General features: G+C 43.3%; 1 protein-coding gene across 4 annotated transcripts; it reads right to left on the minus strand.

Moving 5' to 3' along the window:
* Positions 1 to 30,522: 30,522 nt before the first annotated feature.
* mdfic (MyoD family inhibitor domain containing) lies at positions 30,523 to 115,107 on the minus strand. Of its 4 annotated transcripts, XM_068051240.1 has the most exons (6): positions 114,262 to 114,491; positions 113,841 to 113,975; positions 94,139 to 94,273; positions 47,377 to 47,652; positions 44,309 to 44,506; positions 32,268 to 32,339 (listed from the first exon to the last, which is right to left on the minus strand). In XM_068051240.1, exons 2-5 carry the CDS (start codon positions 113,923 to 113,925, stop codon positions 44,349 to 44,351), a joined length of 654 nt encoding a protein of 217 aa, XP_067907341.1. In that variant the 5' UTR covers positions 113,926 to 113,975; positions 114,262 to 114,491; the 3' UTR covers positions 32,268 to 32,339; positions 44,309 to 44,348. The 4 variants fall into 4 exon arrangements, with proteins under 4 accessions (XP_067907339.1, XP_067907340.1, XP_067907338.1 ...); XM_068051238.1 differs by lacking the exons at positions 44,309 to 44,506; positions 114,262 to 114,491 and adding an exon at positions 114,783 to 115,107 and having other exon boundaries at positions 30,523 to 32,339; XM_068051239.1 differs by lacking the exon at positions 44,309 to 44,506 and having other exon boundaries at positions 30,523 to 32,339; positions 114,449 to 114,502.
* Between the last annotated feature and the right edge of the window lie 29,072 nt (positions 115,108 to 144,179).

Genomic DNA, 144,179 nt, shown 5'->3' on the forward strand with positions numbered 1-144,179 from the left:
CTTGTAATGTAAATATTGCTTTTTGGCATGCATTTCATAAATAAAAAGTCAAATTCCTTGTAAAAATGACATCAGGAGTCATTTATAGGTTTCTAAGGAGCAAATGAATACAGGATGCTGACACTGGTATTATTGCTATTTACATATTTGAAATACACTGGAAAGAATTTGCATAATATATTGTAGCTATTTACTCTTGGGAGTTGCATTCTAACATATTGGTGCTTAATGAACTCTGAAAAATTAATTTTCCACAGAGTAAATTACAGAATGCATTATAGCTGTTAAAGCAATCTTAAGGGAAATTGCAAGTTTCCACTGCAGCGCCACGCTTGGTAAGTAATAAATTACATGTTATACCTATTTTCCGTAATTCATGCTAATTTTGCCCAATTAATGTATCACAGTAATTCAGAAGCCTGTCACAGGAGAGCTAATTATTTATTGGACTTTTGTGTTCTGTTCCCTGGGAGTTTACTAGCAAACAAACTAGGGATTGTCTTTCAGCTGGGACCACTGGGACATTCCTGGGCTCATCTGTGTGGGTGAGCTTCTTTCTTCCCTTGTTCAGAGTTATATGTATAAATTATTATTATCCAGAGTAGGCTTTGTTTACATACCAGTAGTATAACAGTGACAGGCTGTCACCTAGGCAGAGAAACCTAGGTGGTTTCTCCTGAATCATTTCCTGTAGATACTTCCTGCTTTATGAAATAATGCTGATCAAAATGAGAGAAAACAATAGGGACAGGAAGATTCTCTTCAGTAATTTCTAGAGCTTGATGAATCGATGGTCATGAAAGCAACTACCTGAATTACTAGTTTTATAAATAAACTAACAGATGAAAGTTAATTTTGAAAGCAAAGATTTAATTAAAGCAACTACATAACTAGAATTAGTGTACGTCTTTATACAGGAAAATCTCATGAATAAATATGACCGTCATGGCCTTTAAAGGCATGCCCTATTCATAATTTTAAACATGGACTGTATCCAGCACGGAATCTTCTGGAACTGAATTTTCTTTTAAAAAATGAACCACAATGGACACTAAAAGGGCTGCATAAAATGGCTGCCGAGGGGCAGATGACTTTTGTAATTGAATGACCATGGGTGAAGTGCCTCCCTTGAATGGGCATACCAAGACGAAACCGTTCATGGCATTCACACCTCCCATTGTTTGAAGTCCTAACCAAAACTCACTACCTATAAATTCCGAGACACACTGGACCGAATTTTACCAGCCCCTCGACGTTGGGGTTCGTGGTGGGGGTCCTGTAAAATACTTGCGGTAGAGGCCCGCCATGACCCACAATGCTGAGAAGGCCCAACAGAATTTTACCAGTGGCAGCGATGTCGCCGTACGGAACCCCCATCAAGTGGCGGGGCCTTCATCTAAATATTAAAATCAATTAAAAGATGGAAATAAACCTACCTGGTCCCGACGGCTGTCTCACACTGATTTTACGGCCGCCCAATGCAACTCGCGTGCCTTCGGAACTCCATTTGGAGTTCCAAGGTGAGACAAAGTTTGGGTTGGGAATACAGATCATTTTGTTGATATCGCCCCGAAAACAACATTGTTGGAGAAGGGGGGGGGAGGGGTGGGAAAGGGCCTCCAGCATTTATTTCAATTTTTAGACACAATGCACCACAATATCACTTTAAAAATTAAAATTACTTTTAAGGTCTTGAATCTTTTTAAAAATGGCACCACCACACTGGTGTCAGACGCCTTTGCTGGGGATGCAGCGACTGTCCCCTCTACGTCATCGGGGGGGCGGCTGTTCCCCCCCCACCCCTCCCTCCATTTAAATGAGCCATCGCGCATAATATCACGGAAGCTCAGGAACTGCGCATCCGCACAGGATGTACGCTGCCATCAGAGTGTAAAATTCAGCCTACTGTCCCCAAGCTCAAAACTTAAATAGAGCTGTAAGAAACCAGTTAAATCATAAGTAGGTATGAATGGCCACCACCCATCCCCCATTGTGGAGCCACAGCTTCAAACTTCAATTCCTTCTGGGTGGACAATAGGAGTATTAATCAGGTGGTCACATGACCAAAACTAAACACAGGTGACAGAAGATATGTGAATTCACACCTCCTCTGGACATACATTTTGTTTCTTTATTAACACTCCCTTGGACCCTGTACCACCAACGCCATTGCAATTTAATCACGCTTGTCTGACACCTTATCACAGATCTTCTGTTTTTATTCTCTGTGCCCGATGAGAAGAGCCCCTCCCCCCACCACCACCACCGGGACGCTGAGAAGCCGCCTGCTTTTCCCAGGCAGCTTTTCCCGGCTCCAGGATGCTTGCTTGCCATGCATAAAATCCGCTTGGAGGTGGGTGGTTAAGTGGCCACTTAAGGGCCTTGATTGGCCTGGGGCGGGTGGGCCGATTTTTGCGCACCCCACCCTACGTAAAGGGAGGCAGAGGCGGAAGCGGGTCGGGAAGCCCTCCCGGAGCCTCCTGCTCCATTTTACGCCACCTGCCACCGCACCCCCCACCCCACCCCGTCTCCACCATCTGGCTCGTTGGGGTGGCGTAAAATTCCAGCCATTACTTCCGTTTCCCTCTACACAGATGTTGCCTGACCTGCTGTGCATTTTTTTGTATTCGTTCAGGGGATGAGAGTGACACTGGCTAGGCCAGCATTTATTGCCCATCCCTAATTGCCCTTGAGAAGGTGGTAGTGCGCTGCCTTCTTGAACTGCTGCAGTCCTTCGGGTGTAGCTACACCTACTGTGCTATAGGAAGGGAGTTCCAGGATTTTGACCCAGCGACAGTGAAGAAACGGCGATATATTTCCAAGTCAGGATGGTGTATGGCTTGGAGGGGAACAGGTTGTAGTGTTCTCATGCTTTTGCTGCTCGTCCTTCTAGGTGGTAGAGGTCGCAGGTTTGGAAGGCGTTGTTGAAGGAGCCTTGGTGAGTTGTTGCAGTGCAACTTGCAGTTGGTACACACTGCTGCCACTGTGCATTGGTGAAGGAGTGAATATTGAAGGTGGTGGAAGGGGTGCCAATCAAACGAGCTGCTTTGTCCTGGATGGTATCGAGCTTCTTGAGTGTCGTTGGAGCTGTACCCCTTCAGGCAAGTAGAGAGTATTCCATCACACTCCTTACTTGTGCCATGTAGATGGTGGACAGGCATTGGGGAGACAGGAGGTGACTTATTTGTTGCAGAATTCCTGGCCTCTGACCTGCTCTTGTAGCCACAGTAATTATGTGGCTGGTCCAGTTCAGTTTCTGATCAATGGTAACCCTCAGGATGTTTATAGTGAGGGATTCAGTGATGATCATGCCATTGAACATTAAGGGGAGATGGTGAGATTCTCTCTTGTTTGAGATGGTCATTGCTTGGCACTCGTGTGGTGCGAATGTTACTTGCCACTTTTCAGTCCGAGCCTGGATGTTGTCCAGGTCTTGCTGCATCTGGACATTGGCTGCTTCAGTATCTGAGCCATCGCAAATGGTGCTGAACATTGCACAATCAGCGAACATCCCCACTTCTGACCTTATCATGGAGGAAAGGTCATTGATGAAGCAGCTGAAGATGGTTGGGCCTAGGACACTACCCGAAGTTTCCTCCACCCCCGATTCCCATTGACTCCAGTTTTTCTAGGGCTCCTTGATGCCATACTCGGTCAAATGCTGCTTTGATATCAAGAGCAGTCACTCTCACCTCACCTCTGGAATTTTGCTCTTTTATCCATATTTGGACCAAGGCTGTAATGAGGTCAAGAGCTGAGTGGCTCTGGCAAAACCCACATGTATTTCCAGCATTTTCTTTTAGTCTTCTGATGCCTTAAGCTGAAAAGCAAAGGCATCATTGCATTATTTAGGGCATTTCTGCTACCAGAAATAACAATTACCACCACTATTATTATTATAATAATCTGGATTTACACTAAAATCAAGGAAATGCATTCTGGATAGAAATGGTTATTGTTTTGACTTCAGGGTGATTAACAATTGCAAAAGGTGATCTCCTGCATGTTACTACCAATATCAATTAGCAGCTAAACTTTACCAGTCATAAACCAACTACATTTTAACCTGTTAATAAATACAATCAAAAGCACAATAGCCATTTGAGAGAAAACAATTTGCACAATGAATCATCACTTAATGTTAATAGGCAACAGCCTTCAGATAAGTGATTTTTGTCATTAAAGTCCCACTGCAGGTAAAACATGTTAACAATGCATATGCTACATTACTAATTGATCTCCCTTGGAATTCTTTACAGTGAGTCAGGACCATATGGTAGCTGAAAAAGCTTTTGCCATTGCCATGTTTGAAGACTGGAACTATTAAAGAATACATAGGTCCATTGAAGGATTCCTTTGTACAGATTTGAATGCACTGTCAGGGTATGGCATAAATCTTAAAATGATTATTTGCATCAGTCTTTGCTCCTGTGGATGGTGTTCAATTACCAATGAGTTGCACTATCGACTGAAAATTCTGGAAATAAAAATAGCTGAGGTACAATAAGAATAATAAGGAAAATAGGGTTGCTGAACCAGATGATAGAATCATAGAATGGTTGCAGCACAGAAGGAAGCCATTTGGCCTGTCGTTTCCGTGCTTGCTCTCTGCAAGAGCAACTCATCACGTCCCACTCCCCGGCCTTTTCCCATAGCCCTGAAAATATTTTCTATTCAGATATTTGTCAAATGCTCTTTTGAAAGCCTCGATTGAATCTGCCTTCACCAGATTATTCCAGATCCTAACCTCGTGCTGCTTAAAAAAAAGTTTTTCCTCTTGTCGCCTCTGACTCTCATACCTTAAATCGGTGTCCTCTGGTTCTGTATCCTTGCCAATGAAAACAGTTTCTCCTTATCTATTCTGTCCAGACTCCTCATGACTTTGAACACCTCTATCAAATCTCCTCTTAATCGTTTCTTCTCCAAGGAGAAGAGGCCCAGCTTCTCCAACCTATCCATCTAACTGAAGTTCTTCATCCCTGGAAACATTCTTGTGAATCTTTTCTGCACCATCTCTGATGCCTTAACATTTTTTCTAAAATGTGGGACCCAGAATTGGACACAATACCAGTTGAGGCTGAACCAGTGTTTTATACAGGTTTAGCAGAACTTCCTTGTTCTTGTACTCTATGCTCCTATTTATAAATCCCAGGATCCCATATGCTTTACTAACTTCTTTCTCAACATGCCCTGCAAACTTCAATGATTTGTGCACATCTACCACTGGGTCCCTCTGCTGCTGCACTCCCTTTAGAATTGTACCCTTTGATTTGTATTGCCTCTGCTCGTTCTTCCTACCAAAATTAATCACTTCACACTTTTCAACATTAAATTTCATCTGCCACTTGTCCGCCCATTCTACCAGCCTTTCTATATCCGAATGAAGTTTATCACTATCCTCCTCACAGTTCACAATACTTCCAAGTTTTGGGTCATCCACAAATTTTGAAATTGTGCCCTGTACACCCAGGTCAAGGTCATTAATATATCAAGAAAGGCAGGGGTCCTAGCACTGACCCCTAGGGAACCCCACTAGATACGTTCCTCCAATCTGAAAAACAACCGTGTACCATTACTCTGTTTCCTGTCATTCAGCTTATTTTGTATTCATGCTGCCACTGTCCCTTTTATTCCATGGGCTTCAACTTTGCTGACAAGCCTGTTATGTGGCACTTTATCAAATTCCCTTTGGAAGTCCATGTACATCACATCAACCACATTACCCTCATCAACTCTCTCCATTACCTCAACAAAAAACTCAATCAAGTTAGTTAAACATGATTTGCCCTTAACAAATCCATGCTTGCTTTGCTTAATTAATTTACGTTTATCCAAATCTGTTACTTTTGTCACGGATTATCGTCTCTAAAAGCTTTCCCACAACTGTGGTTAAACTGACTGGTCTATAGTTGCAAGGCTTGTCCATACACCCTTTTTTGAACAAGGATGTAACCTCTGCAATTCTCCAGTCCTCTGGCACCACCGCTGTATCTAAGGAGGTTTGGAAGATTATGGCCAGTCCCTCTGCAATTCCCCTGCTTACTTTTTTTTTTAAAAAGTATCCTTGGATGCATCTCATTTGGTCCTGGTGACTAATCAACTTTAAGTACAGCCAACCTATACAGCATCACCTCTTTACCAATATTTGGCCCATTTAATGTCTGAACTACCTCCTCTTCCACCATGACATGGGCAGCATCTTTTTCCTTAGTAAAGGCAGATGCAAAGTGCTCATTTAGTACCGCAGCCATGTCCCCGCTTCCATGCGTGAATCTCCTTTTAGATCCCGAATTGTCCCCTCTCCTCCTTTTACCACACTTTTGCTATTTATATGCCTACAGAAGACTTTTAAGTTCCCTTTGATGTTAGCTGCTAGTCTCCTCTCATACTGTCTCTTTGCTTCTCGTAATTGCTTTTTTACTTCCCCTCAACCTTCTTTATTCAGCCCACTTCTCAATTGTATTAGCCACCTGGCATCTGTCATATACATCCTTTTTCTGCTTCATCTTACTCTCTCTTTCGTCATCCATCAGGGACCTCTGGATACGTTTGCCCTACCTTTCCCCCTCATGGGAATGTACCTTGACTGTACTGAACTATCTCCTCTTTAAAAGCAGCCTATTGTTCAGTTACAGTTTGCCTGCCAATCTTTGATTCCAATTTATTTGGGCCAGATCCGTTCTCACTCCATTAAAGTTGGCCTTCCCCAAATTAATTATTTTTTTTACTCTGGATTGCTCATTGTCCTTTTCCATAGCTAACCTTTATTTTTTATTCGTTCATGAGATGTGGGTGTCACTGAATAGGCCAGCATTTATTGCCCATCCCCAATTGCCCTTGAGAAGGTGGTGGTGACCTAAACCTTATGATGCTATGGTCACTGTCCGCTAAATGCTCCCCTACTGTCACTTGATTCACTTGACCCACCTCATTCCCCGGAACCAGATCCAGCATTGCCTCCTTCCTTGTTAGACTGGAAACATACTGATGTAGGAAATTCTCCTGAACACACTCCAGAATCTCTTGCTCCTCACTGCCCTTTACACTACTATTACCCCAGTCTATATTTGGGTAATTAAAGTCCATTACAACTACTCAAGTTCTTATATCTCCCTCTAATTTCCACCCAAGAGTGTTTTAAGAGCTGGGATATATGCTTTGCAACCTCCTTGCGTCATCTTTAATTGCTCCCCAGAGCGAGGGATTGTTCCCTTGGACTAAAAAAGTTTCAAATTTCAAAAAACGTGATATGTCAGTTCCAGGGAATTACAGACCGAGTAGTTTGACTGCTTTCACAGATAAGATGCCAGAAGGGATCATAAGAGGTGCTCTCTATGATCACAGTGGCACAGTGCTGAACACCGCTGCCTCACAGCTCCAGCAACCCGGGTTCGGTTCCGGGTACTGCCTGTGCGGAGTTTGCAAGTTCTTCCTGTGACTGCGTGGGTTTCCACTGGGTGCTCCAGTTTCCTCCCACATGCCAAAGACTTGCAGGTTGATAGGTAAATTGGCCATTGTAAAAGATTGCCCCTAGTGTAGGTAGGTGGTAGGAGAATTGAGGGAAGGTGGGGATGTGATAGGGAATATGGGATTAATGTAGGATTAGTATAAATGGGTGGTTGTTGGTCGGCACAGACTCGGTGGGCCGAAGGGCCTGTTTCAGTGCCGTATCTCTCTGTGACTCTAAATACGGGAGTTACTTGAGATACAGAACACAGCTTCCGGAAAAAGTTTACTAATTTGACTGATTTTTTTTTGAAGTAGCAGGACAAGGGTAGCTCTACTTGGATTATCAGAATGCCTTTGACAAGTGTTATGATCCTGTAGTTTTTTTTTTCAGGAAGAATGCAGTTTGCTTTTAACGCTGGAAAAGGATCCGTACTGCTTTAAGAATCAGCAAGCCTCAGGAGTTAGAGAGAGCGCATTATGGTTGCTGTTGGATACAACCAAACAGAGAGAGAACCAACCAGCTTCAAATAATGCATCCTGGTTACCCGGCAACAGCCAGAGACCAAAGACCAGATATACATTGTTGCAATTATCTTTTGAACTGGATTTTTAGTTGAGACAGTCTGTTCTCTGAAAAACAGACAGACAGCTGTGTGTTAGCACCCGAAAGGAGCGCTCTCAGACCATTTCAACTGAAGGAAGAGAATTTAGTCTGTTTATTTATTATTCTCTCTCAAAATTCTAAAGAAAGTCAAGCCAAAATAGAGATCTCTGATAATTTAAACTGAAGGAAGGGAAGTTAGACTGTGACAATCTTTTATTCCTGAAAAGATTCTAAAGCCAAATTGATTTCATTAAAAAGTGCTTGCAAGTTGTTAATTGTTGAAATTCATCGCTGGAGAAAGAGCAACCGATTCAACTTCTGAATTAGACTATGGACTGTTCTACTGTTGCACCTTTTCTCCCCATCGGATGGCTGTGAGGACATCAAGCAACCTTGGACTGTTCCACATCCGGCAGGAGTGTAAATCTGCAAGGACTCTTAATTTTTTTCTATTTTTAAATGTTGTTTATATCTTAGTAGTGCTTAAGAATTTAGTTTTTCTAATTGAACAGTTAGTTTGTTGATATAAAGACACCTGGTTTGGTTAGCCTCATTCGGGGGTTAATAGATGGTACAATTTGGCTGGGTCTTTCTTCAATTTGGAAAGTTTAAAATGATATGTTAGGCAATCAGTGGAGGGACGGGATTGAATTAACTGTGCGTTTCTCCCACCACAATCAGAAACATATACTTTGATTGGGGGCGTTGACTGGAGCAGACAGTCGTAACATAAGGTACCTCACAGTAGATTGCTTTGCAAGATAAAAGAACCTTGTGAAATTGGTGGGACGTTGCTACAGTGGCTTAAGGTTCAATTGGCTACATTCATAAAAGCAGAATGCAGTTATTAATGGTTGTAGATATACTTGGAGATGAATTACCAGTGGTATCCCTCATTGATTCTGTTACAAATGTTATTTACTATCTTCATTCATGTCCTGACTGTAGGTGCTAGACAAATGTATCATCTGCAAACTTGCAGACCAAAGATTCATATAAGTGTCTGGACTGTGGATGAAGCAGATTTTGACCTGATGTAGGAACAGGCCTGCATTACTTTTACTCCCCACATAGTACAGACTTGAAGTCTGATGCCAGCCATGGCTCAGTGGGTAGCACTCTTACTGCTGAACCTGAAGGTTGTGGGTTCAAGTCCCACTGCAGGACTTAAGAACATAATTTAGTACAGTGCTGCACTGTCAGAGATGCCATCTTTCAGAAGAGACAGACAAAATCCCATAGCACTATTTTGAAAACAGCAAAGGAGTTCTCGCCAGTGTCTTGGCCAATATTTATCCCTCAACCAACATCACAAAATCAGATCATCAGGTCATTATTACATTGCTGTGCATGGGAGCTTCCGACACCCAAATTGGCTGCCATGTTTTCTATACTATAACAGTGACTATACTTCAAAACAAAAAGTACTTAATTGGTTGCAAAGTGCTTTGGGATGCTCAGTGGTTGTGAAAGGTGCTATATAAATGCAAGTCTATATTATGGGGAAAAAATATTGGCATTATTACACTCAATTCTCTTAAGGCTCATGAACAGATCTGTGAAATAATAACCAAAGCAAATAGGTTACTAGGTTGAAATCCCAGAGCAATTCAATAGAGAACAAAACATAACATCTTGTCCTTATTTAAGATGTGATTAGACCTTATTTAGAACACTGCATCCAATTTTAGTGCCCTCACATGGTGGTTGTTATATAGGCTTTGGAAAAGATTCAGAAGAGGGCCTCAAGAATGATACCCCACCTTAAAATATTAGTTACTCAGATTGGCTTAAAAACACTGGGATATTTTTCTTTAGCAATGCATAAACTCAGGGTCAATTTGGTGTTTAAAATAGTGAAGAACCTAGACTGTGTCGGACTGACAAATTATTGCATTTAGCTAGGTTACTGAGGACATCATGCATATAAATAATTCAAATGCAGTACTAGGTTCGACAGAAGGAGGTTCTACTTTTCCCAGAGAACAGACCTATGTAACAAGTTGCTGGATTGTGTGGCAAGTGCTGATTTGCTACAAACCTTCAAATAAAGAAGAGCTGAACCGGTGCCGAGCTGGGGAAGAGATCATAGCATACAAGAGGTCGGGGAAATATGAAATATTAGTAGTCATGGTCAATTTTTTTTTAATTCATTCTTGGGATGTGGGCATCGCTGAGAAAGGCAGCATTTATTGCTCATCCCTAATTGCGCTCAAGAAAGCAGTGGTAAGCTGCCTTCTTGAACTGCTGTAATCCATGTGGTGTACACCCACAGTGCTGTTAGGAAGGGAGTTCCAGGATTTGACCCAGCAACAGTGAAGGATGGAGACAGTTTCAAGTCAGGATGGTGTGCGACTTGGAGGGGATCTTGAAAGGTGGCAGTGTTCCCATATGTCTGCTCCCCTTGCTCTTCTAGGCAGTAGGAGGTAGAGTGTTTGGATGGTGCTGTCAAAGGAGCCTTAGCGAGTTAACACAGTGCATCTTGTGGATAGTTATACTCTGCTGCCACTGTTCGTCAGTGGTGGAGGCAGTGAATGTTTAAGGTGACAGATGGGGTGTCAACCAAGCTGGCTGCTTTATCTTGGATGATGTTGAGCTTGAGTATTGGAGCCACACTCATCCAGGCAAGTGGAGAGTATTCCATCACACTCTTCACTTGTGCCTTGTTGTTGCTGGATAGGCTTTGGGGAGTCAGGGGAGTGCTCACTGCAGAATTCCCAGCCTCTGACCTGCTCCTGTAGCCACAGTGTTTATGTGGCTAATCCAGTTAATTTGCTGGTCAATGGCAACCCCCAGCAGGTTGATGGTTGGGGATTCAGTGATGGTAATGCCATTAAATGTCAAGGGGAGATGGTTAAATTCTCTCTTGTTGGAGATGGTCATTGCCTGCCACTTGTGTGGTGCGAACGTTACTTGCCACTTACCAGCTTAAGCCTTAATGTTGTCCAGGTCTTGCTGCATGCAGACACGGACTGCTTCAGTATGAGAAGTCGCGAATGGTACTGAACACTGCAGTCATCAGCGAACATCTCCACTTCTGGCCTTACTTTGGAGGGAAGGTCATTGATGAGGCAGCTGAAGATAACCTCCAACAACCACAACCATCTACCTTTGTTCTAGGCAGGACTCCAACCAATGCAGAGTTTTCCCCGATTCCCACTGACTTCAACTTTGCTTGGCCTCCTTGATGCCTCATTAGGTCAAATGCTGCCTTGATGTCAGGGACAGCCATTCTCACCTCACCTCTGCAATTCTCCTTCTTTTTGTTAGTGTTTGGACCAACGCTGTAATGAGGTCTGGATCTGATTGTCTCTGGTAGAACATTGCATCAGAGCAGATGGTTGCTGAGTAAGTGCCGCTTGACAGCACTGTCAATAACACCTCCCATTACGATTCAGAGTAATTGTATGGGTGGTAATTGGCTGGATTAGAATTGTGCCGCTTTTTGTAGACAAGACATACCTGTGCAATTTTCCACATTGTCGGGTAGAACAAAGAAAATTACAGCACAGGAACAGGCCCTTCGGCCCTCCAAACCTGCGCTGATCCAGATCCTCTATCTAAACATGTCGCCTATTTTCTAAGGGTCTGTATCTCTTTGCTTCCTGCCCATTCATGTATCTGTCTAGATACATCTTAAAAGACGCTATCGTGCCCGCGTCTACCACCTCCGCTGGCAACGCGTTCCAGGCACCCACCACCCTCTGCATAAAGAACTTTCCACGCATATCCCCCCCTAAACTTTTCCCCTCTCACTTTGAACTCGTGACCCCTAGTAATTGAATCCCCCACTCTGGGAAAAAGCTTCTTGCTATCCACCCTGTCTATACCTCTCATGATTTTGTACACCTCAATCAGGTCCCCCCTCAACCTCCGTCTTTCTAATGAAAATAATCCTAATCTGCTCAACCTCTCTTCATAGCTAGCACCCTCCATACCAGGCAACATCCTGGTGAACCTCCTCTGCACCCTCTCCAAAGCATCTACATCCTTTTGGTAATGTGGCGATCAGAACTGCACGCAGTATTCCAAATGTGGCCGAACCAAAGTCTTATACAACTGTAACATGACCTGCCAACCCTTGTACTCAATACCCCGTCCGATCAAGGAAAGCATGCCGTATGCCTTCTTGACCACTCTATTGACCTGCGTTGCCACCTTCAGGGAACAATGGACCTGAACACCCAAATCTCTCTGTACATCAATTTTCCCCAGGACTTTTCCATTTACTGTATAATTCACTCTTGAATTGGATCTTCCAAAATGCATCACCTCGCATTTGCCCTGATTGAACTCCATCTGCCATTTTTCTGCCCAACTCTCCAATCTATTTATATTCTGCTGTATTCTCTGACAGTCCCCTTCACTATCTGCTACTCCACCAATCTTAGTGTCGTCTGCAAACTTGCTAATCAGACCACCTATACTTTCCTCCAAATCATTCATGTATATCACAAACAACAGTGGTCCCAGCACGGATCCCTGTGGAACACCACTGGTCACACGTCTCCATTTTCAGAAACTCCCTTCCACTGCTACTCTCTGTCTCCTGTTGCCCAGCCAGTTCTTTATCCATCTAGATGTTCATGTTGGAACAGCTTAATGAAGGACATGGCTATTTCTGGAGCACAAGTTTTCAGCACCACAGCCAGGATGTTGTCAGGGCCCATAGACTTACCTATATCCAGTGCCTTCATTTCTTGATAAAACTGGAGTAAATAGAATTGTCTGAAGACTGGCATCTATGATGCTGAGGACTTCAGCAGGAAGCAGAGATGGATCTTCCACTTAGCAATTCTTAGCAAGATAGTTGCAAATGTTTCAGCCATGTCTTTTGCACTATCATGGAGAATGGGGATTTTTTGGAGCCTGCTCCTGCAGTAGGTTGGTTAGTTGCCCACGACCATTTGTGACTAAATGTCACAGGACTGCAGGGCTTGATCTTATCCATTAGCTGTGGGATTACTTAGTTCTAACACATGCTGTTTCCGCTGTTTTGCATGCATATAATGTTTTATCATAGCTTCACCAGGTCAGTACCTCATTTTTAGGTGTGCCAGGTGCTGCTGTTGGCATTCTCTCCTACACTCCTCATTGAACCAAGTTTGGTCCCCTGACTTGATGGTAATGGTAGAGTGAGGGATATGCCAAGCCATGAGCTTACAGATTGTGGCTGAATAGAGTTCTGCTGCTGATGGCCTACAGCGCCTCATGGATGCCCAGTATTGAGCTGCTAGATCTGTTCTGAGTCTATCCCATTTAGCACACAGTAGTGGTGTCACACAACACGATGGAGGGTCTCATCTCCACATGGACTGTATGGTGGTCACTCCAACCAATACTGTCATGGACAGAGCCATCTGCGACAGGTAAACTGGGGAGGATGATGTCAAGTAGGTTTTACCCTCTTGTTGGTTCCCTGACCACCGGCCCAGTCTGGCAGATATATCCTTCAGGACTCTGCCAGCTGGGTCAGTCATGGTGCGATCGAACCACTCAGTGTTGGACATTGAAATCCCCCATCCAGAGCACATACTGTGCCCTTGCTACTCACTATGTTTTTCCAAGTGGCATTCAACATGGAAGAGCACTGATTCATCAGCCGAGGGAGGGCAGTAAGTGGTAATCAGCAGGCGGTTTCCTTGCCCATGTTTGAACTGATGCCACAAGACTTCTTTGATCTGGAGGATTCCCAGGGCCACTCCCTCCTGACTGTATACCACTGTGCCATCACCTCTGGTGGGTCTGTCCTGCTGTTGGAACAGGGCATACCCAAGGATGGTGATGGAGGAGTTTGGGGCATTGGCTGTAAGGTGTGATTTAATAAGTATGCCCATGTCAGGCTGTTACTTGACTAGTCTATGGGACAGCTCTCCCAATTTTTGGGAAAGTCCCAGATATTTGTGAGGAGGAATGGTCTTGATCACCCAAGAATGTGGAAGAGGAGTTTTCATTAAATTGAACATTTAAAAAAAAATTGTCTCTCATGAGATTCTATTGTTATATTCCAGAAAACCAGTTGGTGAAGGATGATACTGGAGCTGATCTTTACTAAGTCTCATATTTATTTACAGAGTGAAACATTACAAGCATATACCTCCTAACTCAACCCCCACATAATTTCTCTAAGTGTCTCTTCATATGTATTCGACAGACACCAATTAATGTCCTCAACCTGCATATAATTAAATCCAATTGATATACAATTAACATATATGGTTGCAGGTGGGTGGAGGATTTATGAGTCATGATGTTTAAGGAATCACAACCATATGGGGGAGGCTCAATGAACCTGGTCTTTTCCTGTCCCTCATTTTTATGCAGAGGTAACAATCTCCATTTGAAGGTCATACATTCTGTCTTTATCTTTGTCGTTCCATTATAAAATTCATTATAAATTCCTATATCCACATTTATAATGAAAACTGTAGATATAAATTTGTCATGTAATTATATTTCCTGCCAATGGGAACACTGCAATGCCTCCACTGGAAGGAGGGATTCATAATAGCCTCAGATTTTCCATCAACAGCTCCCATTATAAATGTAGACACAGGAATGGATAATGGAAAAAGTTGACAGGACATATCGCCACTGTAAGATTTTATAAAGTATTAAATATATTATAGATTCAGTTACATGCTCCATAACTGCTATTGCCAGAAGATACTCAAATACAATATAGACAAAGATTTTTTTTTAAATCACCAAGGACTTTTCTATACCTTTCTTACTGTTTTATTAGTGTTACGACCAGGTGAGAAAGAGGTCTAGGGGTTCCCTTTCAGCCTTCACCTGGTCTTACTGTAACAGGGCTTTATTTTTAAACACACCTTTTTGAGCTCCCCCTTGGTGAATCCTTGTTCACTGCTTTCCAATTATAAGGTAAAGAAATTAGCACAAACCGGCTTTCTTAGGTTTAAGGAAGAAAAGTTAAATTTATTGATACTTAAACTCTACTTCGGTTAACGCCTACGGATACACGACGTGCCCACACGCGCATGCATACGCGATACACACATGCAAATAGAGACCCAAAAAAAGGAAAAATAAAGTGGAGAGGTTTGAGGCAATATCTGAAGTGTGTATTACGGATCTTTGAGCTCACTGTAGAGTCCTTGCTTGTAGGTAATTCTTGCTTTTTGTTGGGGCCTAGTATTCTTCTTAAACCTTGTTCACTGTAGGAGACTTTTCTCTCTTGGGGTTCATGTGTCTTCAATGGATTCCAAAGCTGGTGAGAAAGAGATGGGAGCAGACAGGCAAGAGATGTTCTCAATCCAGGAGCTTTCTGGCTTCAAACACTCTTTCTCCAATTTAAAAACTCAGTTCAAAGCTCTGCAACAGCCAGTTAGTCATGTGACTAAACTGGTCTGACCACGTCTGTGCTGTGTATTGGGAGCAGGGACTGGTTCTTTTGTTCCAATACTGTCTGCTAGTATGCAAAAATGCCCTTCCGTTTAGGGGCCTGGCAATTCCTTGTAATAGGCCCTCTTTTCTTACCAGCAACAATTTGAAGTTTAATGTCCATGTGGCGAAATGATTGTGCCTCATTCTTGGCAAGTGGGGGCCAGCATGATATTAGTATAATTTAACTGATCACAAACAGAAATGTCTTACTACTGAGTCTCATATCATTATGCATATTATCAGGAAATGAAAGTAGCATATATGAAAAACTAAAATTCAGCAAATTTATCTCACTCATTCAATAGATGTGCTTTGATCATTTTTACTTCCAGCTTCCCTTTTTAGTAGACAAAGACATTATCAATTTTATGTTAAAATAGCCATAGACCCCGATATTGCAGTAGTAATGACGGAGAATGCCAGCTTTCGCCATTACTCCTCAAACTGACAGCATCATCAGCAGACTGCACAGAAATCCCGAGTTGCTATCATTGATTCTACACTTCACCATAGGGTGCGCTGCTGAAGTCCTTGTAGGCTGCAATTAGAAATCATTGAACTGATGAGAACTTCCACAGTTGACACTATTACTCTTTAAAAAATTAAACCTTGTTGAATGAGGTGTAGCTGGGTTTTTAAATGGCATACTAAGTTCATATTTACTGCTGAACAATCTCTCGGACTCTGAAAAACTAAATTTTATATATGTGGAATGTGAAATTTCTTCATTCGGATAAAAAAAATCCATATATTAAGGGTTTTTTTTCTATTTCAGCATCTACCTTATGCCCCAATCTTTACTTTTAAAATCATTTTATAGACAGCGAAATAAAGGACTATCCGTGCATCTTACTTCTTGTTTTGCGATCTGTGAGAATTTGTCAATGTGATTGCCTGCTTACCCTGCTTGATGACATCACTGTTGCTGGATACCTAGAGATTCCCTTGACTTAGCTCCAGATTCAAACCAATGCCACTGTTATTGCTAGATCTTTGTGGACAGCATTTGTCAAGGTCAGCAGCAAGCACCATCGCTTCACCACTGCCCACAATATCTGAGCCATTAACTTGTTATCTTTAGCAATACTGAAAAACATATTGCTTACTTTTAGTCGCAGCAACCATTTTTCAAATGGTTTTTAGATTTACATTGTAAGGCAGGACATATAACAAAGAAAAGTGATGGTGTAGTTACTAAAATAATGTTTAGCTGGAATTCATGTGTTATTCATTGACTGGGTTGATAATACCCATCACTTCACACATTAGTTCTTTTTTTTTTTGAAAGAAGCTATTTCAAAATAAGTAGTCTATGAAAAGGAAAAGACCCACTCTCTTATGGCTTAGATGAAAGGAAGGAATTTTCACTGTGATTAAAATCATGAGTAAAGCAGTAACAATTAAAATTACATTAAAATAAACTTATTTATCTGACAAAGGTCCTGCGTCAGTGGCTTGAGTATTATAATAACCCACAGCGAATAACCACAGCGAGGTCAGTCCAGTCATCTCAAAAGCCAAGAACTGAGGGGTGGGAACTCTGTAGGATTTATGTTGTACTTCTTTCAAAGAATAAGAAAGACCATATCAAAGGTTCATGCCCAACATACTTCATTAATTCAACTTCCTCATACAAAAAGAGGTATAGTTAGCAGAATAAATTGACAGTGGGATTCTGAAACACTATTCAGAGTACAGCAGCACCAAAGCACATGCTAGCAGCTGTCTATTTGAGATAACATTATGACGATGTTTAATAAAAGCAAGCATACTACTCCAGGTCAGTACCTTGCAGAAACGTCTTTGGAGTAATCCTTTCTACTTAGTCACAAGTAGTCATTTTAAGCACAATGGACATAAGAAGCAAAACTTTTTAGAAACAGAAAAAGGGCACTACACCAAATAATCTTCACTTTTTATGGTTCTAAACCCCATCTACTTGTCTTCTGACCATATTCTTTAATTTTATCCCTCTATAGAAGTGCATCTAGTTACCTCTTGATCTATTTGCATTCTTTGCTTCAACAGCTTGTCCAGAAAACTTGCTCTACAAATATAATATGTGCTTTATTTCTAATGTAACGCTCACAAAGTACAGTGATTGAAACTACAAGAACTCACCCTGAAGAGTTATAGAAATGGACCTTTCTTTTAAAAAAAGTGAACAATGCACTCCAAAATGGCAACTGAAAGTTAAAAGACTTGACTTTATACATTCAAACAGTCTACTGACTAGTTACGAACAAAAGAATACCTGCAAAGCCAGCAGCTCAATTGCACTCATCCTAAACACATCGAGACATTTTTGAATTGAATGGGTTCTTCTGAAACAAAGCAGATGTGAAGTAGCCACATCACTACAGGGAGGAAAATCTGTTTCCCATCAGAGGCAAAAGTGTGAAAACATTTGAGTTTTAAAGGCAGCTCCCTGAAGAGAGAGAGGCAGGAAGACCCAATAAGAGGCATCACCAAAAGCTTGTGCAGCTAAGAGCAGGGGAAAATGCAACAAGCCAAGAAGGGGAGCACCTTGCTGTGAATTCTACATTTTCAACTTGTGCAGCAGTGAATTGGAAGTGATCCTCTGTCTTCAAACTGAGAAATCTACAAACACCTCAGGCCAAAACCAAAGAGAACTTGACCTCGGAGAATTCAACAGGTTTACTGTGAACCCCGAAACCCTACCTCATTTAAACCACTTACTCCTTTTCCCCTCTAACCATCTCTTGTGTATGTGTGCACACGTGCGAGTGAATGCAGTTACAACAATTTTGTGATAAGGTATATTGCTCAATAAATAACTAATCTTCTGTTTTAACCCTACAAGAAAACCTGTCGCTGTCTGTTTATTTGACAGATAAAACACAAAAGGGTTAAACGCTAAAAACGAAAAACACGTGCTGCAGTCAGATGGGAGCTGAACAGTGGGAACCATCCACACCCCTCACCACGTGGCCATAACACTAATAAGAAAATTCCAAAAGTTTCCTTCTTTCTCCCAACTTCCTAATTAATTTTTTTTTTAAACTTGGGTCATTTATTATGTAAATAATTTGAAAGAAACATTTGTAGTGGATTTTTCTCTAGTTATAGGCGAGGCCCAAAAGATCAAAAAACAAACAGGTCTTTTTTGATCAACAATGAGGCTACAAAAATAACTGATATTTCCCTCAACACATTGGGGAGAAATGAAGTGCAATGAAACAAAGCACACTAAATTTTCCCCAAAGAGGAGATCAACTGTTGAGGGCCTTACATTTTTGAAATTGGATCCTCTGATATGTAGTATACACTCTTATTCTGGTATGTGGCATGTCCTACTATTCGAATGCACCTCTTCTTTGAAGATGGAAAAGTCTGTCTGCACTCCTCAATTACCTATTCACTCAGGGAATTAGGTAAAGGTCATAAATCTGCTGTAGCCTTGGCCTGCCGAAAAGAACCTTGCTTCGACATCGTGGTTGCTAGATTATCATTTAGCAAAGGAGTCAGCTGCATGGAGTCCTAGTGTCAAATCTGAAAACATTTTACATTTTAAAATATTGCGCGATTACAGGAGACATTGAAGATAGCTGTTATGGAAATTATTCAGTGGGAAGGACCCAGCCAATGAAAATGCTCAGCGACACACAGCAAATTTCAAAGCCAGGAGTTGGTGAACAACTGTGGCCATAAGAATCAAACAAACAATTTGCGAAATTAAAGTAAGACAAGTCAAAATTATATTGGTCAAAATGGGATTTAAAAACTTAGCAGGCTGTATACTATGAAATAAGCACAATTTTTTTTTAAAAATGCCCGCTGAGAGGGTATTTAAGTGAACAGAATACCAAATAGTCACTGAACATTGAATATAGTTTGGAGCCAATGGATGGAAGACAAACAACGAAGGCAGTGCCTCAAAGAAGAAATTAAATCGTGGCTACTACTATTCCTATGCGTAGTAGTCTGAGAAATAAAGCTGGTAGCTACAAATTTGGAAATTTATTTTACAATGCATATGAATTGCAATTTCATAACATTTTAGTAGGTCGCATGCATGGTCACTGAAAACGACAGTAAATCAGAGATATTTATTAAAATACTGAATAGCACCTAGGCATAAAACACAGTCCCTATCAAAATAGGAATACCAGACTAAATTACGTCCCTTATATCAGGTCATCCTTGATACTGGTGGCACACTGAATTCCCAGTTTAAAATAGGGCAGTTTTTTTTTTATAAACTGGAACATAATGTGATAAAGCTTGCTTTCTTGTAAACTGAGGTCAAATTTATTTTGGGAAGACATAAATTGAATCTAGGTTAACAGGTCTAATGTGGCAAATGGAAAAACTTATTCAGTGTCTTGAGACTTTTTTTTCTATAACTAGTGCATTTGAATTGTGCAAACCCACTCTCGAGGGATTATACAAATCTTAGTTGGCACTCTTTCCATCCCCCATCATAAAACAAAGCATATCTATAGTGGGTTATGTCAAGAGATAGGAACATTCTAGATGTCTGATCACAAATCAAATGAGTAGGAGATACATTCAATGTAAAAGAAAAACTTTAGCATGATTTAAAATATTTAAATTACCAAATAATTTTTACCACTCAAAATGCCAAAAAGCACTAAATAAAATTCATGTCAAAATTATTTACTTAGTACCACTCAAGACAATATAGTTTTTAATGAGCATACAACAGGTTTCTACCTTTATGTACATTTGTGAATATAACAATTTAGCAGTTCCAAAGCATTATAGAATGTCTCCTGTGCTATAACCAGCCATTCGTTCAATCAAGTCCATACACTGCAAGAGCGATTTAGCTAGTCCCACTCTTCCGCCCTTTCCCCATAGCCCTGCAAATTTTCTCTCATCAGATAATTATCCAATTGTCTTTGCCTCTACCACACTCTCAGGCGGTGCATTCAAGATCCTAATCACTTGCAGTGTAAATAGGTTTTTCCTCATGGCACCTTTGGATCTTTTGCCAATTACCTTAAATCAGTGCCCTCTGGTTCTTGACCCTTCCGCCAATGGGAACAGTTTCTTTCCAGACCCCTCATGATTTTGAACATCTCTATCTAATCTCCTCTCAATCTTCTCTTCTCCGAGAACAGCCCCAGCTTCTCCAATCTATACACGTAACTGAAGACAATCATCCCTGAACCATTCCCTTAAATATTTTCTGCACCCTCTCTAAAGCATTCACATTCCTCCTAAAGTGCAGTGCCCAGTATTGGACACAACACTCCATTTGAAGCTGAACCAGTGTTTTATAAAGGTTCACCATAACTTTCTTGCTTTTGTAATCTATGCCTCTATTTATAAAGCCCAGGATCCTGTATGCTTTTTTCACCACTTTCTCAACCTGCCCTGCCACCTTCAACACCTGCACCCCCTTTATAAATGTACCATTTATTTTATATTGCCTCCTCTCATTTTTCCTACCAAAATGCATCATTTCACATGTTTCTATTAAATTTCATCTGCCATGTGTCCGCCCACTCCACCAGCCTATGTCCTTTTGATGTCCATCACTATCCTCCTCTGTTCACAATACTCCCAAATTCTGTGACAAATGCAAATTTTGAAATTGTGCCCTGTTCCTAAATTTAAGTCATTAATGTATATCAAGAAAAGTAGTGGTCCTTGGTACCAAACCCTGGGGAATCCCACTGTATACCTTCTTCCTGTACAAGAAACAACCATTCACTGCTACTCTCTGCTTCTTGTCACTTAGTCAACTTCATGTCCATTCTACCCGACCCTTTTATTCCACGGGCTTCCACTTTAATGGTATGTCTATTTTGTGTCACTTTATCGAACATCTTTTGGAAGTCCATGTACAACACATCAACCGCATAACCCTCATTAATCATCTCTATTAGCTCTCTCAATCATGTTGGTTAAACATGGATTCGCCTTTATCAAATCCATACTGGTTGTCCTTATTTAATCCCACCAACAGAGTCTGTACATCACATTAGTGAAGTATCTTCTCCATGGAAACATTTTCACAAATGCAGTAAATCTTCTAAAAGTGTAATCAATACAGCAAGTTCACAGTAAGTTGCAGATAACCTGCAAAGTTTAACAGCAACATAACTCTTAGCCCATGGTCACAATGGTACAAACTTCTTGTAAAACCACTAGAAGATTTCAGTTTATAAATATTTTTGAACAAATAGATTACTGCCAGACTGTTTCTTCCTTTTCTGTTAATTTTCACAGTGGAGTCAGCAACAGGCAATGTCGTGCATCAAGAATGTGCCCCTTTCCAATCATTTCATACAGCCCAGGTGTCACACACTGTTACAAAGCTATTGTCAATTATCTTTAACAATTTGAAACGCCCCTTCCGTTTAAAAATACCTTTACTGGTAAACTAGTAACATTTACTTTCGGCAGATATCTTGAGTCTGGATAACGAACTTATACATAATTGGTCACAAAAGTGTTATTTTTGAGGATTACAGAGATATCAGCACAAACACTCCTGCACTCTAACCAGAGGCTACATCTAGTGCAGACTTTGGCATTATAATGTGATTCTAACAGCAGAGAGATAAGTTCATCAGACAAAACAGAAATTTTATTGTCATGTGTATTGCTGCTCATCAGCAGTCATTTAATGAACATTTTATCAGCAAGGCCCAATTTGTTGTAGAAATTGGTTTTAAAATTTAATCAGATAACAGTTCAAACTGAATGTGTATAACAGTCAACAAGCCTGAAAATGCATACACTTAACAAGCATTTAAGAACATAAGAAATAGCAGGAGTCGGCCATTCAGCGTCTCAAGCCTGCCTTGCCACTCAATAAGATCATGGCTGATCTGTCCCAGGCCTCAATTCCTCTTTTGGGCCTGCTCCGCCTAACCCTCAACTCCGAGATTTCAAAAATCTATCTACCTCCTCCTTAAATACATTTAGTGACCTAGCCTCCACAACTCTCTGAGGCAGAGAATTCCAGAGATTCACCACCCTCTGAGAGAAGAAATTCCTTTGCATCTCAGCTTTAAGTGTGTACCCCCTTATTCTGTAATTATGTCCCCTAGTTTGAGATTCCCCCACTAATGGAAACATCTTTTCAACATCTATCTTGTCAAGCCCCCTTAAAATCTTATATGCTTCTCTAAGATCACCTCTCATTCTTCTAAACTCCAATGAATAAAGGCCTAATTTGTTTAGCTGTTCTTGATAAGACAACCCCTTCATCCCAGGAATCAGCCTGGTGAACCTTTTCAGAACTGCCTCCAATGCTAGTATATCCTTCTTTAAATACGGGGACCAATACTGTACGCAGTACTCCAAGTGTGGCCTCACCAACACCCTGTACAGTTGTAACAAGACTTCCCTATTTCTAAACTCTAACCCCCTAGCAATAAAGGCCAAAATTCCATTTGCCTTCCTAATTACTTGCTGCACCTGCATGCTAACCTTTTGTGTTTCATGCACAAGAACACACAGATCCCTCTATACTGCAGTATTTTGTAGTCTTTCTCCATCTAAATAATAATCTGCTTTTTTATTTTTCCTACCAGAGTGGATGACCTCACACTTTCCCACATTGAACACCATCTGCCAAGTTTTTGCCCACTCACTTAACCCATCTATATCCCTTTTCAGATTCTTTGCGTCCTCATCACAACATGCCTTCCCACCTATTTTTGTATCGTCAGCAAATCTGGATACACTACACTCTGTCCCTTCCTCCAAGTCATTAAATATAGATAGTAAATAGTTGAGGCCCTAGGACCGATCCTTGTGGCACCCCACTAGCTTTACAACCTGAAAAAGACCCATTGATCCCGACTCTCTGCCTCCTGTGTGTTAGCCAATCCTCAATCCATGCCAACACATTACCCCCAATACCCTGAACTCTTATTTTGTGCAATAACCTTTTATGTGGCACCTTATCAAATGCCTTCTGAAAATCCAAATACACTGGATCTACTGGTTCCCCTTTATCCACTCTGCTTGTTATATCCTCAAAGAACTCTAACAAATTTGTCAAACATGATTTCCCTTTCATAAAACCATGTTGACTCTGTTTGATTGCATTATGTTCTTCTAAATGTCCTGCTATTTCTTCCTTAATAATGGACTCTAGCATTTTCCCAATGACATGTTAAGCTAACTGGACTGTAGTTTCCTGCTTTCTGTCACCCTCCTTTCTTGAACAGGGGAGTCACATTAACGGTTTTCCAATCCGCTGGTACCCTACCGGAATCCAGTGGGTTTTGTTATATTATTACCAATGCCTCCACTATCTCTGCAGCCACTTCTTTTAAAACCCTTGGATGCAGGCCATCAGATCCTAGTGACTTGTCTGCCTTTAGTCCCAGTTTGTCCAGCACCTTTTCCCTGGTGATAGAGATTGTTACAAGTTCCAGGTTTAATGTTTAATGAGGTTTAACCTCAGGTTACCTGATTTCATACTTGTTTGTCCATAGAATACACCCAGAAATAGGAAAATTATTGTTCTGGCAACAAACTCTTACACTAAATTAACATGTTAGTGGGGGAGTAGGGGCAGGAAGAGATACGAAAGAGACCGAGAAAGAGCATGAGAGCTATAAAGAAAGAGCACATGAAAGGTACAAGAATGAGATATTAGAAAAGAACAGAGATATGAAAAGAAAGCAGGTAAACAGATGACTGGAATGTTCAGTTATTTTGATTTAAAGTTGTTCTTTTTATATTTTTTGTAATTGAGAAACATTCCAGATGAAGGCTTCCTCTGGACTCTCAGCATCCAGCCGTGGGTGTATCAAGTTGGAGTGGGAGAGTAGTGAATGGAGGGTTAAAAGATGAGGTGAGTAATAGCAGGGTAAGGTGGAAGAAAGCATACATGGAGCAGTGGATATGATAATGTGGGAGAGAGGATAGAATGAAGCATAAGTGATTGCAGAGGAGATGAGTAGTATGGCATGGTGCAACAAAGAAAGTAGTCACAAAAAGCTGCAGGTCACATTTAACCTGTAACCCCCCTCCCTGGAGTATTGGTGCACAGTTCTGGTCACCACATTACAGGAAGGACATAATTGCTCTGGAGAGAGTACAGAGGAGATTTACAAGAATGTTGTCAGGGCTTGAAAACTACAGCTATGAGGAAAGATTGGATTGGCTAAGGTTGTTTTACTTAGAAGAGGAGGCTGAGGTGTAATTGAGGTGTACAAAATTAATGAGGGGCCTAGATAAATAGGAAGGACCTGTTTCCCCTAGCAGAGAGGAAAATTACAAGGGGGCACAGGTTTAAGGTGATTGGTAGAAGGATTAGAGAAGACATGAGGAAATTTTCACCCAGAGGGTGGTGGGTGTCTGGAATTCGCTGCCCAGATCGGTGGTGGAGGCACAAACCCTCAACTCATTTAAAAGGTACCTGGACATGCACTTGAAGTGCTGTAACCTGCAAGGCCATAGACCAGGTGCTGCAAGGTGGGAATAGATTGGGCGGCTAGTTTTTTCAGCTGGCGCGGACACGATGGGCTGAATGGCCTCTTTCTGTGCCATAACGTTTCTATGATTCTATGGTACCCCAAAAGTAGCCTGAACAAAAAGACAAAAAAAACCAGAAAAAGGACTGCGAGAAGCAGTGGAGAAGAAAGACAAAAGCAGAAGAGTCAGAGAGAATTACCAACACAGAGACATCAGAGACAGGTGAGTGACTGTACTATTTGACTTATGAGCAATCCCATGAGATTGGATTATTTTTAGCATATTAATTCAATTTTCTGGACAAACTATTTTTCCTCACCTTGGTCAGCTTCTCCTTTTCAATATCTCAGTGCAGATATTCTCTGAGGAATCCAAACTTCAGGTATCATTCCAGAGGTTCGTACATCAGAACAACCTGGTGGCAGTGTTCAAAGTGCTCATATTCAAAATAACATGTTGGAAGACAGACAGCACTGGATGCATTTCATCATAGTTGACAATAACAGAAAGTAGTTTAACCATGCTGAAGGAACATCTATTAATTTGACAGCCAGAGAATTAAAAAATTCCAAACTTGCAGACCATAAGTCTTTTACACATCATACACAATAATGTTAATCTATTCTAAGAAACTTCTTTTGAAGAGGAATGCTATTTTTAAAGTAGAACAGAATCAAACTCATGTAAGTATGGATTTCTAATAACCTTTGATGCAGTCAAAAATTAATTAACATTAGAATATAGGATTCAACAAATAATAAATGCAAAATGGCTGTGACAATGCTTGGTCAAATCCTATTAGAGTTTCCAGGTTATAACCCCATTAAACTTGGTGAACTAACTCACAACTGGGAATTCTAATGGAGGCATTACCCGGATAGATTAATTGGGTGCAACATTAAATAGACATTTTTAAAATTTACTTACTTGACAACCTGTATTCATCATTTAATACGTTGGACTTTTATTTATCGTGAAAACTATATTCAGATAATCAATGAGATGTATTATAACTATATTAGAGGGTAGAAATTGGTTTATGCCAATTTTCAGCTACAGAATGAGTCACATGCTCAGAGCATCTGCCCAATCAACTAAAGTTCCAAATTGGTCCTGTTCAACAGTTGTTAGGCTTTTGGATGAAATGTTAAACTGAGGCCCCGCCTACCCTCTCAAGTGCAAAAAGATTCAGGCTAAAAAGATCCCGTGGCACTAGGGTTTGCACAAGAGTGATTTGTAAATAAGCAGTCACGTAACCATTTGTCAAATCAAGACTGGAGCCTTTTGGAATAGTGAGGTAAAAATATTTTCGTAGTACATCTATTAGTCTTCATAATTAGCGACATAACAGGAAGACCCATGAAGTTGTATGATTTATGGACATTATGTTGGGCGTCAGGATTGTATCAGATGGTAGGAGAGTGCGTTGGTGCTCTGGGGAGGGGAGGGATGGCAAGAGTTGAATTTTCTGCCTTACAGCTCCACACTGCTGGGACATACCCTTCCTCTGCACCTTGCAGTTCCTCATCCCCTTAATCTTCCTGCTCACCGTGTGGTTCCTCAGCCCCCTTCATCTTCCTGCTCCACTTCCTCCTCAGAAAGCTCCAAAGCAACTCCTCTTTGCATTGCAAGATTATGGAGCATGCAGCAAACCATTATAAATCTCAACAATCACTATGAGCTGCATTGAAGGACTCCTCCTGAACTGTTCAAAAAGCAGAACCATTGTTTCAGGACACGAATAGATTACTTGGGGCCCATTGCTCCATGGCTCTATAAATCATCACTCAATGTCTATGCTTAGGTTCCTGGGAGGAGTCGTGAGTCAGTTGGTAAGGGAATGGCCCTCCTCCTCATCCAATGGTCTGAATGGAATAGAGGGGCTATTGAGGACTGACGCAATATGAAAGCATCATGACTTCTGCTGAGAAAGCAGGCTCAGACGCACATGACTTGCTGCCTGTGCTTATAAAAAAATGTTGAGTGTTGAGTGAAGGGAAGCATTTCCTGTTGAGAATCATGGTGGAAGAGGGGGAAGACGCAAGGCTCCATGTCTACAGTCAATGACGCCCTGAACTTGTAGGAATCTAGTAATCCGGGCAAATCCTAGTGCTCTTTCTTCCTGCTGATCAGCCTCTGGGGGAAAATAATGAAAAATTGATGCATCATAAACAATGCATCAGTGACCTGACAGATCATTGTGTGCACAGCAAATTGACTTAATGTTGCTGATATTACCAGAAGTCGTTTGGAAGGAGCCAAACCCATGAAAGTTTCTAGCCACAGTGACCTTCACTGCCTTGGCAGTGTACTGCATACACTGGCATGGGGCTCCAAATTCTCAATCCAACATGTGGCACAGATAAGTGACTGTCTCCTTGTTGGAACACAACTGCATTATACACTGCTCCTCGGAGAGGTTCAGGAACGATGTCCTGTTTCTGAGTACTGTAATGCCTTCTGTGCCCTTACATCCTTTGCCCTCTTGCAACCTTTGCAGTTCAAGACTGCTGTTCCTCCTGATCGGACAGCCTAAATGGTATTTAAGCAATTAAGCAAATGTCAAGAACCTCCCTTTCACAAACTCATGCTCAAGAGTAATGCATAAACACAGGTCAATCAACCAAAATCATACCCAAAAGCATCCGAGTAGCCGAAAGCAAAATAACCAGAGACTTACCTTATTGGAGGTGACAATCCCTTTAAAAACCACGCACGAAAGATGCTCACCAAACATTCCTGCCATTATTTGCTGGGCAGGTTTAAAGGAAGTATTGTTTCAGGTATACATGAACACCAATTTCACAAATGGGGCCCGATTCAGGTACAGGACTCAATATTTAAAATTATGACTATGTTTGTTTCAGGTGGCCTCTAGGGATGCTTCTAGTGCACTTGAACCAATATGGCATCAGATGCTATTTCAGTAAGGAATGCTGCCTACAGAATCTGACTTTCTGGAACCCACTTTGGACCACAAAAAACGTGCAAAATATGTACTAATTTCCACCCTGAGGTTTCTACTATAACAAAAGGGCATTTCAACACAAAAATTTTTTCTCAAGAGTTGATTTGAAATCATAGACAATTTTGTTATTTGAAAGAATGTGTATTCTGAGGTTTCATGGCACACTAATGGTTAAGTAGATATTTCATAACCAAATATTTAATCTAAAATTATGTGCCAATCCATTACTCTCAGGATTTGAATACCAAACCCAATACGTATTAAACTGTAAATGAAATCATAATTTGTTGGCATTCAATCAAAAATCTTATTTCTGAATTCACTATGGCCTGATATGGCACTCTGAATTCATATACCAAACTTCATGATTCCATTGCAATGCAGCAGCCCAACACAGAATTTACAATCAGACACAAGCATGGCAACAGCATCTATAGATCAATCAGCTGAATGAAGAAAAAGTGTGCTTATGACAGATGCCAGGAAGAAAATACTATTGAGAACCAGGTTGAATATAGAATGTTCAGAGGGGAAGTGAAAAAGCAAATAAGAGAAGCAAAGGGAGAGCATGAAAAGAAACTGGCAGCTAGCATTAAAGCAAATCCCAAAGTTTTCTGTAGGCATATAAATAGTAAAAGGGTGGTTAATGGAGGAGTGGGGCCGATTAGGGACCAGAAAGGGGATTTACACCTGGAGGCAGAGGGCATAGCTGAGGTATGAAATGAATACATAGCATCTGTCTTTAAAGGGAGAAGATGCAACCCAAGCAATGTTGAAAAAGGGAGTAAGTCAGACGCTAGAGGGGTTTAAAATTGATGAAGCATTAGATAGGCTGTCTGTACTTAAAGTGGATAAAGCACCAAGACCAGATGAGATGCATCTAAGGATACTGAGGGAAGTGAGGGTGGAAATCGCAGAGGCACTGGCCATAATTTTTCAATCTTCCTTCGACTCGGGGGTGATGTCAGAGGACTGGAGAATTGCAAACGTTACACCCTTGTTCAAAAAAGGGTGCAAAGATAAGCCCAGCTACAGGCCAGCCAGTTTAACTTCGGTGGTGGGGAAACTTCTAGAAAGAATAATTCGGGAGAAAATTAATAGTCACATGGACAAATAAGGAAAGCCAGCATGGATTTCTTAAGGGAAAATCATGTTTAACTAACTTGAAGTTTTTTGAGGAGGTAACAGAGAGGGTTGATGTGGGCAATCCTGTTAATGTGGTATACATGGACTTTCAAAAGGCATTTGATACAGTGCCACACAACAGACTTGTGAGCAAACTTGTGGCTCATAGCATAAAAGGGATGGTAGCAACATGGATACGGATTTGGCTGAGTGACAGGAAACAAAGTAGTGGTTAATGGATGTTTTTCGGGCTAGAGGAAGGTCTGTAGTGGAGTTCCCCAGGGATCAGTGTTGGGACCCTTGCTTTTCCTGATATATATTAATGACCTAGACCTTGGTGTACAGGGCACAATTTCAAAGTTTGCAGATGATATGAACTTGGAAGCATTGTGAACTGCGAGCAGGATAGTGTAGAACTTCAAAAGGACAGACAAGTTGGTGGAATTGGCAGAGGTGGCAGATGAAGTTCAATGCAGAGAAATGTAAAGTGATTCATTTTGATAGGAAGAACATGGAGAGACAACATAGAATAAAGGGTACAATTCTAAAGGAGGTGCAGGAGCAGAGGGACCTGGGTGTATATGTGCATAAGTCATTGAAGGTGGCAGGACAGGTTGAGAGAACGGTTAATAAAGCATACAGTGTCCTGGGCTTTATTAATAGGAGCACAGAGTACAAGAGCAAGGAAGTTATGTTGAACTTGTAAAAGACACTAGTTCGACTTCAGCTGGAGTATTGTGTCCAGTTCTGGGCACCACACTTGAGGAAAGACGTGAGGGCATTGGAGAGAGTACAGAAAAAATTCACAAGAATGGTTCCAGGGATGAGGAATTTTAGTTATGAAGATAGATTGGAGAAGTTAGGACTGTTTTCCTTGGAGAAGGCTGAGAGGTGATTTGATGGAGGTATACAAAGTCATGAGGGGTCTGGACAGAGTAGATAGACAGAAACTGTACCCACTCGTGAAAGGATGTAGAATGAGAGGGCACAGATTTAAAGTATTTGGTAAGAGGAGCATTAGTGGCATGAGGAAAAACTTTTTCACACAGCGAGTGGTTAAGGTCTGGCACGTGCTGCCTGAGAAAGTGGTGGAGGCAGGTTCAATTGAAGCATTCAAAAGGGAATTAGACAGTTATATGGAAAGGAAGAATGTGCAGGGTTACAGGGAGAAGGCAGGGGAATGGTACTGAGGGAGTTGCACTTTCAGAGAGCTGGTGCAGACATGATGGGCCAAATGTCCTCCTTCTGCATTGTAACAATTCCGTGATTCGGTGAAGGAAGGCAGGCAAGTTAGTAAGCAGCACGTTTGCAAACTATTCAGCATCAAAAATCAATGAAACTCTGGTAACAAAATCAAATCATTCAATTTTAAGGTAAGCGTCTCCCACCCCTGACCTGAATTACAACCACACAGAACCTTATTGCTGTAAACAAATTTACAAGGCCAATTTGATTTGAGATACTTCAGATTTCCACCACCCATTTATTGGAGTGAATCTTTATACAAACAAGTAACTCGAAAATGCGAAGCTGTTAGAAAACATTGTTTTTTTAAGACAAAGTCATGCACAAATGCCAATATTCTTGGAATGAATTCAGCAGTCAAGCCCAAAGATCAAATCACAATTAATTTCTCATGTGTCTTTCATGTGAATAATAATACATCATTTATAATATTGCCCCCATAATGCAACAGTTTAATACAGTAAAAAAAGGTTTGTCTCGCAAAGCGCTTTGACCACAGATACAATTGCAGGTGTACTCATTGTCTGTCGAACAAAATCTTTTCAGGGGGTTCATTATTTATATTGTAAGACTCGCCAGTTCCCAATTCATTCTGTTCAGTGGGGTCTATGTTCATACAACAATCAAGACTAACAACACTGGAATAAAATCTAGAAAGTTATTAACATTAAAAGGAAGTGAACAAAGCAATGCTTAAATTCAGAACATGCTTAATAAGATTTAATCTGTCAATTAGAGTACATAGTCACACAGGGTTGAACAAAATATAGCTAATGTTTAAATTGAGTTTAATTACTTTTCTTTTTCATTTCTGTTGGTTGTTTTAGTACGTGGCTTAGACCAATGCTCTAGTCTGTACAAAAAAAATACAGAAAGCCACAAAAATATATATCTGGTTTGCCTCACAAAATAAAGCTACAAACAAATTAAAAGAAAACACATAGCTCATTTTTCAAAGTAAGCAAATATCTCTATCGTGCAATACTACATTGCTTTATCAACTTAACTTGATTCGTTACTACTCTACACAATATGTTTAAGAAGACACATTTTTGAACAAAAAATCTTAAATTAATGAAATACAAGGGTGTATTTAAAACCCCTCCCACTTTCCCCATGCAGGTATGCGAATCAGGTTTTCAAGTTAAACACTTCCTTCAGGAAAATAAGCAGAGATGAATACTTGTAACAATCGTTCCTATTTGTAGGATGCAAAAAGAAGCCTTTACACAGTTAAATCCCTAACTTGTTTTAAACCAGACACTAAACACAAAAGAATATACACTTAACAGTAGTGTACAGTAATATGTAGATTTCTAATAATTTAATGTACTTTTTAATACAATCAGTAACCAATTTGAGTCCTTTAATTTGAACCAAAAGCATTGAGATAAAATATGGCAGAATGCTGAGCCTAGATTGTAAATCTGGTTAAATGTATAGTCCATATCTTTTTGAAAAATCTTCATCAAGAATATACAGCATTAATGCATATAAACAAAAAGATTGTGGAGGAACAGCTTTGGTTTTTGAAACTGTACCCAGCCTAAACATGCACATACACAATGTTCCGCAGCAACATCTCTGCCTAATAACAAAGTAACATTTGCAAACATTAATGAAGAACTCGTACTGCATATTTTTAAAACAAAAATGCCAAATATGATGTCTACGTTGGTACAGAGATGATATAAATTTCCACAGCAATGTTTTTTCATACCCATGTAGACGTTAGAGTGCAACTGTTTTGTCTTCTTAATGTTGAAGTTGACCAGGGTATTTTGGTATCTCTGGTCTTGGCAACAGTATGGACATTATCTCTAGTTTATCGCTTTTAAATTCATGCTGCTTCAGATGATCATGAAGGAAAGCAAATCCCACAACATTCCATACAGATTTCCAAGCAGTCCGAGGACTCACAACAGGCATCCATCATGCCACAGTCCATGTCACATGGGCAGTTACAATCATCCCCAAAGTCATCTGATCCACAACAGCAGCAACAGTTTTCAGATGTACAGATACCACAGGAAGCTTGTCCCAAGATGATGTTGCAGAAGGTGATGAATTCACAGAAGAGGCAGGCGAGAATGCAATGTACACAACCATCTTCAAGTGGGAAAAAGTGTAATTTACCATACATCCCAGAGATTGTAAATGGGGAAGGAAAAAGGGAAGAAAAGTATAATGTCACATCATAGCAAGGCAAAAATAGAACAGTAAATCAAAACACAGTGGTTTGTAGGGATCTCCTGTTCAGTAATGACATTTATGATCTTACCCTTGAAAATATGAATTTAAGAAATCTGTAACTAATATCAGTAATGGATAGCAGAAATACTGAAGAATCTCAATTTTCTATTTATTTTACCAAGTTCACACTGGAGTGATTCTAATAGAGAAAAACTTAACTAATCAATCTGCTTCGTGCTCCAACCCCCCAAAACACCAAAAGTAAATATTCTGCCAGTGTACATCTGACTATGGTAATGGATGCTGAAGGTAGCGTTCAATTTCTTTTCAAATTTCCAGGGAAATGTGTCAAGTTGTTGGTTTGAAGTTACTAAACAGTCTGTCCCTTTTCTTGCTCTTGTTAAGATTTTAAAAAAGGCCATGATCCACAAGATTGTAAGACACCTCCAAGTGGTACGTGAAGTTACCCTAGGCATCACTATGCATGCTGTGCAAAAGACTATCACTGAAATTTTTGTGTCTTCTGTATTCTTCCCAAAATTTTATATACCAGTTTACGACAGTTTTGCCTAATCTATATCTATGCTGGAGTTCTTCAGAATTCCATTTAATCACTTCAATACCGATATATTAGTGACCATGCATTGTAAATGGTGAAATCACTTACATGTGAGACTAGTTGGGATCATATATTACATATAAACAGATGAGGCAATGTCACTCTATTTGAAGACAATACATAAAATATTTATTCATTACTACTAAAAGTCTTATAAAACAGAATTTCAAGAATTTATATGAAAACAAACAATATTCAGTGATTTTATTTTGTGATGGGTAATTGAATTCTTTCTATTTGAGTACCCAGTGTCAGCATCTAATACTCCCTTGTCAGATACAGCAGAGATAGAAGCAGCAAAAAAAAAATCTCCCTCTACCACAACATGCCTCCATTCCAACCTCAGAAGAGCATCATCTATTGTACCAGTCGAATATGATTTGCAATTTCCACACCAGCCACTCTAAGAAAGATTGCCAATTAGTGCCAGTTTTATGCTGTAGGTCCATGCAGGCTAAGTACTAGATTGAGACCAGCCTAAATCATTCCACGTTGGACCAATACACGACTGCTGACAGAGCAGATCTTCAGCTCATCAGTCTGGGCTTAATTTGAATTTATGCCCCAGAGATTAATCCACAGCATCATCCAGTTTCCTGATCACTTACTTTATTAACATACTAATTTTACTTTACTCACATTCAACCAGAATTTTTATACAAGAAACTTGAATTAAAAATTAAAATAGAATATCACAGAATTAAATTTAATCAGGACTCAAAGTATTGTGCCGGGCATTTCCTCGGGATTTCTCCCAATCTGCCACTGTATATTTGCCGAAGGTCTTCCATACTCCATTTAACCGCTAAACAGGGTTTCCAAAGTTACTCCAGCCAATCTGGGGAACTCCCAAGAAAATGCCTGGCAATAATACATGTTTGAATTGCATGCAAGTGGATTTTACCTTACAAACTGAACAATGTGAAGATTTTCACCCAATTTAAACTATGAACTATAATATCTTGCTGACTGAAGAGAACAAATTCAAGGTTTTCCCTTACTAGCTAATTTAAGGTTTGAACATGACATTAACATATCATTAAGCTCACTTCTGCAACATAAACCTTGGGCCAGTTCTGTCTTAGCTAGCTATGCTGGCAGAGTTCAGAGCACTCGAAACAAATCTCCAGACACTCTGTTGTCTCACAGCAAGTATCAAAGAGTGCAAAATTGAAGTCACAGACACAGTTGAGGTCCTCAGCAGGGGTCTCCTCAAGGCTCATGCAGCAACAAACACAGCAATCACAGTAGGAATTACAGACACCATGCTGACAGAAGGAGCAAACCTGAAGGCCAAAGGTGAGCTTGGTGCAGCGACAGAAGAGACAGGCCAGAACGAAAGAAGCACAGCAGTCTGATGCAGAAAAGAAGGCTTGAATAAACAAAATGCCAGTAAAATAAGTAAATACAAGGTTATGAAAATAAGCACATTTATTCTAATTTTCTTCCTGTAGACACATTCAACCAACCTTTTCATTTTTGCACATACAACCTAATATACCAGACAAATTAAACAAACGTTTGGATTTATGGTCTAATAAAGAAAATACAGAATCGGTGCGAAGCCTTGTTCCTTTAAAAGTAGACCTATAAACAAGTATATGCTGGAATTAGATACTGCAAGTTTTAATTTCCTACGGCGTAGATAGTGGACAGCCAATAGCATCTCTGTAGTTGGCTGCACTCTAAGTAGAGGGTCATGAATTCAAATTACTGTCTTGACTGAGACTGGAGAATTGCAAATATCACATCCTTGTTCAAAAAAAAAGGTGCAAGGATAAACCCAGCAACTACAAATCAGTCCCAGCAACTACAAATCAGTCAGTTTAACCTTGGTGGTGGGAAAGATTTTAGAAACAATAGTCCGGGACAATATTAAACAGTCACTTGGACAAATCTGGATTAATGAAGGAAAGTCAGCATGGATTTAAAGGCAAATCATGCTGAATTAATTTGAGTGAGTTTTTCAGTGAAGTAACATGGAGGCTTGATGAGGGTAATATGGTTGATATGGTGTACATGGACTTCCAAAAAGCACTTGATAAAGTGCCACATAACAGACTGGTCAGCAAAGTTGAAGCTCATGGACTATAAGAGTCAGTGGCAGCACGAATACAAAATTGGCTGAGTGACAGGAAATAGTAGTGGTGAATGTTTATTTTGCAGACTGGAGGATGGTATATAGAGGGTTGTCCCAGGGGTTGGTATTTGGACTACAATAGATCAAGAAAAGTAGTAATGACCTAGACTTGGGTGTGCAGGGCATAATTTCAAAATTTGCAGATGACATAGAACTTGGAAGCATTGTGCACTTTGAGGAGGATAATGACAGATGTCAAGAGGACACAGACAGGCTGGTGGAATGGGCAGACACATGTGTCATGCAGGCCCCACCTGCCAAGAATGAGAGACATTAATTTCACCACATGGACATGAAATTTCAAATTGTTGCTTGGACAAAGAGAAGGCCTATTACAAGGACTGCCACACTGGCTGGAAAGACATTTTTGCACATTGACAGACGATACTTGAAAGGACAAAGGAGCAATTCCCTGTTCCAATTTAACCCACAATGGACCTTTGATCACTAGGTATTGTGTGTAGAGGAGACATTCCAAGGTCTGCTCGAACAAGACAATCCACAAGGGCCAGGACTGATTAGGCCAGCTGGTCACATGACTAACTGGCTGTTGCAGGTTTTTTTTGAACTCGCCACAGACAATTTGAACTCAAAGCTATTTGCTCCTGGACTGAGAAGCCCTCTCTTCGGCCTGCTCCCATCTCGTTCTCACAGAACTCCAAAACCCACTGAAGACATATGAGCCCCAAGAGAGAAAAGTCTCCTACACTGAACAAGGTTTAAGAAGAATACTGGGCCCCAACACAAAGACTACCTACAATCAAGAACTCTACAGCAAGCTCGAAGTACAGTAACAAACCCCCTTCAGAGATCACCTCAAACATTTTCACTATTTTTCTTCCGTTCTTTTCTGTCCCTATTTGTACGTGCGTATCACGTGTGCATGCTAATGTGGACGCGTCGTGTATCCGTAGGCATCAACCGAATTAGAGTTCAAGTTTAAGCTTTAATAAATTTCGCTGTTCTCCTTTAAATCTAAGAAAGCCATTTTGGGCTCATTTCTTTGCCTTATAATTGGAAAACTGAACAAGGATTCACTCAAAACACAGTATGTTTAAAATCAAGCCCTGTTACAGTAACACCAGGTGAAGGTTTAGAGCGACCCTTTCTCACCTGATCGTAACACATGACAGATGAAATTTAATGCACAGAAGTGTGATACATTTTTGGTCGGAAGAACAGGGAACTGCAATATAAAATACAGGATAAAATTCTAAAAGAGGTGCAGGAGCAGAGGGACCTGGGGGTATATGTGCACAAATTGTTGAAGATGGCACAGCAGGTTGAGAAAGTGGTTAATAAGGAATACGGGATCCTAGACTTTATAGAAAGACAGAGTACAAAAGCAAGGAAGTTACGGTGAACACTGGTTCAGCCATAACTGGAGTATTGTGTCCAATTTTGGGCATGGCATACTAGGGAGGATATGAAAGCACTGGAGAGGGTGCGTTAAAGATTTAGGAGAATGGTTTTAGGAATGTGAGACTTCAGTTAAGAGGACCGATTGGAGAAGCTGGGGTTATTCTCCTTAGAGAAGAGCAAGAGGAGATTTGAGAAAGGTGTTCAAAATCATGAGGGGGCTGGACAGAGCAGATAGGGAGAAACTTTCCATTGGCAGAAGTGTCGAGAACCAGAGGACACCAATTTAAGGTGATCGGCAAAAGAACCATAAGCGACATGAGGAGCACTTTAAAATGCAGTGAGCGGTTAGGATCTGGAATGCACTGCGAGTGTGGTGGTGGCAGATTCGACCAAGGCTTTCAAAAGGGAATTGGATATTTATCTGAACAGAAACAATTTGCAGGACGACTGGGAAAAAGACAGGGGAGTGGGACTTGCTGAGCTGCTCTAGCAGAGAGCCGGGCACAGACAGAATGGGCCTCCTTCTGTGCTGTAGCCATTCCATGATTCATAACTCACCTATCCTGGTAGTAACTGGCAAAATTTACTCTATCTGGGCTTCCAGATGGAACACCATGAGGTAGCTCCAACAACAGCAATCCAGTCGATACCAGAAGTGTGCAGCTTCTAGCTAGCCAGCCACACAGAAACCACATAGCCAAAACAGAACTGCCCTCCTACAAGGAGGAACAGAAGAAATCAAATAGCGAGCAATAAAATAAACTAAAATCTAAGGTGAAGGGCTGTCAGTGTGAAATGAATATTTCTCCATGAAGTGTTAGATCAAAATCTTGCAGATCATGCACATTAAGTGACAAATGTATAGTACAGCTTCTTTTATTCTGTTATAATAGCATGCCTTATCTCTTGCTCTCAGAAGATGACCCTACTTCACCAACACAGATATGCCAAAATATCAGCAATGCAAGTGAATTGAGACTGCAAAATCCAATTCATGTCAGAGCTCCTATAGCCAACAAAAATGAGAATTCATCTCATCAGCCAGGAGTGGATCCAAAGGACAATAAGGTTAATGCATTGCATGACATAATTCAAACCAAAAAACTTTTAATTTTTACTCTACACAGGGACTCAATTAAGTCAGTATCATGAGCACCTCACTCCATACATTTAGCAACACACAACATTTCTCAATTCCAGATTTCAATAGGTGCAAACAATTATTAAATTCAGTGCCAGGTAGCTCCTACTGTTGTACCAATTTTAACCAACTACGGGATAATTCACTGACAGACACACCACAATGTCAGCTGAGTGGGTCTTGCTAAGTTTCAGATCCAGAAAGTCTTTTATCATAGAGCTCCAAAAATGAGATTAAGAATGCAAGATAGTTCATGGGAGGGAAGCGACATAAATGGAAGAAGAAAAAAAATGACCGGAATTTTCCAGTGGATGGACAGGAGCCGGACTCAGACGTGAAAGTCGGTGGAGAACCCACTTCCGCCCAGCCCAGGGATCCATCCCGTATTTTACGGGTCCGCAGGCTTTAACTGTCCCAAGGCGGGACTTCCACCCACTTGAGGGAGGAATTCCCGCCTCCGTAAGCTGCCGGCCAATCAGCGGGCTGGCAGCTTTTAGTCCCAGCAGCAACACCGGGAGCGGTGGCCAATACTGGGACTGCAGCCCAGCCGATGCCATGGATCGCAGAGGGAAGGTAAGTAGGGGCATGCCTCACAAGTGGGATCGGTCCTTCCCTGGTGAGACTGGAGCAGTCGTTTTGGGGGAGGTGGGTGTCTTGGGTCCCAGGGATGGGTTGGGAGGTGGGGGCGGCCTTCAATCGGGGACCCTGTGCCCGAATGCCATGCCCCCCCACCGGGGCAAGGAAAGGCTGGCAGCTATCGCTGGGCAGCCTTTCACGTCACCAGCACGCCCGCTTGCCACGGGTAAAATACCCATGGGGGCGGGCGAGGGCCCTTAAGTGACCACTTAAGGGCCTTGATCAGCCTCGGGCAGGCGGGCCATTTCCCACCCCCCGCCCGAAGCCATAAACTTGCCCAGAGGCAGAAGTGGAGTGGGTAGGCCTCCCGGAGCCTGCCGCTCAATTTTACGCTGCCCCCACGCAACCATCGACCCGCTGGGGCGGCGTAAAATTCTGGCCATTATATGCCAAATGATTCTTCCCCATCTCTCCTGTTATGCAATGAAGTCTACACTTAAATACAGACCTGTTAGAAAGCAAATCAATAAGCAGCTAAAATCAGGGGAAATTTAATCTAAAGCACTGGGTGGCAAACCCACAAATCAGGTGGAATGCTAGTTTTATGCCCTGTACAATATTACTCTACAATGACTTCCATGGAGTGTTAATTCAGGTGGTGAACAGAATCAGCAGTCCACCCGATTCCAGTTTCCTGATGCACAGGTTGGGATTGGGGCAATTTTAACCTAAGCTTAAGTCTGCACCATTAGCAAGTGCTCAATTCTCCATCTCATTCAACTGCAAGGTATTAGCAGCGAAAACACTAACCAGCTACAGGATTTCCTGGTCATTGATTGTATCACCAGCAGGCCAAACATCATCAGCGTGAATGAGTTCCTGGGAATATCTTACTTGGACACAGCTTACAGCTATCTCTGGAACACTATAGGGCCACAGCCATATTGTTGTCTACTTTTCACTTCTAGTTTACCATTCATAGCAAGCAGAAAGTCAAGCACAGTGGCACAGTTCTTTCACAGACAACTAGCATTCATTGCTAATCAGCATGCAATAATAACTGCACCTGTATGCAAACTTCCTGTGGCAGACACCTAAATATTGTTTTGTAATCATAACATTTCAACAAAGGAAAACTACAGAAAACAATTTTTTTTTGTTGGGGGAGGCAGGGGAGTGGTATAGAGTCAATTTCCTACTACTTTCCTAGGTAAAATTGTGCCCAAATATTAAAACATCTGAATGACTGCGAGCTCTTGCAATCCTGGAAATCTAACACAATAAAAAAAGATATCATGAATGTAATTCCAGTAACTTCTCTTTTCCTTAGAGAGAGAATCAATATTTCAATAAATTATAAAATAAACAAAAGTCTGATTTTAATTACTAGACAAAAAAGTATGAATGCATTTTACATGCATTGAATAGCTACCACAAGGAATTAATTCACATAATTAAAGAAATTTTTGGTCAAATAATCATCATTTAAGCATTGCACTTAGTATAGAGAAATGTTACTCTACTAAACAAAACTATACTCCCAGAAATATCCTATTTTGCACATTCTGCCACTTTCACCGAGGAGAGGGACATGACGGATGTTGAGGTTAGGGACAGATGTTTGATTACTCTAGGTCAAGTCGGCATAAGGAGGGAGGAAGTGTTGGGTATTCTAAAAGGTATTAAGGTGGACAAGTCCCCAGGTCCGGATGGGATCTATCCCAGGTTACTGAGGGAAGCAAGAGGGGAAATAGCTGGGGCCTTAACAGATATCTTTGCAGCATCCTTAAACACGGGTGAGGTCCCGGAGGACTGGAGAATTGCTAATGTTGTCCCCTTGTTTAAGAAGGGTAGCAGGGATAATCCAGGTAATTATAGACCAGTGAGCTTGACGTCAGTGGTAGGGAAGCTGCTGGAGAAGATACTGAGGGATAGGATCTATTCCCAATTGGAAGAAAATGGGCTTATCAGTGATAGGCAACATGGTTTTGTGCAGGGAAGGTCATGTCTTACCAACTTAATAGAATTCTTTGAGGAAGTGACAAAGTTGATTGATGAGGGAAGGGCTGTAGATCTCATATACATGGACTTCAGTAAGGCGTTTGATAAGGTTCCCCATGGTAGGCTGATGGAGAAAGTGAAGTCGCATGGGGTCCAAGGTGTACTAGCTAGATGGATAAAGAACTGGCTGGGCAACAGGAGACAGAGAGTAGCAGTGGAAGGCAGTTTCTCAAAATGGAGACATGTGACCAGTGGTGTTCCACAGGGATCCGTGCTGGGACCACTGTTGTTTGTGATATACATAAATGATTTGGAGGAAAGTATAGGTGGTCTGATTAGCAAGTTTGCAGACGACACTAAGATTGGTGGAGTAGCAGATAGTGAAGGGGACTGTCAGAGAATACAGCAGAATATAGATAGATTGGACAGTTGGGCAGAGAAATGGCAGATGGAGTTCAATCAGGGCAAATGCGAGGTGATGCATTTTGGAAGATCCAATTCAAGAGTGAATTATACAGTAAATGGAAAAGTCCTGGGGAAAATTGATGTGCAGAGAGATTTGGGTGTTCAGGTCCATTGTTCCCTGAAGGTGGCAACGCAGGTCAATAGAGTGGTCAAGAAGGCATACGGCATGCTTTCCTTCATTGGACGGGGTATTGAGTACAAGAGTTGGCAGGTCATGTTACAGTTGTATAGGACTTTGGTTCGGCCACATTTGGAATACTGCGTGCAGTTCTGGTCGCCACATTACCAAAAGGATGTAGATGCTTTGGAGAGGGTGCAGAGGAGGTTCACCAGCATGTTGCCTGGTATGGAGGGCGCTAGCTATGAAGAGAGATTGAGTAGATTAGGATTATTTTCATTAGAAAGACGGAGGTTGAGGGGGGACCTGATTGAGGTGTACAAAATCATGAGAGGTATAGACAGGGTGGATAGCAAGAAGCTTTTTCCCCCCAGAGTGGGGGATTCAATTACTAGGGGTCACGAGTTCAAAGTGAGAGGGGAAAAGTTTAGGGGGGATATGTGTGGAAAGTTCTTTACGGAGAGGGTGGTGGGTGCTTGGAACGCGTTGCCAGCGGAGGTGGTAGACGCGGGCACGATAGCGTCTTTTAAGATGTATCTAGACAGATACATGAATGGGCAGGAAGTAAAGAGATACAGACCCTTAGAAAATAGGCGACATGTTTGGATAGAGGATCTGGATCAGCGCAGGCTTGGAGGGCCGGAGGGCCTGTTCCTGTGTTGTAATTTTCTGTGTTCTTTGTTCTTTCCAGTTTATATAGTTTGTTGTTGTTTATGGTTCTGGTCTTGCTTTTGAAATGGAGTGCGACATGCAATTTCTCCCAATTTGAAATAATTAAGCACACTGACATATCATAAACGCATTTAAAAACAAAGTTTTTCTCCTCCAGGGACATCCTACTTTCCATCCCTCCCCCCAACCTTTTTCAGCTGCACACACTCCCTGATCACATGCAACGTATTATTATGGAAGGGAACAAGTGCGCATTTAGATTCAAGAAAAATTGCACATTTGTTTGAATTTTTTTCTACACTGCTGGAAAATATCTGTTGTTTTATGTTTCATGTCAATTTATTTTCTGCCCTCCCAAATACTATAAATGTTGGAACATTAGAAGGTCATATAATCAATGTGATAATGAGCTTATGAAGGCCAGCAGATAGGGATGTTGTAGTTTAAAAAAAAAAATCACCATTAATATGCTGCTTCAAATAGAGTCCTCAACTCACTTCCTTTATGTCTGGTACATCCTGTTTTGATTTCCTGAAAAATTAGTTGCTCCCTAAAGCCTATTAATTATAGTTAATATAACTGACTGTTAGGCCCTGAAGGCAGAAGCAGTAATTGATTCATCAATTTATCTCCACTTTCAGGTATTACCCAAGTTCATGACATCGATTAAAACACTATAATGCACTTTCTAGCTTCACTAAACCCGAAGTGATTTGAAAAAAAACAAAAAGCACATCAAGGACTGGAGTTAACTGGCATTTCATTGGTTAATTATGAATACAGGAAATATTCATTACTCTCTTGCTCCATTATTAAATGCAAATAAGGCACTGGTAAAATAAACTACTGGCCATGGTTTAACTGAAAGAGGGAAAATCTCAAGTATGAATAAATCACATTTTTATTCAATACAGATCAGAAACTGAACAGACCATTCTCTGTTTAAATGCAAATTAGAAAAGGATCCAACTAAGCATTTGATGACTCCCCTATATTTTAAACTTAGCAAAAGGGAATCTAGTTCAGAGATTTTCATATTTATACAATGGACAAGAGTCTCTTGTAGAGGTGAAAATAAAGAACGTGAACACCAAGTCACATTTAAAAAAAAATGCACAGCTCCATCAGACTGATGGCAGTTTTGAGAGCATTTTGCTGATTGGCATGTACAGAGTGAAACAAGCAGATGAACTATTTCTCTCATGACTGTGGGTGTGTGGACCCCGTAAAAACAGACAGAACTTGGTTGAGAATGCAGGGCCAGTCACACTACAATACACAGTGTGTTGAAACATAGAGGAGTTGGGTAAAAAAGGGAACAGACACAAATGGCCCAGAGGAATTGCAGACAGTCTAGAAAAACAGTTTGAAACAGGATGAGATGCTAGCAGATTCAGTGTCATTGCACAAGCCAGATAAGGAGTTGCTATGGACATGAGATACGATTAGACCTACGGTTAGACCATGGGGAAGTGTAAGAAATGAGAAGTGCTGACCAGGCTCTTACTAAACCAAATAAGGAATTATCATTACGTCATTGTACAAGACCCCTATGAGTAAGTAAGAGGGGTGGGTCTTGGAAATAAGATTTAACTCCTGACAATCTTGGGACCAACACTCGTAAGAAGCACTCGGAGTCTGGGACTGAGAGAACAAAGGGCAGCCGCAAGTCCGAGCCGGATCACCTTGTGTCTTGACGGGTAGTATACTGTGCGAGCTGTGAGTGCTTGTACTTGATGATTTAATGTGTGAATAAAACATTTGAGATACCTTTCACCAGTCTGCTTTGTGAATTCTTTAGAGTAAGTGCATATTAGGCACATTGTTTAGAATAAGAATTAAGTGGGCAAAACAGGACAACAGGTACCTCCACAGTGTCAGAATTCTGTGTTTTAAGCCAGCAGTATCCAGTCTACACTGCCTGGTTGATGTTGGAATTCTGTTGGTCAGGCACAGCACTCCTCTCCCAGCAGTTACATTCAAAATATTTACACTTTCTTTAAATTATTTGCATGTAGGTTTTTTTTTTTTAAATCTGTTCCAGGAATCCAAAGGTTCCACTGGTTTGAAGCAGCACTGGATTTATACTCCATACAGTACCTCATGAAAGCAGCGTGAGACTTACTTTGCTTTGTTCCAGAGTCAGGCCCAACCACCGGATTTACACTAGTTCTAAAGTCCATATGCTCAATTTTCTGATGTTTTATTGATGCCAAGTGGCTTCACTGGCAGTGGGCAGGGGTGGAAAAAAAATTGGGCCTCATGCCCAATTTTTCATGATGCAATTTAGGGTGGGTGGAGGGCAGGGAATGATGAGGAGGCTGTGCTACAGGCAAGTGTTAGCCTCATTGAACAGTAATTACTTAACTCTTCAATTACTCGTCTATTATCCTCACTTCGGGTTAAGCTCCACCCACATCTACCTATATAAAATAGGCACATTGGGGATCAGAAGTAAACCGTCCTTTTAGCAGCCCTGGAAGTTTTTCTCTTATAGAACTTTATTCTCCAGTGTAACTAAAATATCACATCAAAGGTTAGTGCACCTTACTTAAAAGCATTAACAAGGGAAGCATATTAATAACTCAATGCAAATTTAAACTTCATACTAATTTGGTAAAACTGTCAATTGACAGCAGTCTGCCAATGCCATTTTGGGATTTTTTGGCCAGTTTTGCCAGTGTTATTTTAAAATTAAAGTGGGCCCACACAGGTTTAAAAACTTCCAGACATATGGTGAAGCTATTATGATAAGGAAGGATTGATGTGTTAATGACCCAACTTCGCTTACTGCTCATCATGATGATCACAGACGATAAGTAATTAGTTATCTAATTTTGGCCAATCAGTACATCATGCACTCTATACAGTTTTCTTGCAAACCCAGCAGCGAGTTCTTTGTTGAGAATGTACTCTTGGGAGAGAGTTAGCTGGCTGTGTTGACAGGTCTCCTGGTGAATCAGCGAATGTGGAAGCGTTTGGTCACTTCCTGTGAACAAGATGTACAAAGGGATGTGAAGACTCTCAGGACGGGTATTCTAAGATTAGAGCTGACCAAGCCTGTACAAGCTCTGTCCGTTTCAGTGCTAAGATGGATGAAAAGTTGCCGTATTTGGCCCGTGAACTGGGAATTCGCTGTATAGCTTAATATTTTTCTCATTCACGAGAATGAGTTTCAAGTTAAGAGAACTGAGTTTTGATTTTAAATGTGGCTCGGCACATTCACTAGTGGTCTGTACAATAAAAATAACAATGATTATGCATCTGGCCTAGTCTCATTGAAGTGTTTCAATCGACCTACTCAAAAACTGCACATGAAGGTATGTGAAAGGCAAAATATCAAGTTCAGACCAAGAGTAAGTATTTTTGTTAAACCTCTCCCCCAACCCACTGGATTATGTATTGGTAGGTACAGGCATACCCCTGAAGGTCTAAGATGCAGGAAACACTTACTGAGTGACCAATGCTGCTGAATTTAAGGGAATATTTAAAACAGATACAAATTTGTAACAGCTACTTGAGTATATATTCAACAGAACCAGTTATATGTCAAAGCTCAAAAAAATGCTGCAACCATCAATCTTTCTTAGTCACTTGACCAGTATTCAAGCATCCTAGGAATGTTAACTATTGCTGCCTATATGCAAAGAGTGCACATCTTCATTTGTACTTTGAGATCAGTTTGTGTTCCCCACACCTGCAAAGCATACCACACCACCCAAATATCTATCACAGAATAGGATGGAAGAACAATGGAAAATGAAAATATTTGTTGAATTGATCCCTGTGTTAAACAGATTGTGCATGGAAATTGATTATGGCCTATTGTTGGATCTATAACCAGTAGCAGGCTGACAGCATGCAACCCAGCAAGGTGGCCTGAGGCTGGGTTGGAATTGGTTCTCAGGCAGTATTAACATTTGCCTCAATGCCTAAGAATTCCAAGTGGAGCATTCTTGGCTCCTGCTCCACTGTCAAAACCAATTTCTACAAGATTACCCAAGACAAATGGTCGGCTCCTCATTTGCTTACACAAGGGGCCTAATGCCCATTTCAGGCAGCTATGTAGGAAGCCTGCATTTACCAATATGACTTGATGCAGGGAGCTACACCTCAAAAATTGGTCCTTTTGCCCCCAATTTCTGCCCCAGAAAACTGTCACAAGGACCAGTTTCTACCCCTATAACAGCATCTTCATGACTTATGCAAAAGAATTCCATTGCAGTGTGGAAGTGTCTGAAGGCAGAGTAACTTCCAGTAATATTGTAACCTACAGGGGGGAAAAAACCTAGAATAGGTTACTAAATGTAATCATATAGTAAGTTAGATTATCAGTAGTAAAAGATATTAAAAATAAACAGGACAAAAATGCACTTCAGGTATTGTAATGCAAGATTAATGCAGCACAGTGGCGCAGTGATTAGCACCGCAGCCTCACAGCTCCAGCGACCCGGGTTCAATTCTGGGTACTGCCTGTGTGGAGTTTGCAAGTTCTCCCTGTGTCTGCGTGGGTTTCCTCCGGGTGCTCCGGTTTCCTCCCACAGCCAAAAGACTTGCAGGTTGATAGGTAAATTGCCCATAGTGTGGGTAGGTGGTAGGGAAATATAGGGACAGGGGACAGGTGAGGATGTGGTAGGAATATGGGATTAGTGTAGGATTAGTATAAATGGGTGATTAATGGTCGGGGCACAGACTCGGTGGACCGAAGGGCCTGTTTCAGTGCTGTATCTCTAAATCAAAATTATGAAGTAAAATCAGTGGTTTTGCATCAATTTTAAGATTCAGTACATTTTGTACATTATTCTGCAACTGTTGCTAAGCTCCTCATTTCTGTGCAATTGCAGTAATATATGTTGGCGTTTCTTTTATTGTGAAACCAGAGCTTTTGCTGCTCACATGGAGTAACGCTGGAAGAAAGCACGATGCCTGTGCAGCAGAGCGGTTGACAGCACTGGATATAACATGCTCACCATCACTTTTTTGATCTGCAAACAGATTTAGATCGAGAAAATGATTCAGTTGCCCTTAAAAAAGTTTCCCCCCAGGTAGCACACATGGAGAGCTAATAAGCCACATAAAAGCAGCTGATTTCCAAGTCCAAATCTCGGTCTGTACCGGGTTGGTTGATCTCAGCCAGACAATGGGAGGTGCATTACATTCAGTCTCAGCATCCCCGGGATTTGGTGGGGAAAATTGACCAGAACTGCTGAACCTAAATAGCATTTAATTGCCCTATGTCAACTACATATGAATGGGTGCCAAGTAAGGAAAGGGATAGGCTTGGCAGTTATGTTGCAATAGTTATACAGTCTTGTGGACACACTATTTGGCTTATGCATTAAAGTGAGGTGCCTTACTTTGGAAAATTTAAAAAGCATCAAGAAGATGAAAGGACACGGTTATTTCAGATTATGCAAGGTACAGAGGCTTTAAATTAACAAAATGATTGGATTCTGATGTTCACACTCTAAACACATTTTCAAAATTTATACATAAGTCTAGATATCACATCGATAATGACATGACAAGCAACCAGTCTGCATGATGTCAGATCCTTAAATTATATTGAAATATATCCAAACTTCCTGCTGGTGCGTCAGGATGTCCAGATAAAGCAAAATGATTCATAAGCCTACAAGCTAACTAAATTATATTTTTAATCTACTTTGAATTCTTCCTTGGCAAATAATAACAGAAGAAAATGATGCTGTAATTCTTAAGAATTCTCAGACGAATTATAAAAGCATTTTTATTAAAAACAAAAATGCCATTGTAGAAAAATCAGCACAGATAAGTAGCTCCTACTAGTCTTGTTACATAACATTTAAAACAAATATTGGAATGCACAGTTAAACTTACCTTCCGGTGTGGATGCTGGTTTCTGAGAGTTCGTAGAGCTTAATTTGCTTTTCCTGCTGCCACTACTACTCACAGAAAGGCTTGATTGGAGTTTTCTGTGCATTTTCTGAGAGACTGGAGCTGAGAGCTTTCTGTGGTCTGAAATCCCATGTGTGACACCGTTGTGGATTCCATTTACATTACTCAGACTCATGTGGCCATTTTGTAATTTGCCAGTTTCCCCCTCAGTCTGTTCCAGTGCTGAAGTAGTTGGCCAAGACAATGATTGAGGTTGAGCTGAAAGAAATATATGAAAAGGAGGAAAAAAGAAAATTCAAGAGTTTTACTTTCCAAACAAAAAAAGTTTGATATTAATTTTTGGGTCAAATTAAAGATTAGCAAAATTTCTGCAAAAAGACAAATTGCTTTAATAGCAGCTTTTTAATCCAACATGTCAGCATTCGAAATAACTGTTGCAAAATATATATTAAAAATAATTTGCTATAAAATAGCACTGGTTTCAATATAATTTAGTGCATAAATGTTACATAGTCAACACATAATTTAATGGCATTTAAAAGGACAACTGAAAACAGCAAGAACAACCATACTGTGAATGCCCGAGTTGGGCCTTTGTCCAGGAAACAAAAGAGACACAACGGTGACGACACTTCAAAAAGTACTTAATTGGCTGGAAAGAGCTCAAGAGGTCATGAAACGGAATACATAAATGCAAGTCTTTTATTCATTCAGATTTGGCAAAACTAAAAAAAAGGACAAACTAAAAAGGTATGTAAAAACACCAGTTTCAACAATTTGCATTTATATAGCACCTTTAATGTAGTAGAACATCCCGCGGCACTTCGTAGGTGTATTATAAAATAAAATTTGACACCTGAGCCACACAAGAAGTAATTAGGACAGCTGACCTAAGGTTTGGTCAAAGGTAAGTTTTAAGCAACATTTCAAAAGGATGAGAGAGGGGTAGAGGGGCAGGGAAGTTTATGGAGGGAATTCCAGAGTTTAGGGCCAAAGCGGCTGCCAGTGATAGATCAATTAAAATAGTGGATGCGCAAGAGGCCAGAATTAGAGCAGCACAGAGATCTTGGAGGGATGAAGGACTGGGGAAGGTTACAGAGAAAGGTATGGGCAAGGCCATAGTGAGATTTGAAAACAAGGATGAGAATTTTAAAACTGAGACGACTGCATTGGAGCCCATGTAGGTCAGCAAGCACAGGGGCGACGGGTGAATGGAACATGATGCAGATTAGGCAGCAGAGATTTGGATGACCGCAAGTTTATGGAGGGTGGAAGATGGGAGGTCAGCCAGGACAGCATTACCAGTCAAGTCCAGAGGTAGCAAAGGCACGGATGAGAGTTTCAGCAGTAGATGAGCTCAGATAGGGGCACAATAGGGCAATGTCACAGAGGTGGAAGTAGGCAGTCTTGGTGATGGCATGGATGTGTGGTCAGAAGCTCACCCCAGGGTGAAATATGACACCTTCAAATGATCTGGATCAGCCTCAGACAGTTGCCAGAGAGAGGGATGGAGTCAGTGGCTGGGGAACGGAGTTTGTTGAGGGTACCAAACACAATGAGTTCAGTCTTCCCAATATTTAGTTGGATGAAATTTCTGCTCATCCAGTATTGGCTGTCTGACAATTTAAGGACACTAGAAGGATTGAGAGAGCTGGTGGTGAGGGAGAGCAGGGTGTCAATGTACATGTGGAAATTGATAGTATTTTCAGATGATGCCTACGTGTTTGCTCTCAGTGACAATGTAACCACAAAATCTGAAAATGTATTTAATTGCACATTGAAAATCCATTCTTGGTATGATAGTTGGAGTTAGAACAATGAATTGTGATGTTCTCCCTGTAAAATGTTTTCAAACTCTCTCCCCTGCCTCCCAACCAACTGGGATCCTTGTATAGTACCATCGTCTTCCAAAAACAATCCATCTTCTAGTCACGTGCCAATTTATCCATAACTTGATGCTGGAGAGGAACTTTCTCCAGCTCCATATCAAGAAAAAGAATCCTTTCAGCCTTCACCAAAGGACTGCAACTTGGTCCCTGATTACATCTCCTTTCCTGATTGCTTGTTCAGGCTGAACCAGTGTACAGGTCTCCTCTTTAATCCAAAGCTGAGCTTCAAACCTCACATCCTATTAAGCATCAAGACCACTTACTTACATCTCAGCAACACAGTCTATCTTTGCCCCCACCCGAGTCACACCTTTGCTGAAACCCTTGTCCGTATGTTCTTCACCTCCTGGCTATTTCTCTAACACATTCCTTCGCTTACAAGATTCAGAATCTCCAACTCATCCAGAACCGAATCATCTGAATTTTATCCCACACTAAGTTCCATTCAAAGATCATTGCTGCCTTTACCAACTCCAACAGAATCTAACTGCCCAACATAGATGATGTCAAAATTCTCATCCTGGTCTATAAATCCCTGTATGGTCTTGCTCCATTCTACCTCTGCAACCTTCTCCCTCTTGTTCTCAAGTTTGCTCCTGATGTTTTTTCCAGCTTGTGACTTGCTGTGCAACCCTCTCAATCCACTATTGGTGACAGAGCCTATCACCCTGCCTTAGCACTTTCACTTTGCCTTCACAAATCTTTGCCTCTTTTAACTAGCTCCTCAAATCCCAACTATTAAGTCAGTCCTTTGGTCACCCTCTGAACCCTCCTCCAAAATCATGCCTAGTTTCTCTTCGTAAAGGGTCATGAACCATTTCACAACATTAAAAGACTTTACATAAGTGAAAGTTGTTGCAACAGACACAGCAAAATCTGAAGAAAAATATACATTCATAAAACTCGGGAAGTTCTACACATCATACAAAAATAAAAAGACTGCTGCTGTGCTCAAGGCCAAGTTAACCTCTGGGTTTGGGTAACTAAGTGGTTTTGTCTTTCATGAAATGGCCGTGAGCATATCTCATTCTTCGTACAGTTATCCTTCATTATACATTAAGATAAATCTTGCAACTTAAATGCGAGATCACATATGCTCATCACTAGAGTGTTTGATTCATGAACAAAACTGTCCCATCCTTGTCTCTTATACAGGATCCCTAAATAAATGCTTTAAGTAGGAAACCGTTGACTAGCACAAGTTCAAGACAGAAGTCCAGAATTTCTAAATATCATTCCCACTTCTCTTGCCCCCAAGCCATTTGAAAATTATAATATGTTTTCTTAATTTTTTTACTATTAAAGTGATTTTGTCCAGTTTTGTCAGATTTGTCTGAAAGTTATTCAAGGTGGAAACACATTTAAAGAGTTCACATCTCAAATCTCACATGTATCAAATTTTCAATATACCAACTGTCTTTAAAAAAAATGTAGAGAAATAGTATTTAGATAAAGATTCACTAATTGTATAACTAAGCAAAATTCCAAACTGAGGAAGCCAGGTAGCAAGAACAAACCCCAAAAGGGGAGCGAAGGGAAGGGGGGGCGATAGAAAATATAACACAGGCAATAACTATTTCAAAGTTGAATACTACACCTAAAGGAGCAATCTGGCATTCTTTCACATGTATTATTCATACACTATGGATAATTCTCCTTCACTAAATTCTCAGATTCAGGGCAGAGGCTGGCAAATGTCTGTCAAACTTGCCGTCTTTTTTTCCCCCAGACTGAATTAACAGCCATGATCAGCTGATATGGAAGAGTATCCATACTTGGCCATCTTGCTATTTCACCAATCCAAAAATCAAATTATCTTACATAGTGTCCGATATTACTTACAATGATCAGTAGTTTGGCCCAGAAAGAGCAACAAGAGGCAAAAGAAGTTTTTCATTCTTCAATTAATCATCTTTACATGCGACAGAAAACAGTTCAGCCTTTTTTAATCCAATTTATACAGTCACAAACACAAGAACCCATTTGTTCCATTTCAGGTCCATACGAAGATTCGGAGTTCCGATCATCTGGGACACAAAATTTGGATGTTGCCAAGCATTTCTCTGTCTTAATGCTACACAAAGTTGCTTACTAATGAAACCATACAATTTACTTACCCTCCTGCTTAGACCACATCCATTAAACACGAACTCACTCATTTTTGGAATTTTATATCACATGATGCAACCACAACAAAAGAATACATTCATTTTTTCTTGTCCCATGCTCTGTACTATCAGCTGCCACTTTTTAAAAAAAAAAGTCGTTTCAGGTGAAAGTAGAAGCTGCATGAGATTCTCCATGCATTAACTAAAAGTACTGTTTTCCTCTTAAGAGTTCAAAAGAACAGAAACCTGGCAAGTATTCACACATGCTGTACCGAGGAAGTTAAGGAGGCTACAGATGTTTAACTTCCACTTTTATGAAATTGGACATACAGGATATTTCCAAGCTGTGCCTCTGCCTAATATATTAAAATGGTGATACAGCTGCTCATGTAATTTTCTGGGTTTAATAGATTTATCATGCCAGTTCTGTAAACACAACTGGACCTCGAGAGCTCGCTATTTTTAAGACATTCTTTCCCATCTAAAACATGAGTTCGATCAATCTCTTCCAAGCAATAGACATTGCTGCCAAAATGGCATCAGATATAGTGGTGACTCTGGTGTACATCCTCTGGACTTTTAAATAACCAAGCTGTGTGTGTTATCAGGGCAGTGGTGATCCTTCATGTAGGCAAAAAACAGATATTCAGAGCTACATAAGGTCAGAGCAGTTCCAGTACAGCTACAACACTGGCATCTACCTGGCAATGTGGAACATTGTCCAGGTATGTTCTTTCCACAAAAAGCAAGACAAATCCAACCCGGCCATTACCACTCCATCCGTCGACACTCAATCATCAGTAAAGTGATGGAAGGTGTCAACAGTGCCATCAAGCGGCACTTGCTTAGCAAGAACCTGCTCAGTGATGCTCAGTTTGGGTTCCGCCAGGGCCACTCAGCTCCTGACCTCATTACAGCCTTGGTCCAAACGTGGACCAAAGAACTGAACGCCAGAGGTGAGGTGAGAATGACTGCCCTTAACATCAAGGCAGCATTTGACAGAGTACGGCATCAAGAAGCCCTAGCAAAACTGGAGTCAATGGGAATCCAGGGGAAAACTCTCCCCTGGTTGGAGACATACCTAGCACAAACGAAGATGGTTGTGGTTGTTGGAGGTCTATCATCTCAGTCAAGAACAAAGAACAGTACAGCACAGGAACAGGCCATTCGGCCCTCCAGGCCTGCGCCGATCTTGATGCCTGCCTAACCTAACACCTTCTGCACTTCCGGGGCCCATATCCCTCGACATCCCACGACATCACTGCAGGAGTTCCTCAGGGTAGTGTCCTAGGCCCAACCATCTTCAGCTGCTTCATCAATGACCTTCCTTTAATCATAAGATCAGAAGTGGGGATGTGCACCGATGATTGCACAATGTTCAGCACCATTCGCGACTCCTCAGATACTGAAGCAGTCCGTGTCCATATGCAGCAAGACCTGGACAACATTCAGGCTTGGGCTGATAAGTGGTAAGTTACATTCGTGCCACACAAGTGCCAGGCAATGACCATCTCCACTCTGGGTGGCACAGTGGCGAGCACCGCAGCCTCACAGCTCCAGGGACCCGGGTTCGATTCTGGGTACTGCCTGTGCAGAGTTTGCAAGTTCTCCCTGTGACTGCGTGGGTTTTCACCGGGTGCTCCGGTTTCCTCCCACAGCCAAAGGCTTGCAGGTGATAGTTAAATTGGCCGTTGTAAAGTGCCCCTAGTGTAGGAAGGTGGTGGGGAATATGGGATTACTGTAGGGTTAGGATAAATGGGTGGTTGTTGGTCGGCACAGACTCGGTGGGCCGAAGGGCCTGTTTCAGTGCTGCATCTCTAAATAAAAAAATAAAATAATAAATAAAACAAGAGAGAATCTAACCATGGACATTGACATTCAATGACATTACCATCAAAGAATTCCCCTAATTTCAACATCCTGGGTTACCATTGATCAGAAACTGAACTGGAACAGCCATATAAGTACTGTGGCTACAAGAGCAGGTCAGAGGGTGGAAATTCTGCAGTGAGTAAGTCACCTTCTGACTCCTCAAAGCCTGTCCACCATCTACAAGGCACAAGTCAGGAGTGTGATGGAATACTCTCCACTTGCCTGGATGACTGCAGGTCTAACAACACTCAAGAAGCTCGACACCATTCAGCACAAAGCAGTCCGCTTGACTGCCATCCCATCCATCACCGACGCACAGTGCCACCTCCAAGATGCACTGCAGCAACTCACCAAGGCTCTTTGACAGCACCTTCCAAACCCACAACCTCTACTATCTGCAAGTACAAGGGCAGCAGATGCATGGGAACACCACCACCTGCAAGTTCCCCTCCAAGTCACACACCAACCTGACTGAGAGCTATGTCGCTATTCTTCACTGTCGCTGGGTCAAAATCCTGGAACTCCCTGTCTAACAGCACTGTGGGTGTATCTACTCTATGGACTGCAGCAATTCAAAGCAGCAGTTCACCACTGTTATATGCTGGTTTGGTAAGCTGCCACCTTATTTAATCTAGCCAGAGAGATTCTTCATCTGAATTGAAGTTGTGTTCGAAGTTTTCCTCCCATTAAGAGTTCGGATGGTGCTGATCTGCATAATAATGGAGTAGTTCTGTAGGTCAGAGGTGCTAACTGGAAATCTTGATTTTGTTCTTCAACATTGCTCACTCAGCTTCTCCATTAGATTGTGGATACCTGGGAGAACTTGTTAGATGAACAGATCTACATTTTTTTCCAAGTGCGTGACAGAATCATTTGCAAATTGTAGTCCATTATCGGATACTATCTGATCAAGTATACCATGTGTTGTGAAAACGTCTTGTAAAACTGATGACTGCTTCAGTTGTTGTTGTGTACATCTGTTTAAGCTCGATCTATCTTGAGAAGTAATCGATTAGATAGGATCACCCATCAAAGAAGAATAGATCCATCGCCAACCATTCTCACTGTCTAGTTTTAAATTGGGTTGAAATTAGAGGTTCTCTTTGATCTTGTCTGTAAACTGCATATACGTCACTGTTCAAAATCAGTTCTTCGATATCCTTCAAGATTCTTGGCCACTGGACACCTGAGCCCGTGCTCTACATTTAGTTGTGCCCATGTGACTCTGGTGCATTTTCTCCAAGAAACCTACTCTAAGTGACTCTGGAATCACCGGTCTTTCATCATATCCAATAAATTATCCACTATGGTAAAATGGCTTCTGTCTTCAAAGAAGATTTTCATCCTCTTACCCTTGGGACTCTGTTGTGGCCAAACTTACTCGCAATTTTGGCAGACACAGATGCATCGTTCATCTTGCCTCTGTGCCCGACGAGTTGTTGGACTTGCTTCTTCCCCCGTTCTCGGTCTGTAGAACTCCTGCAGGAACTTGCTGCATTTCCCTTTCTTGCTCTGGTAGTGTTTAAGTGGCATGGCGGGCTGTGCTGTGTTGTGTAGGTCCTCTCTCCATTGGGTGGGCTCTCGGCTCTTCCTGTGTCCTGGCTCAGTTTCCCTAAATCTGTTAACAGTTTTGGGAATTCCTCTTGAAAGTAACTCCTGGATTCTTGTTTAACTTCTACTTTCTCAGTAAGATGAAGGTCAACACAAGCTCTTCTACTTAAGAGTGAGAACTCCTGATTTCTTAGAACATAGTGTTTCTAATATCTGCTTTCCCTTGTACTGAAGTGTTGCCTGTAACTTCCCTTTTACTTCAAGTTCAACCTCTCCTGGGCCATGTAACTGAGTTTCTGCTCATTGCAGAAAGTGTGTGGATAACCAGGGCTCTTTGTCTGATTAGACTGTTGCACTCGATCCAGTGTTCAGTTTGAAATTAGTGATGCGTCCATTGACACATGCATCTGCAGATCAAAATGCCCGATTTGGATCATTGTTCCCGACAAGAAAATGTTTTGAATGTTCAGCACCATTCGCAACTCCTCAGATACTGAAGCAATCCATGTAGAAATGCAGCAAGACCTGGACAATATCCAGGCTCGGGCTGATAATTGTCAAGTAACATTCACAATATGCAAGTACCAGGCTATGACCATCTCCAACAAGAGAGAATCTAACCATCTCCCCTTGACATTCAACGGCATTACGATTGCTGAATCCACCACTATCAACATCCTAGGGGCTACCACTGACCAGAAACTGAACTGGAGTAGCCATATAAATACCGTGGCTACAAGAGCAAGTCAGAGGCTAGGAATCCTGTGGTCAGTAACTCACCTCCTGACACCCCAAAGCCTATCCACCATCTACAAGGCACAAGTCAGGAGTGTGATGGAATACTCTCCACTTGCCTGGATGGGTGCAGCTCCAACAACACTCAAGAAGCTCGACACCATCCAGGACAAAGCAACCTGTTTGATTGGCACCCCATGCACAAACATTCACTCCCTCCACCACCGACGCACAGTGGCAGCAGTGTACACCATCTACAAAATGCACTGCAGGAACGCACCAAGGTTTCTTAGACAGCACCTTCCAAACCAGCGACCTCTACTAACTAGAAGGACAAAGGCAGCAAATGCATGGGAACACCACCACCTGCAAGTTCCCCTCTAAGTCACACACCATCTGAACCTGGAACTATATCGCCGTTCCGTCACTGTCGCTGGGTCAAAATCCTGGAACTCCCTTCCTAACAGCACTGTGGGTGTATCTACCTCACATGGATTGCAGATTCAAGAAGGCAGCTCACCAGCACCTTCTCAGGGGCAAAAGGGATGGGCAATAAAAAAATGCTGGCCTAGCCAGCGATGCCCACATCCCATGAATGAATTAAAAAAAAAGAGAACCAGTTTTCTTTTTAAGAGTGGGGATACACATTTTTTTTTAAATATAAAGTTATCTTGATGTGTGCCTCTCTGTGCGCATGTTGTACGCATGGATCCGATCTAGAAGGGGTGGGGGAAACAGAGATTGCGAGAGAAAAGTTTGTAAAACTTAACGTTCCCTGCCAGCATACATTTAGGACCTGCAGCCAGGCACAATGGGAGATATTCCTGGAACAAATCATTTGTACTGAAAAGATTACTGGCTACCCATTCGATAATGTCATATTTACAGCGCAGTGTCAACTTACGTTGCCCTGTCATGTTCTTCCTGAACAGTCTGCCTGACTTATTTCTAGATTTAGAATGTCAATGACATGGATACAGAAGAAGCCAAATGAGAATAATGGATTTGGTGTCCTTAGTTGATTTAAGAACCTTAACACTGAAGACTTGACAACACAATCAGAAGTAAAAATAGTACAAGATTGATCTGAGTAGTATAGCAATTCTTGCCAAGATTATATAGGCTAAGTTAATTTTTCAAGACTTTCCAACATACTGGAGAACAGTTTATGGTGAGTATGAGCATAAAGAAATGTGGAAGTACCTTAATCTTAACTGTCAAGTTCACAGCTTCATTTTTCTACCAATGAAGCAAGACAAAATAGATCTATTTGTCATACGTAACAGAACTGCAAACCTGTGGTCATTTGGTTATATTCAAGGTCTTCCCACAATCAACACAAAATATTGAAACAACCTGCCATTAATTGTGTTGATAATTCTGACATAGGGAGATAATAGCACTGGTCTAATAATCCAGAGGCCCAGGCTAATGCCATGGAGACACTGGTTCGAATTCTACCATGGCAGATGGTAGAATTTAAAATTAATGAATAAAAATCTGGAGTTGAAAGCTGGTCTTAGTAATGGGGCCATGAAACTAACAACAATTGTCATAAAAACTCATCAAGGAAATGTTTTGTCCTTACCTGGTCTGGCCCATACTCACAGAAATGTGGTTGACTCTTAACTGCCCTCTGAAACAGCCAAGCCAGCCACTCAGTTGGCCTGCCAGCAACACCCACATCCCATGAAAGAACAAATAAAAGTTTTACATTTCTGTTACTAATTTGAACCTTTTTCTCCTTGTCCTACTTTTAAGGTTTAGTTTACTAGAAAACTAGGGGCCATTGTCACGGACCTGTAATCATTTTTTTCTCCTCGGATTAAAAAGACTGTGTGTGCCTTTAAAAATTTGTTAAAAACAGGGCAACTTTAAGGGAGAAAGTTCTGGAATTTCTGAGACACAGTGTGTCACAGCTGCATTTTGTGTTACCCTGGGCAACAGCAGGAGAGAGAGAGAGAACACATGGTAATGTTTCCATTTGACTGTGTGGGGAACTGGCAGAAACCAGCTGAAACCAGTTGGTTCTGAGCAGACTTTCCAGCAAGGCGTATTGAAGAAAAAGAGCTGTTTTATTCTCTCTCAGAAAAATGCTACAAGGAGCCACAGGCCAAGTTAATTCCCTGAGTAAAGAAGAAAGGTCTTCTTTGTCAAAAAAAACCATTTGAATTGCTGTACTGATCGTCCAAAGAACTGTGTAATGCTTGCTGCAGCCAAAGTGTTGAATGCCTATCTTATGAAGGACTATTTTTCATCAAATCCACATTAGAAGACCTCATCCATCAGGAAGGTAACCTACAAAGACTTACTTATTTTATTTATTCTTGAGACAGCTATTTTTTTAAAACTCCACTTTTAAAACCAATTAACTACTGTTACTTTTGAATGTATGTGAGTGAATGAGGAGTTAGATTAAAAGAAGTTATAAAGTCTTTATACATAGGTTTATCTTAGTGTTTAAGATTTAGTTTTTTTAATAAATAGTTAATTTGTTGTTGTCTAAAGATACTTGGTTTGGTCTGTTTCCTTCCTGGAGTTACTAGAGTGTTTAATTTGGCTGTTTTCCGATTGGGCGTGAAAGCTTAATAATATGCTGCAACCTGCGGAGTGACAGGACTGATTTGACAGTGCATTGCCCCGCCACGGTTATAACACCATAAATACCAGATAGTTACTAAAGAATGTTAAGATAAGCCCAGCAACTATAGTCCAATCAGTTTAATTTTGGTGGTGAGAAAACTTCTCGAAACAATAATTTATGACAAAACTAATAATTACATGGACAAATGTGGTTAATTAAGGAAAGCCAGCCTGAATTCATTAAGGGAAAATCATGTATAACCAACTTGGAGTTTTTTTTGAAGCAGTGACACAGAGTTGATGAGGGCAATGCTGTTGATGTGGGGTACATGGACTTCCAAAAGGCATTCGATACAGTGCCGCACAACAGACTTGAGAGCAAAATTATAGCCCATAATTAAGGGACAGTAGCAACGTGGACACAAAATTGGCTGAGTGACAGGAAACAAAGAGCAGTGGTTAATGGATGTTCTTCAGGCTGGAGGAAGGTTTGTAGAGGAGTTCCCCAGGGGTCAGTGTTGGGACCTTTGCTTTTCCTGATATATATTTATGACCTAGACCTTGGTGTACAGGGTACAATTTCAAAATATGTGGGTGATACAAAACTTGGAACAATTGTGAACTGTGAGAAGGATAGTGTAGAAGTGCAACAAGGACAGAGACAAGTTCATGGAATGGGCGGATAAGTGGCAGATGACGTTCAATGCAGAGAAATGCGAAGTAATTTTGGTGGGAAGAGCATGAAAAGAAAATATAACAAAGGGTACAACTCTAAAGGGGGTGCAAGAGCAGAGAGACCTGTAGGTATATGTGCATAAGTCATTGAAGATGGCAGGACAGGTTGAGAGAGTGATTAATAAAGCATACAGTATCCTGGGCTTTATTAATAGGGGCACAGGGTACAAGAGCAAGGAGGTTACGTTAAACTTGTATAAGACATGAATTCGGCCTCAGCTTGAGCACTGCATCCAGCTCTGGGCACAACACTTTAGGAAAGATGTGAAAGCATTGGAGAGTGTACAGAAAAGGTTCATGAGAAAGGTTCCAGGGAGCAGGAACTTCAGGTATGAGGATAGACTAGAGAAACTGGGATTATTTTCCTTGCAGAAGAGAAGGCTGAAAGGGGATTTTATAAAAATTGTTACTGTCAAGATTGGAGGGGACGAAGGGCTATCCTCTTTTCCCTCTCCTTGTTTGACCACATGAGGTATAGTCCTTTCTTAAAGTGAATGTACTGGCCAATTCAATAGGTGTTTCATTGGTTCTGGTTATGATCATAGCAAGTAAGTATTCAGACAGGTTTTCTCAAGTTTAACAATGAAAGTGGTTAACTTTATTGTACATAAACTGAACCAATAAAAATAAAAACAATGCGGCAACAATCACTCACACACACAAATAGGTGAGAGAGTGGAAAACGGTAGATTGGTTGAGTTAGAGTCCAGACGGAAAAAAGGTGGTCCACAGTCTGTGGAGATTGGTGATTTGGCTAGCTTCTCGCTGCATTCGGTGGTCCTGAGGTCTGAAGATTAAAGATATAGATGACTGGTACGGTGGGTGTCCAGAATACAGTAAAGCAGATGATTTCCTCCAACGGGGTTTCTGATTGCAGCCACAGAATGCAAACGTGGATCAGTCAACAGGCAGGATGTGAAAGTTTCAAGCTGAAATGGAGAGAGCGAGAGAGAGCGAGAGAGCGCGAGAGAGAGCGAGAGAGCGCGAGAGAGCGCGAGAGAGCGCGAGAGAGCGCGAGAGAGCGCGAGAGAGCGCGAGAGAGCGAGAGAGAGCGAGAGAGAGCGAGAGAGAGCGCGAGAGAGCGCGAGAGAGCGCGAGAGAGAGAGCGGGAGAGAGAGAGAGAGAGAGAGAGAGGGAGAGAGAGCGGGGGAGGGAGAGAGAGGGGGGGGGGCGGGGAGAGAGAGCGGGGGGGGGCGGGGAGAGAGAGCGGGGGGGGCGGGGAGAGAGAGCGGGGGGGGCGGGGAGAGAGAGCGGGGGGAGGGCGGGGAGAGAGAGCGGGGGGAGGGCGGGGAGAGAGAGCGGGGGGAGGGCGGGGAGAGAGAGCGGGGGGAGGGCGGGGAGAGAGAGCGGGGGGAGGGCGGGGAGAGAGAGCGGGGGGGGGGCGGGGAGAGAGAGCGGGGGGGGGGCGGGGAGAGAGAGCAGGGGGGGGGGGGGAGAGAGAGCGGGGGGGGGGAGAGAGAGCGGGGGGGGGGAGAGAGAGCGGGGGGGGGGAGAGAGAGCGGGGGGGGGGGAGAGAGAGCGGGGGGGGGGAGAGAGAGCGGGGGGGGGCGGGGAGAGAGAGCGGGGGGGGGAGAGAGAGCGAGAGAGAGAGAGCGGGAGAGAGCGGGGGGGGGCGGGGAGAGAGAGCGGGGGGGGGCGGGGAGAGAGAGCGGGGGGGGGCGGGGAGAGAGAGCGGGGGGGGGCGGGGAGAGAGAGCGGGGGGGGGCGGGGAGAGAGAGCGGGGGGGGGCGGGGAGAGAGAGCGGGGGGGGGCGGGGAGAGAGAGCGGGGGGGGGCGGGGAGAGAGAGCGGGGGGGGGCGGGGAGAGAGAGCGGGGGGGGGCGGGGAGAGAGAGCGGGGGGGGGCGGGGAGAGAGAGCGGGGGGGGGCGGGGAGAGAGAGCGGGGGGGGGCGGGGAGAGAGAGCGGGGGGGGGCGGGGAGAGAGAGCGGGGGGGGGCGGGGAGAGAGAGCGGGGGGGGGGCGGGGAGAGAGAGCGGGGGGGGGCGGGGAGAGAGAGCGGGGGGGGCGGGGAGAGAGAGCGGGGGGGGGCGGGGAGAGAGAGCGGGGGGGGGCGGGGAGAGAGAGCGGGGGGGGGCGGGGAGAGAGAGCGGGGGGGGGCGGGGAGAGAGAGCGGGGGGGGGCGGGGAGAGAGAGCGGGGGGGGGGGCGGGGAGAGAGAGCGGGGGGGGGGGCGGGGAGAGAGAGCGGGGGGGGGGCGGGGAGAGAGAGCGGGGGGGGGCGGGGAGAGAGAGCGGGGGGGGGCGGGGAGAGAGAGCGGGGGGGGGCGGGGAGAGAGAGCGGGGGGGGGCGGGGAGAGAGAGCGGGGGGGGAGGAGAGAGCGGGGGGGGAGGAGAGAGCGGGGGGGGAGGAGAGAGCGGGGGGGGAGGAGAGAGCGGGGGGGGAGGAGAGAGCGGGGGGGGAGGAGAGAGCGGGGGGGGAGGAGAGAGCGGGGGGGGAGGAGAGAGCGGGGGGGGAGGAGAGAGCGGGGGGGGAGGAGAGAGCGGGGGGGGAGGAGAGAGCGGGGGGGGAGGAGAGAGCGGGGGGGGAGGAGAGAGCGGGGGGGGAGGAGAGAGCGGGGGGGGAGGAGAGAGCGGGGGGGGAGGAGAGAGAGCGGGGGGGGAGGAGAGAGAGCGGGGGGGGAGGAGAGAGAGCGGGGGGGGAGGAGAGAGAGCGGGGGGGGGGGAGAGAGAGCGGGGGGGGGGGAGAGAGAGCGGGGGGGGGGGAGAGAGAGCGGGGGGGGGGGAGAGAGAGCGGGGGGGGGGAGAGAGAGCGGGGGGGGGGAGAGAGAGCGGGGGGGGGGAGAGAGAGCGGGGGGGGGGAGAGAGAGCGGGGGGGGGGAGAGAGAGCGGGGGGGGGGAGAGAGAGCGGGGGGGGGGAGAGAGAGCGGGGGGGGGGGAGAGAGAGCGGGGGGGGGGGAGAGAGAGCGGGGGGGGGGGAGAGAGAGCGGGGGGGGGGGAGAGAGAGCGGGGGGGGGGGAGAGAGAGCGGGGGGGGGGAGAGAGAGCGGGGGGGGGGAGAGAGAGCGGGGGGGGGGAGAGAGAGCGGGGGGGGGGAGAGAGAGCGGGGGGGGGGAGAGAGAGCGGGGGGGGGGAGAGAGAGCGGGGGGGGGGAGAGAGAGCGGGGGGGGGGAGAGAGAGCGGGGGGGGGGAGAGAGAGCGGGGGGGGGGAGAGAGAGCGGGGGGGGGGAGAGAGAGCGGGGGGGGGGAGAGAGAGCGGGGGGGGGGAGAGAGAGCGGGGGGGGGGAGAGAGAGCGGGGGGGGGGAGAGAGAGCGGGGGGGGGGAGAGAGAGCGGGGGGGGGGAGAGAGAGCGGGGGGGGGGAGAGAGAGCGGGGGGGGGGAGAGAGAGCGGGGGGGGGGAGAGAGAGCGGGGGGGGGGAGAGAGAGCGGGGGGGGGGAGAGAGAGCGGGGGGGGGGGAGAGAGAGCGGGGGGGGGGAGAGAGAGCGGGGGGGGGGAGAGAGAGCGGGGGGGGGGAGAGAGAGCGGGGGGGGGGAGAGAGAGCGGGGGGGGGGAGAGAGAGCGGGGGGGGGGAGAGAGAGCGGGGGGGGGGAGAGAGAGCGGGGGGGGGAGAGAGAGCGGGGGGGGGGGAGAGAGAGCGGGGGGGGGAGAGAGAGCGGGGGGGGAGAGAGAGCGGGGGGGGGAGAGAGAGCGGGGGGGGGAGAGAGAGCGGGGGGGGGAGAGAGAGCGGGGGGGGGAGAGAGAGCGGGGGGGGGAGAGAGAGCGGGGGGGGGAGAGAGAGCGGGGGGGGGAGAGAGAGCGGGGGGGGGAGAGAGAGCGGGGAGGGGAGAGAGAGCGGGGAGGGGAGAGAGAGCGGGGGGGGGGAGAGAGAGCGGGGGGGGAGAGAGAGAGCGGGGGGGGAGAGAGAGAGCGGGGGGGGAGAGAGAGAGCGGGGGGGGAGAGAGAGAGCGGGGGGGGAGAGAGAGAGCGGGGGGGGAGAGAGAGAGCGGGGGGGGAGAGAGAGAGCGGGGGGGGAGAGAGAGAGCGGGGGGGGAGAGAGAGAGCGGGGGGGGAGAGAGAGAGCGGGGGGGGAGAGAGAGAGCGGGGGGGGAGAGAGAGAGCGGGGGGGGAGAGAGAGAGCGGGGGGGGAGAGAGAGAGCGGGGGGGGAGAGAGAGAGCGGGGGGGGAGAGAGAGAGCGGGGGGGGAGAGAGAGAGCGGGGGGGGAGAGAGAGAGCGGGGGGGGAGAGAGAGAGCGGGGGGGGAGAGAGAGAGCGGGGGGGGAGAGAGAGAGCGGGGGGGGAGAGAGAGAGCGGGGGGGGAGAGAGAGAGCGGGGGGGGAGAGAGAGAGCGGGGGGGGAGAGAGAGAGCGGGGGGGGAGAGAGAGAGCGGGGGGGGAGAGAGAGAGCGGGGGGGGAGAGAGAGAGCGGGGGGGGAGAGAGAGAGCGGGGGGGGAGAGAGAGAGCGGGGGGGGAGAGAGAGAGCGGGGGGGGAGAGAGAGAGCGGGGGGGGAGAGAGAGAGCGGGGGGGGAGAGAGAGAGCGGGGGGGGAGAGAGAGAGCGGGGGGGGAGAGAGAGAGCGGGGGGGGAGAGAGAGAGCGGGGGGGGAGAGAGAGAGCGGGGGGGGGAGAGAGAGAGCGGGGGGGGGAGAGAGAGAGCGGGGGGGGAGAGAGAGAGCGGGGGGGGGAGAGAGAGAGCGGGGGGGGAGAGAGAGAGCGGGGGGGGAGAGAGAGAGCGGGGGGGGAGAGAGAGAGCGGGGGGGGAGAGAGAGAGCGGGGGGGGAGAGAGAGAGCGGGGGGGGAGAGAGAGAGCGGGGGGGGAGAGAGAGAGCGGGGGGGGAGAGAGAGAGCGGGGGGGGGAGAGAGAGAGCGGGGGGGGAGAGAGAGAGCGGGGGGGGAGAGAGAGAGCGGGGGGGGAGAGAGAGAGCGGGGGGGGAGAGAGAGAGCGGGGGGGGAGAGAGAGAGCGGGGGGGGAGAGAGAGAGCGGGGGGGGAGAGAGAGAGCGGGGGGGGAGAGAGAGAGCGGGGGGGGAGAGAGAGAGCGGGGGGGGAGAGAGAGAGCGGGGGGGGAGAGAGAGAGCGGGGGGGGAGAGAGAGAGCGGGGGGGGAGAGAGAGAGCGGGGGGGGAGAGAGAGAGCGGGGGGGGAGAGAGAGAGCGGGGGGGAGAGAGAGAGCGCGGGGGGGAGAGAGAGAGCGCGGGGGGGAGAGAGAGAGCGGGGGGGGAGAGAGAGAGCGGGGGGGGAGAGAGAGAGCGGGGGGGGAGAGAGAGAGCGGGGGGGGAGAGAGAGAGCGGGGGGGGAGAGAGAGAGCGGGGGGGGAGAGAGAGAGCGGGGGGGGAGAGAGAGAGCGGGGGGGGAGAGAGAGAGCGGGGGGGGAGAGAGAGAGCGGGGGGGGAGAGAGAGAGCGGGGGGGGAGAGAGAGAGCGGGGGGGGAGAGAGAGAGCGGGGGGGGAGAGAGAGAGCGGGGGGGGAGAGAGAGAGCGGGGGGGGAGAGAGAGAGCGGGGGGGGAGAGAGAGAGCGGGGGGGGAGAGAGAGAGCGGGGGGGGAGAGAGAGAGCGGGGGGGGAAGAGAGAGAGCGGGGGGGGAGAGAGAGAGCGGGGGGGGAGAGAGAGAGCGGGGGGGGAGAGAGAGAGCGGGGGGGGAGAGAGAGAGCGGGGGGGGGAGAGAGAGCGCGGGGGGGGGAGAGAGAGAGACAGAGTGGGGGTGGGGGAGGGAGAGAGGGGGAAAGGGAGTCTTTAGTTTGAAAAGATCAATGAGGACAGAAGGAGAGAAATCAGTCTTCTCTTGATTTCACAATCATGTTATTTTTGGACACTTGCATGTGTGATTTTATTAAAACCTTTTTATTAAGAAGACACTTTTCAAACGGAATGGAAATATTTGTATTTCAAAAACCATTGCACTGTCATGTTTCACGTCCCTTTGATACGCTGTTCTTGCAAGTATTTTTATGCAGAAACTATGGCTTGGAACGGGAAAGAAGTTTGAAAATCAGAATACAAACTCAAAGAAAATATTTGCTTTTATCAAAGAAAATATTGCTCGAAATGTGACTTATTTCATAATTAACCTTCAAAATGCTCCTGTATTTCAGTTTTGAATATAAACATTTTCTTTGAATATTACCAGTTTAATATTCCCAAAACTACAGAAAATAAATTGTGCAAACTGTTGTCATACTTCAAAATAAATATCTAAGTATACTGGGATATAAATGCTGTGACTTTAAAGTCAGACACAAATACACAACTTGTAGGCAGAGTGCTCAAGTCCCAAACATCTGGTTGATCTTACAATAAAAGTGGCCAGCAGTTAACAAAGCTAAAGTTTCTCCCACTGTACTTGTAATTAGAAGTACACATGGCTACCATACAAAACATCTTGCCAAAGACCGACTTTCCAAAACCTCCTTATTTAAAAACATTTTGCTGTGCAAGATCACAACCTCACACTGGAATACTTCTTTTGCCCATTCCTCTCATTCTTGGATAAAACATGTTGTCATCTATATTTCAGATACAGACCAATTTAACAATTCAGCTTAAAAATAAAGTTCTGGCTCTCATATTATTAACATATGTTTGTTTTTATGATGTTCAAGAATCACAGAATTAATGACTTTCACATGTTTTCCAAGTACTGCACTACCTACCCTTTGCTGGGCATTTAGAAAGACTCCCATTTAAGCATTGCCAAGTTAAATGACATTGCTCAAGCAGAACAGGGAGACATTGTCTTCAGGGAAGTTAAATGCTGTATATCTTAAATCACAAACAGATGTGGAAAATCAACTGTCCGCAGTTTATCAGAATACAAACTCCATGAAAATATTGCTTGAAATATGTGACTTGTAGTTAGCTTTCAAAATGCTCATGTATTTCAATTTGGAACTGTACATGAATATCTATGAACTTTACCAGTTTTTCAATATCCCCAGAACAGAAAATAAGTTAATTGACAGTACTTCTTTTGCACAGCCTTCAAAAGAAAATGTGTAAGTATACAGCCACACAAAATTATCAGTTTAAAATCATTAATAAAGCTAAAAGTGTTTGCAGTGACTGTTAGTGTGCCATTGGCAGCAGCCTTGTGGAGATCCAATCACCAATACCACATCATAAATATAATCATACTTCTAAAATAAAAGCAAAATACTGCAGATGCTGGAAATCCGAAATAAAAATAGAAAGTGCTGGAAATACTCATTAGGTCTGGCAGCATCTGTGGATGAAAAAGCAGAGTTAATGTTTCAGGTTTGTGACCTTTCATCAGAACTGGCAAAGGTTAGAAAAGAATTAGGTTTTAAGCAAATGAAGGTGGAGGGGGGGGTGGTTTGGTGGAGAAGTGAACAAAAAGGAAAGGTGTGTGATAGGGAGGCGGGCAGGAGAGATTAAACAACAAAGCTGTCCTGGGACAAAGGCAAAGAGCGTGTAATGCTTGTGGTGAAAGACAAAGCATCAGTCCAGAGAGTGTTAATGGCAGAATGAGCAGCTCTGTCCACATGAAAAACAGGCACATGGTTAAAAAATAAAATTTTAAAAAGGCCAGGCACGCTCTGAAATTGTTGAACTCAAGGTTGAGTCCACAAGGCATCAGCCCACTGTTGATTTAAAAAGGCCTTAAAAGGACACAAAATGATGTAATTTTATTTGTAAAAAGCTCTACCTACTTCCTGGACAAGACATTCAGCAGTGGTGGTAGTATAGTGCTACTTTCAAGATCTTTTTCCTCCTCTTCATTTGGCACACCGCCTTGCTGCTTTCAAGAATTTGGAAGCTTTAAAGTACGATATAATGCTATGCCATAGGTGAGTGGAAAGCTATCTGCATCAGACCACTATCAGGAAGCTGCAAAATGCTTCCATAGGTTTTACGAGCTTTAAGTTCAACAAGTCACAAGTGAAGAGTCATTTAAAAACTCAAGAGTCAATTTTCTTATTGGAATGATAAGAAAAGTAATTTTGATCTAGTGATCAGTTTACACCTGGATCACACTACTCAATTCTGAATTCAATAAACATTGCAACTTGTGGGCTGGCACCAGAAAAAATGACTATGAATAGTTCCATAAAATCTCAACTAGTTTACAAATGCCCTCAAGGGAAAGGAACCTACCACCCATGTTCAGTCTGGCCTGCATGAGACTGGTAATATGCTCTGAACTGACCTAGCAAGCCACTCCATTGTAAAAGCAATTATCTAGAATAGGCTGTATATGCGGCCTTGCCAGTGTCACCCACCATCCTACACCTGTGTAGGGGCCCCAACAACCCCACTGCCTTGTGGGCGTCTCGGGAGAGACCAAGGCTAAGGGAGTAAACCCTAACAGAAAATCCGGAGCGGAACCCCGTAGGCGGTCATGTGTCACCTTTGGCATGTTTCCGGCAGTTCCTGCAGCCATACTGGTGCCAAACGTCGTGTCCTGCACTCCTTTGGACCCCACCAGAAAGGCCGAGAGGGGGGTTTTGACGACTGGGCAACTCTCAACCTCCATAAATTTGCCCAGGCATGCGCCATGGAGAGGTCACTCCATACAAACCACTGACCACCTCCAGGCGCGTATCCATTGTCTCTCGAGATAAGGAGGCCCAAAAGAAAGAAGAAACCCTTCTGATAGCAAGTGTTTGCTTTTTGCCTCATAGTCTCAAAATATCAATCAGCACCACTCTACACCCTCCTCGCCCTGGTTAAAAACAATGACAAAAATAATGTTCCTTTATATTCTCTATTCATGTGTTTAAATGCTCTTTAAAAAAAAAATCACTATACTGTCTTGAGGTAAACTGCAGTTTTGTAGAGGGGGAATTGGATTTTCTTTTTAGTGCAACAGTTTAATTGAATTTGAAAGCAAGAAATTAATTTTGCTTCATGATCGGAACTCTGGTCCATGAACAAGGTGGAAAATGATGCCAGTGGGATAGTTAGCACAGTATTAGGGTGGATTTTTGCATGATTGAAAGATGAATAGGTACATGTCAGAATGAAATACCATCAACAGTGGAGTATCAAAAGGACTCATGTTGGGGTAGTTATGCACTAGGGTGTCCAAGTTTGCAGATACTATCAAACTGGGTGCAACAATAATGCTTGCTTAAAGGCAATGGGAAAGAGATATCACAGTTTTGGCGTATACGTCATTTAAACCATTGGTTCAGTGCTTAAAAGGCAGGTGAAAAAACTATTACATTTATGTTACCTGCCCAAATTTTTTTTTTTTTTTAAATGACGACATTAAAAAGTTGATTCTGATGAAAGGCTACAGACCTGAAATGTTAACTCTGCTCCTCTCTCCACTGATGCTGCCAGATCTGCAGAGTATTTTCAACACTGTCTGTTTTTATTTCAGATTTCCAGCATCCACAGTATTTTGCTTTTCTAGTATGACATTAAAGTTGTATCTGCCTAGGTGAGCTTACATTTGCAACGAGACATTTAATTTTGGTCTCCATAATACCAGAAACATGTCGAACATGAAGGGAGTCAAGAAGTGAGTTATAAGGCTAATTGACAGTATGAGAAAAAATAATCTATCCTGGGATTTTACTCAATGAAGAGGAGGTGCAAAAGAGAAGACTTATTAGTGGTCTTTTAAGATATGAAAATTAGGATCCTGTAAAGTTCTTCCATCAGGCACAGGTTTTTAGGACGAGGGGTATATTGTTAAGGGTATCAACGTAAAATAGGAAATTTCAGCAATTTTAAAAATAAAGCACAGAAGTGAATTACGAAATGAGTAATCAGTATGGTAAAGCAAAGCTAGAATTCTGTAAAGTTTAAAAATTGTGGGTATTTTAATACTTCCTGCATCTTACCACAGATCACGGTGTATAAGACGACCCCATTTTCCCATCCCCAAAAATACTCGGCACATACTCACCATACAAGTCGAAACCCCTTTTCAGCCACAACATGCTATACTCGCAGTAGCAGTCAGCTTCAATTTTTCGCCCCACAAATGCATGTTTTATTTACCTTATAAACTGGGTGCAAGGGATCAAGCAGGCAATATGGGCCCTGTTGCGAAGATGTGCGTGAGTTTAAGACACGCCCACACATGGCAGACCCCACATGGCGAACAAAGAGAAACGGGTCCTCCAGCAAAAAACGAATGAAGCATGAAGCTGGTTTCAAGCTAAAAGTCATAACATTTGCTAACTTGTCAAATAACTGTGCTGCAGCAAGGGAATTCTGTGTTAGTGAAAAACTGGTGCAAGAATGGAAGAATCTGCCCTGAAGAAGCAGCCAAATGTATCCTGAGAACAGGGACCAGTCATTGGCCTGGTCTTGAGAAGAATGTATTGGAATCGATGCTCAAAAATAAATAAGTAGTCAGAATGGCTACGCTGTCACCAGAAATGCAATGTGTATATGCGCACTGAAGTGGGCCAAATCAAACCCCGAGTCCAGCAAAGATTTCAGAGCAACAGCTAGCTGGTGTAGGCACTTTATGGAACTAAAATGTCTAGTGTTCAGCAGAAAACCAAGATTGCTCAGAGTCTTCCAAAAGACCTAGATGCCAAAATTACCAGTTTTCAGCGATTCATCATTGGACAGCAGCAAAAACACGAGTACCCATTATGCTACATAGGCAACATGGATGAAATGACCATGAATTACAGTATGCCCAGCAATTGAACTGTGGAGTGGAAAAGTTCAAAACAATTCTAGGTGAAAACTACAGGATATGAGAAGATAAGATTCATGGTGGTACTAGCCTGCATGGCCAACAGAATGAAATTAAGCCTATGGTAATTTTAAACCACAAAAGCATGTTGAACATTAAGCTCCCTACAGGATTTTTTGTGCATGTCCATGACAACAGTTGGATGGATGAAAATGAAGTTATGGATCGATAATGTGTGGAATAGGCGTCCTGGTGGCCTACATAAAGAATGCAGCTTATTCATGTGGGACATGTTCAGATCACATATGAACAAGGAGATCAAGAGATGCCTGCATTGCAGGGGTCCCAACATTCATAGTTTAACCTTAGGATGCATGCCTCAACAAGCCATTTAAGGATCGTGCTTGCACTGAATGGAATAGGTGGATGGTTGATGGAGAAAAAACCTTCACAGAATGAAAATACATAATTTTATCATCAAATTGTGGGAGGCTATTAGTGCATAAACTATCAGATTGTTCAAAAAAAAAAAATCCAGAATATACAATTCAATGGATGGAGAGGAAGATAATTTGTTGTGGAAAGATAATTATGATTCTAAAAGTGCGAGATCCGATCCAGGGTGGGATCCTTATGATGACGCCATAGACAAAGTGACTCAGAATGTATTCGACGAATGCTTTGCGTCGTTGCCAAAAGACGGCACAGACTCGGTGGGCCGAAGGGCCTGTTTCAGTGCTGTATCTCTAAATAAATAAATACCAGCAAGCAATAGATTGTCATACACAGGGAAGTTAAATAATGGTCTAGGAACATCAAAAAGTTGAAATTTGACTAGACTTTACTACAACTGTGAAAGTTGCATTGTAACAATGAAGATGAAGCCAAGTTTCCTTTTTGCACATCTTGTGAGAACATATCAGTAACTAGCACCTGTAAAGCCCACAATTTTCCATCAATGCATGGAATAGCATGGGACGCGTGCTTGCCTGTAATTTCCTAAAACCCACCGACGGGAATTTTGCGCATGGCGGACGGGAACCATCCACTTACCAAAAAGTCAGTGGCGATCCTGCCTCCACCAGGCCTGGGGATCCAGTCTGGATTTTACAGTCCCTAGGCCCTTAATTGGTCTTACGTGGGACTTCCACTTCATTGAGGCAGGAAGTCCCGCCTAATGGAGCGGTGGCCACTGCTGGGACTGCGACCCAGCTTCCACATGGAGAGGAAGGACAGCCCTGGAAAAAGGTAGTTTTTTGGAGCCTCGCCGGGGGTGATTGGTTAGGCCCTGGCAAAGCAAAGGGAGGCGGGGGCGTGTTGGGTATTAGGGGAGCGGGGGCTGCCCTCCGTTGGGCACAGGGTGCCCTATCAGGAGGGCCCCCCCCCCACCCAAGGCCACATCAGAAAGCCGCCTAGTCTTGTCAGGCAGCTTTTCTCAGGCCTGGGCCACCCACCTGCCAGTGGTAAAATCTCTGTGGTGGTGGGCGGAGGCCTTTAAATGGCCACTTAAGGGCCTTGATTGGTGGGCTGTTTCCCCCCGCCACTGCCCCACGTAAAATGGCGGCAGAGGCGGGAGTAGGTCGGGAAGGGCCCCCCGAGCCTCCCACTCTATTATACGCCCCCCCACCAGCCTTTTCTTTTGGGGCGGGGGGGACGTAAAATTCTGGCCACCATCAGTGGGCAAGGTTCACAAAAATAGGACATAGGAGCAGGAGTAGGCCATTTCACCCTTCAAGCTTGTTCTGCCATTTAACGAGATCATGGCTGCTCAGTGACCCAACTCCATATATCCACCTTTGCCCCTATACTTCAATACCTTTGGTTAACAAAAATCACTCGGATTTAAAATTTACAATTGATCTAGCATCAATCGTCGTTTGCAGAAGAGTACCAAACTTCTGCTCTATGTATGCACAAGCAGAAAAAAAAATTACCCTAAAATATAATCTCTTGCTGACACACACATTAAAGAAAGAAGCACTACACCGAATAGCTGGAAATGTCAGGGATAATATCACATTGATCTATATTGTATTTTGCTGTCCTTTGCTGTTGTAGTTGTAGCTAGTCTTATACATCAATCCAAATGTGGAGAAATTCAGCTGCACTTATGTAGAATAGGGCCAAAGGAAATCTTCATTTTGAAATGCAATAAGTAATCTCCTGTACTTGTATACATTTGTTTGACATTTTAATAAATTATTAAGTCGCAGGCAATTTGAAAATAACTACTTATGTCACATTCACTTTTTTGCACCACAGATAAGCTTTGAAAATAATTTCACAAAATATCTGTTTCATACGCCTACCAAAATTCACTGTTCAAATTTTTTTTTCAAATGGAAACATAACCACAGCTGCTAATTGTGTATATTGTGTGATGAGATTTTTTTTAAGCTTTCTATACGACACTGACAGAACTACAATTTTCTTATTGTTCTAAGAATACAGCTATGAGTAATTCTGAGAATTGTTGATGAAACGTTGAGGCCCTGGTTTGCTGGCAACAAGTTTCTCTCTCTCTCAAGTTCAAGGAACTCTCCAGTCCCTCCTGAAGGTAACAGACACAGCAGTCAATTGTCCATTGTTTTCCTGAAGGTCATTATCTAGGTCACATAGCTCCTTCAGGCACAGGCCTTCATGTAGGCATATCTGGGCTGGATAAGATGGAGCCTTATGTCCACGTTCAAATAAATGAACAAGACAAGATGAGAGGTTTTTTTTACAAGAGAGATAATCAATGAGGTGACCTCAGGGGCAAGAGGAGGCTGGAAAAGGGTCTGCTTTGCTTATCCCTTGATAATTGGATATTTGGATGGGAAAAAAGTAACTGCAGACTGATTTGCATGATCTACTCGCCAACCCCTAAAAATAAAGTAGATAAACGGGCAGTCAAGAAGGAAGAAGCACGGATGAAAGGAGGCGGCTATTTTGGGTTGCTAGCTTCAGCTGAACATCCTGATCGGTCTAAAGGCATGTAATAACATACAAACATACGAATTAGGAACAAGAGTAGGCCACTCGACCCTGCTCCGCCATTCAATAAGTTCATGGCTGAATTGATTACTCCACATTTCCACCTAGGAAACAAAGACCAGGCCATTCCATCCTTCCGATCCAGAAACAGTAAACAAAACAGATGAACTGATAGCACAATTGATAAGGTGTCACATGAAAGATTATTGCAGAAAATAAAAGCTCATGGTGTATGGGGTAACATATTGTCATAGATAGAAGATTAGGTAGCCAACAGGAAACAGAGAGTAGGCATAAATGGGTCATTTTCTGGTTGGCAAGATGTAACAAGTGATGTGCCACAGGGATCAGTGCTAGGGTCTCAACTTTTTACAATTTATATGAATGACTTGGATGAAGGAATAGAAGGTATGGTTGCTAAATTTGCTGATGATACAAAGATAGGTGGAAAAGTCAGTTGCGAAGAGGACATAAAGAGGCTATAAAGGGATACAGATAGGTTAAGTGAGTGGGCAAAGTTCTGGCAAATGGAGTACAATGTGGGAAAATGTGAAATTGTCTATTTTGGCAGGAAGAATAAAAAAAGGCATATTATCTAAATGTTGAAATTGCAGAGAGATCTGGGTGTCCTAGTGCATGAATTGCAAAAGATTAGTATGCAGGTACAATAAGTAATTAGGAAAGCTAATAGAATATTATTGTTTATTGCGAGGGGAATTGAATACAAAAGTAGCGAGGTTATGCGACAGTTATACAGAGCATTGGTGAGACCACATCTGGAGTACTGTGTACAGTACTGGTCTCCTTATTTAAGGAAGGATGTAAATGCATTGGAAGCCATTCAGAGAAGGTTTACTAGACTAATATGTGGAATGTGCAGATTGTCTATGAAGAAAGGTCGAACAGGCAAGGCTTGTATCCGCTAGTATCCACTGGTAGGCAGTGGCGTAGTGGTATTATCACTGGACTAGTAACCCAGAGACCCAGGCTATTTCTCTAGTGACATGGGTTCGAATCCCACCACAGCAGAAGGTGGAATTTGAATTTAATTAATAAATCTGGAATTAAAAGCTAGTCTAATGATGGCCATGAAACCATTGTCGATTGTTGTAAAAACCCATCTGGTTCACTAATGTCCTTTAGGGAAGGAAATCTGCTGTCCTGACCTGGTCTGACCTACATTTGACTCCAGACCCACAGCAATGTGGTTAACTTTTACATGCCCTCTGAAATGGCCTAGCAAGCCACTCAGTTGTATCTAACCGCTACGAAGTCAATAAAAATGAATGAAACCGGACAGACCACCCGGCATCGACCGAGGCACTGGAAACGACAACGGCAAACCCAGCCCTGTCGACCCTGCAAAGTTCTCCTTAATAACATGTGGGGGCTTGTGCCAAAGTTGGGAGAGCTGTCCCACAGACTAGTCAAGCAACAGCCTGACATAGTCATACTCACGGAATCATACCTTACGGACAATGTCCCAGACACTGCCATCACCATCCCCGGGTATGTCCTGTCCCACCGGCAGGACAGACCCAGCAGAGGTGGTGGCACAGTGGTATATAGTAGGGAGGGAGTTGCTCTGGGAGTCCTCAACATTGAATCTGGACCCCATGAAGTCTCATGGCATCAGGTCAAACATGGGAAAGGTAACCTCCCACTGATTACCGCCTACCGCCCTCCCTCAGCTGATGATTCAGTACTCCTCCATGTTGAACACCACTTGGAGGAAGCACTGAGGGTGGCAAGGGCACAAAATGTACTCTGGGTGGGGGACTTCAACGTCCATCACCAAGAGTGGATCGGTAGCATCACTACTGACCGAGCTGACAGAGTCCGAAAGGACTTAGCTGCTCGACTGGGTTTGCGGCAGATGCTTCTGTCCATGGCTGTATTGGTAGGGGTGACTACCACACAGTCCTTGTGGAGACGAAGTTCTGCCGTCACATTGAGGATACCATCCATCGCGTTGTGTGGCAGTACCACCGTGTTAAATGGGATAGATTTTGAACAGATCTAACAATGCAATACTGGGCATCCATGAGGCGCTGTGGGCCATCAGCAGCAGCAGAATTGTACTCAACCACAATCTGTAACCTCATGGCCTGGCATATCCCCCACTCTACCATTACCATCAAGCCAGGAGACCAACCCTGGTTCAATGAAGAGTGCAGGAGGGCATGCCTCAAAATGAGGTGTCAACCTGGTGAAGCTACAACACAGGACTATCTAAGTGCCAAACTGCGTAAGCAGCATGCGATAGACAGAGCTAAGTAATCCCATAACCAACGGATCAGATCTAAGCTCTGCAGTCCTGCCACATCCAGCCATGAATGGTGGTGGACAATTAAACAACTAACTGGAGGAGGTGGCTCCACAAATATCCCCATCCTCAATGATTTGGGAGCCCAGCACATCAGTGCAGAAGATAAGGCTGAAGCATTTGCAAAAATCTTCAGCCAGAACTGCCGAGTTGATGATCCATCTCGGCCTCCTCCTGAAGTCCCCAGCATCACAGATGCCAGTCTTCAGCCAATTCGATTCACTCCGCGTGATATCAAGAAACGACTGAAGGCACTGGATACTGCAAAAGCTATGGGCCCTGACAATATTCCGGCAATAGTACTGAAGACCTGTGCTCCAGAACCTGCCGCACCCCTAGCCAAGCTGTTCCAGTACAGCTACAACACTGGCATCTACCCTGCAATGTGGAAAATTGCCCAGGTATGTCCTGTACACAAAAAGCAGGACAAGTCCAACCCGGCCAATTACCGCCCCATCAGCCTACTCTCAATCATAAGTAAAGTGATGGAAGGTGTCATCAACAGTGCCATCAAGCGGCACTTGCTTAGCAATAACCTGCTCAGTGACGCTCAGTTTGGGTTCCGCCAGGGCCACTCAGCACCTGACCTCATTACAGCCTTGGTTCAAACATGGACAAAAGAGCTGAACTCAAGAGGTGAGATGCAAGTGACTGCCCTTGACATCAAGGCAGCATTTGACCGAGTATGGCATCAAGGAGCCCTAGCAAAACTGAGGTCAATGGGAATCAGGGGGAAAACCTTCCTCTGGCTGGAGTCATACCTAGCGCAAAGGAAGATGGTTGTGGTTGTTGGAGGTCAATCATCTGAGCTCCAGGACATCACTGCAGGAGTTCCTCAGGGTAGTGTCCTAGACCCAACCATCTTCAGCTGCTTCATCAATGACCTACCTTCAATCATAAAGGTCAGAAGTGGGGATGTTCGCTGATGATTGCACAATGTTCAGCACCATTCGTGACTCCTCAGATACTGAAGCAGTCCGTGTAGAAATGCAGCAAGACCTGGACAATATCCAGGCTTGGACTGATAAGTGGCAAGTAACATTTGCGCCACACAAGTGCCAGGCAATGACCATCTCCAATAAGAGAGAATCCAACCATCTCCCCTTGACATTCAATGGCATTACCATCGCTGAATCCACCACTATCAACATCCTAGGGACTACCATTGACCAGAAACTGAACTGGAGTAGCCATATAAATACCGTGGCTGCAAGAGCAAGTCAGAGGCTAGGAATCCTAAGGCGGGTAACTCACCTCCTGACTGCCCAAAGCCTGTCCACCATCTACAAGGCACAAGTCAGGAGTGTGATGGAATACTCTCCACTTGCCTGGACGGGTGCAGCTCCAACAACACTCAAGAAGCTCAACACCATCCAGGACAAAACAGCCCGCTTGATTGGCACCCCATCTACAAACATTCACTCCCTCCACCACCGACGCACAGTGGCAGCAGTGTGTACCATCTACAAGATGCAGCAATGCACCCAAAGCTCCTTAGACAGCACCTTCCAAACCCGCGACCTCGACCAACTAGGAGGACAAGGGCAGCAAATGCATGGGAACACCACCACCTTCAAGTGCTCACACCATCCTGACTTGGAACTATATCGCTGTCCCTTCACTGTCACTGGGTCAAAATCCTGGAACTCCCTTCCCAACAGCACTGTGGGTATACCTACCCCACATGGACCGCAGCAGTTCAAGAAGGCAGCTCACCATCACCTTCTCAAAGGCAATTACGGATGGGCAATAAATGCTGGCCTAGCCAAAAACGCCCACAGCCCTGAATGAATAAAAAAAAGAGTAAAGAGGCAACCTGACCAAAACATACAAGAGCCTGAGGGATGTTGACAGGGTGGATGCGGAAAGGATGTTTCCTCTTGCAGGAGCATCTAGATCTAAGGATTACTATTTAAAAATAAGGGGTCACCCAGTTAAGAGAGATATGAGGAAAAATTTTTTCTCTGAGGGTCGTGAGTCTTTGGAATTCTCTTCCTCAAAAGGCGGTGGAAGCAGTCTTTGAATATTTTTAAAGCTGAGGTAAATAGATTCTTGATAAGCAAAGGGGTGAAAGGTTATCAGAGGTAGGCAGGAATGTGCACTTGAGGTTACAATCAAATCAGCCATAATCTTGTTGAATATCGAAGCAGGCTTGAGGGGCCGAGTGGCCTACTCCTGCTCCTATTACGTATGCACGTCGGTTCGTATATAAACCTTTTCACCAGTCACGATTCGTATGTCCACTCTGCCTATTCTGATTACGTGTTGTGTTGCATGTGAACTATCGCTTCTCAATAAACCACATTAAACTTAAACCACTTGTGACTCCTAAACTCGTAATCTGTTACCCCTGATCAAAATCTTACAATACTGAAATATCTGCTGACTTATACAACAAGTGCCTAGTTAACACCCAAGGAAGCACCCAGACAACTACAACTCAAATATTTTTTTTGAAATTGCTTCAAAAATATTTCATTTAAAAATTTGCAAGATGGCAGGAGGGCAATGGGGAAGGGGTGAAAGGATATCTTCAGTCTAATAGTGCCTAATCAGTAAACTAAAACATTGGAGGAACATACCATCTTACAATATGTTCTAATGTTTTGGATTAGTTTAACCTGCCCTTTCATTAAACCCACCATTTGAAATCTTCCCTCACACAAATATGATGTAATATCCCATTAGTCCATATAGCAGTGACAAGCTTCATGATCAGGACTTTTAATAGTCCTGGACATCAACCCAGTGGTTGATCTGCACTTTATGCAATAGTGAGTCAGCAGGCTGTTTTACATCTGTCGATTTTTATTTCCATTGGGAGAGAGGTAAATTGCGTTGCTGACTCACTATCACCCATTTTACACTATATCACGTCAAGAACGTCCCCCATCCATGAGCTATGAAACAGCAGTACAGCTATGCACTCTATAGTGCTCGGTTATTTCTCATTTGCATTTCTCAAACTACTGAAATCAACAGTACTGTTATCCTAAGATAAACACAATTTATTATAATTTTACCCAAAAGAGAGTCAATGCACCTTGAAATAAAATCTGAAAAGCTAACAAGGCCAGAATTACAGAAAACACTGGTTTCCTTAAGGCAAGATTTCTCAGTGCTATGAAATTCAATTTTTTTTTTAAACTAAATATTTCCAGAATAAATGGACAAGAATGAAGCTCACTCTATACGGTTAAAGAATGGGCCTTATTACTAAACTCAGAGGAGCATCATCCCACTTATTGACCAAGAATGAGATTTCAAAATAACAGTGAGTGCTATTAATCTCACTATTATCTTTGCGTAAATGCCATAGCAACTTTAGGTGAGGGAAGTTACATGATTAAATACAGAAATCAAAACAAATTGCTGTCAAAGATGCGCTATTCTGGTGTAAGCTTCACAAAAATGGCACCTTGCTGTCTGGCTTCCGATCCAAATGCACCGGCCAGCATGAAGTCCCTGTACATGCACGGTAGACACAAAGTAAATTCACCAAAGAAAGTTAAGTCAAGTTCAACTACCCTTTTAACAAGGTGATAAGTATTAACTACTGCCAGAAAACCTCTCTGGCACTGAAAATTAACTATTACAATCACGGCATCTCATTCCTTCAGGTTTTAATTGTCAGAATTTTTTTTGAATGTAAAAGGAACTTTTTACTTTTTCTTCATCCTTTTTTCTCTCTTAATCCAACATCTTTCTTTTTCTTGTACCAGATTTGACATTGATCATTCCAACGCATTCTTCCTTGTTCAGACCTTGTGCTGCACATTTCACAATCCTTCATCCTAATTGATTGAGATAGAGTTGCTTGCCTCATTTACTCAGATCCCACATGCCCTGTAAAGAGCTTGGTGTAGGGCAACAGAAATTTTATTTCTACTGAACTTCCGTTTGAGAATTTAATGAGGTTCTGCATTCATGACTGGGGATATGTTCGTGTCTGGAAATTGGGCAGAGTGATACAGGTACTTGACAAAAATTGCATGTTGGAAAAAACCCATTTGTAAAAACTTGGAGGGGGAGAAATAGTTAAATAGTAATCTAGAAAATCAGAGAGGGAATGATATCTAGTGAGTAATTTTACTTTTTAATTTTTATAGGAAAATTCAAACATATCAAAAAGTGACAGACTTTTTTCAAAGTTGTTTGTCTGTTACTTTGTTTGAGTCAGACAAGGGTTTCCAAAAACAGAGAAGCTGTGATAAAACTCAGGCAGCAGTGGCGCAGTGGTTAGCACCACAGCCTCTCAGCTCCAGCGACCGGGGTTCAATTCTGGGTACTGCCTGTGTGGAGTTTGCAAGTTCTCCCTGTGTCTGCGTGGGTTTTCGCCGGGTGCTCTGGTTTCCTCCCACCACCAAAAGACTTGCAGGTTGATAGGTAAATTGGCCATTATAAATTGCCCCTAGTATAGGTAGGTGGTAGGGGAATATAGGGACAAGTGGGGATGCGGTAGGAATATGGGATTAGTGTAGGATTAGTATAAATGGGTGGTTGATGGTCGGCATAGACTCGGTGGGCCGAAGGGCCTGTTTCAGTGCTGTATCTCTAAATAAAATAAAATAAAAAATTCACTAAAAAACAAATTTAAAACACTTAACTAAATCATTACTGTACTGTTCAAACATGCTCTCTAATTTTCAGAAGTTCCTAGCCCTAAAAGCCTGTATTTGCAATGGAAAAGATGCCCAACTAAATGCATCAAAGCCAACATACAACCTTTTTATGGTCAACTTGATACATGCCAAAGTGTTAGTGCTAAACATCTATAGGAAAGATCAATGGCAATGAAACAATTGGTCTGCCTTTCTGAGCTACTGGATAAATCCTGACTCCTCCATGCCACAATTGAATGACTTACTGTCAGTCAGGATGTACATATAATTCAACCAGTTTCTGGTAGACAGGACAGTACAGAGTAGTACAGGACACAGAACAAAAACTGGATATGTTCAGATGGATCTGAATATCCAGCTCCCCACCTAGAGATACCCTTCATGCCATTTGCAGTGTGGTCCTCATCACCGTCTCAACTTGGTCGGTCACCATAATCCTGCTTTGAACATCACCTTGTTCCACTCCTCTGAAATCCTCATTTTTTACCCCATGCCAAGTTTCTTAGAGATATCTTCACTACCTTCCTCCCTCAGCCTCTGCACCAAAAGACTTTTCATCCTCAGCAATTCAAATCTCTCAACTTGCCATGCTCTCTACTCTGAGTTCATTGCCCTCCTGCCCTCCCCCCACATAAGCTCCTACTTATTCAACCTTGCCATCTCACACGGCCTCTCTACTCCCATTGTCTCGATCAGAGATAAAGCCATCTCTGACTTCCTTGAAACCCTCCCCACTTCATTTCCCTTCCTTCTACACCCACATCTTGAAATAACTTACAACAGCACTTTCCCCAACGTTCTAGCCTTTGGCCCTCAATTCACCACAATATTTTTGCAGCTACCAATTTGCTCAATCACAACCTTTGATGCCTTTGTCCCAAATAAATCCCTTAATCTCTATCCATTATTCTTCCCCGATACAGCCCCCATTTCCACTTCATGTTCATGGATCATAGACTCGAGTGTTTATGGCAGACAACTGGTTTAGTCATTCGTCACTAGATCCGGCTGGACCCCAAAGCACCAAAAAGTCCTACTCTCCTCTGCCAAAATTGTTCACTACTCCAGGGTCACCCTGGAATGCAAAGATAACCAACAGCTTCTTTTCACTTACAGCCACTTTCTTAAACCCCTCTATCCTTCCGACTCCAGCCTCACCCCTAAAACGAAGTGTGAGCAGCTAATGGACGTCTAGACCTCCAAGATTAAGACTATCTGTTCATCTGTTTCTGCTGCACCCCTCCCTTCCCCTAGCGCACAAAGCTAAATTTTCCCCAGTCCTAAACTTGCATCTTTCTCTAGTTTCTCTCCTTTCTTCCATCATCTCAGAGCTCATCTTGTCCACGAGACCCATCTCGTGCTCTCTCAATGCTATTCCCACAAAACTAACGACCATCCAACTTTCCATCCTGGTCTCTATGTTTGCCGATATTGTTAACTGTTGTCTCTCCCTTGTGCCCCTTTCAAATCTGCTGTCATTACTTTCCACCTCAAAAAACCCATCTTTGACTCCTCTGTCCTTGCAATCTCCCACCCTATCTCCAACCTCTCTTTCTGCTCCAATTTCCTTGGACATGTTGTCACTCCCAAATTCATACCTATCTCTCCCATAACTCCATATTTCAACCTTTCCAATCGTTTCTGCCCCACCACAGCACTTAAACGACCCTCAAAGTTACAAATTACACCTATGTGATTGAAGAGGGATTATGCCGGTTACACATTCTTCCCAACCAGTATACAGCCTTTGACAACTGACCACACCACCCTCCTCCAAAGCCTCACCTCCGATGTACATCTAGATGGGGCTGCCTTTGCCGGTTTCTATTCTTAATTAACTAGTTATAAACAAGAGAATCTTAGGCAATATCTTCTTTGCACTCATCTCTGGAGTCCCTCAAGGATCTTTTCTTGGCCCTCTACTGTTTCTCATCCACCTGAGAAAAGTAACCTTCTCTTAGCTTGACAATGTTTCTTTCCACTGCCTTCCCATATCCTGCCTATGCCGTACATGTCTTTGCACAAAATTTTATTTACATATGGTTAACACTAATTACAAACCCTCTCTTAACTGCCTACTTCAATCCCCAAACCTGCTACTCTAATCACCAGTGCCAAGTAGGAAGTGTTTATGCACTACTTTGTCTCAAAGATCAAGTATAACCACACAACTATCTCAATCACCATTAAAAGGGGGGGGGGGGGGGGGGCGGAGACTGTAAATGCGGAAATCTGAAAAAAGTAGAAAATACTAGAAACTGCACAGGTCATTCAATATCTGTAAACAGACAGATTATCATTTCACATTGAAGTGTTCTTCAAAGGCTTCTAAACCACAAATGATTTAGAGATGCTGACTGACTATGTATTTTCAACATTTTCCTGCCCAATCTGAGCCCACACCACTCAAAATTTCCCCCATCTCTCACCAATGTTTACCAGGCCCACCTACAACTGCCCAAGTCTCCAACCCAACTACATCTCCTTGCTTCAATCTTTGCCAATATACCTTTCCATAGGCATTGTTACTATCTCCTTTAAAAACATAAACTTCTTCCTCAAAAAAGTCACTTTTAATTCCTTCATGTTCTCTACCATCCCATATAGAACTTCCCTTTCTTCTCCAAGGTCTTTGCTTATCACCCAGCTGAGTTCTACCCTCGCTAAATTTCTTTTTGTCAAAAAGCTTCAATCTAACTTCCATCATACTCACAGTACCATGATCAGCCTAGTTCACAGATGGCTTTGACACGTTCTGCATTGCAACTAAAGTTTAATGCCCCTTTTTATCCTGTTCCAACCTCTCTGTGGTGTTTAAAACAGTCAACCGCACCATATTCCTTCACCATCATCTCTCCCTCTGTTTCCACTCTGAGGAACTACCCTTATATGGTTCCACTCCCACCTATTCTGCATTTCCAGCAATAGTTTTTCCTCTCACTTCATTCACAACATCCCATCTTCGACCACCATATTTTTCTCATTTGCATGCTGCCCATTGAGACATGAGCAACAGACAGGAGGAGACAGTTTTCTGAGTTTGTGATGGCAGAGGTAAGAGGGGCCTTGTCTGCCAGCAACATCTATTGAGAAACTGCATTTTTTTTATATCTATGTGTGTATATAGAACAGGAAACATCAATCTAACATTCTAACAATCACTTTACTGTGCCAAAACATTTGACATTAACAGGCCTTTTAAACTGCTGCAGGTCTTTAAAGCCTGCAGCAGCATGCTATTTACTGTGTTGAAATAGGTAAGCTTCAAATCAGGGGAGTAGATACATATTATTCAAATTAAACTGACCCTCAAAACACCACAGAAATTATAGCAGTGTCGGCATTAGTGACAATCGGGTGTGAGTCACTCTCTTCCTGCCACACATCCGGTAGGATTTCCATCCTAGTGGAAAATCCAGACTTTTGTAACATATAAAAAAAATACACAACACCTTTCAATCCCAAGCTTAGACAATGCTGGCAGCTGCAATCACAAATTTTACTTATTTGCATATAAAACCAATGTTTGACCTAATGGTAGTACTCTCAGCTCTGAATTAGGAGGCTGTGGTACAAATCATGGATTTGAGAATATAATCTAGACTGACACTCTGTGCAGTGCTGAGGTAGTGCTACAAATTTGTAGACAGACAGTCATTCAGGTGAGACATTAAACTGAGATTTTGTCTGCTTGTCTTTGAGGTACGAGTCAAAGTTCTCTTCTTGTCCTGGCCAACATTTATCCCTCAAATCAACACCTCCAAAAAACAAAGTAATTGGTTATTTATTTCATTGTTTTCAATGTGGAAACTGGCTGCTGTATTTGCCTTCAAAATAAGTCACTATCTCAAAAGCAATTCATTGGCTATAAACTACTTTGGAATGTGAAAAGCAGTACATATATTACTTTTAACTGCATATTTCAAATTTTATTTTATAATCAAGATTCACATTCGACCTTGAACAAAACCAAACAAAATTTCTTCAAACTAATTTATACCTAGTACAAAAATCTACAAACCATAAATTTATACAGTAAAGCAAGTGTCTACTCAGATGATCAGATTTCCTTTCTAAATTAGCTCACATGAAACCAAAGTCAGAAATTTTCTAACACGAGAAAAGTAGACCAAAAAAACCATGAAAATAGCCAATTAATTAATGTAGACACTTTCAAAGTAAGCACATCCAAGTCAAAACTGCTCAGTAAGACTGGATACAGAAAAAGACGACTATCCATTTTGGATTACTCCTCATTAAAAGAGGATATGTAACTAAAGAATACCTACAAAAAAAAAGTTACTCCGATTTATGGTTTATGAAGGGGGAAAAAAAAAAGACAAAAATGTAGTTTTAAAGAATTCTTATTCCCAATTTGAATCAACAATTCTTCAAAGTCATTGGACAAATACAATATATTGTGCAGTAGCAAGCCATGGAGAGCAGGAAGGAAGCAGGAAGATCCCTGTGTCAGGCAAGCAACCACCCCCCCCCCGCCCCCCCAAGAATGAGAAAAATTAATTTTGCCGCATGAACATTGATTTTAAACTATTGTTGAAGGAAGAACTTGCTTGAAAAAAACAATTGGAGGCTTTGGTTGGAGAGAGACATTAGCATATCAACAGACAAGTACTTCAAGAGGACAAAGGAGCTATTCCCTGCTCCAATTTAATCCACAATGGACTTTTGATTACCAGACGCTGAAGTGCTAGCATTCCAGCTTAACTGCTAAAATGGCCGAATACACAAACAGAAGTGGTAGGACCAGTTTGGTGGAGATTTTTTGAATTTGAATTTCCAACAGGGATTTTGAACTCAGAAGGCTGTTAGCTCCTGGACTGAGAAGACCTTTCTGCTGTCTGTTCTCATCTCGTTCTTACCAGCTTCGGAAACCATTGAAGACATATGAACCCCAAGAGAGAAAAGGTCTCCTACAGTGAGAAGAATACTGGGCCCCAACGAAAAGTAAGAGACGTCTACAATCGAGGACTCCACAGCGAGCTGGAAACATAGAAAAAGTACCAAGAACCCCCCTTTTAGAAACAGTCTCAAACCTCTCCATTTTATTTTTCTTCTGCTCTTTTCTGTCCCTATTTGCATGTGTGCATGCTAGCGTGGGCGCGTCGTATATCCGTAAGCGTTAACCATATTGGAGTTAAAGGTTTAATCAGTTTCATTTTTCTTCTTTAAACTTAAATAAAACCTGGTGTGCTCATTTCTTTGCCTTATAATCGGAAAGTTGTGAACAAGGATTCACAAAGCGGAGCTCAAAATACGGCGTGTTTAAAAATTAAACCATGTTACAATAAGACCAGGTGAAGACAGTAAAAGACCCCTAGACGCCTTTCTCACCTGGTCATAACACCTGGCACATGTCGACTGGCTCTCAGCCTGGGCATAAATAATACACTGGACCTCAATCTTGGGAAGGAGGAAGGAATAGGCTTAACTGCTACTCAGTTCCATCTGTCAGAAATTTACATGTATTAGCATTGGGTAAATGTTCCCTAGAGTCAAGATACATACCATTCATGATCCAAACCCACATGAAGGTCACTAGAGACATGTTGGTGCCAGATGAATAACAATCCTATATAATTTAGCTGCTAAAGGTGATGAGCAGGGGTGGGGGGGGGGAGAGCGGGGGTGGAGCGGTGGTAGAAAGGAAGAATCTGAGCAGTGAACTCAGGCATTAAAATAAAATGTAAATAAGAGTTTTTTTCAAAAATCACAGCACAGAACCGGTGCGGTAGGGACTTGGACAAGCTCATATCAGCTGGGTTATTTGCCTTACTGGAAACACTAACATGTTGTGTTAAAACATGTTTGTATACTTAAAGATCGGTTCTTTGGAATTATTGCAAATAAAGTCTCCATTGACTCTCCAGACGGGCTGCACCTAAACAGAACTGGGACGAATGTCCTCAAGGGGCAATTTGCTGTTGCTGTTGGGAAGAGAGCAAACCAACTTGGCAAGGGGATAGGCACCAAGATACAGCATTAGAAAGGGTGCATAAAGAATTGAGAGAGACAGATAGCAATAGAGTAAGAAATAGTAAGGTATTAGGTGGAATCAGTCTAAGAAGGAATGCAATACGTTCTAAATTAGGTACAGTACATGTATGTAAACACACAGCACGGCAAATAAGGTTGATGAGCTGCAGGCACAGATAGCCACATGGGAATGATGCCATGGGCATAATGGAGACCTGGCTCAAAAAAGGGGTAGACTGGGCAATAAATATTCCTGGATCTGGATACATTGAGTTCAGGAAAGATAGGGAAGGAAGGAAAAGAAGGATGGCAGTATTGATTAAGGAGAATGTTACAGTAGTGGACAGAGATGATGTGCTGGAGGGGTCAAGGACAGAATCTATTTGGTTAGTGTTAAGAAACATTCAAGATGCCATTATACTATTGGGTATATTCTATCAGCCTAATAGTCAGAAAGGTAGAGGAACAAATTTGCAAGGAAATTACAAAGAGGTGCAAAAGCTATACAGTAGCATTAATTGGAGACTTCAATTATCCGAATATAGACTGGGATAGTAATAGTGTAAAGGGAAGAGAGGGGGAAAAGCGTTTCTGAAGTGTGTTCAGAAGAATTTTATTGATCAGAATGTTTTCAGCGCAGTGAGGAAGGAGGAATTGCTGGATCTGGTTCTGAGGAATGAGGTGGGTCAACTGGATCAAGTATCAGTGCAGCAACATTTAGCGAACAGTGATCATAGTATCATAAGGTTTAGGTTATTTATTCCCCTCCAAGCCACACACCATCCTGACTTGGAACAACATCGCCATTCCTTCACTGTCACTGAATCAAAATCCTGGAACGCCCTTCCTAATAGCACGGTGGGTCTACCTGCCCCACATGGACTGTAGCAGTTCAAGAAGGCAGCTCACCACCAACTTCTCAAGGGCAATTAGGGATGGGCAATAAATGCTGGCCTAGCCAGCGACACTCTCATCCCGTGAAAACTAATAAATAAAAAAAAAATTATGGAAAAGAGCAAGGAGAAATCTAGAGTAAAAATACTTAATTGGGGAAGGGCCAATTTCCATGGGATGAGAACAGATCTGTCATGGGTAAATTGGAATCCAAGACTGGCAGCCAAAACTATAACAGAACAATGGGCTTCTTTTAAAGAGCAGATGGCTCGGGTACAGTCGAGATGCAATCCCAAAAGGGGGAAAAGGGTAGGACAACCAAAGCCAGAACCTCCTGGATGTCAAAAGAGATAGAGAGAGTAAGATGATGAAGCAGAAAGAGGGGGCATATGACAGATGTCAAGGGAGAACCAGGCTGAATATAGAAAATTCAGAGGGGAAGTGAAAAAGAAAATAAGGTAAAAAGGGATTATGAGAAATGAATGGCAGCTAACATAAACGTAAGTCCAAACTTGAGCTGAAAATAGAGACATGTTGTCGAAGCTTTTCATCTTGCACTCATCAGGACAATAAGCAAGTATAACCAATGTAAGGGAAAACAACAACATACTGCATGAGAAGAGAGTGTGCTGATTGGTTGGCAAATAAACTCTGATCGGTAGAGACATTGCCATGGAGAATGCACCAGTTTACAGTGACTGACAGTTAGCTGCCAAGCTTTGTTTGAAATTTAAACCAGGCAGCTTGACTGTGATTGGTCAAGGCATTGCCCTGAGGAATGTACCAGCGAATGGCTGTCACTTATTTTGTTAAGCTGAAACAGGCTGATACTCTTCCATAGGCATATATATTGTAAAATGGTAGTAAGAGGATGGATGGGTGGGGCCAATTAGGGACCAAAAAGGGCTCATGCATGGTAGCAGAGAGTACTGCTTTGGTACTAAATTAGTACTTTGCATCTGTCTTTAACAAGAAGATACTGCCAAAGACATAGTATATGAGGAAGTAGTGTGATACTGAATGGGCTTACAATTGATAAACAGAAGGTATTAGAAAGGCTGGTTGGCTGGCTGTACTTAAAGCTGTTAAGTCATCAGGACCAGATGGGATGCATCAAAGGATGCTATGGGAAGTAAGGGTGTGTAGTGTTGTGCTGTGTTCTTAAGTCTTCTTTAAATGACAGCCACAGGCTTTATATTCAGATTCAACACAAATTTTATTTATCGTCTTACTGATCTACATTACATTGATTTCGGATACAGGTCTTTCCTTGCTGATGCTTGTTTTCTGTAAAGCCATCTGCTGAGTCTGTGTCTCAAAATGGTCTCTCCTCCTTATATGTGTCAGATGATGTCATCAGTTCCATCAGTGGCCTAATCTCTTAAGGGTACGGTTTCTTAAAAGTGAAGTCACCACTGCACTACATTGCAGGGTGAAAATTAGAGGTACTGGCCATATTCTTCCAATCCTCCTTAGACACAGGGGTGGTACCAGAGGACTGAAAAATTGCAAATGCTGAATGCTGAACCCTTGTTCAAAAAAGGGTGTAAGGATAAACCCAACAACTACAGGCCAGTCAGTTTAACCTCGATGGTGGGAAAGCTTTTAGAAACGATAAAACCAAGACAAAATTAACACTTGGACAAGTGCAAAATAATTAAGGAAAATCAACACAGATTTGTTAAAAGGCAAACAGTGTTTAACTATCTTGTTTTGAATTTTTCTGATGAGGTGGCAGAGTGTGGAACAGAGTACATTGTAAATGAGTGCTCAGTTGGGAATTTGGTGCAAGTGGGATCTTCCCTGGTAAATATTTCTCAAGCTGTAATTTTGAATAACTGTTAGCATTTAACTCAGAATTTCAAAACTGCAAGCTAGTTAAGATAACTAGTTAACAGTTAACTGCCACTATCAGGCAGTTTCTGTCAGTCAACTGAAAGTGGCTACCATAATAAATACTCATTACTTAGTAGTTGTAACTTGTGTGAGTCGTAAGCTCTCTAAATAAAATAGATAGTGTTTGCTACCACACAGTGATCAGGCAGCAGAGTGCTTTATAAACCAAGTTGCTAAGTCAGAAATTTGGTGAAGAGGAAGGCGGTGCTGCTACTGCTGCTTAAAAAAAAACCTCAAATAGCTGGACACTGTAACTTGCTATTACTTTACTTCACTTACTGAGTAACTTGTTAATTGATCAAATAAATAAGATTAGCAAGGCATGGCAGGGTAGGTGGTGTGCAGCAACTGCAACGTGGGAGTTTGTGGAATGCATTGCAGTCCTAGACAACCATATCTCCGGTAGGCGTCTTCAGCTCGAGCAACTTAGGCTCGGAATTGTTGAACTGGAGTCCAAACTGCAGATGTTGCATGGCTTTGGCGGCGGCGGGCAAGGGGAGGGGGGAGGGTTTGGGTGGTGAAAGAGTTACCTGGACACTTTGTTCTAGAACTTTAGAATTGGTCAATGGTCAGGGACAGGAAGGTGTGGCAGCAAGTCAGGCAGATATGGGGATCCAGCATGCAGTGATGGAGGAGCCTTGGCCCTTGACTTTAACCAATAGGTACAATGTACTTGCTACCTTTGTGGATGAGAAGAACTACTGCAGGGTAGATGAGCAAACTGACCATGGCACCATGATGCACAATGCCATTCAAGTGGGAAGTGAAAAGGAATGTGGTAGTGATAGGGGACAGTATAGTCAGTTTTTGTTCTCTGCAGACCGGAGTTCCAAAGGTTGCATTCCCTTCCCGGTGACAGGGTTAAGGACATCGCCCTCACGGGCGGAGATAAACTTGGGAAGGATCCAGTTTTCATGGTGCATGTAGGAACCAACCACATAGGTAGAACCAGGAATCATGTTCTGCTGAGAGAGTTTGAGAAGTTACGGTCCAAATGAAAGTGTAAAACCTCAGAAGGTAATAATCTCTGGATTGTTACCAGAGCCATAACAGGCATAGGGTCAAGCAGATAAGAGAGTGTTAAAAGCATGGCCCAAGTATGGGAAGAGGGGGTTTTGATTCATGGGGTACTGCCACCAGTATTTGGGAAAGAGGGAGCTGTTCTATTGGGATGGGCTGGGATCAGTGAAGTGACGAAACCTATCACTACGGCTTTGGATAGGGCTTTAAACTAAAAAGGGGGCATGGGATAAAGAACAGGTTTCAAGTGAAAGTAGACTTAAAAATCTAAAGAGAAAGGTCGAGGCAATAGTATAGTGTAACAATTGAGACAGGAAGGGACAGAGATTAATGGTAATAGTGCAATGAATAAGATGTATGCAAAGAATAGAAGTAAAAAAAAAGGTTCTATCTGAAGGCACAAAGCATTCACAATAAGATGAATGAACTAGTGGCAGAAACAGAGGTAAATGGTTTAGATCTAATCGACATTACTGAAACATGGCTACAAGGTGATCCAGGTTGGGAAATAAATATTCTAGGGTATACAACAATTTGAAGAGACAGGCAGAATGGAAAAGGAGGAGTAGCCTGGATAGTAAAGGATGACACAAGGACAGTAGTGAGAAGGGATCTTGGCTCAGAAGATCAGGAAGTAGCCTCAGTATGGGTGGAAATTAGGAATAACAAGGGTCAGAATACACTGGTGGAAATAGCTTATAGGCGCCCCCCCCCCCCCCCCCCAACAGTAGTTATACCATTGGACAGAGTATTAAGAAATAATTGGAGCTTGTAACAAATGCAATGTAATAATAATGGGGGACTTTAATCTTCATAAAGACTGGACCAAATTGGCAAAGATAGTCTGGAAGACAATTTTGCAGAATGCTTTTGTGACTGTTTCCTGTAACAATACATTGTGGAACCACCTGCAGATAAAGCTATTTTAGATCTAGTATTGTGCAATGAAGCAGGGTTAACTAGTAATGTCATAGTAAAAGATGCCCTGGGAAAAACTGAGAATACAATTGAGTTCCATTTTAAGTTTAAAAACAACATACTCCAATCCCAAAGAAGAATCTTAAACTTAAACAAAGCCAATTACATAGGTATGAGGGGAAAGCTGGCTGAGGGTAGATAAAGGTGAACCAATACATGTAGTATACTTGGATTTCCCAAAGGCATTTCAAAAAGGTTCCACAGAAAAGGCTAATACACAAGATAAGGGCATATGGAGTTGGGGGTAATATATTAGCATGGATAGAGGATTGGTTAAGGGATAGGAATCAAAGAGTAGGCATAAACAGGGCATTTTCAAGTTGGCAAGCTCTAACTACTAGAGTGCTGCAAGGATCGGTGCTGGAGCCTCAGCTATTTGCAATCTATATTAATGACTTAGACAGAGACCGAGAGTAATGTATCTAAGTTTGCTGACAATACTAAGCTAGGTGGGAATGTACGCTGTGAGGAGGACACAAAGAGGCTGCAAAGAGATGTAGACAGGTTAAGTGAGTGGGCAACAAGGTGGCAGATGATGTCTAATTTGGGGAAGGTGAGAGGTAATTCACTTTGGTAGCAAGAATATAAAAGCAGATTTTCTTTTTAAAAAAAGGCATGAAACTTCCAAATGTTGATGTTCATATGGAATTGGGTGTACTCATACAAGGAACACAGAAGATTAGCATGCAGGTACAGCAAGCAATTAGGGAGGCAAATGGCATGTTGGCCTATATTGCAAGGGGATAGGTGTACAAAAATAAGGACATTTTGCTACAATTCTACAGGGCTTTGGTGAAACCACACCTGGAATACTGTGTGCGGTTTTGGTCTCCAGATCTAAGGAAGGATATACTTGCCTTGGGAGGTGGTACAGTGATGGTTCACTAGATTAGCTCCTGGGATGAGAGGCTGAGTAAATTGGACCTATACTCTCTGGAGTTTAGTAGAACAAGATTCTGAAGGAGCTTGATAGAGGCCATTTTGAAAGCTCGTTTCTCCTGGCTGCAGACTCTAGAACATGGGGCACAGCCTCAGGATAACGGGCTGATCATTTAGTTTAGTTTAGTTTAGAGATACAGCACTGAAACAGGCCCTTCGGCCCACCGAGTCTGTGCTGACCATCAACCACCCATTTATATTAATCCTACACTAATCCCATATTCCTACCACATCCCCACCTGTCCCTATATTTCACTACCACCTACCTATACCCAGGAGCAATTTATAATGGCCAATTTACCTACCAACCTGCAAGTCTTTTGGCTTGTGGGAGGAAACCGGAGCACCCGGAGAAAACCCACGCAGACACAGGGAGAACTTGCAAACTCCACACAGGCAGTACCTAGAATTGAACCCGGGTCGCTGGAGCTGTGAGGCTACGGTGCTAACCACTGCGCCACTGTGCCGCCCTGAGATTAGGAGAAAATTCTTCACTCAAAGGCTTGTGAATTTTTGGAATTCTCTACCCCATAAGGTTACAGATACTCCATCATTGAGTACATTTAAGGCCGAGGTAGACAGATTTTTGGTCTCTCAGGGAATCAAGGGTTATGGGAAGTGGGCAGGAAAAAGTGGAGCTGAGGCAAAAGATCAGCCATGATCGTATTGAATGGCGGAGCAGGCTTCAGGGACCATATGGTCTACTCCTGGTCTTATTTCTTATGTTCTAGAGGGTTGATGAGGGTCATGCTGTTGATATGGCGTACGTGGACTTCCAAAAAGTGCCATACTACAGGCTTGTCAGCAAAACTTTGAAGCCCATGGAATAAAAGGGACAGTAGTGGCATGAATATGAAGTTGGCTGAGTGACAAGAGGTGGAGACTAGTGGTGAACGGTTGTTTTCCCAAAGTGGAGGAAGGTATACAGTGAGGTACCCTGAGATTGGTGCTAGGATCACTGCTTTTTTTGATCTATAGCAATGACCTAGACTTGGGTGTACGGGGCACAATTTCAAAATTTGCAGTTCACAAAACCTGGCAATATTGTAAACTGTGAGGAGGATAGTGACAGACTGGTGAATGGGCAGACACTTGGCAGATGAAATTTAAATGCAGAGAAGTGTGATGTGATATATTTGGAAGGAAGAACAAGGAGAGGCAATATAATCTAAAAGGGCACAATTGTAAAGGGGGGGGGGTGCAGGGGCAGAGGGCCCTGGGGGATAGGTACACAAATCATTGAAAATAACCGGCCAGGTTCAGAAAGCAGTCGATAAGGCATTTGGGATCTGGGCTTTATAAATGGAGGCATAGAGTATAAAAGCAAGGACATTATGATGAACCTTTATAAAACACTGGTTCAGCCTCAACTGCAGCACCGTGTCCAATAATGGGCACCACACTTTAGAAAAAATGTGAAAGCTTTAGTGGAGGGTGCAGAAAAGGTTCACAAGAATGGTTTCGGGGATGAGACACTTCAGATACGAAGACAGATTGGAGAAGCTGGAGGTTATTCTACTTACAGAAGAGGAGGTTGAGTTGAGATTTGATAGGCTTTCAAAATCATGAGGGGTTTGGAAAGAGTGGATAGAGAGAAATTTCCCAGTGACAGAAGAGTCAAGAACCAGGAGGACACCAACTTAAGGGGGATTGTAAAAGCAGCAATAACATGAGGAAAAAGCTTTTTAAAAAAAACTGCAGCGAGTGATTAGGATCTGGAATGCACTGCCTGAAAGTATGGTGGAGGCAGATTCAATTGGGGCTTTCAAATGGAAATTGGATAATTACTTGGAGAGAAAAATTGCTGGGCTACAGGAAAAAGGTGGGCGAGTGGGACTATCAGAGATATTGTTGCAGAGAGCCAGCACAAACATGATGGGCTTAATGGCCTCCTTCTATGCTGTAAACATGATATGATTCATTGATTTATGATGTGTGATCTTGACAGCTTAGTACAACCCTCCTTACCTTAAATAGCCCATGCCTTAAAATTAGTTTAACTTATTTCGAATAATGCTATGGACATGATGGTCAGTTTTAAAACCAAATGTTTCCAGAACGAATATACAGTTAGAATACTAAAAACAACACTCCACAGATATGAAATGTCAAAGTCAGTAAAGGTCTCAGGTTTGAATGTAATTCATAAGCTTCTATTGATAGTACTTGAAATTTAATGGGCTAGAAATTAGTATGCGTTCCGCCTGCGTTTCTGTGCAGGCATTGGCCCTGCTGCTAAATTCTTGTGGCTCTTTTTTAAGGCATTCCAGATAGATGCCTAAAACAGGACTGAGTTTCCTTGAATATGTTAATTAGGGACTCAACACCTGTTCGAAGACTCCTTCACAAAATTAGTTACTGGTGAGCACTGGGCTCATTAATCACAAAACTTTGCTTTCACATTTTTGGTTCTCAGTTGGCTAAAAAAAACAAATTGGGCACTGGAGCTGGTTTTCAAAGAATACTTTCAAGAACTTGCTTACAAAAGTAAATTTAATGGAAGGCTGAATTAGTTAGGTCACATTCAATAGCAATAACAGGCAAAAAAAGTATTACACTATTTTATTTAAAATAGCGATTTGCAAATTGAAAGGTGCCATCAGAACAAATTTTCTTCTTGTATCAATTTATCACAAGACACTAAGGAAAATGAAATTTTGTAAACTAGAGTCGTTCTCAACTTAACTGGTCATAGCACATCAAGTTTCCTACATATAGCATTATGCCAATGAATGTTAGTGGAATGGTTCTAGTGTACAATCGAAGTTGTTTGCTCTTCAAAACAATGGCAACAAATCTATAATGCAAGATCTCCACAAGCACACGCAAGTTTGACAATATGCATGGTATGAAAAAGAGCAGTCCTGGCTCAGCAACACCTGTGGCACTTGCACAAACTGTTAATATACTCTGACAGCCATCATTCTGTTAAAGCAATTCTGTTGGCTCATGTTACTTTGACATCATCACATTTGACACAAGCTAACTGTATGTCAATATTGTCACAATCTGTAATTGTGGTATTATTGTAATACTGTCAGACAGCAATTTGTTCCAGAATGCACTACATTAGTCAAAAGACCTTCCATGAACTTACTTCTGATGAGGTCGCCAGTAGTGTCATTCACCAGGGTTGATGGGTGCTGTGCATCCTGATGTATAGCCCAGTTACCCGGTGATGGCAAGGCCTCCTGCTGTGCAACTTCTCTCCCCTCATCATGTTTATTGGTATCTGAAAGAGGAAATTATTCAATGTTTTCTCTAGCTGTCCAATTAAAAAAATGTAAAATGGCAAGTTTATTTCAATTTAAGTGAACAAGTTTTATTAGAATATTTCCTTTATTTTGGCCATCCAAGAGGACACTAGGAGATTTCTCAAACATCTATGAGCAAAAATTATATCACTCCTGCTTTAGGTGATTATATATGAGCAATTTTACTGCATACCAAAAGACATGACAACAGAATACACCTAGATAAAATGAAATCAACAAGGATAGAATTGAGGAATCTTACCTTAAAAGAATAGAAAAGTTTTGGAAAAACTGTACTGTTCATAACCTATATCAATCCTGTGCATAATGATGGAACTGATAACAAATAAATTTGAAGATTACCCATAAGGCAGCATAGTAAGCAACAATTAATATCAATTCAGAAGAAAAAGTTTATCTAACCACCGATTTCTTTGAGGAAGTGACATTCCAAGTGGACTGTTCCACTAAGTTCTATAGTGATTACTATTTAAGATCAGGAGAACTGGGAACTCTGGGTGAAACCTGGGAAAAGAAAATTTATAAAAAATTGGTTAAAAGGGGAGGAGCTAATGTCAGTTTTTGAGACATGACATCAGTATAGTGTTAAGTGCAGAGTGGGATGCCCGAGAACGCGACTGTTTTAATGTTCATTAACAGTTTGAATTCAGAATCTTAATGCAACCTGGTCAAATTTACAGAAAATATTGAATAGTGCTAAGGGTGGGAAGAAAGTGCAAAGGAAACAGCTCAAGAACTACAAAATGAGTTAAACAGAGCATTAGCGGCAAGATCAATGGAAGATAAAATTTAATGTGAACAAGCGTCAAGTCATACAAATATGCAAAGAAAACATTTTTTAAAACACAAATGGTGTAGAAATAGAGAAAATTGAAAGAAATTGCAAAGTTAACACTCAGCCGAACTGATCACAGCAGGGCAACAATCCGCAAAGCAAGCTGAAAACCGAACCACGTAGGCAAACAATAGAAGATATTCCTGCTCCGACATTCAAGTGGTTCAGAAAATAGCCAAGAGACCTGATGCTTACCATCAGAGAACTGAGTTATAAAGGAAAAATTAAAGAAACTGGGGCTTGCTGAAGGAAGGCCAAGAAATAGTATAGAGCTATATAGTATTGTAAAGAATAGGGAGAAGGTAAATTCAAAACACTATTTCAAAGTAAAACATGAAAGAAAGACAAAGGGTATAGGTTTAAGGTAGTTAATAGCAAATTTAGGAGTGATGTCAGAAAGTTTGAAGGGTACATGGCATTTAGGAAGGACAGGAAACTAGGGAAAGGTGGAGGGGTAGCTCTGTTAATTAATGATGGTATTAGCACAATAGAGAGGGATGACCTAAGTTCAGGAGACCAGGATATAGAAGCAGTTTGGGTAGAGATGAGAAATCATAAAGGCAAGAAGTCACTTGTGGGAGTGGTGTACAGGTCACCTAACATTAACCACACTGTAGGACGGGATACAAAGGAAGAAATAATGGCAGCTTGTCAGAAAGGTACAGTGATAATTATGGGGGATTTTAACCTACATATAAACTGGAAAAATCAGATGGGCAGAGGTAGCCTAGATGAGGAGTACACTGAATATTTTTGGGATAATTTCTAGGAACAATACGTTCTGGAGCCAACCAGAGAGCAGGCTATACGAGACCTGGTATTGTGCAACGAGATAGGATTAATTAATGACCTCAGTTAAGGTGTACCAGGTAGTAGCGATCATAATATGACTGAATTTGACATTCAGTTTGAGGGAGAGAAGAGTGGGTCCAAGACTAAAATAGGTAGGAAAGTAACTTGTGAAGAGGACATAAGGGGGCTACAAAGGGATATAGATACGATACGTGAGTGGGCAAAGACCTAGCAAATGGAGTATAATGTGGGAAAATGTGAAATTGTCCATTTTGGCAGGAAGAATAAAAAAGCATATTACCTAAATGGTGACAGATTGCAGAAGGATCTGGGTGTTCTACTGCATGAATCGCAAAAGGTTAGTACGCAGGTTCAGCAAATAATTAAGAAAGCTAATTATTGGGGCGGCACAGTGGCACAGTTGTTAGCACTGCAGCCTCACAGCTCCAGCGACCCGGGTTCAATTCTGGGTGCTGCCTGTGTGGAGTTTGCAAGTTCTCCCTGTGTCTGCGTGGGTTTCCTCCGGGTGCTCCGGTTTCCTCCCACATGCCAAAGACTTGCAGGTTGATAGGTAAATTGGCCATTATAAATTGCCCCGAGTATAGGTAGGTGGTAGGGAAATATAGGGACAGGTGGGGATGTGGTAGGAATATGGGATTAGTGTAGGATTAGTATAAATGGGTGGTTGATGGTCGGCACAGACTCGGTGGACCGAAGGGCCTGTTTCAGTGCTGTATCTCTAAACTAAACTAAACTAATAGAATGTTAGTGTTTATTGTGAGGAAAATTGAACACAAGTAGGGAGGTTATGCTTCAGTTATACAGGGCATTGGTGAGGCCACATATGGAGTAATGTGTACAATACTGGTCTCCTTATTTAAGCAAATGCTTAAATGCGTTGGAGACAGTACGAAGAAGGTTTACTAGACTAATACCTGGAATGGGCGGGCTAGGCTTGCATCTGCTGTAATTTAGAAGAGTAAAGAGGTGACTTGATTGAACCATAAGATCCTGAGGGGTCTTGACAGGGTGGATGTGGAAAGGATATTTCCCCTTGTGGGAAAATCTAGAACTAGGGGGCACTGTTTAAAAATAAAGGGTCGCCCATTTAAAACAGAGATGAGGAGAATTTTTTTTTTTCTCAGAGGGTCGTGAGTCTTTGGAATTCTTTTCCTCAAAAGGCAGTGGAAGCAGAGTTTTTGAATATTTTTAAGGCAGAGGTAGATAGATTCTTGATAAACAAGGGGGTAGGTGGAAATGTGGAGTAATCAGTTCAGCCATGAACTTATTGAATGGCAGAGCAGGCTCAAGTGGCTGAGTGGCCTATTTCCCTTCCTAATTCGTATATTTGCATGTTCTTCACCACAATAAACAATGATTAATACATGGAATGAGGTTTCAGGTTGAAAAGTGGAGGCAAAATCCTTGAAGCAATTTGCGAACAGCCGGATGCCATTCTGGGGTCAGCAGTATCTTTCTGGATAGATCAACTATGGACTGAAAAGGTGTAAATGGTAGGTCAATCTTGCAAATTCTCAATAAAATCCATTGATTGCACAAGAGTTGAATACTCCTCCCATATCTGGGAAGACTTTTCTGGTACTTCTCTTGCATTCTTGACAGGAAACAAGCAATGCTGATCATCTGCTAGACTATTCCCGTATCACCTCAACCCTCCAACTTGAAATCCACCTTTTTTTCTTCCTTTCAGGTGTCAAGGAACGCAAGCTCCAACAGCTGATGGGGATTAATGCCCCTCCAGATCCTTCTTCCCCTTCACTTTCCTCTGACCCCACCCCTTGCCATGTATTCAGTACACCCTCTGACCTCCCCCTCTCTGACGCTGAACGTTCTGTATTTAGAAAAGGTCTCAGTTTTATCTCCTTATGCCCCCACCTCAATGAATTTCACGCTCGGAATGACGTCGAGCTCTTCTTCCGTCGCCTCCACCTCCGGGCTCATTTCTTTGACCAGGAGTCCTTCCCCCAATCAGTAGACCCATTCATCTGCCTCCAGCATTCTCCCTCTACCTGGACCCCTCCCCCTGGCCTCTTACCTGCTTTTGATCTTTTCATTGAAAACTGTCGGCGAGACATTGGTCATCTCAATTTCTCTGCCCCCCCTCACTCACTCTAACCTGTCCCCTCTGAACTTGAGGCACTCCGTTCTCTCAGGTCTAACCCCGACATGGTCATCGAACCTGCAGACAAGGGTGGTGCTGTTGTTGCATGGCGTACCAACCTCTACCTTGCAGAGGCTCAGTGCCAACTCTCAGACACTTCTTCCTACCTTCCTCTGGACCATGACCCCACCACCGAACATCAAGCTACTGTCCACAGGACTGTCACTGACCTCATTTCCTCTGGAGATCTTCCCTCTACAGCTTCCAATCTCACAGTCCCACATCCCCAGACAGCCCGCTTCTACCTCCTTCCCAAAATCCACAAACAGGACTGTCCTGGCAGACCCATTATGTCAGCCTGCTCCTGCCCCACTGAACCTATTTCTTTCTATCTTCACTCTATCTTTTCTTCGCTGGTCCAGTCTCTTCTCACCCACATCCGTGACTCTTCTGACACCCTACATCATTTTGACAATTTCCGGTTTCCTGGCCCCAACCGCCTCCTCTTCACTATGGACGTCCAATCTCTGTACATCTCCATCCCACAACAGGACGGTTTGAGGGCTCTCCGCTTCTTCCTGGAACAGAGGCCCAACCAGTCCCCATCCACCACCACCCTTCTCCGCCTGGCTGAACTTGTTCTCACGTTGAACAACTTCTCCTTCAACTCCACTCACTTCCTTCAAGTAAAAGGTGTTGCGATGGGTACCCACATGGGTCCTAGTTATGCCTGTCTTTTTGTGGGATATGTCGAACATTCCTTGTTCCAGTCCTACTCAGGCCCCCTCCCCCAACTATTTTTTCCAGTACATTGATGACTGCATTGGTGCCGTTTCCTGCTCCCGCCCCGAACTGGAAAACTTCATCAACTTTTCTTCTAATTTCCACCCTTCTCTCACCTTTACATGATCCATCTCTGACACTTCCCTTCCCTGACTTCTCTGTCTCCATTTCTGGGGATAGGCTGTCTACTAATATCCATTATAAGCCCAGTGACTCTCTCAGCTACCTCGACTACACTTCTTCACACCCTGTCTCCTGTAAGGACTCCATTCCATTCTCCCAGTTTCTCCATCTCAGACGCATCTGCTCTGATGATACTACCTTCCAGGACAGCACTTCTGATATGTCTTCCTTTTTCCTCAGCCGAGGATTCCCCCCCACTGTGGGTGACAGGGCCCTCAACCGTGTCCGGCCCATTTCCCTCACCTCTACCCTCACCCCTTCCCCTCCCTCCCAGAAGCACGACAGGGTTCCCCTTGTCCTCACTTTCCACCCCATCAGCCTCCATATCCAAAAGGATCATCCTCCGCCATTTCTGCCACCTCCAGCATGATGCCACTACCAAACGTATCTTCCCCGGTCAGCATTCCGAAGGGATCGTTCCCTCCGTGACACCCTGGTCCACTCCTCCATTACCCCCACCACCTCGTCCCCTTCCCATGGCACCTTCTCCTACAATCACAGGTGGTGTGATACCTGCCCATTTACCTCCTGTCTCTTCACTATCCCAGGCCCCAAACACTCCTTTCAGGTGAAGCAACGATCCACTTGTACTTCTTTCAATGTAGTATACTGTATTCGCTGCTCACAATGTGGTCTCCTTTACATTGGGGAGACCAAACGCAGACTGGGTGACTGCTTTGCAGAACACCTCCGCTCAGTCCGCAAGCATGACCCCGAGCTTCCAGTTGCTTGCCATTTCAACACTCCCCCCTGCTCACATCTGTGTCCTGGGATTGCTGCAGTGTTCCAGTGAACATCAACGCAAGCTCGAGGAACAGCATCTAATTTACCGATTAGGCACACTACAGCCTGCCGGACTGAACATTGAATTCAATAATTTCAGAGCATGACAGGCCCCCCATTTTACGTTTATTTTTAGTTATTTTTTTTCCTTTTTTTAAATTTTTGTGTTTATTTTATTTTATTTCATCTTAGTTTGTTCAGTTTGCTTACCCACTGCTTTTTTTTCATGTTTGTACTTGCGGCTGTTCAATTTTCCATCCGTTAACACCCTATCTGTACTAATGCTTTGTCTTTCAACACACCATTAACAGATTGTTTGCCTTTGCTCCACGACCTTCTGGTCAACTATTCTGTGACCTTGCCCTATCTACACCTTCTGCTTTGTTATCTCTTGCCCCACCCCCGCTTTACTTGCTTATAACTTTTTACATTTCTAATATTTGCCAGTTCTGAAGAAGGGTCACTGACATGAAATGTTAACTCTGCTTCTCTCTCCACAGATGCTGCCAGCCCTGCGGAGTACTTCCAACATTTCTTGTTTTTATTTCAGATTTCCAGCATCTGCAGTATTTTGCTTTTGATATCCAATGTAACCATTCTACTCGCATTTTATCAATACTGCTCCAAAAACACTTTTACATCCACATATGGCAACCTACCTACAAACAGCATTGAATGCATGATGGGTGTCGCTATCATACTTTCAAACCTTTTTAGGTCTGGGCCTCAAAATTTCAAGTCCTTACTTCTCTCAATTTTATCTTCTTCCTACTAACATTTAAACCCCAGACGTGGCATCACTATTTACTTAACTAGTTTATTTTTCATCTTGCTATTGTAAAATTTGGTGCTTCACCTTGGTTTTTCATTTTTAAAATCTGAATGTTTACACCTTAAATGCATGCTCCTAGACTGGTTAGTTCTATATTAAAACATGTTGTACATTTGGTTAGATCAGCCAGTAGAGATTTTGGAGTCTTTGTTAAGTTAACAAAAACTCGTTTAAGAACTTTGTGTCTAACTCCTCTGATGTTATGCTGCTGCTTCTCAAGTCTCTTTCTCATGTCATCGCACATCGTGTAACATCTCCACTGTCCCAGACATTAACCCTTTCAAACCCTTGATACATCACCCCCAAATCTTTGTCCTTTTAAAAAAAATACATTTTTACTTTTACCTACGACCCCATCTCCTCCTCCCCCACCCACCCACAAGTCTCAGACATCACAGATTCAATCTGTCAGGAGGCTTCACAACTCCATAATAAAGCAAAATACTGCAGATACTGGAAATCTGAAATGCTGAAAAATCTCAGCAGGTGTGGCAGCATATGTGGAGAGAGAGAGAAGCAGAGTTAACATTTCAGATCTGTGACCTTTCATCAGAACGCTTTTGGCTTCACAACTCTCCCTGATCGTGTGGTCAGACTCAGAAGATCAGTAGTCTCTGAACTCTTGTTTCTGGACTTGGATGGCCTTCATTTGAAGTTTGTAGTATCCGGTGCTTTCTGAATTTCAGGATCAATGTCTGGCTCATCCAAATGTATGACTGACGTCTTTGATGACTGGAAATAAGATTTCTCCTGTTTCTTCTTTAGTACATACTTCAGAAGGTCCAAAAGATCACTGTTAATAATCTCTCTGGAAGATTACTCCTTCTCTGTCTTGCTCTCATATCCATACCTTTCCTCCTTCCGTCAACTTGGGTAGGTTCCTGGTACAGTATCTCCTGTTATAGTTATAGCTTGCTTTTTGTGATATAACTTTTCTCTGTCTTGAACTCTGATAATCCTGGATTTCTGGCTCTGAAAGCTTTTTTTGGGTAGGATGGGAAGATGCGTTTTGAATTCCTTCCCATCAACACAGTGCTGATGGTGCTAATCCACATAGTAATGGAGTAGATCTGTAGTTTAGGAGTTCTGTTGGAAAACCTTCATTTTTCTTTAACAGTGTTTTGATAGTGCTGACTCCTCTTTCAGCTTCACCATTAGATTGAGGATGTCTAGGGGAACTTGTAAGATGTACAAATCCAGTTTTCCGCAAAGAGAGTGAAGTAGTCACTTGCAAATTGTGGACCATTAATCGGTCACAATCTGGTCAAGAATGCCATGTGTTGCAATGATGTTAGTTAAAACTGGAATGACTGTCTCAGTTGTCGTTACGTACAAATGTTTGACTTTGATCCACCTGGAAAAATAATATCAGGTAGGATTTCCCATTAATCATGAATAGGTTCACCTCCAGACGTTCCCACTGCGTGGTTGGAAATTGGGTCGAAATAGGGGGTTCCCTCTGGTCTGTGTACTGTGCATACCTGACAATTAGAAATCTTTTCTTCTATCTCTCAATATTCCCGGCCACTACACGGACGACTGAGCCCGTGATCTGCATTTTGCGATACCCATGTGGACCTAGTGTATTTTCTTTAAGATGTTTTACCCGGAGTGAAATCAGAATCATTAACCTCTCATTATATACCAGCAAATCAACCACAATAGTAAAGTGCTTCAAATATGATTTTCATCCTTTTACCACTGGGACACTGCTGTGGCCAACTTTGTGTGCAATACTGGCAGATATAGATGCATTCCTCATCATGCATCCGAGCAGAACGAATTTCTTGGAGCTTTTTTGAGATTGCCAGCCATTATGATGCATTGAACGGAGAATATGACTCAATCTCATCAAGGAAGTTAACATCCTGTTGTGTAGGATGGTCAACGGTAGCTCTGGGCAAGGCATCTGTTTCCACTTTACTGATAAGATTAAGGTCTATACAATCTCTTCTACTTGAGAGAATTCCATACAACACAGCATTTCCAATATCTGCTTTCCCTTGTACTGGAGCGTTGCCTGTAGCTTTCCCTTGACTTTTAGTTCAATCCCTCCTGGACCGTGTAACTGAGTTTCTGTTGGTTGCAGACAATGTGTTGATAACCACGGTTCATTGTCTGATTAAACTAGACACTGGAGCAAGTGTAACAGTTTTAAGTTGGTGATATGTCCATTTTCATAAATATCTGCAGTCCAGAATTCATGATTAAGGTTACTGATCTCATCAAGGAAGTTTTCTGATTTCTCCTCCGATGGAGATTGTTCAAATTCATTAATAGCTCCATGCGTGATGACTATTCCTTTAGAACCTGTGAAAGTAGAGGTTTTACTTTGGCACATCTTACCAAAATGGCCAACTTCCTTGCAGTGAAAGCATTCTGTTTGGTTTGCAGGACACCGTTCGTGCCTGTGGGTCTTTCTGGCACCACAACACTGGCATGGTTTCATGGCATCTTGCACTTTCCCTCCCAAGTGTACCTTCTTTTCTAGTCCTGTGCTTAAGGGACTATATGGTAATTGGAGGTTTCCTGAACCAAGGTTGTTCTTCACCTCTCAGGATTGCTCTGTTTGGCTTATGGACCTCTGCTTGTCTCACCAGCTATATTGCTTGGTCTAGGGTGAGGTCTTCCTTAAACTGCAATAAATCTGATAGCGATTAATCAGCAATACCTACGACAATGCAGATCAGATGGCATGACAACAGAATCAGCAATACCTGATTTTGTCTCCGTATTCGCATCCTTCAACTAGCCCATAAAAGGTCATTAATAAAAGCATCTACTGGTTCACCTGGTTTCTGGACCCTTCTGTTGAATTTGGCCCTTTCTAGAATCTTGTTGCTCCTCAGGTTGAAATACTTATCAAAGATTTTTAAGACATCTTGAAATTTATCTGATGTCTCATTAATACCTTGTCTTGCAATAACATCGTCTACTTTATTCCACAGGAGCAAAAGCAATGTGTTGACTTATTCTGCTTCAGACTTGCTGTCTAATTTAGAAGCAATTCTGTACCTCAAAATCTTTTTCTCCAAAGTGACCAGCTTTGAGTTGAATTTGGTCATTCCATGTGTCCAAACATCTCTGGTAGTGTAAATTTAAGATCCATGGTTTGTCTAAGCTTTCTAGGTAGTTTACTTGCTGTTTTAAATTTTTCTTTCCAGGATTGGAAGTTTTCCCATGCTTTTCAGCCACGCGTAATACGCCGACCTCGGATTCGCCCTTGCTAAGGATTCAATTTTCCCGGTGCTGCCTGCCTGGCGTTCTGTTAAAACAATTTTCTACCCTTTAAGGGTTGCTCACCAGATCCCCGACCATTGCTCTATTCTGACTCGAAGCCTGCGAATGCTGGGCCGGGATTTATTTCCCCCCATAGACCACCCAGGCCTCTGTGGTGCAGCCTGAATGCCTCTGCAAGCCAACTCCTGATGCCTCCACTTCGTCCCCAGAACAGCTCTGGAGGTCCTCAAAGCCTCTTAGGGTTCTGCAGTTTTGGCGCCACTTCTTTCAGGTCTGATTTACGAACCTTCTTTAAAGTAATCTTTACAAAATTTCCACGTGTTGTATGGCAAGAACTATCACTGTTCACCATGTTGTATGTTTGGTTAGTCCAGTCAAGAGAGATTTCTGAGTCTTCAGTAAGTTTTAACAAAAACTAGTTTATTTAAGAATCACAGAAAATTTACAGTGCAGAAGGAAGCCATTTGGCCTATCATGTCCGCACTGGCTCTCCGAAAGAGCAGTTCACTCAGTTCCATTCCCCTGCCTCCTCCCCGTAACCCTGCACATTCTTCCTTTTCATATAACTGTCTAATTCCCTTTTGAATGCTTCAATTGAACCTGCCTCCACCACGTTCTCAGGTAGCGCATTCCAGACCTTAACCACTCACTATGTGAAAAAGATTTTCCTCATGTCACTTTTGCTCCTCTACCAAATACTTTAAATCTGTGACCTCTCATTCTCGATCCTTTCACGAGTGGGAACAGTTTCTCCCTATCCACTCTGTCCAGACCCCTCATGATTTTGAATACCTCTATAAGATCACCTCTCAGCCTTGTCTTCTCCAGGAAAAACAATGCTAACTTCTCCAATCTATCTTCATAACTGAAATTCCTCATCCCTGGAACCATTCTCATGAATTTTTTCTGGACTCTCTCCAATGCCCTCACGCCTTTCCTCAAGTGCAGCACCCAGAACTGGACGCAATACTCCAGCCGAGGCCAAACTAGTGTCTTTTACAAGTTCAACATAACTTCCTTGCTCTTGTACTTTATGCCCCTATTAATAAAGCCCAGGGTACTGTATGCTTTGTTAACTGCTCTCTCAAACTGTCCTGCCACCTTCAATGACTTATGCACAGATATACCCAGGTCCCTCTGCTCCTGCATCCCCTTTAGAATTGTACCCTTTATTCTATATTGTCTCTCCATGTTCTTCCTACCAAAATGAATCACTTCACATTTCTCTGCATTGCACTTCATCTGTCACCTGTCTGCCCATTCCACCAACTTGTCTATGTCCTTTTGAAGTTCTGCACTATCCTCCTCACAGTTCACAATGCCTCCAAGTTTCATATAAGAACTATCTACAACTTTAATGAAGCATGTCTAATTCCTCGGATGCCATGCTGCTTCTTCTCTTCAAGTCTCTTTCTCATGTGATCTCTTACATAATCATTGTGGGAGGTGTTACTCACACTGTCCCAGACATTAACCCTTTCAAACCTTTATACTACAAAACACTGTGCAAAAGTACAGACTATTAGACAATTGCACTGTGACTATCACAAGCTATGTTGTGTGTAAAGTTTCATTGTGGATGTTCTGTGCAGTTTTTTTTTTGGATTGAGTAGTAATTCATATTCTATGAAACCACTTCTCGGATTAAAAATCCTGATATTGTATTTGCTCATCAGCCCCATTTTCACAACTGCTATCTGTCCATCATTCATCTAAATGGATGAGTTAACATTTCATTATTTTGCCTTGCAGTGTGGCACATGCAGTTCAGTGGACAGTTCATGACACTTTTTAAAGTGATGGTGGGGCAAATTTTTTTTTTTAATCATTAGAAAAGCTGTGCAGTTGGAAGCAGCTTGCTGCTACCAAGAATCTTTTCTTTGGCCTCTTTATCGCGAGAGACAATGGGCAAGTGCCTGGAGGTGGTCAGTGGTATGTGGAGCAGTGCCTGGAGTGGCTACAAAAGGCCAATTCCAGAGTGACAGACTCTTCCACAGGTGCTGCAGAAAAATTTGTTTGTCGGGGCTGTTGCACAGTTCGCTCTCCCCTTGCGCTTCTGTCTTTTTTCCTGCCAACTGCTAAGTCTCTTCGACTCGCCACACTTTAGCACCGCATTTATGGCTGCCCACCAGCTCTGGCGAACGCTGGCAACGGACTCCCATGAATTGTGATCAATGTCACAGGACTTCATGTCGCGTTTGCAGACGTCTTTAAAGCAGAGACATGGACGGCCGGTGGGTCTGATACCAGTGGCGAGCTCACTGTACAATGTGTCTTTGGGGATCCTGCCATCTTCCATGCGGCTCACATGGCCAAGCCATCTCCAGCAATGCTGACACAGTAGTGTGTATAAGCTGGGGATGTTGGCCGCCTCGAGGACTTCTGTGTTGGAGATATGGTCCTGCCACCTGATGCCAAGTATTCTCCGGTGGCAGCGAAGATGGAATGAATTGAGACGTCGCTCTTGGCTGACATACGTTGTCCAGGCCTCACTGCCATAGAGCAAGGTACTGAGGACACAGGCTTGATACACTCAGTCTTGTGTGTTCCGTGTCAGTGCGCCATTTTCCCACACTCTTGGCCAGTCTGGACATGGCAGTGGAAGCCTTTCCCATGCGCTTGTTGATTTCTGCATCTAGAGACAGGTTACTGGTGAAACAGGGCTGTGTTCTCGCCCCTATACTGTTTGGGAACTTCTTCTCCCTGCTGCTCTCACATGCATTCAAGTCTTCAGACGAAGGAATTTTCCTCCACACAAGATCAGGGGGCAGGTTGTTCAACCTTGCCCATCTAAGAGCGAAGTCCAAAGTACGGAAAGTCCTCATCAGGGAACTCCTCTTTGCTGATGATGCTGCATTAACATCTCACACTGAAGAGTGTCTGCAGAGACACATCAACAGGTTTGCGGCTGCCTGCAATGAATTTGGCCTAACCATCAGCCTCAAGAAAACGAACATCATGGGACAGGACGTCAGAAATGCTCCATCCATCAATATCGGCGACCACACTCTGGAAGTGGTTCAAGAGTTCACCTACTCAACCAGTAACCTGTCTCTCGATGGAGTTAAACAAGCGCATGGGAAAGGCTTCCACTGCTATGCGTGGGAAGATGGTGCACTGACACAGAACACAAAAGTCCGAGTGTATCAAGCCTGTGTCCTCAGTACCTTGCTCTACAGCAGCGAGGCCTGGACAACGTACGTCAACCAAAAGCAACGTCTCAATTCATTCCATCTTCGCTGCCTCCGGAGAATCCTTGGCATCAAGTGGCAGGACCATATCTCCAACACAGAAGTCCTCGAGGTGGCCAACATCCCCAGCATATACACCCTACTCAACCAGCGGCGCCAGAGATGGCTTGGCCATGTGAGCCGCATGGAAGATGGCAGGATCCCCAAGGACACCTTGTACAGTGAGCTCGTCGCTGGTACCAGACCCACCAGCCGTCCATGTCTCCGCTTTAAAGATGTCTGCAAATGCAACATGAGGTCCTGTGACATTGATCACAAGTCGTGGGAGTCAGTTGCCAGCGATCGCCAGAGCTGACAGGCAACCATAAAGGCGGGGCTAAAGTGTGGCGAGTCGAAGAGACTTAGCAGTTGGCTGGAAAAAAGACAGAAGCGCAAGGAGAGAGCCAACTGTGCAACAGCCCCGACAAACAATTTTATCTGCAGCACCTGTGGAAGAGTCTGTCACTCTGGAATTGGCCTTTATAGCCACTCCAGGCACTGCTTCACAAACCACTGACCACCTCCAGGCACTTACCTATAGTCTCTCGTGACAAGGAGGCCAAAGAACAGTAAACCCACCCACAAGCAGGTGTACTATGAAACTAAACAACAATGGATGCACAAGTGACCGATGTGTCCCTGGCACCAGAATTACTAAGGGCCTGGTAGAATGGAAGGAAATTTAAATTTGAATTAAATGTTTTTCCTAAAGCAATCACAGACCAACTGACTGCTTTGGGAAAATTGCTGCTGGTGAGCAATATTTCATTTTTAGAAAGTTCTCAGATCGGACTTGGGGCTAAATTCCTTTACCTAAGCCAAAACAAGTGCCCCCATGTCAAAGTAAACAGAGTAAACAGTGTAAACAGCAGCCCATAGTATGCTGACCCCAGGAACTGGTAGAGTCAGTGGTGCATCAATGGGAAGGTCATACGTTACACCCAGATCGACCCCAAACAGGCCTTCCTCGGAATTTCCGACCCTTGATTTTTAAAAATGTGACTTGATATTTTAAGTTCCATAGTATCAACTGTAGAATCTTGGGTGCTCAATTTTGAGGGGCTGGGAGAGCCAGAGGGTGGTATAGTCAGAAGGGAAATAGAGTGCAATGAATGGAGTATCTAGAAGGAAGCAACAGTGCAGAATGCTTCGAGTTCCTGACCAATGAAGTTAAAAAAAATAATTTTTAAATTAATAAATATGCCTTTAATGTGCACAACGATCAATTCTGCCGGCTTACCTGTAGAAATGAAGGAAAAAGACTGGTTGATTCATAGCAATCACTTCAGAACTACACAAGCAGTAGTTTCAGAAAAATTGATCTGCCCACACTTTTATACAAAAAGAATGGTAAAGAGAAGAAATAAAAATAAGACTGGGGCAAGAGTGAAATAACAAAAAAAAAGGAGGTTTTCAATTTATCGCCCTGGATTTTCCTCACAAATCTCACTCCCAGCTATGAACTGAACTGCTCCCTCCTGCAAAGCCTCCTGTGACCAAATAGTATTAAAAGTTGCAAAGAAATTTGCACTTGGGTAAAAACATAAAGAAGACCAGAGACCTGACATATCATCATGCAATCAAACAAATCCAAATAATACTGCTCCAATAGCTATGTGACAGACTACATTTGAGCCATCAGGAAACCAAGTATCTCACTTTCAAGGCTTCATGTTGATCTTTTCATTGATTGTAATATCTGATTATAACACCATAATTTTTTCCATAATCACAGGTGGTTAGGTAGGAAGTACAGCTTCCACTATAATATTGATATCGAAGCATATACATATATATCACTATACATGGAGGATTCTATGAGAACTATGGAGGAGAATGCTGGAAAAGTTTGCTCAGTCCCTGGATAAGATAAATGGCATAGTGACACCAACAACTGAAAGATCACAGAAATATCAGGCAGCACTCCCAAAAATGCATCAGTAGAACATTTCTATTTCCAAGGCAAGCCTTCTGTCTAGTCTCTCAAAGCAAGATTGCCAATTTAGTGCCAAGCTCAATAGTTTTGTGCTATAGTCTGACCCCCCCACTGGAAACTGGTTCAAGACCACAAACTCATTTAACTCACAGCCCTTGCACCACCAGAGAGAGGGCTTCAGTAACTGAACCAAGTGGAGCTCTTTTCTCTCGAAAAGTAAACCTGGGTCCCTTAGAGGCAGAGACAAGAGAAATTATAATGGGGAATAAAGAAACGGCAGAGATATTAAATAAATACTTTGTTTCTGTCTTCACAGTAGAAGACAAAAAATACCCAAAATAGTGAGGACGCAAGGGTCTAATGACAGCAAGGAACGTAAGTAATTATTGATAAAGAAAAAGTACTGGAACGGAACTGATAGTTGACATATAGAAACATAGAAAATAGGAGCAGGAGTATGCCATTCGCCCCTTCAAGCCTGCTCCGCCATTCACTATGATCATGGCTGATCATCCAACTCAGTAACCTGTTCCTGCTTTCACCCCATATCCTATGATCCCTTTCAACTCAAGAGCTATATCTAACTCCTTCCTGAAAACATACAATGTTTTGGCCTCAACTGCTTTCTGTGGTAGCAAATTCCACAGGTTCACCACTCTCTGGGTGAAGAAGGTTCGTTGGACCTGACAGCCTACATCTTCGGGTTCTAAAAGAGGTGGCTGCAGAGATAGTGGATGCGCTGATGGTGAACTTCCAAAATTCCCTTGATTCCGGAATGGTCCCAGTGGACTGGAATGTAGCACATTAAGGAAGTGGTAACAGAGCACTTAGAAAATCAAAATATGAGGCAAAGTGATCATGGTTTTGTGAAACAGAAATCGTGTTTGACAATTCTAATAGAGTTATTTTGAGGACTAACAAGATAGATAAAGGAGAACCAGTGGGTGTAGTATATTTGGATTTCCAAAGGCATTCAATAAGCTGCCACAGAAGAGATTGTTCACAGCATTATGGCTCATGAGATATGGGTAATACAAATATGGATAGAGGATTGGTTAAAAAGGACAAAAAAAAAAGAGTAGGAATAAATGGATCATTTTCAGATTGGCAGGCTGTTACTAGTAGAATGCCACAAGGATCAATGCTGGGCCTCAGGTTAAGTGACTGGGCAAGAAGGTAGCAGATGGAAGATAATGTGGTGAAATGTGAAGTTATTCATTTTGGGAGAATTTTTTTTTTAAATGTGAGAAACTATTAAATGTTGATGTTCAGAGGGGCGTGGATGTCGTTCTACAAGAATCATAAAGTTAACATGCAGGTACAGCAGGCAAATGGTATGTTAGGCTTTATTGCAAGGGGGTTAGATTACAAAAGTAAGGAAATCTTGCTGCAATTGTACAAGATTTTGGTGAGATCCCAACTGAAGTACTATGTACAGTTTTGGTCTCTGTACCCAAGGAAGGCTCAAGCCTAAGAAAGGCCTTAGAGGGTTCACTAGATTGATTCCAGGGATGAGAGGGTTGTCCTTTGAGGAGAGATTGAGTAGCATGGGCCTAAACACTCTGGAGTTTAGAAAAATGAGAGATGATCTCATTGAAACATATAAAGCTTTTGAGGGATTGACAGGGTAGATGCGAAGAGGTTTTTTCCACTGTCTGGAGAGTCTAGAACTATGGGGCATAGGCCCAGCATTAAGGGATGGTCATTTTTAACTGAGCTGAGAAGAAATTTCTACACGGAGGATTGTGAAATCAATAGATTATTGGGGCAGGAAAGTGGAGTTGAGATTGAAGAAAAATCATGATGTTATTAAACGGTGGAGTAGGTTCAAGAGCCATATGGCCTACTCTTGCTTCTATTAAATCTATAGCCTCTAGTTTAGAACTTAAGATAATTAATAAATCCAATAAGGAATTCAGGCGCAACTTGATGAGAATTTGGAACCATCTACCACAGGGAGTGGTTGAAGTGAATAGCGTAGGCACATTTAAGGGGAAGCTAGATAAGTGCTTAGGAATAGTAGGATATAGAACATAGAACATAGAAAATACAGCACAGAACAGGCCCTTCGGCCCACGATGTTGTGCCGATCCTTTGTCCTCTGTCAAGGACAATTTAATCTATACCCCATCATTCTCCTTTATCCATATACCTATCTAAAAGCCTATCTATGTTGATAGAGTGAGATGAATAGAGTGGGAGAAGGCTCATGTGGATCATTAACAGAGGCCAAAGGTCATGTTTCTGTGCCATGACTTCTAAATAATTCTATGTCTGTATTTTAACAGTTTCTAGAGGTGAAAGGACAGTAAGCTAAATGCTTGAACCACCACTACACTGGTTCTTGTGGGTGCTAAAGATTTAAGAACCTTTAAAGTTGATCTACAAAATAATAACTTGTATTTATATAGCACCTTTAACATAGAAAAACTTCCCAAGGCACTTCACAAGAGCATTATCAAACAAAATTTGACATCAAGTCACTTGAGATATTAGGGCTGAGCACCAAAAGCTTAGTCAATGAGGAAGGTTTTAAGGAGTGTCTTAAAAGGAGGAAAGAAAGGTAGAGAGATTTAGGGAGGGAAGTCCAGAGCTTAAAGCCTCAACAGCTGAAGGCACAGCTGCCAATGGCAGAGTGATTAAAATCAGGGATACACAAGAGGCCAGAATTGAAGAAGCACAGAGTTCAGATCTATAGGGCTGGAGGAGGTTACAGATGGAGGGAGGGGTGAAGCCATGAAAGGATTTGAACAACAAGCACAGGAGTGACGCTTTAACAGAACTTGGTGCGAGTTAAGATAGCGACTTCAGAGTTCAGGATGAGCTCGAGATTATGGAGGGTGAAAGATGGGAAGCCGAGCAGGAGTATGTTGGAATAGTCAAGATGAGCATTTCAGCAGCAATTAAGCTGAGGCTGCGGCCGAGTTGCATAATATTACAACAGTGGAAACAGGTGGTCTTCATGACGGCGTGGACATGTGGCCGGAAGCTTATTTCAGCGTCCAATATGACGCCAATGCCGCAGACGGTCTGTTTCAGCTTCGGGCAGTCACTAGGGACAGGGACGGAGTTGGTGGCAAGGGAACAAAGTTTGTGGCGGGGACCGAAAACAATATTTTGGTCGTGCCAATAAAAATGAAAACCTATCACTCTTTACATTTTCCTTTCCTGGAGAATAGGGGAAGTCAAAATTGTAAAACTCAAGACTATTTGAGAGGGTAAAAAATTCACAAGAAATTATGGTTAAAAGCCATTCGATGAATGGATTACCCAAGTTATTCACATATATAACAGTGATGAATGGAAAAAAAAAAGTTAAGATTGCAAAGCACCGTTTATAGGATTGCTTGAAATGCGCTACATTCATCACAATTTATTGCAACAGTTGGCATCGATCATCTCACAAGTTGATAATGCTCTCTTACTTTAAGTGGGACACATCAAGCCCTCTTGATTTTTTAGACTCAAGACCACTAATAAATTGAACTCCTGTTGCTTTAGTGCTCATATCAAATACACTTCTGCTTACATCAAAAGAAGTAGGTTTACTGGTTCTATCAACTTATTTCAAAGTTGGTAACAATACAGTAATAAAAAAAAGGTTTTTTCATTGTTCAAAGGCAGAGAAACAATTCAGCAAATTCACAGTTCACCACAACTGAAATCAGGAAGTTGATTTTTTTTTAAATCACAAAAATAGAAGGAGGACAACAGAAATAAAACTGATGCCTACTTAACAGCTGCCTGGCATATAATACACAATGAGTTGCCAAGATTAAACTTCTGGCTGTTGATCAGGTGACACACCCAAGCACCAATTTTGTGCATTCAAACTGCTGTTCCTCTGGAGTTTGTTTATCTAACTTTTACATGAAATTGCTTGTCTTAAGTAGCAACGGTGTTCTGAGGTTAGCTAGAAATGCCTTTGACAAGATGTTGATAACATTAAAATTACAGGAGGCATAAATAAAAATGTTAATTTCCACAATATCAACTTCAAAAGAGACTTCTACATAATTCAACTAATTTTAAACTTCATAGCAGCCATTTTTTTTTTAAGTTGCTAAATTTCAATGTAAATCTTAGATCAGGAAGAAATCCTTTTAAAAAACCAATGGTGTTGTTTAGATTTTACTTAGATAGATACTTATTCCACCTTCCAAAGCCAAATATTTACACTGAAATTTAAGATTGCATTTTTTCCAATACTAATTACTTTTGGATGCACAGTGTAACACAGGCAAAAGTGTCACTCTGAAAACCACCAAGTGCACTATAGCCCTGAGGTGCAAGACATCTTAGTTTGAATCTCGAAGTCTACTACATAAATCAACCCTGCAGTGTATAATCTAAAACAAACCAAATGAAAAGCTTGGGGGGAACCTTCTTAAATTACCATTGCAAGATGTCAAACTTCAATATAGTCCAAGGACAAAGTATACGTTAGATGCATATTTTAAAACCTCAAGTTTCAATCAAAGTGCTGTCCTAAAAATATTCTATTTTTTCGACCTTTTTTTCACCTTTGAAAACATAGAAGTCTGCATGCCTTATTCTAATAGTCACATTCTTAATAATAGTAAGTTCTCTGGATGAAAAATGTAAATTTAGTGAGGAAAGTGCCTCGAATTAATTATTTTACTTGCTCTGTACTGAAATGTGTACTTTGTACCAAACGTTAGGTTCCTTTTAAGTTTAAACTGGAACGCTTGTACATCGAAGGCTGAACACTCCCAACAGTATGAGATTGCTTACGTTTCTTTTTTTCCCCCTCCCAACTCTCCTTACCGTCAGTGTGGAGCAAAAGACTGTTTTCTGTGAAAATGTCCTCTTCTGGCCCTTCAGGCCCTGGAGGCTCTTTCACCTGGGACATCTGCCAAGCAGCTCACTCAGGCACAGATGCCAGAAACGGAATCAGCAACCCTGAGAAATGCAAGGAGAAAAACTCTTAAGTACCAGCCAGCAGACTTTTTTATTAAAAAGTAAAAGCGATATATTCTACCCTATCTGGCCTTTCATTTAATTTCGAAAACTGCTTCTACATCTCCACGGTAAGCCATTATTTGAACTACGTCAAGTTGATTCAAAATTTGAAAAAGATTAAATATATATAGTTGTCTTTAACGAAAATAATTTAAGGGGAAATAGTGTATTATTTAATAACAAGACATCAAGAGACTCGGCCCTACAATTTTTGGGGGTTGCGTACCTGAAAGCCATCTCAGACCCTTGTATTTTTTTCGAATGTGATTTTTATTGGATTAATTAACGAAAAGTTACAAAGTCTCCAATCGACGCCACTCGGTTACTTTGTACAGCCCAGTCCCTGCTCTACAATGAGGATTGAGTGAAGCGATGCAAAGATAACCAAGCTCCGACCAAAGTTACGCTCTTACAGTATTTCTTTCCAACTCATTTCTTCACAGAAACCCTTTTTTTTCCCCCTCCCCAGACCACAATTTTCATCATTTCCGGATGCCTACGATATTCAGTGCTGGAGTGAAGCCACGGAGTGCTGGGAACCCGCGGGGTCCCATTGCCCGCCGCCCACTTAGTCAACTATAAATCAGTGCGACCTTTTTATATTTCACTCTTCTCCTGATCTGATGTATTTGCATTTCAGACATTTATTTACTTTATATGCAACATTGTACTGAAATATTTTTCCAATATTTAAGTTAAATTCAGCGCCTAAAAAGAAAATATTATTCAGGTGCAAAAGTTACATACTGCAAAACAGCTGATTCATGTTCGGGTTAAAATGCTGAGAGATATCATGATGCTCGTCCTGACATTTACAAGGCAGCCTGACAACTAGCTGATATCGGTTGACGCCCAGTGGAACTCAAGGCCCACAAAGTAAAGGATCCGCTTTTGATGTTTCACTCCGAAGCTCAGCAGTAGCGCAGCTACCAAAGTTACACTGGATGGAATATTGGGCTAGTTGTTCAAAATTTTTCATTCAATGCCGCATGCACGTCAAAAATATGGCACTGCAATGCTGTTTACGTTATAAAACTACAGACATCTCACTCAAACAGTGCTTTCACGCCCGCAGTTGTTGCACTGCACTATTCAAAAACAAAACGTTGATATCACTGTCTCAATCTGATCTGTTCTGCTGTTTCAAAAGAACTCCACCACTGTAATAAGGGCGGCTTTCCCTCCCCTTTCACCATGGCATGAATATTCCACACAGAAGTATATTCTCGGGATGCTTATTTCAAAACAAGTAGTTTCAAAACATACAACTTTTATTTCTATATCATGATTTACGGTTTTTGGAACAAGTTTCCTTTAATATTATATACTCAGTAAACGTTAGAGGAACTTACCCCATCCCTTACACTGTCCAATATCAATGACAATTTCACGACTATATCATATTTAACATAACAAAAAGTCCCACAACAAATTGTAGAGGGAAAAGACACTAAGCAGGGATTGGAAGGTTGAGAAATGATTGAAGGTATGATGGAAAGGCTAAACTTTTGAAATGGGGGGAGGTAATGCGAACCAAATAGGATGGTGTCAATGTTGCAAATATATACTTGGAGAAAGTATTGGTTCACCTCTGATTTGATATTGGACAGTCAGACAGTACAGCAATAGTTGAGGGTGGCAATGGTGCGATAAAGCTGGATGTATTCGAAAAATAATGGAAACTGATTCCATGCTTCAATGAGCAGCATATTTATGATGAAGGGGGAGGAGTCCTAGAAAATTCCAGGAATGCCTTAAGCTTTAACTTCTCATATTGTTACACTAAAACAAATGCTATTACAAGAAGCTACTTAAATGTCAAGAATGACTTCATATCATCATATTAATCCTATAACACGAACATAAACAGAAAAGGCTACGTTAAAATAAAAAGTAAAACTTTCAAATGCATTTTTGTTGCTTGTATTGTCTTTAACTTTCTCCATATTATACGTTCCCCATTTTTTCTTCAACTTACAAAGGAACAGGAACACAGGAGCAGGAGTAGGCCATTCAGCCCAGCGAGCCTGCCCCACCATTCAATATGATCATAGCTGATCATCCACTTCAATGCCTTTTTCTCACACTATCCTCATATCCCCTTATGTCATTTGTATTTAGAAATCTGTCAATCTCTGTTTTAAACATACTCAATGACTGAGGGTGGGAAGCTGATAACAGCCCAAGCAGTCCTGGGAGAGCAAGAAAAGCAGGAGACACAGGGGGCCCTCCTCTAGCCAAAAAGGAAGGTTATGGGAGCAGGAATGAGACCTGGAGACCTGTGTGCTTTCATTGTAACAAAGCAGGGCATTTAAAAGCTGACTGCTGGAAACTAAAGGGAAAACCTATAGAGTTAATCAGGGCACACCCACTCAGTGAAGAAAGGAACCTGATTGAAAGCACAGCAGAACAAACTGTGGCTTTAACTGTAGTAAGAGTGAGACCCAGGAAGCTTACAGCTGCAAGTGCAGGAAAATTTAATAGGATTCCTAAAAATTATCAGGGTTTTGTGTCTGAAGGGAACGTAACCCCATACCCCTTGAGTGGGGCAAGCAAGCCCATATTGATTCTCAGGGACACAACGACCACGAGACCCCTTTTAGTGGGAAAAGGTCTAACCTTTCCCACAGACAGTGCAGTGAACACCAAAATAGTGGTGAATGGTATTGGAGGGCAGCATATGCCTGTACCTGTACACCAGTTCACCTGGAGTGTGACCTAGTTTCGGAACCGGTGACTGTAGGGATTGTCCCTAGTTTGCCTGTGGACAGAGTTGACCTGCTCCTAGGTAATGATCTGGCAGGGGGTGAAGGCAGTAGCCCCCCCAGGGAGTGAAAGAAAGACCACAGGAGGTCAGAGAGCCAGAGCAGTGGCAGGAGACGGACCCCTGCAGTTTCCCTGAATGTGTAGGAAAGTCTTCGCTCGAGTCATTTTAAACAGACTCCAGAAGCTGGCTGAGCATGTCTACCCTGAGGCACAGTGTGGCTTTCGAGCAGAGAGATCCACCATTGACATGCTGTTCTCCCTTCGCCAACTACAGGAGAAATGCCGTGAACAACAGATGCCCCTCTATGTTGCTTTCATAGTTCTCACCAAAGCCTTTGACCTCATCAGCAGACGTGGTCTCTTCAGACTACTAGCAAAGATCGGATGTCCACCAAAGCTACTAAGTAACATCACCTCATTCAATGACAATATGAAAGTACAATTCAGCATAGCAGCGCTTCATCAGACCCCTTTCCTATCCTGAGTGGTGTGAAACAGGGCTGTGTTCTCGCACCTACACCGTTTGGGACCTTCTTCTCCCTGCTGTTCTCACATGCATTCAAGCCTTCAGAAGAAGGAATTTTCCTCCACACAAGATCAGATAGCAGGATGTTCAACCTTGCCCGTCATAGAGCGAAGACCAAAGTACGGAAGGTCCCCATCGGGGAACTCCTCTTTGCTGATGCTGCTACATTAACATCCCACACAGAAGAATGTCTGCAGAGTCTCATCGACAGGATTGCGACTGCCTGCAACGAATTTGGCCTAACCATCAGCCTCAAGAAAATGAACATCATAGGACAGGACGTCAGAAATGCCCCATCCATCAATATCAGCAATCACGCTCTGGAAGTGGTTCAAGTGTTCACCTACCTAGGCTCAACTATCACCAGTAACCTGTCTCTCGATGCAGAAATCAACAAGCGCATAGGAAAGGCATCTGCTGCTATGTCCAGACTGGCCAAGAGAGTGTGGGGAAAATGGTGCACTGACACGGAACACGAAAGTCCGAGTGTATCAAGCCTGTGTCCTCAGTACCTTGCTCTACGGCAGCGAGGCCTGGACAACATATGTCAGCCAAGAGCGACGTCTCAATTCATTCCATCTTCACTGCCTCCAGAGAATCCTTGGCATCAGGTGGCAAGACAGTATCTCCAATGCAGAAGTCCTCAAGGCAGCCAACATCCCCAGCATATACACCCTACTGAGCCAGCGGCGCTTGAGATGGCTTGGCCATGTGAGCCGCATGGAAGATGGCAGGATCCCCAAGGACGCATTGTACAGCGAGCTCGTCACTGGTATCAGACTCACCGGCCGCCCATGTCTCCCCTTTAAAGACATCTGCAAACACGACATGAAGTCCTGTGACATTGACCACAAGTCGTGGGAGTCAGTTGCCAGTGATCGCCAGAGCTGGCGGACAGCCATACAGACGGGGCTAAAGAGTGGTGAGTCGAAGAGACTTAGCTGTTGGCAGGAAAAAAAGACAGAAGCGCAAGAAGAGTGCCAACTGCGTAACAGCCCTGACAACCAATTTTATCTGCAGCACCTGTGTAAGTGTCTGTCACTCTAGAATTGGCCTTTATAGCCACTCCAGGCACTGCTTCACAAACCACTGACCACCTCTAGGCACTTACCCATTGTCTCGAGACAAGAAGGCCAAAGAGGAGAAGAAGTACTGATCAGGCCATGATCAAACCAGCTCCCCCAGAGGAGATTGATTCGGCACTGCAGGCAAATGACCAGGTCTGTCTGTCTGAGACTTTCTTTGGAATGTTAGGAGACCCAGGGAATAAATTAAATGGATTTTCCCGAACTGAGGCTCAGCAAGCCGACCCAGCATTGCAAGAGTTAGCACAGGCCGCCCAGTTTGAAAGTGAAGCGGAAGGATTCCCTGATTGCTACTATTTAAAGAATGAGGTACTGATGAGGAAATGGAGTTCTCCTCAAAGACCTAAGAGCAAGGATTGGACAGTAGTTCACCAGTTTGTGGTGCCACTGAGGTACCGGATAGAGATATTACAAAGGGCCCATGAGACTACAATGGCTGTACATGTATACAAAAGACCAAAGCCCGCATAAGACAGCAGTTTGACTGGCCAAAACTCCACAAAGATGTGGTGGAGTACTGCAGGAGTTGCCACATGTGCCAGGTTGAGGGGAAACCCCAACCTACAGTGAAACCTACACCCCTAAGCCCTGTACCGGTGTTAGGAGGACCCTCCAGCGGAGGGCTGGTGAACTGTAAGGGACCCCAGCCGAGAACAAAAGGGGCAGGCAGGCTCAAGACTGGCAAAAAGTTAGACAGAGAAGGGGAAAAAGTGACCAAGAGGGCAGGTTATAGGAAGTCCGGGTGGAATCCCAGATGAAAACCACTACTGTCTGGTCAGCCAAACCCGAAAAATTTGAAATGTTAAACCCCACATCCTCCTATGTAAATGCAGACACTAAAAGTACCCCACCAGAGTTGCTAACAGCATTTACAGGAATCTGCAGAGACAAAGAAGGACTAGGGAGCAGAGAGTGATGGCTCACCTAGTCAAAGTACCACAGGGGAGTGCAATAGAGTCTGCACAAATACCTGCAGGCAGGAGTGTCCTCTGGGACAAAGGGGAGATTAGCAAAGAATCCTCCCCCACAGTCAGAAAAAAGAAAACCACCCATGCCCTAAGGAAAAAGCCTTTGCATGACTCAGCAAAGCACTGAAGGAGAGTTCAGGATAGACTTGCCCACTACTGAATCTCCTGGGAAAAGAAATTACCTCAGCAGAAACAAAGACTCTCATCAGCCATGGAAATGGGCAAACGAAGGAGAAATTTTCCCAAAAAAGAACCACATGTTTATTGGGATACCAAAAAAGGAGCAATTTTAATAAGTTTTAGGATTTGTGAATCAATGAGAAAGATGCATGTTTTTTTCTGTATCTTATATTTTCTCTCAACCCTTTTAATGAAATGTGCTTTTCTCAAATCAGATTTCATTCCACTGGGTGTGGAGGTGTCATTCTTGGCCCCCACCTGCCAAGAAAGAGGCACATTAATTTTGTCATAAACATTGATTTTAAACTGTTACTGGAGTGAAGAAAGGACTTGTTAAACAGATCAGCCGTGGCTGGAAAAGACATTTGCATATTAACAGACAGTGATTGGAAGGACAAAGGACCATTCCCTGATGCATTCAACCCACAATGGACCTTGATCACCAGGTATTGTGTGTAAGAGAAGCATTTCAGAGACTGCTGTAATCCAAGACATGGTCAGACCAGTTAGTTACATGACTAACCTGCTTGGCAACCTGGGTTTTTTCAGAATTGTACAAACAGTTTGAGCTCAAAGTTTGTTTGCTCCTGAACTGAGAAGATCTCTCCTGTCTTCTCCCATTTCTTTCTCACAAGCCTCTGAATCCACTGAGGACACATGAACCCCAAGAGAGAAAAGTGTCCTACAGCGATCAAAGTTTAAGAAGAATACTGGGCCCCAATGAAAAGCAAGATCTACCTAAAATCAAGGACTCTACAGTGAGCTCGAAGAACCGTAACAAAACCTCTTCAGATATTGCCTCAAACATTTCCACATTATTTTTTTCTTCTGCTCTTTTCTGTCTCTCTTTGCGTGTGTATCGCGTATGCATGCTAGCGTCGGCGCATCACGTATCCATAAGCGTTAACCAAATTAATGTTTAAGTTTAATAAATTTCAACTTTTTTTCTTTAAAACTAAGAAAGCCTGTTTGTCCTGGTTTCTTTGCCTTATAATTGGAAAGAATTCACCAAGGGGCAGCTAAAAACACAGTGAGTTAAAATTAAACCCTGTTAAGGTAAGACGAAGTGATGGCTAAGAGGGACCGCTAGACACCTTTCTCACCTGGTCATAACACCTTGTAGGTACTCCTCAGGTTAGATACTGTCAGGTAAAGAGTCACCAGCCCAGGTTCCTTTCTCCTACTCTTTTATTCTTTTCTCTTTTAAAAATATTGTCCCCTTCCTCAGTGTTCGCACTACATCCCAGTGGTGACTGTAAAGACTGTCGTCACAAGCCTCTCCCAGGTCCAATTAACATGCTAGCAGCTCCAGGCAGGGCACAAGGAAAATGATGGCTTAAAGAGAAAGAGATTTAATGGGACCTCACAGCCCACGCCCAGGCCCAAGTCCAGTGCGATTGCTGCCACCATTATGCTCACCATGGCCTGGAGACCCACCAAAGTGGGGAGAAGCATCTGCCACGCAGTCACAGACAACACCGCTCCAGGCCATGCACCCCACTTGACATAGAGTAGGTTTGACTTGCCATGCCATATCACAGAAAAGATCATGAGATTTCAGAGTCCTCTCACGAGCTTGCAAATTAGATGCAATTTTACTTAGAAATTGTGTTTCTCATGATAACTTCGTGAGAATTGGCATGTCTATATCTGTTAGTACTTTGTCCATATATTACTAGATTAGCATCTAGGACAAAGTCGCTATGTCCTGACTGATTTACAAAGCAAGAAACTTGGCCTGGGTCTCGCAAACAATCAGTCTCTGAGCTCCACTTTGAAATTTGGTCAGGAAAGTCAGCTTCCATTGTAATTCTTAACTATTTTAAAGTTTCTAAAACAAAAATAGAATTTTACTCCTTTTATCACAGAACAAAAACTGCTTTCTTAACAATGCTTTGCTTAGCTCATGATCATCTGAGTAAGCTCTATTCATTACTGCTGAAGGGGAAATTCTACACAACCTTGGCTGGGATTCTTTTGTAAACCTCTTCATATGTGTAAACTACGTTATGAAGACTGAGCAGGAGCAACTCCAAGGAAGATTCAGGCCTTTAAAAATCTCAAACATTCTATATAAAAGTTTCAAAGAATCAAACATGGGAATAAAGGAGGACTAAGAAACACATATAAGAAAAAAGTGGACTTCCCTGTCATTTAACAAATTTCATTTATTACAGGTCTTTAGGGCTGAATCTTTGGGTCCTGCCAGAGGTGAGAATGGAGGCGGGCAGGGTCCAAAATACCACAGCTGGTGTGCCTGTTTCCTGACACTGTTCATCTTCACCAGGGCAGGGGGAGGGCAGCCTCGTGATCCTTCCTGATCCATGATAAAGGTCAATTCAGATGGTTAAGGGGGATGTTGAGATTTTCATGGGGGCACACGGGCTGCACACGCTGTCTTTGATTAATCTGTGTCTTTCTAAATGAAGATTTATTCTGTCCCTCAGAATTTTTACCAATAGTTTTCCCACCACCAAGACAGGGGGATGAGCACCAGAATATAGATGTAGAAAAGAGGAATAAGGTGCATAATGTGAGAGTGTTGGTCAGTACTAGAGAAGGAAGTAGTTCCATACTAGATAGGAGCAGACTGAGAAGAGCTACGAGGAATGCAAAGACTGGATTACATTGCATGTATGGAAATGCACAAAGTGCAGTGAATAAGGTTGGTGAGCTACAAGCACAAATAGCAGTACTGGAATAAGATGTAGTGGCAATAACAGAAACATGGCTTAAAAATGGTGAGAACTGGGTGCTTAATATACAAGGATATAAAGTGTTCAGAAAAGATAGAGAAGGAAAAAAAGGAGGTGGGGTGGCAGTACTGACTAGGGAAGACACTGTAGTGTTGGAAAGAGGGAATGTCTTTGAGGGGGCAAGGACAGATCCATTCAGTTAGAGTTGAGAAGCAAAAAGAGTATAATCACACTACTAGGAGTATTCTATAGGCTTCCAAATAGTGAGAGAAAGATAGAGGAGAAAATCTGCAGGGACCTCACAGAGATGTTCAAGAAGTATAGAGTGGTGATACTGGTGGTCTTTACTTACCCAAATATCGCTTGGGACATTTTTAGAGTAAAGAGAAAGGAGGGGGAAGAATTTCTGAAATGTGTTCAGGAGTACTTCCTTGATCAGTATGTTCTTAGCCTGACTTGAAAGGAGGCATTGCTGGATCTGGTGCTTGGAAATGAGGTGGGCCAAGTGGACCAAGTGTCTGTGTGGGGGGAGCACTTGAGTAAGTGTGATCATCGTATCATGAGGTTTAGACTTGTAATGTGGAAAAGCAAGGAACGATAGAATGTCTAGATTGGAAGAAGGCTAATTTCAATGCAATGAGAAGGGATCTAGCCAGGATAAAATGGAACCAAAGACTGACAGGAAAAACTGTAATGGAGCAATGGGTTATCTTTAAGGAAGAGATGCCTCAGGTACAGGCTAGGTACATTTCAACAAGGCTAAAAAGTAGGGGAACCAAAAACAGGGCTCCTTGGATGACAAGGGAGATGGAGATTATGATGAAACAGAAAAAGAGGGTGTATGATGCATGTCAGGTGAATTCTTCAAGTGAGGACCAGACCATAAACAATAAGTTGAGAGGGGAGGGTAAGAGAAAATAAGACTGGCAAAGAGAGAATATGAGAATAGCATGGCAGTCAACATAAAAGGGAATACATAAAAATGGGTAGTAAGAGGTGGAGTGGGGCCAATTAGGGACAAAGAAGGCCATGTCTGACTAACATGATTGAATTTTTTGAGGAGGTAACAAGGAGGGTTGATGAGGGTGGTGCATTTGATGTAGTCTGTTTGGATTTTAACAAGGCTTTTAATAAGGTCTCGCATGACAGATTGGTCATCAAAGTAAAAGCTCATGGTTATCCAAGGCAAAGTGACAAGTTGGATCCAAAATTGAGGCAGGAAGCAAAGGGTAATGGTCGATGTGTGTTTTTGCAACTAGAAGGCTGTTTCCAGTGGGGTTCTGACAGGCTCAGTACTAGGTCCCTTGCTTCTTGTGGTATATAATCAATGATTTGGACTTGAAAGTAGGGGGTATGATTAAGAAGTTTGCAGACAATACAAAAATTAACCGTGTGGTCGATAATGAATAAGAAAACTGTAGACTGCAGGAAGATATCAATGGACTAGACATGTGTGGAACTGCGGTAAATGCAGTTCAATCTGGAGAAGTGTGAGGGGAAGGCTAACAAGGCAAGGAAATACACAATAAATTGCAGGATACTGAGAAGTGTAGAGGGACAGAGGAACTTTGGGGTGCATGTCCACAGATCCCTGAAGGTGGCAGGGCAGGTAGATAAGGTGGTCAAGAAAGCATAGAGGATTCTTGCCTTTATTAGCTGAGGCTAGAATATAAGAGCTGGGTAGTTATGCTGGAACTGTACAAAACACTAGTTAGGCCACAACTGGAGTACTGCATGCAGTTGTGGTCACCACACTACAGGAAATATGTGATATAAAAACAAGAAATGCTGGAAATACTCAGCAGGTCTGGCAGCATCTGTGCAGAGAGAAGCAAAGTTAACACTTCAGGTCGGTGACCCTTCTTCAGTTCTGATGCTGCCAGACCTGCTGAGTATTTCCAGCATTTCTTGTTTTTATTTCAGATTTGGTCATTGGATAGACATATGGATGTAAATGGAATAGTGTAGGTCAGATGATCGGCGCAACATCGAGGGCCGAAGGGCCTGTACTGCGCTGTAATATTCTAATTCTAATTCTAAAATTTCCAGCATCCGCAGTATTTTGCTTTTATTATAGGAAATATGTGATTGCACTAGAGAGGGTACAGAGGAGATTTACAAGGATGTTGCTGGACTGGAGAATTTTAGTTATGAGGAAAGGTTGGATAGTCTAGGGTTGTTTTCTTTGGAACAGAGGAGGCTGAGAGGAGAACTAATTGAAATGTATAAAATTATGAGGGATCTAGATAGAGTGGATAGGAAGGCCCCTTGGTTGAGGGGTCCATAACCAGAGGGATAGATGTAGGATAGGAGAAAGGAGGTTTAGACGGGATTTGAGAAGAATTATTTTCACCTAGAGGTTGGTGGGAATCTGGAAACTCACTACCTCAAAGAGTGGTAGAGGCAGAAACCTTCATAACATTTAAAAAGTACTTGGATATGCATTTGATGTGCCGTAACCTACAAGGCTACAGAACAAGAGCTGGAAAGTGGAATTAGACTAGATGGCTCCTTGTCAGCCATGCAGTCACAATGGGCTGAATGGCCTCCTGCCATGCTGTAAGTTTCTATGATTCTATGATGACCCATGCACAGCATCTCAACAAGGACTAATATGTGCATCAAGGCAGAGGGTAGCATCACACCAGGGCACCATGCCAATCATTAGCACTCGCTGCAGTGCCAAGCATGGATGAATACATGCAGCAGGCCTCCCAGTGCCACAAAGATGGCCATTGAAAGTGGTGTAGCCTTATTAGCGTCGCATTGATGGGAGAGTTGTGTCGTTGCAGGAGGAATGCTCATAATGCACGGGGGTGGAGAAGAACAGGTGGTGGTTCCTCACAATGATAACGCAGATGGAGGAGGAGGCTATGGAGATCACCAGGGTATCAGCAGGCCAGGCTGTCACAGAGGGCAAGCCGGATGTGGAGCCCAGACAGCGTGAATGTTGAGATGGTCCTGGATGCGAATCCTTCTCAGTTGTCTTTTCAATGGTGCCTACATGATGCATGATGACCATATGAAACGCAGAAGCAGGTACAGGCAGGAAGAAGGGGGAGCTTAGAGAGGTTGATAAATGCATTCATCTCTCCCGTCGGGCCAGTGGTGGAGATGGCGCAGCAGAGGGCCTTGGAGCCAGCAGAGACCTCAGAGGAAGAGGCGCCATCTGAAGATACACCATCTCATCAGTCCAGCGCACCCTCTACCAGCGCAGATATTTTCATATCGGTGGGGGCTGACGCACGGTTAGAATGGGTGGCACCAGCTGGTGGCCATGGCACAGATGCGCAGGTGACAGAGACAGAGACAGCTGCAGTCAGTCCCCATGGGAGGATGGAGGCCAGGCCCAGCATTGCTCAGCTTCATGTGGATGCTGAGCCTCGGAGATCATCAGTGAAGTGGGTACTAATAGAGCAGCAGCAGAAAATGTGCGGACATCTGCCAGAGCACCCCAAGGCTGTTAGCTCCCATGCACGTATGATGGAGGAGTCCATCCATGCCAAGAGAGGTGGCATGTCCCTGGCTTATCAGCACATGGCCTCTTCCATTGATACAGTGGCAATCCTCAGGGAGAACCACCTGTGGCAAGCCACCGAATGCAGGAGGTGCACACCGACCTCCGCAGTATTGCATAATCCTTGAGCAGTGTTGAGTGCTGGGTGGCGTGTCGTTCAGAGACGCATGGTCCCCTTTCCAGGTATCAGTCACTGCTGGGGAGCGCAGGTGGGTCATGGAATGGTCAAGAAATAAATAGCTGACGGTAATGGCGGCTATGCTGAAGGTACTCCTGACTTTGATGGCGGCCGCTCTGACGGTGACATGACTGCTGCTTCCAGCCCCAAAGATAAAGGCTGCCCTTGGACAGATGCAGGTAGCCCAACCTGTGACCAGCCATTCAAGGAATCCACAACCCAGAGGTCATCTGCCACGAGCATCTAATGCACCAGAGCAGCAATGCCAGCTGGCTGTCCCAACATCAGCTCCAGCCACAGGGAGAGCACAATGTAGAAACATCCAGAAGCCAACACGTACATGCATCTAGTTGCTCAATGGGTCTCATGGGGTTGCTTTTATTTCATCTATGGCACTGTGTGTTTAAATTGTTCACCTCAATATATAAAAGCAAAATACTGCAGATGCTAGAAATCTGAAATAAAAACAGAAAGTGCTGGAAACACTCAGCAGGTCAGGCATCATCTGTGGAGAGAGAAGCAGAGTTAACGTTTCAGGTCTGTGACCTTTCGTCAGAACACCCACCCAGGAATACAGCTATCTCTGAAAAATACAACGTTCCTCAGACTGCTGCTCTCACCACATCCTGACATCCACACTCAGCGCCACGCGCCACCACATGTACACACTTGACCTCTCTCTCCAGAAGCGCCGACTCTCCTTACCTCAAAGCTGTTCTGCTCCGCAGTTTCACCTCAATATATGTTCAATGCCTTACTTCAACATCTCATATGATTCTTATTTTCCCAGGGGGCCATGACCAGATGTACTGGCATGGAGCTGGAGCCTGTGAAAAGGGTGCTGGTGACTGAAGGGTAAGGATGGATGTAGGACTTAGGATGGGATCCTCACAGATATTGTCATGGCATGATATTACAGACCACCAGTGCATCCACTGGGAGACAACTGGATCTTGTCCAGTGGTGGCATGGGGAGTCTCAGCTGAATCTAATGTTAATGAGGGAGTTGGGGGTTTCCCTTGCACACGTCCATGGCCGCGGTAATCGACGCCTCCGGTGTATGGCCACTGACCGCCGAGTCTAGCTCCACTTCTCCCTCATCCTCCTCATCGGAGGAGGTAGCGTGCTCAAGAGAATCATCCGGCACCAGTTCAACTCCTCTCTGCTTGTGCCAGGTTGTGCAGAATGCAGCATGTTACCACAATACGGTAGACCCTTAAGGGGCCATTTGGAGGGCTCCTCCAGAGTGGTCAACACATCTGAAGCGCATTTTCAGAAGGCCAATTGCCTGCTCAAATGGTCACACTTGTAGTTAGATGGCTGTCTTTGCATGTTTCTTCCCCTTTGCTGTTGAGGTTCTGCACTGGAGTGAGCAGCCATGACTTCAGTGGATAACCCTTGTCACACAGGATCCATCCACGAAGGTTTTCCAGTGGAGTGAGCAATTGTGGTATCTGGGACTGTCTCACTATGAAAGAGTCATAGCAGCTTCCTGGGATCCTAGCACACACTTGCAGGATCCTTTTCTGATGGTTGCACATGATCTGCACATTGAGGGAGTGGAACCCCCTTCCTGTTGACAAAAGCACCTGGCGACAACCCCCTGGACCTGAGGAAATCCTGCCACAGCACCGAATCCAATTGGCCTCCTGATCTGATTTACATTATTGGTCCAAAACCTGATGTATTCCCCTGCCCTCACGAACAAGGCATTCGTCACCTGCTTGATGCAATGATGGGCCACAGATTACTAGATCCCACATATGTCCCCAGTCGATCTCTGCCGCGAAAATCTTGAACCTTCATTGCCACAATGGGTGTCCACCACATCCCAATAACATTAACTCCTCCCCCCCCCCCCCAGCATGCCACATAGCTCAGTCACCACCTGTCTTGATAAATGCAGTCTTCGGAGAGACTGCTGCTCCAACAGGTCCATGAAGCTGAGCTGTTGTAGACCCTGTGCGTGAGTAGTGCCTTCTTCGACTATTCAACTGCCTTACTCTCCACATGTGCCCTCTGCCTGGATGAGCCAGCACAGCGTCATGCTGCTGCTGCCCCTCTCCATGTGGCTGCTGAAGTTCCTTTCTCTCACTCTCCTCCTGACTGGAGGAGGCGAACACTGAGTGCAGGGCAACCATCTCCCTTTGCAGCCTTCAACCCTCAATGTGTGTCACCTCTCTTAACTTGCCTGGGTTTGTTGCAGCAGTCCTGGCAGAAAACCATCAAGTTACTGGCCTCCTCAGCAGTCCTTCCATACACAATCCCTTTAAAGTACACTCCCTTCCCTGAGTCTTCCTGCTTGCTTCCTGCACCACTTAATGGCTCTCAGTTTCAGGGAACAATCACCTCCCGCTGGCCTCTCATCTCATTTGAGCTGATGAGCCGCTGAAGCTCCATGCACCTTTTATAAAATTCGAATCATTGTGCAAAATTGCCGTTAATGATCCCCTTAACAGCCTCAATTGGATGTCCACTGCCAGCCAATGGACTCCTGTTCCCACTCCCAAGCTGCCCCTGGGAAATTTGCCCAGAAGCAGAAAGACATTGGGGCTCCATCCAATGGTCTCCCCCCATTTTCCTGCACCCCATGCCTCCATTGCCCCTAATGTATCAAATTTTGCCAGCCACAATTTTTCATGCAGAAAAGGAATAGTCAACACCCATTGGATAGTAAAATGATTCAAATGAAGTCCCATGATGAACTTTGGCAACACTCCAGCATGCAGCCCATCCATATCAAATTGATAGCTTGGTTCTGATGAAAGGTCACAGACCTGAAACATTAACTCAGTTTTTCTCTCCACAAATGCTGCCAAACCGGCTGAGTATTTCCAGCACTTGCTGTTTTTATTTCAGATTCCTAGCATCCGCAGTATTTTGCTTTTATCAAATTGATTCCTGCCTGCTGAAAGACCAAGCTTGCTTTGATCAAGGTTGATGTCATTTCAGTTAGCATTTTTATTTAAACAGTATGCAAAGCTCTGATTTTAACCTAGGGCAGGTTTGGGGTGTGTGGTGTGCAGGATAAGTGGGAGTCCACCACCAGTCATTACAACTTATTTTATCCACACAGCTGAAGCCATGTTCAACATTGCAATAGTTATTAGTACCTGCTGTCTGGCATTTCACCTATTCTTTGCAGGGTTTGGCTGGGCTAGGTGAATGTGTAGACACTGTAACAGGAAGCCATCTTATTGGACCTTTCTCCTCCCATGTCACCAGTGCTGGGTACCCCAGCTAGATGACCAGAAGTCTGCATGACAGCAGTGTATGAGCGGGTTCCAATGTGGGTTAAGCCCATCATCAATGTTCTTCACAATCAATCACTATCAAATTTGGCAGTGACGGATTCCTATAGCTTAGTTCCCAGAGCCTTACTGACACCAGTCACGACTTTCATGAGAGAAAGTTGTTCTACTTACTTCTCTCCAGATAGCTAGGTTGTTGCCACTTGGTCGGTGGTATTCTGTATTTAAGTTAAACCCTCATGCATGATTCTAGTGATGTCAAAGGTGCAGTGCTGCACACTCTCCATCAGCTGCTGCAGGCTGTTCATGGCATTCTCAAAGGATGTGGAAAATGACCTCTGTTTCTGCATTAATTTCTGTCTGATATCAATCCCTGCCTCGACAGTACGTATGTTTTGTGGGCTGTCAGGCTGGCCAGATCTTTTTTCCTCCAGCCCTGCTACCTGTATTTGCTTTTCCTTATTTGTGAGTTGTGAATTTTCAAATGCATCTTCCTCAAACTCACACCCCACATTCTCCAGGGTACAAGTATGTGTGCTGGCAAAAGAAGGAAGTGGATTTCCAATGGATCCCCCTAAAAATGAGGTAAGATAATAAAATATTTTGTGCATTTTGCACCTGTTTTGCAAGTATTGTTCTGCATAAAGATTAAAAAAGTCAGATGATAATAAATGGAGTATACTTGTTGTGTAGTAGTGCCACACCTCCAAGTTAGTGCTCAAAAACTCCCTCCACAAATTTGGAAAGAGGGCCAGATTGATCTCCTGATAATGGGTGAGCTTTTTGCAACCTAATTGGGCTATTACCAGTCCTGGTCCTTCCTTGGTTGTTGTATGATCTTCTTTGGCCTGTAAGCAGAACATATTTAGGAGGATGTTAGCAACTCCCGGAGCACACCTAGTAACCACCCATGCCTAGACCACCTCCATTCCTGAGAAAGATTGTTGCAAATTAGCTTCCATAGTGTCTCTGGTAGCATGAGTCTTCATAAAATGAGTTTTGAATTGTTATGTGCAAGGTATACAATGCCTCTCTGCAACTGTGTCCAAGAACTTCTGTTGTGTGAAGGATTATTATGAAAAGGGGTATGTGTTGTCTATGTGGTTTACATGCAATCTGGCGAGCTAGCAGACAAACATTTACATTAGGTTCATGCCTTGTACACATGAAGAGCAACCATATTAACCATATTTACTTTGGCGCTTCTGATGCCACCGAATTTCATTCCCATTTATTCCAGGTACAAAGGACCTAGAAGACTGCATTTAGTCACTTACCTATCTCCATGCATGCAGTTTGCACCTCAGATTTAACAAGTGGACGGTCAGCACCTTAGCTGCAACTCCTATAACAAAATCTCAAAGGTGTCATTACTCAATGAAGGAGTCTTAGATGCAGCCCACATTGCACACATTTCTCTAAGTCTGTCCTTTCGTACTTACCTTCAATGTAAGGTAGAAAATTAGTGAACCCCTCCATTAATCATGAGTAACTTCCCTTTACAAGTTGTGCCTTGCTCAGTTTTGCAGCTTCCAACTTGCTTGTCTCTCTATACACTGAGAACATATTGGCTTACATCCTAAATTCCAGTGAGGGCAGCTCTCTCTGCTGCTGATGCGAGTGCCATTGGCAATTGTAGCCCCGATATTGCCATTCTCACAAAGTCAGGATATCCTCTCTCTATATATATATAATATATATCAAATATACAAACAAAAATATTGAAGTTTCTGTTCTGTACAGTGTAAAGTTAGGGGTATTATGAAGTTTATGTTTCTAAAAATATGAGTATTTAGCAAATTGTCAGTACAAACTGTTTGTTGAAAGTTTATACTTGAAAGTTATTTACCAATGATTGAGCTTTGAAAATGATTACCTGTTGTTTCCATAGCAACAGACTAAATATGAGTTTGGCAAAATCATACTTTCCACATGTGCTGTGTGCTTCTCAGACCATCTCACCACATTAAAGACACTTTTCAGAAAATGGCACAATGCCATGAATGTGAGGGAATGCGTCTACGATGTTAAAGGTAAATTAATTTCTCAAGACCAGTATCACTCTCTCGGATTATTGGGCATGCTTTTTCTTGGCTTTCCAAAGGGATTGACCTGCTTTGATGGCTAACATATGATGGCCCAGAAATTGCTGAAATGGCGCATCTCTCGGCGAGCAAGATGAATCGCATTTATTTCCTCACCCTTCTGATCACACTATAATTGCGCTGCAAATGGCCAGAAATGCAACATAGTCACTGTTGCATCTAGGACCTTGTGAACATCGTGCCCAATGGTCTATCTTCTTCATCAATTCAATTTTAAGGTTAGGGAAGAAAACAGAGCGAACGGCAAAGGAGGAAATTGGCTGAATTAGAGTCAAATTAGATACAGAAAGAGAAATAAAAAGGGGGAAGAAAGAGAGGTGAATTAAGAGAAAAAAGACAGAAAGGAAAAGTTTAGAAAAAAAGTTATCAAGAACAAGCAGTAGAGGAGGACACTGTAATCCAGCACATTTGTGAATTGTTGCATTGGTCCTTGAGAAATTCATAATGAGTGAATGGTATGGGAGGTGTGCAAAATGTACAAACATTCTTACTGACAGACTGTATCCCAAAATTATTTTCTGAATGAAAACTATCTAATTTGCATCACTGAATGTCAAAACAACTTTGTATCCTGAAAATTATTGCCTTCCGACCAAAGTACCCTCTAATATTTTTGGAGTGCGTGGGCAATTTCTTTCAAGTGCGCGGCCCCTTTATATTTTGTTGCACAGCCACGCATGCACGCACCGTACGATAAAGGGACTGATTTGTACGTGGGAACTTTCGGACTGCTGCATGGCTAGGCAGCTTAGCAAAACATTGACCAGGATTTTGTGAGGCCCTCTGAGGCGGGGTTGGAGGTGGGAGGGGCACGGAGTATCATGACGGGTGGTGGGGGGGCGCGGGTGGTTGGTGGGGCGGAGGGCCTGTCGCCTGCCTGTCGCCCAGCGATCTTCCCAGGGGCATGATAGGCCAACGAGATCCTTCCCGCCCAGAGGCCAATTGAGGCTAAGTGGCCAATTAAGGGCCTCTTCCTGCCACTGCTGGAATCTTACCAGCGGCAGGAGTGGGGCCTCAGCTGTGCAGGAAGGACACCTTGTAAAACAGGCACCCTTCCTGCGGGCTTCGGGGGGGTGGTCCCTCCTTCGTGGTGTCATGCAGACGCCCACCAGCCAAGAATGAGGCATATTAAATTTGTCATATGAACATTAATTTTAAACTGTTACTGGAGTGAAGAAATGACTTGTTTGAAGATCACCAGACACTGGGCAGGAAGGACATTTGCATACTAAGAGACACTGCTTGTGGAGACAAGGCACTATTCCCTGCTCCAATTAACCCAAATGGATTTTGATCACCAGACATTGAAGGTGTAAGGAAGCGCATTCCAGAGACTGCTAAGGTAAGACAATCCACAAACCTTGCAGGAGAGACTGTTCCACATAAGGAGCTAGTCGCATGACTAACCTGCTGGGCAACCTGGGGTTTTTTGAATTGTGCCACACAGAAAGGAACAGAAGGCAGTGTGCACCTGGAGCTGGAACAAGGAAGCCTCTCTCACTCTTGCTTTCTCCCAAGCCACCGGACCCATGGAAGACATGTAGACCTCAAGAGAGAAAAGACTCCTACATCAGAACAAGTTGAAGCATGAACAGGGCCTCAACAAATTGCAAGACTTAGCGGCAACCAAAGACTCCACATTGAACTTAAAGGACTGCAACTACCAGATACTGCCTCAAACTTTTCCCCTTTATTCCTTCTACTTTTTCTGTCTCTATCTGCATGTGTGTTTATCACATATGCATGCTAGCATGGTCGCATATTCGTAATAGTTAACATATTAGAGTTTAAGATTAATAAACTTCTACCTTCCTTGTTTAAATCTAAGGAAACCTGTTTGATTTCTTTGCCTTACAATTGGAGCAGTGAAAAAGGATTCACTAAGGGGGAGCTAAAATCATGGTGTTTTAAAATTAAACCCTGTTACGGTTAAAACAGGCAAAGGCTGAGAGGGAACCTCTAGACCCTTTCTCACCTGGTCGTAACAGTGGGCAATTTGTGGTCCACAGATGTCCCTAACCGGGAACAACATAACCCCCCATCACCCCCCCCAGGGCCGCCCCTCCCCCTGGACTGCACAATCCATGCCCCCTCGCCGGGGGCTTTCAGACTGGCCCCAGCAACCTCGTTTCACCTACCTCTGTTCTGGGGTTCGAGCGCTGGGCCTGGGTCCGAGGCCTCTGCAGTACTAGAAGTGGCCGCTATTCCCAGTGGTGCTGCTGATACTGCTGAGCTGCCAGCCCTCTGAGTGGCTGGCAGCTCTTGGAGGCGGGATCACCATCCCTTTTAAAATCTTTAAAGGAATGGAGAATCCCGCCTCCTGAAACTTTGATTTAAAAAGACTGGAGGATCGCGTCAGGGGGCACGAAAAGCCAGAGGCAGGGTTCCTCCGGCCTTTACGGCCTGGCACCAGGAGCCCCGCCTCCAACAAAATCTCCAGCCCATTGCTTCCGATACTTACAGGAGTGTGGATGGCAAGACTGGCACAAAAATACTGTTAAGATAGATGTTAAAAAAGTGTTTTACAAAACCTCTAGGAACAAGGTCTGCACAACAGCCAAATGCACCGACTAGCCAGGAGAGACTAACGTAAGTTTTATAAAAACACTCACAATTAAAATTATTCCAATCATGTCACATTTGCTCTCAATTTAGAACTGTCTCTTATACTATATCACACCACTTGCCCTCACTCCTTTTTTTCAACTTCTGGTTTACTAGCTATTTTTATATATTCTACATTCTGAAAGAAAAATAAGTTCCCTCAAATGTTTTAAAAGTGAAACTTTCCCAAATCCTTAGCGTCGGTTCTTCTAGAACTTGATTCCATCTCACTTGTTTCCTTTTCTTCTGTTCTTGCTTCCATCTACTTGCCATTGTTAGTGCTTCATAATTCTGTTCGCATAACTCTTCCTCACTTTCACTTCAGGTAGTGCCTAATGTCGGGAAAACAAGCATTATAGTTTCTTTGACTGCTTTCCCATCAACTGACTTTAAATGCATGTCTGGTGGTAACCCTATAAAGGATATCAAAAGTATAGATGAATTTGAACACACATACAGTCAAAAAGCTATATAATGTTTTTCTACAGTGCAAATAATATATTTGTGCTAAATCCTTGTCAGATATCAATCTGCCTTACTTTGAACTCTAATGTACATGCACCAGAAAATAACAATTGTGGACATAAAACATTCTTTGTTAAATTGCAGCCTCTTTCTTCCAAACTCAGCAGCGGCAAATTGACCAATTTCAGAGTAGAAATGGAAATTGACCAATTTTCCCACAGAATCATCCTTTATACTTTCTTCTTTGCCCTTAAACATTCTGTTTCAGTGCAATTAGGGGCCAAGAGATTTTTCAGAGCTCCAGCTTCATTGAGAAAACTTCTTTGCAATATAACTCACATTTGAGGGATCTTTGGGGAAACCATTTTAGCAGATAGTGAGCTCAGTCATAATTTATGAATAATAAACAGTGAAGTTGTAAAAAGATTCACACTGCAAAAGAAATTTTTTACAATATCAGCAATTTTTCTGGCAGCTCATTTAACACTTCTTCATTTCGCTTAATTCTAGGCATCAAACCACATTTTGAAAATGGCACTAAGGCCTTGGAAACTGTACATGAGAATGCTTTTTTGTTTAAATAAATGAAAAGGGCTGAAAATCTATAGGTCTTCCAGTAACTCAGGAAGGAGATTGGCAGAATGGCTGCAAAATTAGCCTTGGTCCCAGATATACCAAATGCCAGCTTTGCTCCAAACAAGGACAGTGTGCAGTTGTGCAGTTTCCAAGGAGCCTTGCCCAAACAAGGACACCAATATGAGAGGGGAAGCAGCCAAGGTCAAAGACTACCAGCTTGGAGGTTTTGCATCTATGGCCTTTTGTCAATTTACATTCCTTCCCCACTATAACAGGGGTCAATAATCACTACATTCGAATATTTCTGGTGGTGGGGGTTCACAGAATCCCCCCATCCCCAGAGTATGGATACAAATCCACATTTTAAAGCCTCTCAGGTATTTGAGATGGACCCCTGAGCTAGGATGAAGAACATCATGGTATGAGCAATGCTCCCTCTAAGGTGTGTGAGTGCGCAGCTGTGTAGCAATCCGGAATGTATCATGCATTGAAATATAAAGGCCGCTCACAACTGTAATCTCGAGAGGAAGGCAGGGTTGAGGATCAAACCCCAGTGGCAAAATCACAAGCATCTGGAGAAAAACTGGGAAAAAGTGTAGCTGTGATTGGAGGAGCAGCGACTGCAGGAGAGAGGGAATCTGTGATTGATGGAGTAGCGAGTTCGAGCAGGGAGGGGGCAGGGGAAGGGGAAGATGTGTCTGTATGAATTGCAATGGAATGGGATGTGTGAGACGCAGTTGAATGGGACGTGTGAGGAGGAGAATGGAACATGTGAGAATGGAAGGATAATGGGACCTGTTCAATGAAGAGTGCAGGAGGGCATGCCAGGAGCAGCACCAGGCATGCCTCAAAATGCAGTAAAAGCAAAATACTGCAGATGCTGGAAATCTGAAATAAAAATAAGAAATGCTGGAAATACTCAGCAGGTCTGGCAGCATCTGCGGAGAGAGAAGCAGAGTTAACGTTTCAGGTCAGTGGCCCTTCATCAGAACTGGCAAAGGTAAGAAATATAATAGGTTTTAAGCAAATAAAGAGGGGGTGGGGTAAGAGATAACAAAAGTGAAGTGTTGCTAGGACAGGGTCACAGAGAATAACTGAGCAGAAGGTCATGGAGCAAAGGCAAATAGTACGTTAATGCTGTGTTGAAAGACAAAGTGTTAGTGCTGAGAGGGTGTTAATGGACAGAAAAATGAACAACCCTGGCTCAAAGCACAAACATGAAAAAAACAGTGGGCAGGCACATGGTAAGAAAAATGAATGATGAAACAAACTAAAATAAAATAAAAATAAAACATCAAAAAGAAGAAATATAAAATAAATTTTAAAAAAAACTGAAAATAAAAAGTGGGGGGTGGGTGGGGGGTGGGTGGGGGTGGGTGGTTGTGCCCGTCAATGTTCAGTCCAGCAGGCTGTAGCATGCCTAATCAGTAAATGAGATGCTGTTCTTCGAGCTTGCGTTGATGTTCGCTGGAACACTGCAGAAAGACCAAGATAGATATGTAGGCATGAGAGCAGGGTGATGTGTTGAAATGGCATGCAACCGGAAGCTTGGGGTCATGCTTTCGGGCTGAGTGGAGGTGTTCCGCAAAGCGATCACCCAATCTGCGTTTGGTCTCCCCAGTGTTGAGGAGAACACATTGTGAGCAGTGTACTAAATAAAGTGTCAACCTGGTGAAGCTACAGCACAGGACTACTTGCGTGCCAAACAGCATAAGCAGCATGCAATAGACAGAGCTAAGCGATCCCATAACCAACGGATCAGATCTAAGCTCTGCAATCCTGCCACATCCAGTCGTGAATGGTGGTGGACAATTAAACAACGAACTGGATGGAGGTGGTGGCTCCACAAATATCCCCTTCCTCAATGATGGGGGAGCCCAGCACATCAGTGCAAAAGATAAGGATGAAGCATTTGCAACAATCTTCAGCCGGAAGTGCCAAATTGATGATCCATCTCGACCTCCTCTGGAAGTCCCCAGCATCACAGATGCCAGTCTTCAGCCAATTCGATTCACTCCGCGTGATATCAAGAAATGACTGAAGGCACTGGATACTGCAAAGGCTATGGGCCCTAACAACATTCTGGTAATAGTACTGAAGACCTGTCCTCCAGAACTTGCTGCACCCTGAGCCAAGCTGTTCCAGTACATCTACAACACTGGCATCTACCCAGCAATGTGAAAAGCTGCCCAGGTATGTCCTGTACACAAAAAGCAGGACAAATCCAACCTGGTGCCATGCTAGGCCCCCACCCGCCAAGAATGAGGCACGTCAATTTTGTCATGAACATTGATTTTAAACTGTTGCTGGAGCGGAAAATGACTTGTTAAACGGCTCAGCCATGGCTGGAAAAGACATTTGCATATTAACAGATAGTGATTGGAAGGACAAAGGACCATTCCCTGACACATTCAACCCACAATGGACCTTGATCACCAGGTATTGTGTGTAAGAGGAGCATTCCAGAGACTGCTAAGGTGATACAATCCAGGACTGGTTGGACCAGCTGGTCACAAGACTAACTGGCTGCTCCAGGGTCTTTTGAACTAGCCACAGAGAATTTGAACTCAGAAAAACTGGTTGCTCCTGGACTGAGAAGATTGCTCCTGTCTGCTCCCATCTCTTTCTCACAAGCCTCTGAATCCACTGAAGACACATGAACCCTAAGAGAGAAAAGTCTCCTACAGTGAACAAGGTTTAAGAAGAATACTGGGCCCCAGCAAAAAGCAAGATCTATCAAGGACTCTACAGTGAGTTTGAAGAACCATAACAAAAACTCTTCAGATATTGCATCAAACTTTTCCACATTATTTTTTCTTCTGCTCTTTTCAGTCTCTATCTGTATGTATGTATCGCGTATGCATGCTAGCATGGGTGCATCATGTATCTGTAGGTGTTAACTGAATTAGAGTTTAAGTTTAAGTTTAATAAACTTCCACCTTTCTTCTTTAAACCTAAGAAAACCTGTTTGTGCTGGTCTCTTTGCTGTATAATTGGAAAGCAGTGAACAAGGATTCACCAAGGGGGAGCTAAAAACATGGTGTGTTTAAAATTATCCCTGTTACGGTAAGACCAGGTGAAGGCTGAGAGGGACCCCTAGACCCCATTCGCACCTAGTCGTAACACTGGCCAATTACCGCCCCATCCGTCTACTCTCAATCATCAGTAAAGTGAAGCTATCAAGCAGCACTTGCTCAGCAATAACCTGCTCAGGTTCCATCCTCTCTCTCCTCATGTGTCCCACTCCATCTCCAACTCTCACGCTTCCCAATCCACCTGTCCTTTTTTTAATTAATTCCTGGGATGTGGGTGTCGCTGGCCAGGCCAGCATTTATTGCCCTTCCCTTATTGCCCTTGAGAAAGTGGTTTTGAGCTGCCTTCTTGAACCGCTGCAGTCCAGTGAGGCAGGTACACCTACAGTGCTGTTCAGAAGAGAGTTCCAGAATTTTGACCCAGCGACAGTGAAAGAACAGTGATATAGTTCCAATTCAGTATGGTGAGTGACTTGGAGGGGAACTTGCAGGTGGTGGTGTTCCCATGCATCTGCTATCCTTATCTTTATAGGTGGTAGCAATCAAGGGTTTGGAAAGTGCTGTCAAAGGAGGCTTGACAAGTTGCTGCAGTGCATCTTGTAGATGGTACGCACTGCTGCCACTGCGTGCTGGTGGTGGAGGGAGTGAATGTTTAAGGTGCTGGATAGGTTGCCAGTCAAGCGGGCTGATTTGTCTTGGTTGCTGTCGAGCTTCTTGAGTGCTGTTGGAGCTGCACCCACCCTGCCAACCCCTGACTTGTGCCTTGCAGATGGTGGACAGACTTTTAGGAGTCAGGAAATAAGTTACTTGCTGCAGAATTCGCAGCCTCTCATCTGCAGTAGTTATATGGCTGGCCCAGTTCAGTTTCTGGTCAATGGTAATTCCCCCGGAAGTTGATGAAAGGGGATTCAGTGACTGTAATGCCATTGAATGTAAAGGGGAGATGTTGAGATTCTCTCTTGCTGGAGATGGTCATTGCCTGGCACTTGTGTGGCGTGAATGTTACTTGTCACTTATCAGCCCAAGTCTGAATGTTGTCCCAGTCTTGCTGCATGCGGGCATAGACTACTTCAGTATCTGAAGAATTGCGAATGGCACTGAACACTGCAATCAACAGTGAACTTCCCCACTTCTGACCTTATTTTGGAGGGAAGATCATTAATGAAGCAGCTGAAGATGGTTGGGCCTAGGATACTACTTAGATAATTGGCCTCCAACAACCACAACTACTTTTCTATGTGTGAGGTATGACTCCAACCAGTGGAGAGTTTTCCCCCGATTCCCATTGACTTCAATTTTGCCAGGGCTCCTTGAAGCTACACTGGGTCAAATGCTGCCTTGCTATCAAGGGCAATTGCTCTCACCTCACCTCTGGAATTCAGCACTTTTGTCCATGTTTGGACCAAAGCTGTAATGGATTCTGAAGCTAATTGACCCTGGAAGAACCCAAACTGAGCATCGGTGAGCAGGTTGTTGATAAGTACGTGCCGTTATAGTACTGTCAATGATACCTTTCATCACCTTCCTGATGATTGAGAGTAGACTGATGGGGCAGTAATTGGCCAGATTGGATTTGTCCTGCTTTTTGTGGACAGAAGATACTTGGGCAATTTTCCACATTGTTGGTAGATGTTGTAGCTGCACTGGAACAACTTGGCTAAGGGTGCAGTTAGTTCTGCAGCATGTCTTCAGTACTACAGCCGGGAAGTTGACAGGGCCCATAGCCTTTGCTGTATCCAGTGCCTTCAACCATTTCTTGATATCATGTGGAATGAATTGAATTGTCTGAAGACTAATATCCATGATGGTGGGGACTTCAGGAGGAGGCCGAGATGGATCATTCTCTCGGCACCTCTGGCTGAAGATAGTTGCAAATGCTTCAGCATTGTCTTTTGTTCTACAAAAGGTAAAGGAGGGAAGGGTTTACATTCTTGGGAGGATTTTCTGGAGTGGGGGAAGGTTATACATAAGAGACAGCCTTTGCCTGTTATGGATAACACCATGGACCTTCTGGAGAAGATAAATAGAGCTATGGGGAAGGAGTCCATCAATGTGCACTACAGGCCACCAAACAGTGGTAGGGGAGGTCTGAAAACAGTTTACAGAGCAACATAAAAACAACAAGGCATTAATATTGGGTAATTTTAAGTATCCCAAAAGAAACTGAAATAAAGGTATTGCACGTAATCAAAATGAGAAGTGTTATTTAAAATGTGTCTGAAACTGATTCTAGCATCAGTACATTTCTAATCCATCAAGGAACAAAGGCAGAGAATGAAGCACTGCATGATTTTGTTCTGCAAAATGTACTGGGAGAAATAACTGATCTGAAAGTAAGAGAGCAATTGGGAAATAGTGACTGCAGCGTTGTGAGGTTCAATAAAAGAACAGAAAATAACAATGAAGCCAAAGATAAGGGTGCTGGATTGGACAAAATGAACAAAATTAATTGAGATAAAAAAATAGATTTGGCCCAAACTATTGGGCAGCAAAGTAGGGAAACAGGTAAATCATCAAATATGAGATAGATAGAATACAAAATATTTTCCTAATAGAAAAAATGAAATATCTCAAAGTATAGAATTCCATACATATATAGAAAAATTAAAATTAACATTAAACCCAGAAAAGGAACCATAATAAAATTAGAACTAACAATATTAAAGATAGTCATGAGGAATATAAAAAGTATAGTGGGAAGATGAAAAGGGCTAAAAGGAAATGTAATATAGTATAGAAAATAATATAAAAGGAAACAGAGCTTATATAAGTGTATAAAAAGTAAAAGGACAATGAAAGAGAGAGTAGAACCATTCAGAGATGAAGGAGGGAATCTAGTTATGCAGGATTCAGATATGGCAGAGATAATCATCAGTTTTTACAAATGATGATGGAAGTTATAATGTAGGTGTACTGGAGGAGGAAATGGAACAATTGTTAGAGATAACTGCAAAAAAGGAATTGTTTCTGAAAACATTAACAGAATTCAGTACTGTTAAGTCACTTGGTCCTGATGGCATACAGCCTAGGCTGTTGAAACAAGTCTCAGATTTGACAGCAGAGACTCTGATCACAACTTTTCAATCCTCTTTCAATGTGCAATTTGTGCTGTGGGACTGGAGAGCAGCTAATGTGACACCATTGTTGAAGAAAGGAGGAGAAGAATAAATTGGGTAACTGTGTCATTGTGAGTAAACTCTTAAATCCCAACTTTAATCCAGGATGTGGGGCAGCATGGGGAAGGGAATGGGCAAGTGCCAAGCTGTCATGTCCTTACAGGTGTGCTTTGAGCCATTTTAACTATAGATAGGATATAGAAGTAAGCATTCCTTCCCAAACCTGGTGGAAATGACGAGGTGACCAGTGGGCGGAAGCGAGATATTAGGCAGGAGAGAGATATTGGGTGAGAGCGTAATATTTTGTAGCAAGAGGTACCTGCCAAGGGCCGAATGAGCATTACTGCTGAAGGAGGGGTTCCAGAGGCAATTGTAGTTGAGGAAGTGGAAGCGAAGCTCAAGGCAGGGAGGCCCAAAGTTTCCTCAAGAGCCAGAAAGAGAACTCCTGCCCTAAAAATTCCAGTGTATCTGTGCCTTTTCTGGCCTTGATCTCGCCTGTGGCCAGGTTCATGCAGCCTGATATAACCAACCTGGGCTTAACGATATGTCATAGGACTCCAACATTTGGATAATGGTGGGCAGAAAATCGCCAAGCTGATTCACATTGGGCACAGGGGGTTAAAATAGTAGTTTAGAATCCCTAATTTGAGATCGAAATCCATAGGTTAACCAAGGTAGGTCAGTAAGGATCTTTTAAAGGTAAATCATGTTTTGCAATTTTAATAGAATTTTTTAAAGTAGTTAATTGGATAGAAAGAAAGAATAGCATTTAAATAACGCCTTTCACAAGCACAGAATGCTCCAAAGTGTTTTACAGTCAATTAAGTACTTTTGAAGTGTAGTCACTGTTACAATGTAAGAAACATGGCAGCCAATTTGCACACAGCAAGCTCCCACACACAGCAATGTGATAATCACCAGATGATCTGTTTTTATGATGCAGATTGAGGGATAAATATTGGCCAGGACACCAGGGATAATAACTCACCAGCTCTTCGCTGAGATAGTGCCATGGGATTTTTTTTACATCCAGCAGAGAAGGCAGACAGGCCTCAGTTTTTTAACCATCTCATCCAAAAGACAGCACCTTAGACAATGGAGCATTCCGGGAGGGCCAGGTTCTATCTTCCCGGTGGCAATAAGATTCCGTGGCGGCCGCTCCACCGCTGGTCGATGGGACCTGGATTAACATATGGTAATTAATGCATACATTAAAGTACACTTACCTGCGATCTAACGTTCAAGCCATGATCTTCAGAGTGGCGGATGGCACTCCCGCACCTTCACTTTCCCATCTGGGGAAAGAACGCACTGCAATTTGGGGAAGGGAGGAAAACGTGAGATTTTTAGAGCTGGGAGTGGGGAAACGGGGTCAACCTTTCAACATTAGTGCAGGGGATGGTGGAAAGGGGTGAACTGTGAACTTTGTTCAGTTTGTGGGGGGAGGTCATATTTGAAAGGTGTGTTTTTGGGGGGAGGGGCTGATACTTAATTTTATTGTTATTGGGGGGGTGGGAAAGGGGTGATTGACGTTTGATTTGAAAAATGGTACCAGCGCCTGTGCACAGGCAGCTGATGCCATTGCTGGCATCAGAGAACCCTCCCTCCACGTGATTGGGAAGGGGGGGAGGTGCAACCAGGGTATTCAAATAAGTTGCCGCATGTGAGATCACAGTGGCATGGTAGTGTGCAGCCTCCATTTTTTTTGCCCGGCGGGTGCTTAACATCCAGCCCAAAAGTGCCACCAACTGGACCACAGCTGATACGTAGAGAAAAGGAACATATAGATGTGATGCATATGGATTTTCAAATGGGGTTTAATAAAGTGTCTCATAAAAGGCTTGCTAAACAACCTTAGGCATATGGTATGAGGAAAAGTAGCAGCATGGATGGAAAGTTGGTTGGTAGACAGAAAACAAAGAGTTAGTGTTGCTGACACTGCAGAAGAGCTAGAAGTGGCGTTTCTAGTGTGTATAGATATGATTTATCTGTATATGATAAATACGATATATTTTAAATATGATTTAACCAGTGTGATGACTGAGGCAGGAAGAATGCACTGTCTTTCTCTAGTTCCACTTCTCCACAGGTCACAGAATACATTTAAATGTTTACCCAGTTACTGATGTGACCAATTATTACTCTATTTTTATTTCAGAATAAAATCTACCAACCGGATTTCTTTAATAAACAACAAAATCATCAATTTATTATAAAACAAGACGTATTCAGTAAAGATGCAAAGCATTAACATCAGTTAAGTAAGAAATAAAGAAGTTTTCTCTGCAGAGATCTCTCTACAAAAAAGAAAAAAAAATACTTTGACCAAATACTTCTCGAAGGAAAAGGAGAAGATATGGAATGATATCATTTGTCCCTTTATTCCGCCGTCCCAAATACACGTAGACGGCTATCTCTGGGATCTTTTTGGAGCAGTTCTCTTCAGGCGACATTGAGGCTTTGTCTGGCAGGCTTTCCAGAGGAAATGCTGCATCGGGGTTTCAGCTATCACACTGAATTCTCAGGGCTTCTCAGCGAGGTGGAGAAAGGATGAACTGGTGTCTTCTCTCTTAGCAGGCTGACCCCCAACTGACTCAAAACAATATTCAAAATGAAACCAACTCCTGGCCACCATAAATCTTGACATGTCACCTCTCTGTAAACAACTCCCCATAGTCACCAAGGCTCTGGCTGCTACTTAGCTGAAGACATGTGACCTCCAGTAAGTGTGTTTCTAAACCAAGTCCCATAGTCCTTCCAGTGACCATTTAAAAAAAACAAAGTCCAGCATCTCTGTAACCTCTGCAGTCCTCCAAAGGAATCCATTTCCACAATTTTAAAATACGTGTCCTCATAAAATATTTAAAAATTGAAGTATTTTCATAACACCAGTCACCCCAAGTCACCATCTCACAACCCTCAACCTCCTTTCGGAATTTCAGGACGCATATTAAATTCACACTTCCAGTGAAACTTTGGGCTCACCAAGGACAATGACGCCAGTAACAGGAACTGGAACCTGCAATTCCTTTTTCACCCAAAGGCAGGATCAAGCGCTCCAAGGTCAGATATATAATGA

This window comes from Heterodontus francisci, chromosome 18 (assembly GCF_036365525.1).
Source record: "Heterodontus francisci isolate sHetFra1 chromosome 18, sHetFra1.hap1, whole genome shotgun sequence".
NCBI classification, from domain to species: domain Eukaryota; kingdom Metazoa; phylum Chordata; class Chondrichthyes; order Heterodontiformes; family Heterodontidae; genus Heterodontus; species Heterodontus francisci.

Coding starts and splice junctions, on each gene's coding strand:
- mdfic (XM_068051238.1), bottom strand. CDS start 113,925: ATGTCCCAGGTGAAAGAGCCTCCAGGGCCTGAAGGGCCAGAAGAGGAC. Junction 94,274..113,840: donor TCTTTTGCTCCACACTGACG/GTAAGGAGAGTT, acceptor TTCCTCTTTCAG/ATACCAATAAACATGATGAG. Junction 47,653..94,138: donor TACTGGCGACCTCATCAGAA/GTAAGTTCATGG, acceptor TATTTCTTTCAG/CTCAACCTCAATCATTGTCT.